Genomic DNA, 111,478 nt, shown 5'->3' on the forward strand with positions numbered 1-111,478 from the left:
CAGAAGACGCCCAACATCTGCTGGCCAAAAACGACGGATCCCATTCCTGGAAATGTTACAATGTGAATGTACTTTATTTCTGAACTGTTCGTTTTATTGGTTTACTCTCTAAAAACTATTACTATATGTACAGTATATTGACATTAATTATGTTACTATTTAGTTCTAGATGAAGAAAGAACAAATTGGCACCACATCCCAACATTGATTAGAAAAAATATAAAGAATTTGGGGGGACTTTATAGGTGTGAATAAATACAAAACACGTTAAAAAAAATATTTGAATATGTATTGTACATCATTAAAATGAATTTTGATAAAATTGATGGGTTTCAACTAGAGCTGCAACTAACGATTAATTTGTCTGTCGACTAATCTATCGATTATTTTTTCGATTAGTCAACGACTATCCGATTATTTTTTTTATTTATTTTTTAATGAATCTAGTGTGTTCTTTTTGTGATTAGATAATAATCCTTTGGATAACTTTACAAAAAAATGATACGTACAACTTCTAAATATAATATTTCAACTTTTATTAAATTTTTTCCAAAAAGTACTTCAATGTGGTAAAGTTTTTACAGTATAAAAAAGTGCCAAAAATAAAATGTAAACAACACTTTAGCATCAGGCACGAATAATGGTTATGCCATTGCCATTAATTCAGAGCCTGAAGCATTAAAAAAAATGCCATATAAAATGCTACAAAAGCACTGCTGCTCTACACTGCTGCTCATGCTCAACACTGTGTAGTGTGTACAAAACACATGAAAGACATAATATACCAAAATAAAGTGCCCAAAAATAAAAAGGTAATGCTTTAGGGCATGAGGCATGAAAATTCCATATAAATTCTGCCTAACACTTTGCAAAAGATGCATTCTGAAGGCATTGTGTGTTACCTTACTACTCAACCACACATAATGCCTTCAGAATGCATCTTTTGCAAAGTGTTAGGCAGAATTTATATGGCATTATGCCTCTTGACCTAAAGTGTTATTGTTTAACACCACAAAAATGCTGGTCAACATACAATAACACTATGTATTGTAATCATCTTTGATTGAATTAAATACATAGTGTTATTGTAGAGAGTGCTGATTGAGCAGTATTTATGTGTCGTGTTACTTTAATTCTAATGCAAAACATACCTGAGGAGGTAACATAGTTTTCAAGAAGGAGGCGGAGCCATATCCACAAAAGCACTGCTGCTCGAGTCTGAACTGCTGCTCAACACTGTGTTTGCAAAAAAAACACAAGTGGCAAAAAATACAAGGTAACGCTTTAGGGCATGAGGCATGAAAATGCCATATAAATTCTGCCTAACACTTTGCAAAAGATGCATTCAGAAGGCATTGTGCAACAATGTGTGGTACTAACTAACCTTACTACTCAACCACACATAATGCCTTCAGATCAGAATGACATATTTTGCAAAGTGTTAGGCAGAATTTATATGGCATTATGCCTCTTGACCAAAAGTGTTGTTGTTTATCACCACAAAAATGCTGGTCAACATACAATAACACTATGTAATTTTAATCATTGATGATTGAATACATAGTGTTATTGTAGAGTCAGAGTGCTGATTGAGCAGCATTTTTGTGGTGTGTTACTTTAATTGTAATGTAAAACATACCTGAGGAGGTAACATAGTTTTCAAGAAGGAGCCATATCCAACAAAAGCACTGCTGCTCTGAGTCTTAAGTCTGAACTGCTGCTCAACACTGTGCAAAAACACAAGTTCCCAAAAATAAAACGTAACGCTTTAGGGCATGAGGCATGAAAATGCCATATAAATTCTGCCTAACACTTTGCAAAAGATGAATTCAGAAGGCATTGTGCTGGGTAACCTTACCTTACTACTCCTCAACCACACATAATGCCTTCAGATCAGAATGCATCTTTTGCAAAGTGTTAGGGAGAATTTACATGGCATTATGCCTCTTGACCTAAAGTGTTGTTTAACACCACAAAAATTCTGGTCAACATACAATAACACTATGTAATTGTAATCATTGATGATTGAATATATAGTGTTATTGTAGAGTCAGAGTATTTTTGTGGTGTGTTACTTTAATTGTAATGTAAAACATACCTGAGGAGGTAACAGTTTTCAAGGAAGGAAGCAAGGAGGAACCAAGCCTACCAAAAGCACTGCTCAACACTGTGGCTGTGCAAAAATATGGCCAATACAACACTGAAGGCAGCCATGAGCCATCTCAACATAAATACACTAACAGCCCAACAAGAACACAACACAGTCATGATGACAAGTGCAAAAGGTTGGGGGCCTGTGTTATTTCCTCCATTACAATGCTATATTTTAGCATTCCAATGGAGGAAGGTTAGCATATCGACATGCTCTGATGTTAGGCTTGCTCTTTTTTTAGTCACAATGTTGCCAGCAACTGAGAAAAGACTTTCAGATGGGGTTGATGTTGCCGGCACAGACAAGTAACTCTTTGCTAGCATGGCCAAGATGGGAAACCTCTTTTCATTTTCCTTCCACCATTTCAGCGGATTTTCTTCCTTTAGAATAGCCTGCTCACTGAAATACATGTGTATCTCATTCCTCACAACTTCACTGTGGGTTTCTTGATCTTGGATGTGACCAGTGTCATCCTCGCCATTACTGTGGTGGTCATCTGAATCTGAAGAACCGAGCAAAGTGTCTAACAGAGACACTTGCCTCTTCTCAGAAAATTTCATGTCTGCACTGGTTGACCGTTGTTCCTCACATCGATGTTGCGTTTGCTCTTCCTCGTATCTTCTTTTCACTTCAAGAGCAAGAGCTTGGACCTTGAGGTGAACTTTTAAACTGTCCTCTGCTGGCAGGAATTTTAGTTTGCGGAATCTGGGGTCCAGGGCTGCTGCAATAAGACATATATTTTCTCCACCATCATCTCTGAATTTAGTTTCCCGCTCCCATCTTGATGTCATCTCCTGTGCAGCAACACTTTGGAAAGCTTTGACTGCTGCTGTCTCGCAAATTGTGCTCTGTATGGATTTCTGGAGGCCCTTTACCAGAGGAGGTAGAGCGGAAGCAGTCACATAGGACTCTCCACTCAAGAAAACAGTAGCACACTCAAATGGCTTCAGGACTTGTTCCACTTCCTCAAGTAAGCTCCACTGATCATGTTTTAAATCCAGGAAGCGCTTCCCTCGTGGTGTGACATCAGGATCGGAAAGAGTTGCAGTCACAGGCCACCTCTGTTCAAGCAGGCGGCTGATCATGTGTAAAGTACTGTTCCATCTTACGGATACATCATTTATTAGTGTGTGCTCAGGGGTACCCATTTGTTGCTGCTTTGCTTTAAGCTTTGTAGTGGCCAGCTCACTTTTTTTAAAATGTTCCACAAGGCACTTTGCAGCCCTCAGGGTCTTTCTGATCTGGGGGATCCCTCAGGGCATGGTTGACAACTAACTGCAATGTATGACCAGCACACCTGAGAGAAGAGATGCCATGCTTTTCTTCCAAAATACGCAGAGCAGCGACAACATTTGCTGCGTTATCATGGACAACTACATTTACATTGGCCATGGATATCTCAAACTTTTCAGCTGCTTTTTCCACCCAGTTAGCAATGTTTTCAGCTGTGTGCCGATCTTCAAGTGGCATAGTGGTCAGATTGTACGATGTAAGATTCCAGTCTTCATTGATGAAGTGGCATGTGACACCCAAGTATGCCTCTGTGGCAATGCTGGTCCATGCGTCTGTGGTGAGAGCTATTTTTGATTTCACATCTTTGAGTGATGCTTTCAATCTTTCAAAATTCTCCTCATATTTCTTCTCCATCAGCTTAGTTGAAATGGGACCTGGAGGGAAGTGTGTATCCTGGGTAAAACGTGTTGATCATCTCACGAAATCCTTGACCGTCTACAATGGAAATTGGTCTCATATCTTTTACAATCATGTTGAGTATGCTATTGGTATATGCAACGGCCATTTGGGGTGAGCAAACAGTGACATCCTTTTTATGGAAGAAGAACTCCTGTACACAGCTTTGCCTCTTCCTGAGAAAAAAAAAAGACACAATAATAATTAACATTTAGGAACCTGAACCAAGTTTAACCAACATGAATGCTCAATGCTGCTTTTAATGTACTTGTACTGCATATTTAAAAGAGGGCACGGGTAGTGTAGTAAATGTCTGTCTGCAATTAAATTAATATTATATTGTTGCTGCTCTGTGTATTGGAAGAAAAGCATGGCATCTCTTCTCTCAGCTCATACATTGCAGGAAGTTGTCAAACCATGCCCTGAGGGATCCCCAGATCAGCAAGACGGCTGCAGTGCAAAAAGTGCCTTGTGAATGTGAAACATTAAAATAAAACATGAGATGGCCACTAAAAAGAAATTAGCAAAGCAGCACAGCAACAAATACCCCTGGCCCCTGAGCATGCACTAATAATGATGTATCTTACTTACTAGCAGTAGCAGCATGAGCAATAATATATTAATAAATATTGACCACAAATTACTCCCAAAATGAACAAAATACTAGTAAGTAAGTAGTACTTGCAAAGATGGCTCGTCCGTTTGAGGCCGTAGTGCGCCAGGATGTTTTCTTCTGAGGTGCTCGTGCATCGCAGTAGTGCTGCCGTGGTACGCCAGTTCGGTTTTGCAGAGGGAACAAAGGACCATTTTATCTGGCCTCTGTTTAAAGAATTCCCATACCTTTGAAAGTCGTGGTCTGGATTTTCGTGCTGCACCGGAACTTTTTTCCCAATTCCCGGGAGTGGGAGTGGGAGCAGGAGCAGCAGCTGCCGCCGCCATTACCGCCATTTACCCGCGAGATGACACGTGCATGACGCGTCGACGCCATTTACGCACGTCGACTAATTTTCTTAGTCGACGTAGTCGATTACGTCGACGCGTCGTGGCAGCTCTAGTTTCAACAAACGCACATATCACATTTGGTGTGACAATGGTTACTTCCACTTGACAGGTTTCGCAAAATTTGTTACACAGCTTCCTCAGGAGTATATGCATCAATCTAAAAAGCAGTAGAGAGTTCATAAGAAATTTGTATTTTACATAATCAAACTTTTTTTTCATAAATAAAACAGTACATGCCTAAATTATTAATTTCATACACAATTCAATTATAAATCAAATATTTCATTATACTGTTACATCCAGCAGAACAGTGGCTGATTCATGATCGTTATACACAGAGGCGTAGCTTGAAGCTTGTGTCCCCCGATGCAAAAGTTGGCATTGCGCGCCCCCCCCCCCCACTACTTCCAACGTGCGTGCAAATACATCCACCGCACGCCAAGATACTTAAAGTGGCTTAAGAGTTTTGAGTTACCAGAGTTCCTCTTTACATCAGAGGACCGGGATCACCGCTAGAGAATCAGAGGACAGGGATCACCGCTAGAGAATCAGAGGACAGGGATCACCGCTAGAGAATCAGAGGACAGGGTTCACTCTGGAGAATCAGAGGACAGGCATCACCCCTGGAAAATGAGAGGACAGGGACTACGGCTGGAGAATCAGAGGACAGGGATCACCCCTGGAGAATCAGAGGACAGGGATCACGGCTGGAGAATCAGAGGACAGGGATCACCCCTGGAGAATCAGAGGACAGGGATCACGGCTGGAGAATCAGAGGACAGGGATCACCCCTGGAGAATCAGAGGACAGGGATCACGGCTCTAGAATCAGAGGACAGGGATCACCACTGGAGAATCAGAGGACAGGGATCACCACTAGAGAATCAGAGGACAGGGATCACTGCTAGAGAATCAGAGGACAGGGTTCACTCTGGAGAATCAGAGGACAGGCATCACCCCTGGAAAATGAGAGGACAGGGACTACGGCTGGAGAATCAGAGGACAGGGATCACGGCTGGAGAATCAGAGGACAGGGATCACGGCTGGAGAATCAGAGGACAGGGATCACCCCTGGAGAATCAGAGGACAGGGATTACGGCTGGAGAATCAGAGGACAGGGATCACCCCTGGAGAATCAGAGGACAGGGACCCCTGGCAGGCCCCCCCCCTACACACACACACACACACACTCTCACTCTCACTCACTCTCTCTCTCTCTCACACTCACATTATTTTACACACCGTCTGTCATTTTTCACAGGGTGTTTCTGGTTTTTATGTTGCCCTTCTGACCTGTGAAATTCTCTGGTCGGAATGGCAATGTAGTTGCAGATACTCCCTGTGCGGATCATGGCTAACTGGCTGTGTTGTAAAGGAATGTGATTTCAGCCCTGCGGAGGAGGAACAGTATAGAATGCGGTAATGGGAAAGGAGCTCAGCAGCCGGGCATAGTATGCAGGATGGAGGGGGTGGTCAGGGGGCTTTGGGGGGGCAACTTAGATCTGGAAGGGCAAAGCCGTGTGACACAAAATCTGGAGCCTGCAGCCCTTCAGGGGCCCCCCGGGGAGGTGTTAAAGAATTTTGTTTTAGCAATTTCTGAAGGGTTCTCTGTCAGTGTTGGGGGAAGGTCACCTCCCGGAGGTGTGTGTCTTTTCCACACTTGTCAGGGAAGTGAGGTAAGTAGACATCCCTGGGTGGGGGGTGCAGAGAATCCCGGCTGGTGACTAGGAGACACTGAGCGGTGTCATACCTCACCAGTGACATCAGTCCCATCGTGGCTACAGGACGGCACTCTCCTCCTCTTGCCGCGCTGAGCTTGGTTACCATTTCATGTTGTCAGCACACAGCACAGACACTTCCCCATCCTGGGCTCTTCTCACCTCATGCTCCTCTCCATTCAGGAAATGCCTCACAGCTTCTCCCCAGCCAATAGGAACAGAGGGGCGTGGACTGTGCCTTTTAAAGTAGAAGCCCGGTAGTGGAGCGTGGCTGTGGGGCCCTAGGGCAGATCGGAGCTGGACTTTGTGAAGAATATGATAATATGACAGGGAGGCTGCAGGGGCCCCCTGGAGCTAGGGGCGGGGTTGTGATTGTGACCCCTGCAACCCCTTATGCTACGCCCATGGTTATAGATATTTATTTTTGCATACCTGTAATTATTTGATGATAATTGATACCCACCGTAATAAAGATCTGGACAGCTGAATAGGTGACCACAGAGGGGGTATAGGGTCCAAGCTACATATAAGATATTCAAAATTGTACTTAAAGTGGAAGTAAACCCATGGATTTAAACAGTTAAAAAAAAAGGCATGCTGGGAATGCTAACTGCACATTGGCTGTGCTCTCAGCCAAACTATCAAACCATCCAATAGCTGGTGTCATAACGAATCACATGTGCAGCACCATAGCAGTTGAAGATTAAACAGAGGCAAAGATGGCAGCTTCCTTGGCTGAAAATGATAGGGGAGTTTACTTCCACTTTAAGTATGTATGAATCCATACTCAACATAATTTACGCATTAATATATAAGGTATAGACTTACAAAGAATCTTGAGTTCCTAGGTGAACCACAGGAGCATGCTGAGATTTGATTTGGATATGTGTCCAAATCAGGTGGATAATCCAGACAGATATCTGTAAGGGTAGGGAGAGTCCCCCTTTAAGTTCAAGCAGAGTCTAAATGTAATAAGACAAGTTTAAACAGATATTTACTGAAGTTTAGTGAAACACCATGCTTTGCAAGTTACTTCTGATGTCTGCAAGAAACAGGATGCATTTGTGGTCAGAGCTAGCTGTTAGAATTTATAGGAAGTAGGAAATATTCATAAGGTGAAATGAAGCTATGTGGTTTAATTATAGATGATTTCTTAAGGTCATTTATATAAATATATGTCTGTATGTCTGGAGACTTTTGATCAGAATTCCCCTAAAAAAGTCCATTAACTGTATGACGCACTAGATGTTAATGTTTCATGATTGGTCAAATGTCTTGAATGTCTTGTCTAAATCTGATTGGCTGACAATGCAATTTGAAGCACATAAAAAGTAGTATACAGGAAATAAAGAACTCGTAGTCACGATAATCCTCAACTCGTGTGATTGTCTGATTTTACCCAATCGATTGAAAGGGCTTTCCAGTGGTCACTAAAGTCCAGCCCGGGCTAATTCAAGAACAGGGGCGCGCCTTACAAGTGGTACCAGAAGTGGGGTGCAGTCATTTGAACGGGTAGGTTTTCTTTGAAATTACTTTTTATAAGTCTTTTTGAGAAACTTGCCTGTTTTAATGCTGTACCTAGAACACTTGATGTACTTGATTGTGGTTTTCAAGACAATGATATAATTTGTCTCTGTCTTTGAAAGAAGGCAGCTCGCTCAGTTAAAGAGTTATAAGTGTTGAGACCCTCGCTAGGCGGGCCGGGGTCAGGAATAAGATAAAGAAAAAATCCTCGCTAGGATGGCTGGGATGAAACATAAGAATATAGACAAATAATTGAAAATTTAAGTTTTCAATTACAAAGGACTGGTCACTGGAAACCTCTAGAATTAATGTCAGGACATTTTCCTGGGTATTTGTTGGCAGGACGCTGCCCTGAGTGTTTAACAGGCTTATTATTTGTATACAAATAATCTCAAACCTATTTGGTTGCTAATGTTGATGATGGTTATTATCACAAGGTGGGAAAAAGGGTCTTTTGTTCCGTGAAGGTGCACCACGGATACAAACATTAAGGTTTAATATATATAATAATGTTGTGTTTCAAGAAGGTTTAACTGTTAAAGGTGTCAGGAATATTATTGAATTCAGAACAAGTGAACAATTTATAGTCTGTCCAAAATCATTGAGAGTGTGTTCTGCAAATAATGTATATAAATAGAAGTCATATTATAAGTTAAAGTATAAGAACTGAATATGGGAAATCAGCTGGGTAAGGGAGGTCCAGGAGGTAAGCTGGAACAGCCCACCCCATTTGATTTCGTGTTGGGAAATTATGGAAAACATTGTACTGAACCCTTTTGGGCAAACATAGTATCCAGAGCTCATATTCTTCAAGTTTCAGGTTTAACTGCTGACGGCCCTTGTTGCCAAGAGAATTGGGAGGAGGTTACTAAATTTTGTGAGCAACACAAACAGTACAATTATCCACCATTTCCCCATAATAATGATTACATGATTGAATGTTATAAAGCATGGTCTAAAACATTGAAGGAATATAGAGAACGGTTTCCTCATCCCCTAGATGCATGCCCCCTGTCCCTTATGTAATGACCCCCATTATATCACTGAGAACTATACCGAGGGCTGCTCTATGGGAATAAATGGGACAGATGTTACAGAAATACATACATGCATAGTTCTAGAAGTCGTTCTCGCTCTCTTGTCAGAGAGCAAGGAAGAAGAAATAGAGGAGTCACAAGATGATGACCTCTCTTTAAAAATGAGTCACCTTAAAATGCCTCTCCAAAAGTCTGTAAATGAAACAGAATTAGTGTCAGAAGATGTAACAGGGGAAGATTTTTATTCCTTTGTGTCACAATTGTTTAAAATTTACACATCCTGTGAAATTGGTAGCCCACTATTGTTTGTCAGTACAGCCATGAATAATGGAGACCCTAAAGTCACACAAATTATAAAATATGTTAATTCTGATTGGGCTACACAGAGTCCTAAATATTTTATGGAGGACGTTAAAAAACGAGCATCCTCCGGGGTTTTTCATACAAAAGGGGGATTATTCACACAAACCACACTTGAAATCTCCCCTGGTATTTCTGCCATGTTTCCTGCTCTCAATGACAAACACCCCGTAGAACCACTTCAGGTGTCAGACTTGCAGGATAGACCCTTAGCCAAGCAAAGTTTTGCCATCCTCACTGATTGCCTGTTATGTCTAATGGGGCGGGACCTTATGTCCTCATTGAGGATTGCAATAGCCATTAAATTTGACTTACAAGGGGGTATGACAGCTAAAGCAGTTAACTGTGACTTAACTATGCCTAAGCGAAGGGACCTGACATTTTACTTCATGTCCATACCAGCCCCCCCCGGAGACTCACCCAATTTGGGCGTAGTCCAAGACAGATGTAGGACATATCAAATGCACTCCATATGTCCCTACTTTCAAGCCCGGCACCTCTTGCATCTTTCAGAAACAATACACACTACACACTAAAAACTACAGAGTATACAGCCACAAATTGTATTTACAAAGGGGAATCCTTAAACCCATCATTAGTCCCTGGAATACCCCCATAAATCCTGTCAGAAAGGCCAGTGGGGAGTGGAGGATGGTGCAGGACCTGCGGGGATTAAACAAATAGTTTCAGACATTACCGGGATCTTAAAAATTTCTGCCACATCCACCACTTACACGGTACTAGACTTATCCAATGTTTTTTCTTTAGCATTGATGTACATGAGGATTTTCAGGAAATCTTCCCTTTTTACCTGGGGCCCCTGGCCAACAGCTGACCTGGACACGTTGTCTCCCTCAGGGATGTGTGGACAGTCTGGCAGCCTTTTCAATGGTTTTGAAAGTCACCTTGGATGGGTATCACCCCAGGGATCTGTCCTACTACAATATGTAGATGACCTACTGTTGTGTAGTGTGAGCGGGATGCAGTGTGCAGCAGACTTCGAAAAGCCTGATGAATCACCTGTTTCTCAAGGACCACTTGGCGTCTTGGAAAAAGATCCAGTGGTGCAGGGACAAGGTGGAATACCTAGGATGTATTATCTCAGGCGTGACACGACAGGTGTCACCTGAACAAGTCACAACCCTGACCTGTCTCAGTCCCCTGAAGGATAAGGCAGCGTTCTTTTCCTTCTTCAGCTTTATCATCTACTATAGGCAATGGATCCCAGACTGTTCTTTTTATGACTCAGTCATACGCCCTGCCACTGCATTGACTGCCCCAAAACAGGTCACATATAATACTGAGGAAATGACACAAGCTTTTAACTCTTTGTTTCAGTCCTTGGCCAGTGCCCCAGCACTGGGCTTGCCAGATTACAGAAAATCCTTTGTAGTCAGGGACCCTGCATTCGCTGCGGTTCTAGCGCAAATGCACGGTACTCACTACCGCCCCGTGGCCTACCTTTTAAAAAAAAAAAAAAAAACTACCAATTCAAGTCCAGGGCCTGCCTGCCTGTCTACAAGCTGTGGCTGCTTTGCAATGACTGTAAAGGAGGCATGTAAAATTACTCTCGCCACTGACACAACTCTGTATACCACACACACTGTAGTGCATCTTCTACAAAACATGTCAACTCAACACATGACAGCTCAGAGATCCAGTGCAATCACTCCCACCCATGACTGTTCTAAAGAATTGACTAATACAACTTCACCAAGACTGACACTCTCAACCCTGAATTTTAAGACATTTTTGTTGACGGAAGTTGTTCCAGGCCCTCAGATAGCACGTACAAAACAGGGTATGCAGTAGTTACTTTGCCTGACCAGTTAAAGCACAACAAGCTGAGCTACATGCCTTAACTAGAGCATGTCAGTTATTTCAGGGACAGGAAGTGAACATTTACACATTTACACTGACAGCAAATACGATTTCAACGTGGCCCATGATTATGGAATGATCTGGACTAATCGGGGTTAAAACTGCAGACAACAAACAAATTGCCAACCAAAAATGGGTGGAAAACCTCCTGAAAGCACTGCATTTACCATCCAAGGTTAATATTATAAGAGTGAAAGGCAATTCTTTTGACAAAACAGAAACTACTAAAGGTAACAATTTAGCTGACAGAGCAGCCAACAAGATACCTTGTACAAAGAAAAGCACAACCCAAAGACATGGATTGCTGGGTTCATGCAGGTTTGACACGCAATCCGGATGGATTGTGGTCAAACAAGGAGGGAGTCAGTAGGTTTGGTTTACCTGCTACCATATACTCTGACCAGGGGCCCGCTTTCACAGCAAAACTCACCCAACAGTTAGTGAAAGTTTTGGGGATATGGAAGTTCCACATTCCTTACCATTCACAGAGTGCAGGAGTAGTGGAAAGGATGAACAGGAACATTAAGGACAAGCTAAGGAAAGCCACACAGGGTACTATGAAGAACTGGCTTCATTTCTTGCCAGGGGTACTCTTCCAGATAAGGACCACCCCTCATGCCAGGACAGGTCTCTCTCCCTTTGAAAACCTAATGGGTAGGCCAGCACAAAAGCCCTAAAATAGGTGAGGAGTCTAACTTATTTTCCTTACAGGAAGAGCACGTGAAACATTTGGTAGGTAGCCTTACTGAAAACTATGATAAGGTTGCTGGCACTTTCTCTCCTATTTTCACAGAGCTCAAGCATCCCTTCATACCAGGAGACAAAGTGTTGATCAAACAACTTGCAGTCCGCAAGCAACCAGGTCCCGCCTTCCAAGGTCCATTTGAAGTCCTCAAGGTCTCCAGGACAGCAATTCTGACCGAGCAAAGCCCGCAATGGATCCACGCATCAAGGATAAAGAAAGTGCCACAGCAGCAAGAACCAGAGATGGTCCCAGAACCAGAGGAAAGCCAGGACCAAACGGATCCGAAGAGACACTGACCCAACCACTCCCTGCCACCCTCTCCCTCGTATTCGAAGAGACTCTGATCCCATCGCTCCCTGCCCCTCTCCCCTACAGCCCCTTTGTCCCACAGCCAAGCTGCCTTCCTTCTAGGGTCCCCCAAGCCCCAATTCACAAAGCCCAGAAGGTGCAATGTTAAAATTATTCTTATTTTGTCAATTGCATTAACCATGAAGGTATCCTTATTAACTGTTTTTGGGTGCTGGCTTACATCTTCATGCGGAATGAGTAGGAATAACAGTATAGGGGTCATGGGTAGAGCAACATTTACAGAAATGAGTTATAATTATCCCTTCTGTATACAGACAGGAGATATAATGTCAAAAGCACAAATTTCAGCAACAACTGAGTATCGCATCCAGAGGAGGGATGGGACATGTAATATAGCAGCAATCGTATTGTTAGCAACATATAAAGGGACACAATGATGAAAGGGCGAAATTGCAGGACCGAATGAGACTCCTGGAATCCATTCTCTGGTGTGGGAAGTTGGTTTGGTTCGTTCTGGGATAGTATCATGAATTTCTTTAAGAAAGTAGGAATGATCCTCATCATCATACTTATCCTGGGAATTGCAATTTAAGCCACCATTAAGATTGTATTTTGTCTAAATGGGTAGAATTACCAAAATCAAACCTTCCACTTCAGACCCATACACAGCCATGGCTAGATTCTACACAGAACATAGGTGGTTCTGAGAATGATCAAGAGAGGACTTCGTCCTTCATGATCAAAGGAGGGATTGTAAGGGTAGGGAGAGTCCCCCTTTAAGTTCAAGCAGAGTCTAAATGTAATAAGACAAGTTTAAACAGATATTTACTGAAGTTTAGTGAAACACCATGCTTTGCAAGTTACTTCTGATGTCTGCAAGAAACAGGATGCATTTGTGGTCAGAGCTAGCTGTTAGAATTTATAGGAAGTAGGAAATATTCATAAGGTGAAATGAAGCTATGTGGTTTAATTATAGATGATTTCTTAAGGTCATTTATATAAATATATGTCTGTATGTCTGGAGACTTTTGATCAGAATTCCCCTAAAAAAGTCCATTAACTGTATGACGCACTAGATGTTAATGTTTCATGATTGGTCAAATGTCTTGAATGTCTTGTCTAAATCTGATTGGCTGACAATGCAATTTGAAGCACATAAAAAGTAGTATACAGGAAATAAAGAACTCGTAGTCACGATAATCCTCAACTCGTGTGATTGTCTGATTTTACCCAATCGATTGAAAGGGCTTTCCAGTGGTCACTAAAGTCCAGCCCGGGCTAATTCAAGAACAGGGGCGCGCCTTACAATATCCAAATCAAATCTTATTTTTACATTAAAATAGTGCCAATATATACCTTTTTAGCTGATCTGTATGCCGCAGTCATGTGATAAACTGCAGGGTCTGCCTGAGTGCTGAGTGTTCAGGTAGGAGGAGATTTCCACTATAGCCTGTGTCCTCATGCTGTTATGGGAGGCGGATCATCCATCAATCAAGATGTGACATCCCGCCCACTGTGTTCTCTTTTAGTTACTGGGCATGGAGGAGGGAGGGAGGAACTGGGCTGTCATTTAGGATCTGTATACACGCCCACATGTGTGATGTGAATACCATGGGACCTGACTAGCGCTGATCAACCAGGAAATGTTCTCTCCAGCAACAGAGACCAAACTGAGCATGTGCATCCTTACTACCTTCACTGTGTCTTATCTGGCCTTGCCAAGAGAGACCCCCGCAGGAGGGGGAGGATCTGTCCATACAGGATCAAACAGCCTTTTTACACAATGCACAGGATTAACCCCTTAATTTCCACAGCAAGTATAACACAAGCATGGTATTCTGCATATACTGACGGATTTTGCTGTTGTGGGTTTAGTAAAACTTTAACCCCCTCAGCTCTGGAAGGTTTTACCCCCTTCATGACCAGGCCATTTTTTGCTATTCAGCACTGAGCTACTTTAAAGCGGGAATGTACTGGGAAAAAAAATATTAAAAGCCAGCAGCTATAAATACTACAGCTGCTGACTTTTAATAAATGGATACTCACCTGTCCCGGGGTCCAGCGATGCCGATCGATCGCTCGGCTCTCGGCTGCTGCCGCCACCATTCTGGGTGAGGGAATCAGGAAGTGAAGCGAATCGGCTTCACTTCCCGACTCCCTACTGCGCATGCGTGAGTCGCGCAGCGCAATAGGAATTGTCCGCGCTGTCTCTGGGACCCGTGTGTGCCAGCAGACAGCGCGGCAGGACAGGAAGAGGCATAGACTCCCGTGGGAAGTGGGTGTAAATACCTGTCTTTGACAGGTATCTCCACCCCCCTCTCCCCTGAAAGGTGCCAATTGTGACACCGGAGGGGGGGGGGGTTCCGATCAGCGGAAGTTCCACTTCAGGGTGGAACCCCGCTTTAACTGGCAATTGCACGGTTACGCAACACTGTAACCAAATTAAATTTATATCATTTTTTTTCACACAAAAAAGCCTTCTTTTGGTGGCATTTGATCACCACTGGTATTTATATATATAACACAAAAATACTGAATATTTTAAAAATAAAAATTTCTTTCTGCTATAAAACATATCCAAAAAAAAAACAAATTTCTTTCTTCTTCTGCTACATGTCCCTGGTAAAAAAAAAAATCCCAATAAGTGTATATTAACTGGTTTGTGTGAAAGTCATATAGCATCTACGAACTATGGGATATATAGAGGAATTTTTTTTTTGTTTTTATACTGGTAATGGTGGGGATCAGCAACTTCGAAAATGAGGTGATGGTCATTTGTCATTGTATCCTGTGGTTTGTAGTTGGACGATCTTCATGCACTGAGGGCACTAATCACCCTGCAACCCCCTAAGGGAGGGATATGCAATTAGCGGACCCCAACCTGTTGCAAAACTACAAGTCCCATCATGCCTCTGCCTCTGGGTGTGATGCTTGTGGCTGTCAGAGTCTTGCTATGCCACATGGGACTTGTAGTTCTGCAACAGCTGGAGGTCCGCTAATTGCTTATCCCTGACTTAAGGTCTCCCAGTAGTTAGTGATAGAAAAAGGTGTGACTGCAAGCGACAGAGACTTATCCAAGAGCGGTATGCACAGCTTTCTGGGTAGTACAGCCAGCAGCAGGGAGGAGGTGCAGGCTGTGCTCTCTCCCTCCTGTCTGTATATAGTACAGGAGTTAACACAGGATTGCTCTCTGATCAGACTATAGAGGGCTTGATTACCTCCCACTATTTCCTCATCAGACTGCTCCTGTCCCAGCTGCAGAACCTGTGGGTGTAGCTGAGTCCTGCAGCCAGCATCTCTCCCCTCTCTCACTGCAGCTAACAGGGAGGAACTGTGTGAAATGCAACTCTCCTCCCTCCTCCCCAGAAGAGGAGCTTGAGCCAATCAAGGAGCAGGAGACTGAGCCAATTGGAGCATGAGAAATTTGCTGTGCTGCAAAGCCTCATGTAATTTGTAGTTTTCTCAGAGGAAGAACACAATACAATTTATGGAGGACAGATTGACTCTAAACTACCGGAGTCGAGATCCCTATCTATATACAGAGGAGGAGAGACAAGGCTGTTTTTCCCATGCAAACTGAGAGCAAAGGACACAGTCCAAGAAATAGACCATCGGCGATTGGAGCATAGATCCGAACTGTCCCGGATTTGGAGGGACTGTCCCGGATTTGGAGGGACTGTCCCAGATTTGGAGAAATATCCCTTTGTTCCTCTTTCCTTGTCATTTGTCCCTCATTTTGGTCTGATCTATAAAGTTGTATATAATATGCACTTTTTATCCATCAAAAGGTTTTTTCCATAGCTAAACCTTTCATCTGATTTCTAAATTGTTGCATTTTTAAATTCCAAAAGCCAATATAAAGGAATAGTAGTGGTAAAAAAAAAAGCACTTGTGGGTTTAACCAATCCTTGTTTTTTTTTGTACAATTCTCCTTTAAGGGGGGCGTGGCAATGGGTGTGTCCTATGCCTGGATACTTTTGCATGATAGGTGTCCCTCATTCCCATCTCAAAAAGCTGGTAGGTATGGATGGAGCTGGTGTCGGGATCTGTGCCTCATATCTGATGGAAGAGGGTCTTTTGCGAGAAGTCGTGCTAAGAGGAAAAGGAGTGCTGCCCAGGGTGGTCTTACGATCTTTGGGACCTGGCAGCTGGATCGGCTAACTGCCAAGTGAAGAACGGGACCTGTCGCCTGCTACGTGGTAACTGGGGAGTCCGGTGAATACTGTGAGTAACTGGTGAGTACTGTGAATACCTGGGGAGTAACTAGTGAGTACCTGAGGGGTACTGAGTAACTGATGAGTGCCGTGAGTAAGGCTGGCCATACATGGGTCAAATTTTGAAAGAATTTTCTTTTGAAAATCCGAAAATTTGTGCATTTTGTGATCTGATGGCACCACCATTGATTTCAAAATTCGACCAACCAAGCCTTTAATTTCACCTCATGTTGCTACAGAAAAGAATTTTCGTGGCTCGGAATCTTCTTTTCTTTCTGGGAATTTTATTTTCTTGCACATGCGAATTTCTTTTTCGATTACATTTCTCGCATGATTCTCCTATTATTGATTAGAAAATCGTTTGTTTTTCGAAAAATTTCCAACATGTTCGAGTATTAAAATTCGATGGCCGTGCGAAAATCGGCCACAGCCCCACTAATGGTGCGAAATACGAACGTAAATTCTTAAGCCTCATACACACGATCGGACTTTGTACAAACTTTCCCTTGGATTTTTGTACAAAGGGCGTCGGCCGTGAACTTGTATTGCATACACACGGCAGGACTTTTTCAGCCAACTTTCACCAAATCACGTGGTTTTTCTGCTCTTTACCGCCACCTTTGGTCAACTTCTGTATTGTTGTCATCTTTTTGATCATTGGTTCTGAGCATGCCTGTTCGTACTTTGTACAAAAGTCCTATGGTTTTCTGTACACACGATCAGACTTTGTTCCATCAGACTTTTGTTGCCAGAAAGTTTGTCCGTTCGCACAGCCAACAAAAGTCTGATGAAAACCAAAAAAGTTTGTCCGATGGAGCGTACACACGGTCGGATGTTGCTCCAAAACAGCCAATTTGCATGTTTGTTGTCAAAAAGTCTGATCGTGTGTATGGGCCTTAACTTGTGAGTACCGTGAGGTTCACTTAAGGCCCGTACACACGATCAGACTTTTTGACAACAAACATGCAAATTAGCTGTTTTGGAGCAACATCCGACCGTGTGTACGCTCCATCGGACAAACTTTTTTGGTTTTCATCAGACTTTTGTTGGCTGTGCGAACGGACAAACTTTCTGGCAACAAAAGTCCGATGGAGCAAAGTCTGATCGTGTGTACAGAAAACCATAGGACTTTTGTACAAAGTACGAACAGGCATGCTCAGAACCAATGCAAAAGATCAGACAACAATACAGAAGTTGACCAAAGGTGGCGGTAAAGAGCAGAAAAACCACGTGATTTGGTGAAAGTTGGCTGAAAAAGTCCTTCTGTGTGTATGCAATACAAGTTCACGGCCGACGCCCTTTGTACAAACTTTCCCTTAAATTTTTGTACAAAGTCCTATCGTGTGTATGAGGCTTTAGTGTAACTGGGAGTACAAGGACTATGCGGGCCATGAGATAAGGGATCAAGAGGAGAGGACGCTGATGGCCGTGTAAATTAGGAATAGAATAAATTAGAGTCAGGAAGTGCGTTTAACAGTTAATTGTGCAGAGAAAAATTCCTGATCTTCTAGAAGTATTCCCATTAAATTGGTGGGCACGATGTCCAACGGTTATGGAAATGTGACTTGGTGCACATCTTGTGACATGTATGCGTTCCTTGAGGATCAGATTGAGGGCGAATTCTGCTGCACCAAATGTGAGCCTTCTCAAATGGTGACAGTACAGTGCATGCATCCTTTATGAGCAGCCATTGGGGCGGGGAAAAATAGCCGAGCTGGCATGAGAGTGGCACTGTGCCACCTTCACACAGGTACTCGTTAATGGCCCTCTGCTGCATGTGCAGCTGCTGCTGCATTGCCAAAGTTGCGCTCCACCTAGTGGGCATCTTACAATTCAGGCGGTTTATGGGCAGGTGGAATTCCCGCTGAATTTCTGAGCACTTGCTGTGTATGATCGCCTGAAATGGCTACACACTCTTCTGGCCTTCTTTGGCTGATCTTCCAACCCTGGGTACCTATTTAGGAAACGCTACACCACCAAATTGAGGACATGTGCCTAGAATGGCACATGTGTCAATTTTCCCTGTCTAAGGGTGGACAAGAGGTTTGTGCCATTATCACACAACACCATTCCTGGCTCCAGCTGGCATGGCGTGAATCACTTCTGGGCCTGCCCCTGCAGAGCTGCAAGAATCTCTGCTCCGGTGTGGTTCCTGTCCCCTAGATACTCCAGCTGAAGCACTGCATGGCACCTTTTAGCTTGACTCATTGAATAGCCACTTGAACGCTTAGGGGGTACTTGTGGTTCATAGGACAGTTCAGCAGAGGAGGGCATGGAGGAGGGGGTAGAGTTGACAAATCTTGTATCGTCACCACCAGCTGTATGGAGATGTGGGGGGCACAACAAGCTGCAGTACTGAGCCCTGTCCTGCATCCTTCCAAGTTGCAAGCATAGTTACTCAGTGTGCTGTAAACTTAATATATCGTCCCTGCCCATGCTTGCTGGACCTCGTGTCAGCAGTAGCTGACTGCCTTGCCCAACAGTGCCACAACATTGCCTTCCACGTGATGGTACAGAGCTGGAATGGCCTTATGTGAAAAGAAATAGCGACTGGGAACCTGCCATTGTGGTACAGCACATTCTGCTAATTCATGGAAGGGGAAGAATCCACCAAATGGAAAGGCAGAAGTTGTAGAGCCAGCAGCTTTGACAAGCTTGCATTTAGACACTGGGCATGTGAGTGGCAAGGACTGTATTTTTTTTCGCTGCAGCAGATGGGGCAGAGAAATTTCCCGGCTATAGTCTACAGCTGGTGGTGTGCTGCTGGCAGATGTGCTGCAAGGACCTGGGACACCCTGCTCTATACCATCATCATACCATCATCCCTGTTAGTGGAGGCTGCTGAGAAGTCATAAGGTATAGCAGGGGCAGACTGATGTGAGTAAGGAGGAGGAACAGATTTGCACCCCTTTTGTGTGGCTTTCAGGTCCACTTGCCAACAGGCTGAGTGATTGGAGTTTAAATGCCTTGTCAAGCATGTGGTACTCAAATGGCTGGTGTTTTTGCCACGCTTGATGTGCTTGGGACAAAGTTTGCAAATTGCAACAGTGCGATCGGCCGCAATGTGCTAAAAAAAAGGCCCAGACAGCTGAGCTTTGGGAAGTGGGCAAGGAGATAACAGCTCCAGAATGTGATAGAATAGGGTGGCTGCTCTCACTCTTCCATGATGGCTGCCACGTTGGGGTTGTGCCTCACCCTCACTTTCCTCCTCTGCTCTATCTGGCATCCAAGTTGCATCAGTGACCTCATCATCTCCTCCATCCTTATTACCACTGGAGATAACTCAGAAATACGCTGCTGCTGGGGGCACACGACTGCCAATTTGTGTACCAGTGTTCTCCCCTCTCTGTAGGCTCATGTCCCTGCCTTCCTCAACCTCAACCTCAGAACCAACATTTGAATCAAGTAATGTCTGTGCGTCATCAAGGGGCAAATGGCTGATGCTGTGTTCAAATAGCCCCAGCATCAACTGAGTTAAGTTATGGCAGGAATAGATGTGGACAAGGAGGCAGGTTTAGCCACTCTGTCAGCTGCGGTGGACTGCGCACTAGTCGGTGCTTGGGTGACGGAGGATGAGAATAGTCTAGTAAGCCAGTCCACCACCTCCTCTGCATGCTGTGGCTGGATAGCACGGGCAACATCACTAAACAGAGGAAACTATGCCTGGCCTGAGGACTGACCATGTCCACCTTTGCCTGTGGACACATATACGCTGTTGGCCCCCTTCACAGTGCCATAGGAACACCTGCCTCTTCTTGTTATCCTCCCAGACTTGATGGGGGGGGGGGGGGGGGGGTGCTTATTAATAAAATTTTATAAATATGTGGAAATGTGTACGTGGATGCACTTTAATCAATGGAAAGTGGTGTTTAGTGCTCTTTAACTTGAGTACGCACTACACAGACACATTCCACTGATACACTATACTATACTGCAGTAAAACTGCAGTGACGCACTGCAATATACTACATCAAACGTGCAGTAACGCACAGAAATATACTTGATTAAACAGAAGATAACGCACTGAAATATACAGCGTTGAACGGTAGAGAACACAGTGAAATATACGGTGTTAAATGGAAGAGAACACACTGAAATATACGGTGTTAAACTTGCAGTAATGCACTGAAATATACTGCGTTAAAGTGTGTATAGCGCACAGAAATGTACTGCATTAAAACGGCACGTAACGCACTGAAATATACTGTGTTAAGCACGCACTAACACACAGAAATATACTGCGTTAAATGGAAGGTAATGCACTGAAATATACAGCGTTGAACTTGCAGTAACGCACTGAAATATACTGCGTTAAGTGTGTAGTAACCCGCAGAAATGTACTGCGTTAAAACGGCACGTAACGCACTGAAATATACTGTGTTAAGCGTGTACTAGCGCACAGAAATATATTGCGTTAAACGGAAAGGTAACGCACTGAAATATACAGCATTAAACTTGCAGTAACGCACTCAACTGTACTGTGTTAAATGGAAGGTAACACACTGCAATATACAGTGTTAAACTTGCAGTAACACACAGAAATGTACTGCAATAAACGACAAGTAACGTACTGAAATACACAACGTTAAACTTGCAGTAACGCACAGAAATGTACTGCGTTAAACTTGCAGTAACGCAATGAAATATACTGTGTTAAATGGTCACTACACTCACACTGACTGAACTATCCCTACATTCACACTAAACTGATATTCTACACTGACAATAGAATCAGAATAGGACACTAACTCTCTAGTAGTACTGGACAGAGCCCTGTTCTTTCTCCCTTCATGCGGATATCACACTACAAATGGCCACTATTGAAGGAATACTTTTATAGTGTGGGGCGGGAATAACAGCAATGAGCCATGATTGGATAGAGTCATCATGACAGCGTCCAATCATGGCTCTGACAGTGCTCTGTGCCCTAAATGGGCAAAGCTTTCATTGCTTCAGCCAATCAGGGCTTCCAATGCAATGTGCGGCGACGCAGTGCATTGTGGTCATTTCGGTGGGCCGAAGGAACGGTCAATCGCCCCGATAATTTGGTTGTTCGGCGAAAGTGAGAACTTCCAGTGTTCGGCTTGAACTCATGCTCGGACCAAACCGTTCGCCCATCCCTAGTTCTAAGGTAAGTATTTCATAATGTGCTAGTATGCGATGCATACCAGCACATTATACTATCAGGGTTTATTTACTAAAGGTAAATCCACTTTGCACTACAAGTGCACTTGGAAGTGCAGGCACTGTAGATCTGAGGGGAAGCTCTGCTGATTTCTATCATCCAATCACGTGCAAGCAAAAAATACAAATTTTTACTTGTAAATAAGAAGTGCTAGAACAGGCCGGGTCTTCACGTGGTTAATAAAATACTATGTGGAATTGGTGGCGCCCCCTGTCTGTGTTCTGTGTAATGTCAGCTCCAGTCGGTGACAGTGTGACACTTTCCTGGATTAACCCCGTCCGCTCCCCTGGACTTTCACTAATCAGGTGTTCAGGATTTGTGTTACCTTCGTCATGAAGGGGTTAATGTTATTATTGTTGTTGTTATAATTAGTATTCAGGAATAATAATACATATGATATCATGAAAACAATAATAAATATTGATTGCTCCTTGAATGACATTTTCTGCACTGGATGAGTGTAAATATTGATCAATTCTGGTGTTTGAAAACAAAACTTTGCAGAATGACAGAGAGAGGGAAGGAGGAGGGGGAGGGGAGATGGTGTGGGAGGGGGAGGGGGACTGAGTGTGACATACACAGGAAGGAGTCACATCCAGGGGACAGGAAGAAGAAGGAGAGGAGTTCCCTATCAGGATGTCAGAAGAGATTGTGGGGAGATCGGCTGTGTAAGGACAGACATGGAGGACAGGAGGGGGGCGGACAGACCCTCCACCAGCCAGACACACAACAGACATGCAGAACCCCAGAGGAAGAGAGTCAAGAAACGACCCCGGAGAGAGAGACCACCCAAAGCGAGAGAGACCACCCCCCCACCACCCAGGTGTGACCACCGCAACAATGTATCCCTGTATTCCTTATATACAACGTATCACTACGACTGATCCCTCCTTATATACAACGTATCACTACCACTGATCCCTCCTTATATACAATGTATCACTACGACTGATCCCTCCTTATATACAATGTATCACTACGACTGATCCCTCCTTATATACAACGTATCACTACCACTGATCCCTCCTTATATACAATGTATCACTACGACTGATCCCTCCTTATATACAATGTATCACTACGACTGATCCCTCCTTATATACAATGTATCACTGCGACTGATCCCTCCTTATATACAATGTATCACTACCACTGATCCTTCCTTATATACAATGTATCACTACCACTGATCCCTCCTTATATACAATGTATCACTACGACTGATCCCTCCTTATATACAATGTATCACTACCACTGATCCTTCCTTATATACAATGTATCACTACCACTGATCCCTCCTTATATACAATGTATCACTACGACTGATCCCTCCTTATATACAATGTATCACTACGACTGATCCCTCCTTATATACAATGTATCACTACCACTGATCCCTCCTTATATACAACCTATCACTACGACTGATCCCTCCTTCTATACAATGTATCACTACCACTGATCCCTCCTTATATACAATGTATCACTACGACTGATCCTTCCTTATATACAATGTATCACTACCACTGATCCCTCCTTATATACAATGTATCACTACCACTGATCCCTCCTTATATACAATGTATCACTACGACTGATCCCTCCTTATATACAATGTATCACTACCACTGATCCTTCCTTATATACAATGTATCACTGCGACTGATCCCTCCTTATATACAATGTATCACTACGACTGATCCCTCCTTATATACAATGTATCACTACCACTGATCCCTCCTTATATACAATGTATCACTACCACTGATCCCTCCTTATATACAATGTATCACTACCACTGATCCCTCCTTATATACAATGTATCACTACCACTGATCCCTCCTTATATACAATGTATCACTACCACTGATCCCTCCTTATATACAATGTATCACTACCACTGATCCCTCCTTATATACAATGTATCACTACGACTGATCCCTCCTTATATACAATGTATCACTACGACTGATTCCTTCCTTATATACAATGTATCACTACGACTGATCCCTCCTTATATACAATGTATCACTACGACTGATCCCTCCTTATATACAATGTATCACTGCGACTGATCCCTCCTTATATACAATGTATCACTGCGACTGATCCCTCCTTATATACAATGTATCACTACGACTGATCCTTCCTTATATACAATGTATCACTACGACTGATCCCTCCTTATATACAATGTATCACTACGACTGATCCCTCCTTATATACAATGTATCACTACGACTGATCCCTCCTTATATACAATGTATCACTTCGACTGATCCCTCCTTATATACAATGTATCACTACGACTGATCCCTCCTTATATACAACGTATCACTGCGACTGATCCCTCCTTATATACAATGTATCACTACGACTGATCCCTCCTTATATACAATGTATCACTACGACTGATCCCTCCTTATATACAATGTATCACTACGACTGATCCCTCCTTATATACAATGTATCACTACCACTGATCCTTCCTTATATACAATGTATCACTGCGACTGATCCCTCCTTATATACAATGTATCACTACGACTGATCCCTCCTTATATACAATGTATCACTACGACTGATCCTTCCTTATATACAATGTATCACTACCACTGATCCCTCCTTATATACAATGTATCACTACCACTGATCCCTCCTTATATACAATGTATCACTACGACTGATCCCTCCTTATATACAATGTATCACTACGACTGATCCTTCCTTATATACAACGTATCACTACCACTGATCCCTCCTTATATACAATGTATCACTACGACTGATCCTTCCTTATATACAATGTATCACTACGACTGATCCTTCCTTATATACAATGTATCACTACGACTGATCCTTCCTTATATACAATGTATCACTACGACTGATCCCTCCTTATATACAATGTATCACTGCGACTGATCCCTCCTTATATACAATGTATCACTACGACTGATCCCTCCTTATATACAATGTATCACTACCACTGATCCCTCCTTATATACAACGTATCACTACCACTGATCCCTCCTTATATACAATGTATCACTACGACTGATCCCTCCTTATATACAATGTATCACTACCACTGATCCCTCCTTATATACAATGTATCACTACGACTGATCCTTCCTTATATACAATGTATCACTACGACTGATCCCTCCTTATATACAATGTATCACTACCACTGATCCCTCCTTATATACAATGTATCACTACGACTGATCCTTCCTTATATACAATGTATCACTACGACTGATCCTTCCTTATATACAATGTATCACTGCCACTGATCCCTCCTTATATACAATGTATTATATTAGACAGGTAGTAGTGCTCACTGAACACCCCCCCCCCCTCCCCCCACTCCCTAGTCAGGTTAAAAGCTTTTGCAGATAACAGCATACGGTGCAGCTTTGACCAGAATGAATATCACCCTTGCTATAAGTGTAGTCCATTTACATACCTCCTGAAGCCTGGCTGAAAAACTCCCAGAGATGTCAACACCCCGTCCTGCCTTGTTGCTAGGACAACAAGACTGACACTCCCAGCCAGGGCCGTCTTTAATATTGATTGGACCTGGGCAAAACTTTTCTTGGGGGGGCCCCCCCCTCCCCATGCAGTTTTGCTCTGCACCTGCTCTGAGACATACAATAAATAGCAGCTAGACTCAAAATCACTTTACTGAATCAGATCAGGCAGCTATTGCGATTGGTTGCCAGAGGTTACAGTGTATCATTACCGCTCACTGACTGGTTGCTAGAGGTTACAGTGTATCATTACCGCTCACTGACTGGTTGCTAGAGGTTACAGTGTATCATTACCGCTCACTGACTGGTTGCTATCAGTGCAGCCTATCAGTGCCCACCAGTGCCGCCTTATCGGTGTCCATCAGTAAGGCTGCTTTCACACTGGGGCGGTATTCAGGCGTTACAGCGCTAAAAATAGCGCCTGTGTAACGCCTGAAAAAAACCGGCCCCTTTAACTCCAGTGTGAAAGCCTCCGGCTTTCACACTGGAGCGATGCGCTGGCAGGACGGTGAAAAAAGTCCTGCTAGCCGCATCTTTGGAGCGGTGAAGGAGCGGTGTATTCACTGCTCCTACCCATTGAAATCAATGGGACACCGCGGCAATACCGCCGGCAAAGCGCCGCTGCAGCGGCGCTTTGCGGGCGGGTTTAACCCCTTTTCGGCCGCTAGCGGGGGTTAAAACCACCCCGCTAGCGCCCGCACACCGCCGCTAAAACGACGGTAAAGCGCCGCTAAAAATAGCGGCGCTTTACCGCCGACGCTGCTCCCGCCCCAGTGTGAAAGCAGCCTTAAAGAGAAAAATTACCTGTTTGCTAATTTTTTATCAAACTAGGAAACATTATTATTTTTTTTTTTTTTTTCGGTCTTTTTTTAGTAAAAAGATAAAAAACCCAGCATTGATTAATACCACCAAAAAAAAGCTCTAGTTGTGGGAACAAAATGATAAAAACCTCATATGGATACCGCGCAATTGTCATTCAAAGTCTGACATCGCTGAAAATTGTCCTGAGCAGGAAGGGGGTGAAAGTGCCCAGTGGGCAAGTGGTTAAAGGAGGAGCTTTTGAAGATCCCTTAATGTAATATTTATAAAGGAGCCCCGATTATTCAGTCGTCATCATAGTCCCTGCAGTCACATCACAAGTTGTTTGCTTTTATTATGTTTCAAAAACGTCACGAACATTCCTCCGATATAATGCAGGTAGATGAGTCAGGACATGGCGATTGTCTGTCATCTGGGGCTTCCCGGAGATTCCCCGGAGCATCTAGTAGAATGTTAGAAGTATGAGAATGTCACAGAGATTGTAAAAAGTCCAGGAAGGGTTTTTTTTTTTTTTATTTATTTTTTTACAAACTGAAATCAAAATCCACCGCAAGGCTCAGTTATCCCCCTTCATCAGGGCTTGTCTACTGGTAGAGAATTTTTTATTTATTTTTTTCCTTGACAACATTTGTAAAAGCAAAGAGCAGACGACGGATTTAGGTCATAGCAATGGGAGCTGTGTAACCCGGATCCATCCTGTGCTCTTGTAAGATGATCGGAACCCAGAGGGTATTGCGTCCCCGAAATGCATTGGAGTTTTGATTGATAAAATCCTGGACATCTTTATGGCACTCCTATCTTTTGAACCTTCTTCTGACCACTTTGGGGACCTTTTTGTGATATCCTAGTTGATATCTTTCTAATATTCCAGTTTGATGACTGTTTGATGTGGGAATCCCTCCTGCCAAGCCCTTGTCTTCTGCTGGTACGGAGGGGGGTTGGGGTAGAAGCAATCTCTGCTGGGAGAAGACAGTGATTATTGGTAGCAGCTATAGAAGTCGCTGGCGATAATTGCAGGAAAAACCCAGGATGCTGGTTGTACCCAAGTTGACTGGCCGATCAACTTGGTACATTCAGCGTGCCCGTACACGCTTCGAATCGCAGCCGGTTCACCAAGAGATTTGAAACCATGTATGGCCTGCTTTGCCATGGCTTATTTGCCAATACCAGGCAGAGATGGATCCTTAGTTAGAATGTAGTCTTCAGGGGGTTCAACGACTAATCTGTGTTGTCCAGCACAGGCAGGGCTCAAGTCCTGCGGGAACGCATGGGAACGGAGTTCCTGTACTTTTTCCACGACAGGAACTCAGTTCCCGTTCGCAGCTGCGTCCTGCAAGACTTTGAAGTATGCGAGCTGTGTGGCAGGTGCTACACCAGCAACCGCCGACACAGCTCGCAATAGTAAGTGCCGCACACCTGACCATTCAGGCATTGCCAGTAGGGGGCACCATGACAGCTTCCGCTTCGATTTACCTGTCAATCACAGCTAGCTGACAGGTAGATCAGGTCCCTGCTGCTAAGAGATTGTATTTAGTCAGACCTCTCGTGTTGTGCTCCTCCCCACCGGCCCCTCCGTTTTTTCTGTCTCCTCACCCCCCCCCCCCCCAGTCTCCTGCATACTTGCTCTGTGTGTCCCGCTGAATCCCCCCCCTCCTCTATCTTCAGTGCCATATGATGAGAGAACCCAGAGGAGGAGCACAGCTATTCTGCTCACAGGACATGCAGGGAGAGAGGTGAGCTGAGGGAGGAACGTCAGTTTGGGGTGGTAAGCTGAGCACAATACCTGGCAAAGTTTAATGCCAGGAGGGAAGTTTATGTGGAAATATGTGAAGGGTTGGAATAGCAGCGAGTGTGTGTTGGAGCCCCTGCAGAGTTTGCAGTACCCCCAAGCTAACATACATCTCCTAAGCAGGAACACATCACTATCTCCCCAAACATTCTGTTCAGATAATGTGCAGTTCATTTATCACCTTTCATTTAACCCTGTGTTATCCAAACTCTATTCAATGTAAAGTGTAAACTCACCACATAAACACTCTATATACAAAATAACATTCCCCAATAAAGATCAGAACATGATGTTCACATTTGCATGGAAGCACAATAGAATGAATGCTGATTATTCAGAGAATTACCGCATTTATGTTTATTGAGGATTGTTTTTTTTATGTACTACCGTGTTTCCCCGAAAGTAAGACAGTGTCTTACTTTCTTTTTATCCCCAAAAGCCCCACTATGTCTTACTTTCGGGGTATGTCTTATATTGGAAAAAAATTGTCGAATTTTTTGTTTTAACCATAAAATTAACATCCTATGCCTGGCACCCCCCCCCCCCCCCCACCTTAAAATGTAAAAACACCTCACTACAAGTCCCAGCAAGCAAGGCTGCACTGCATTACAGAGGACTACAATTCCCAGAATGCAAGGCTGCACTATGGAGGACTACAAGTCCAAGCATACAAAGCTGCTATGCTCAGCAGAGGAGAACTGTAAGCCCACACAGCCCGGTATGTTGGGACTTGTAGTCCTCCTCAGATGCATCTTGCGGTTACATACCGGTAATACCGTAAGAGTTGCAGAGAATCTCTTCACACCCCCCCTCCCCCTCCCCCTCCTTGGTCTCTCTCTGTATCAGCACTGACCTGTACCGGGAGGACACAGAGCCAGTGACACCTGTCGTCAGTGATCCGGGACCTGGCGCAATAATCCCCTTCTCTGTGGTTGCGTCGCGCCGTTCTGATCAGTCTCGGGCAGCAGCTGTCACTCACAGCCGAGCAGAGTGAAGCCACCTCCCCATCCTCTTGTATGGCTACACAGTGCTGTGTATGGAGGAGGAGGAGGAGGAGGGGGAGGCGGCTTCAGTGAAGCCGCCTCCCCCTCCTTCTCCTTTATGGACAGCACTGTGTAGCCATACAAGAGGAGGGGGAGGCGGCTTCACTCTGCTCGGCTGTGAGTAACAGCTGCTGCCCGGGACTGATCAGAACGGCGCTGTCTCTTCAGTCGGAGGGGGAGGGCGCTGGCCTGGCACCCCCCCCAGGGTGTGGCACCCTGTGCGGCCCACACCCCCCGTCCCACTCTTAGTACGCCACTGGAGGCAGCAATACCCCCGTGTTTCCCCGAAAGTAAGACATACGTCTTACTTTCGGGGTACGGCTTATATTAGCCGACCCCTCTGAAACTCCCGATACGTCTTACAATCGGGGGTGTCTTACTTTCGGGGAAACACGGTAACAGTTAGGGCCGGTTCACACTGCAGGCGCGGCGAGGCGTCTCCGACTTGCCTCGCCGCGACCTGCGGCGACCTCAGCGGCGACTTGCAGCTGACTTCTGTATAGAAGTCAATGCAAGTCGCCCCCGAAGTCGCCCAGAAGTAGTACAGGAACCTTTTTTCTGAGTCGGAGCGACTCGAGTCGCTCCTCTCAGAACGGTTCCATTGTACAGAACGGGGGCGACTTGCGGGAGCGAGGCGAGGCGAGTCGTGTCGCCTCGCATCGCCCGCTGTGTGAACCGGCCCTTAAGCTTCATACACATAATACGAAAATGGGATAAAAAATACCACTTTTGAAGTGTTTGTGCATATGAGCGTATCTTTTTTTTGGGTGGGCGAGTGGATCTTGTGTTGGAGTCCCCACAATTTTTTCCCCAGGACTTGACCCCTGAGCACAGGTGTATGGACCACCAGACTGACCGAACAGCTTTAGGGATTCTTCAGCAGGTCAGATAGTTTACATGCACAAAAATATATTTATCTATTTGTATGGAAGTTAAACAGCATTGGCCTTCTGATGAAGTTTCGGTGGAAAGTCCCTCCCGTGTATGACAATGTCTCCTGTTTTTGGTGCAGTAATAATGCTTTGCCGTCGGGTGACATCAGTTTGCACTCGCTGGTGGAAGACATCACCTGCTCCATCTGTCTGGACGACCTCCAGGAACCGGTCTCTATCGCATGTGGTCACACTTTCTGCCGCAGCTGTATCAGCACACACTGGAGCACCCCGCAGATGGAGGGATACCTGTGCCCTGAGTGTCGGACGCAATGTCCCCGATACCAGATAGCCCCGGACTACCGGCTGATGAACCTCATATCCAAGATCCAGAAGGGGGTGCAGGAGAAGGAGAAGAGCACCGAGGAGGTATGGGGGTGGGCGGGAGGTTTGGTTATGAGCTACAAGGTTTATTAAGAAAGTTAAACTAAAATAAAAATGTATATTCCATATTTACACTATGTGGCCAAAGGTTTGCGCTGACTTGTCCATCACAATAGAAGCTTGTTGGACATCCATTCCAAAATGATGGCCGTTAATATAGACTTGTTCTCCTCTTATGGCATTACAGCCTCCTCTCTTCTGGGAAGGCTTTCCTCAAGATTTTGGAGGGTGTCTGTGAGAATTTATGCTCATTTGTGAGGTCAGTCACTGATATTGTATGAGAAGACCTGGGTCACCATTGGCATTCCAGTACCCAAAGGTGTTCTGTACGGTTGAGGCCAGGGCTCTGAACAGACACTTGAGTTCCTCCACACCAAACTGGTCACACCGGGTCTTTATGGAGCTGGCTTTGTACACAGGGGGCACCGTCATGGTGGAACAGAAAATGGTCTTCCCCCAAATTGTTACCACAAAGTTAGAAGAGCACAATTTGTATAATTGTACACAATGTCTTTTGAAGCTGTAATATAACAGAACCCTTCACTGAAATCACCAAAACTCCATCATTTGGAGCAGTGGCGTAACTAGAACTTTCAGGGCCCCGATGCAAGAAACCATGAAGGGCCCCCCTGAACCCCAGCCAGGGCTCTTCCCTCCGAGTCCGGCGGTGGAACTCCAGGGCGTGGTCACAGGTATGACCTTTGTGAGCCCTGTAGTTCCACCACTGGCATCAGTAGTTTTTATCTATTTATTTTTTGACATTTTTAGGTGCCCCATTGGGGGACTGTCCCTAGGCAGGATTGGGTCCCCGTTTCCAGAAGAGATGAGGTCCTTTTCTCCAGGGCAGATGAAGTTACTGCCCCCAGGTGAGAAGTGGGTTCCTGTCCCCAGGGGAGGTGGGGGTCCCTGTCCACAGGGGGATATGGAGGGGGTATGTAATAGTGTGTGCTAGCTGCCTATGCTGCTGCCGGCCATATGTATAGGGGGGCTGCATGGGCCCCCTGCATCACAGGGCCCAGTTTCGGTCGCGACTGCTGCACCCCCTATAGTTATGCCCCTGATTTGGAGGTGGTCCATATACTTTTGACCACATAGTATCATAAAAGTCTGGTGGAACTCTTAACCCAATGCTTTCCCTGTCTATACTTCTACTCTAGATACAAGTTCCTCTGCCATAGTTCATAGCTGGTCTCACCCATGTTGGAGGTTTTGGGGTCTCCAACAACTCTGAGATATACTAGCAACTCTTGTTACACGTTCCATAATAGCAAATGAAAAACAAATTTAAAGACCAACTATTGTAGATTTATGGATGTGTAGCATCTACACCAGGGGTGCTCAACATGTGGCCCTTGGAGCCCTTTGATGTGGCCCTCAACCGCCAAACCAGGGAAGCTCATGCCCATGGGGTGGTAACCTATTAAGTGTGATCTGGGCTTGCCATCCCACTATCCAAGAACATCGGAGTGCATCAAGCCAGCAGTGGAGGATGCAGGTGTCTGCGGAGAAAGCGGGAGCTGCAAAAGCCGATGCTTCTTCTCTAGCACTGACTCCTGTCCCAGGTAGAGTGATACCAAGTGCACGTCACCTAGGACCTTTCTGGCTGCCTGGAGAGTGATGCCAGCAGAATCTGCAGGAGGAAAGGAAGGTCCATGTATTATACATTGTGCTTTTGCAATGGACATTTTAACACCTATAAAAGGGGAACAACTATTAGGCTGCTTTCATACTGATCTGCAGGTGTAGCGCAGTACACCAGTGGCTTTCTTGCACATTGGCTGCACTGAGCCATATATTTCTCTTATATCCTGTGGGTTTGATACATTTTCAGAAAGTGCACCGCACTTGCAAAATATAATAGAAGTCTCTGGCAAAGCACAGCTAACGTGCAGGGAGTTGCAGGTAAAATGCAGGACATCAGTGTAAAAGCAGCTTTATGGGAGGCTCTATTAGAGGTCCAACATCCGAGGTTCTATGGACCCCTGATGGAGAAAGGTTCCTCTAAGGCAGCAGTCTCCAAACTTTTCAAACAAAGGGCCAGTCTACTGTCCTTCAGAATTTAGGAGGGCCGGATTGTGGTCAGCGGGGGTAAAAAATGTCCCAAGCCCAACATCAATGAGAATAAATATGGCCTCAGGGTTGGTGGTCAGTAGGAGGAGTAGTGCTCCATTATTGGTATTAGTAGGAGGAATATTATCCCATCATTGGTATCAGTGGAAGACATAGTTCCCCATTGCTGGGGTCAGTGGGAGGAATAGTGCCCCAAGGGCCAGATAAAGGATAGCAAAGGGCCACATCTGGCCCTCAGGCCGCAGTTTGGAGACCCCTGCTCTAAGGCAATCGCGTAGAAACCTATCATGGCAGATGTATAGGAAGGAATAGGTTTCCTATTTTATGGTGTAGCACCCTGGTGTTTAGGCAGGGTTGCTAGTAAATTTTGTTTGCCAGGTGTTAATTTTCCTGGCTTATTGATGAAAGATCAATTGATTCCCCTCTAAATCTGGAATTGCTGCACATTTTCTCTTCTGTCACTAGGTGGCACTGTGGCTGGTGACATTAGAATGACAGGGGGGCTTCACAAGGCCAGTGTATGAATGGATGGGTGTCTCAGCCAATTTCATTTAGTCCCTTTCCCTTTGACTGCTGGTAGAGCCTATTTGGGTGGAGTCAGGTGATCGGGGTACTGTGCCACCTGGACAGCTGTCTGGGTGGACGTGTGTTATGTTGCCCTCGGCTGCTAGGCCGGAAGCATGAGGCCAGGGGCGGACTGACAACTCATGGGGCCTCCGGGCAATAGGAGATTATGGGGCCCCCAGGCAATCAGAATTATGGGGCCACACAGTATACACACACACACACACACACACACGCGCTATAAAATCACACAGTATACACAGACATGTTTCTATTGGCTGAGAAGGTACTGGAGAGGTGGGGCAGCTATAATCTCTGGATTTTTAGACCAAAAGGATGTCGGTAAGGGACATTTCAGAGACAGATGTAAAAAAAAAAAAACACAGATTTTTACATACTTTCCCTGGTTTTACTGAGGCTGGCAACCCTGATGGGGGGGGCCCCCTAGTGGCACGGGGCCCTCGGGCAGTGCCTGAGTGGCCCAATGGTCAGTCGGCCCATCTTGGGACACCTGGCTGCTAGGCTGCCTGAGGGCCTATCCAGGAGCAGGAGAAGCAGCGTAGGGTTGGGACTGCAGGATTGGTGTCCAACCAAGTTGAGAAGGTTCAGCCAGATGGGGAACCTGTTGTGGTTGGAGGTAGAAGGGAAGCTGTTACCACTAAGGGACCATCCATCTTACTACCGTGAGTAAGCTTGAGCAAGTATCAGAGCAGTCTTTTCACCAGCCGGGGATGGTGAAGAACTGGGAAAGCTTCAGCAAGTGCCAAGCCAGGGACCCAGCAGGATAGCGGGGGTGACGCTTGAGGCGTATACAGCGGGATAGCTGTGGAAGAGCTCAGGGGGATCCATTGACGACTGGAAGTCTAGTGAGAGACTGGGAGCTCAGTGAGTGAAATTCTACAGTGGGATACTGGGAGATAAGAAACAGACTGTTCTGTGTTACCAAGAGTTACCTACAACTACCTTTTTTGACTGTTTGAAAGACTAGTTGCCATAGTAGACAGTGGTCCTACCTATACAGAAGTGTTATCCAGCTGGAGACCTTCCACTGTATAGCTGTCTACCTATAGAAGTCTCGAGTTTGCCAATTTAGCATGGCTTCTAACTAAGGGTGTCCTGGCCCTAACCCTCTCTCCCCTAGTTCTGTTAAGAGACAATAAATCTCTTGTTTCCATTCATAAAGTGAGTGGCGCCCAGCATTTCTTCTTGCACCACACCCACCATGCCTGGTAACCCACTTTACAAAGAAGAATGTCAATTCTCCTTTCTCCTTGACTCTGGAAGTCACCATCAAGCCTCTAGGGGTCAGGGACCTTGCTACAATGGATACCAGGGCCTATGTCCTCTAGCACTGCACAGATGTTTCAGAAAATTAAAAGGAACCCCCTTTGCCACCAGTACCCTCAAAAAAAATTAAAAAATTCTGAAGATGAACAAAACTCTGCTTCACCTCAGTTAGATGTATGAGTAATAGGAAGCAGTATGTGATTAATGGGCCTGGTGTGGGGGATTTGTAAGGCTGAGTAGGGGTAGTGCTGGAGTTCATGAGCAAAACTATACCTAAGTGCTCTTAATCGGATATAATATCACTATTGTAGATGTTCTCTCTTTCCTCCAGGAGTCTCCGGTATTCTCAGATCACGGGTACCCAGTACAGCTGGTGTGGACGGACGGCGGTGGCTGCCTACATTTGGATGAATCGGTCATGTATGATTGCTTCATGAGCTCTGCGCTATCAAGTTACCCCGTCTACCTGCTCTGCGTTATTGGGGAGAAACGTCGGGGGAAATCCTTCCTGATGAATTACATTATAAGGGCCCTGGAGAGCCAGGTGAGAGACCGGGGACCCATTGCCTTGTATTGGCGGGCCCTGCGCCCTGTTGCTATGGAGCCTGGTTATAAAGGTCAGAATCAAAAATCCTTGCCACATCGTTTCCTATAGTTATACCCGTTTGTTTCTCAACTCATTTACTCCAATTCAAAATAATTTTTGCAAGTTTAGAAAGTCTTTCTGCCCCCCCCCCCCCGCCACCCTAAAAAAATAAAAAATAAATACATTTACAAATAATTAATGCTAACCAAAGCACAATCTGTTTTTGCAATTAATTTAGAGGGTCTGTACCTTTTATGCCCTGGCCCCAATGCTATCACTTTGGGATGGGGGCAGTTTTTCCTGGCCTTGTAGAAGTTTTGCCCAGCAAGTCAAATCAGACACATACAACCCGGGAAACCTTTAGCAGATTGGGATGGCAGCAGAACAAATAAAAGTTAAGTAAATGCTCTTAAAGTAAACCTGTGGCCAGGCTATGGGCATTCAAGCATCTGCAAATTTGTTAATGAGCAATAAATGAGCTTTAAAACAAACCCTCACTGACCTCTGTAGCTGCAGGCACAGTGGAGCAGTTTGTCTTCAGAAGCCTTAAAATCATGAAAGTTCTCTCTTTGCATCTCAGCTCCTCTAGTTTCCCCTCCCCCCCAAAAAATAACCCAGTAGCTCAGTTGACACTGATCCCCCCCCCCCCTTCACAGCAATAACTTATCTGCTCATCTCCACCCTCCCAGCAGTCAATGCCCCAGTAACCTTCCATCTTCCTAATCTTTCATTAAAAAAGCAAAGACTGTGCAGGGGGGGGGGGGGTGTCAGGGCAAGTCTGATCATTTGGAGGAGAGCAGACTGAGTTTTTAGGACAGCTAGATAACTGACCACGATGTGCTCTCCTGTCTAGCGTGGTCAGTTTTAAAAAATAAAAGTCAGCAGCTACAAATACTGCAGCTGCTGACTTTTAATAATGGGAACACTTACCTGTCCCAGGGTCCAGCGATGTGGGGGATTGAAGCTCCGCTCGCCCCCCTCCCTCCGCTGGGCACCTGGCTGTGCACCTACTGCGCATGCACAAGCCGCACCGCGTGCCGTCACTGGCCGCGCAATCATCTGGGACCGGTCACGTGTCCCAGATGATTGACAAGAGGGAGGGGGAGAGGCAATCTTCCTTGCTGCCCAGAGGGAAGTGACATCAGGAGCCCAGGCACAGAAGGAGGCAGACTACGAGGGACCCCCTAGAAACAGGCATTTAGAGGTGAGTAAAAAATTTTTTTTCTCCAAATGTTTTTTTTTTGTTTTTTTAAGCACATTAATACATTTTTGTTTTTTGGGGTGGAACTCCACTTTAAAGTCCATACCCTGGCCACAGGTTCACTTTAGGAGTTCCTACACTAGGGTGAAGCTGTTAGTTTGCCCAGCACAATGCCCATAAATAAAATTCAAAGCTAGGAAACCTTGATGTGATTGTACGTGTTGTTATAGAAAATTAGAAGCGCTTTATAGAAACATTTTCTTTTTCTTTTAGGAGAAGGGCGAAGAGTTCAGCTTGGGGACAGAAGACGAGCCTCTGCAAGGGTTTGAATGGAGATCCGGTATTGACAGCACTACAAAGGGTCTGTGGATGTGGAGCAGACCATTCATACTGGGCAACAAGGGAGAGAAGGTGAGACATACAACGCTTATTAATCTCTCTGTGCCATGTGAACCACCTTCCATTGGTGGATCCAATGAGGATCAGATGGATAGCCTAGAGAAGTGGTCTCCAAATTTTCAAAACAAATGGCCAGTTTACTATCCCTCCTTTAGAGGGGCCAGACTGTGGCCAGTGGGAGTAGAAAATGTCCTGGCTTTTGTAACAATGCCCAATCCTCAGTGTCTATGAGGAATAGTACTTCATTATTGGTGTCAGTGAGAGGGAGCGTGTCCCATCATTGGTGTCAGTGGCAGGAATTATGCCCCTGGGTCGCTGTTGAGAGACCACTGGTCTAAAAGATAGTCTAGCCCACTTTTTAAATGGCTGATTTCCTTCTACTCCTCCCTGTGAGTTGATGCCTACTCTGCTGCCTCCAAGACCTTGTGCACTATTGATTACTTGGTGACAGCAATGTCTTTATTACAGTAGGTAGGTATCACGTGTAGCCCCACAAAGATTCTACTCCAGATTGTAATAAGTGAGAGTACAGGGTGCAATTAGTGATGGCGGTGAACCTTCTAGATCAGTCTTTCTCAACCATTTTACCAATGAGGAGCCCTTAAAAATTGTTTTGGGGAATCCCTGCAAAAAAAACAATGAATTGATGGTCAGTGGGGAAGAATGTTCCTTACATTGGTGATCAGTGGGAAGAATGTTCCTTACATTGGTGATCAGTGAGAAGAATGTTCCTTACATTGGTGATCAGTGAGAAGAATGTTCCTTACATTGGTGATCAGTGAGAAGAATGTTCCTTACATTGGTGATCAGTGGGAAGAATGTTCCTTACATTGGTGATCAGTGAGAAGAATGTTCCTTACATTGGTGATCAGTGAGAAGAATGTTCCTTACATTGGTGGTCAGTGGGAAGAATGTTCCTTACATTGGTGATCAGTGAGAAGAATGTTCCTTACATTGGTGATCAGTGAGAAGAATGTTCCTTACATTGGTGGTCAGTGGGAAGAATGCTCCTTACATCGGTGATCAGTGGGAAGAATGTTCCTTACATTGGTGATCAGTGAGAAGAATGCTCCTTACATTGGTGATCAGTGAGAAGAATGTTCCTTACATTGGTGATCAGTGAGAAGAATGTTCCTTACATTGGTGATCAGTGAGAAGAATGTTCCTTACATTGGTGGTCAGTGGGAAGAATGTTCCTTACATTGGTGATCAGTGAGAAGAATGTTCCTTACATTTGTGATCAGTGAGAAGAATGTTCCTTACATTGGTGATCAGTGAGAAGAATGTTCCTTACATTGGTGATCAGTGAGAAGAATGTTCCTTACATTGGTGATCAGTGGGAAGAATGTTCCTTACATTGGTGATCAGTGAGAAGAATGCTCCTTACATTGGTGATCAGTGAGAAGAATGTTCCTTACATTGGTGATCAGTGAGAAGAATGTTCCTTACATTGGTGGTCAGTGAGAAGAATGTTCCTTACATTGGTGATCAGTGAGAAGAATGTTCCTTACATTGGTGATCAGTGAGAAGAATGTTCCTTACATTGGTGATCAGTGAGAAGAATGTTCCTTACATTGGTGATCAGTGAGAAAAATGTTCCTTACATTGGTGATCGGTGAGAAGAATGTTCCTTACATTGGTGATCAGTGGGAAGAATGTTCCTTACATTGGTGATCAGTGAGAAGAATGTTCCTTACATTGGTGATCAGTGGGAAGAATGCTCCTTACATTGGTGATCAGTGGGAAGAATGTTCCTTACATTGGTGATCAGTGGGAAGAATGTTCCTTACATTGGTGATCAGTGAGAAGAATGCTCCTTACATTGGTGATCAGTGAGAAGAATGTTCCTTACATTGGTGATCAGTGAGAAGAATGCTCCTTACATTGGTGATCAGTGGGAAGAATGTTCCTTACATTGGTGATCAGTGAGAAGAATGCTCCTTACATTGGTGATCAGTGGGAAGAATGCTCCTTACATTGGTGATCAGTGAGAAGAATGTTCCTTACATTGGTGATCAGTGGGAAGAATGCTCCTTACATTGGTGATCAGTGAGAAGAATGTTCCTTACATTGGTGATCAGTGGGAAGAATGTTCCTTACATTGGTGATCAGTGAGAAGAATGTTCCTTACATTGGTGATCAGTGGGAAGAATGTTCCTTACATTGGTGATCAGTGAGAAGAATGATCCTTACATTGGTGATCAGTGAGAAGAATGCTCCTTACATTGGTGATCAGTGGGAAGAATGTTCCTTACATTGGTGATCAGTGAGAAGAATGCTCCTTACATTGGTGATCAGTGAGAAGAATGTTCCTTACATTGGTGATCAGTGGGAAGAATGCTCCTTACATTGGTGGTCAGTGAGAAGAATGTTCCTTACATTGGTGATCAGTGGGAAGAATGTTCCTTACATTGGTGGTCAGTGGGAAGGAGGAGGAGGACACACCCAAAGAGCTCTCTGTGAGAACCACCCATTTTTCAAGCCTGGGCCTTGCCTGCTAGCTTGGCCCAGGAATAATGCCTGATCCTGGGGGAGGCCCTGAGATGGATCCCCCTGATGACACGGGGCCCAGTGAGGAGGAGGTGGAGGATCTGTCTGTGGGTCCGGGCCCTGGTATGGATGCCAGTGTCTTCAGCCTTAAGGTTGTTAATCGCTTTAAGGCGATTGGGAGAGCGGAGGAGAAACTTAAAGTTTTAAGAGCGGAGCTTAAAAGCTTCAAAGCCAAATATTTCCAGGCCTGGAGTAAAAATCGCACCGCCATGAAGCCTGAGCTACAGGAATTGGAGGAAAAAGTAAAGCAGCAAACTTTATTGTTGGAAAAACTAAAAGAAAAAAGTGGAGCATTTAAAGAAAAATTTGAGAATGAGAGGAGATTTGTCAGCCAGTCCTCAGCATGTTCAGTGGATCAGCCTCAGCATATGGATGACCCGGGTCCATCTGCCTCTGCTCCTCTCCCCCCATGTAAGGCCTTGGAATCGCCGGCGGCAACCAGCCAGGGGGTTGAGAGTGAGCATGGAACCCTGACCTTCATCCAGTGGATGGAATCCCCCCTGAGAGGAGACAAGTTTCCCATTTCTGATGAGCCATCAGAGGTCCCGGAGGATGTGCAGAAAAATCAGCCAGGGAATGAGGATGAACCTGCACCAAACCCCCTGAACATGGATGTTGCTGCACCTGCATGTGCTGAGACCTGTAGTCCCACTACCATGTTTGCTGCGTGTGTTTCACACACTGTGTCTGACACCTGCAATGTGATTGCTTCACCTGAGCCTCTCTGTGTTCCAGCAGAGCTGATTGATGCTGGTGGGGGAGGGGATCAGAATACTGCACCATGTGCAATGGAAGCCATGGATGTGTCAGTCCAGCCTGCACTGTCCTCTGCAGAAAGTCCTGTCCTGATGGAAGAGAACAGGCCAGCTGAAGATTCCACCAGCACAGCAGTGGGAACTGACACTGCTGGGAAGACTGCAGGACATGTGAATATACCAGCAAGTATTAGCAATGACAGTCATGATAAAACAATGAATGTGGTGGGTGGTGGTGGTGATGGTGGAGGGGTTAATACTGCTGGGAAAAATAAAAATGACGTTTCTCTCTCTGCTCAGAGGAAAGACTCATCGATTGTACAGACCAAATCTGTACAATCGATATCTGCTAGAGATGTCTCAGACAGTTCAAAACACACAAATGTCTCTTCTGCTGGGAGGAATATGGGGAGTTATGCGTCAGTTTTGGGGAGTCGCACCAAGGAGGGTGGGGGGAATGTTGTAAATATTGGTGGTCACAATTTGGCGGGGTTTGGTGGTGGGTACAGGAGGAGGAATGTGGTTCAGTTCAAGTGGGAGGGGGAGGGGACCCCACCAGTGAGGGGGAGGGTGGCTGAGTTGGTTTTGGAAATGGGGTTTAAAGTTTCGGATATTTTTGCTTTGATTTGCCCAGTGGGGAGTTATGAATTTGATTTATCTTTTGTAAAACCTGAGGGGTTGGATTTATTTTGGGAGCGACATAGGAGGTGCCAGGGCCTTCCGCAGTGGAGTGGTTTGGTGCCAAAGGTGATTTCCAGGCAGCCTCTGATAAAATCTGTGACCATCCTGGTGCGTAACGAATCCATACCAGAGGCTGATTTGATAGTATGGCTACGCCGATATGGTGAGGTCCTCACTCCACTGCGGAAGGTCCTGGATGAACATGGGATATGGACAGGGGCCTGGACAGTGTCACTAAAACTGGGGGTGCTGGGCAATGTAGTTCAACACCTTCCCTGTTCAGCCTTTCTGGGGAGAGATCGGCTGACTATATTCTACCAGGGTCAGCCCAAAGTCTGCAATAAATGTGGTGAAAAAGGTCATTTTGCCTCTACCTGCACCCGTAAGAAATGTTCGCTATGTCAGGATCTGGGCCATTAGGCTAGGGATTGTACCCAAATTCGGTGCAATTTGTGCCAGAGGCTCGGTCATCCTTATAGCCAGTGCCCGGAGGCTTTACATAACCTGCCAGGATTGGAGGCTGAGCTGCAGAGGCTGGATAAGGAGGATGGGGCCGCTGAAACTGTTGTTGTCCCTCCTGTGTCTGTTCCATCTGTCGCTTCGGATTTTGTTTCCCCTGGTAATGTGGTCCCTGAGTCTGTCCCTCCTGTGTCTGTTCCATCTGTTTCAGATTCTGTTCCCTCTAGTGATGTGGTCCCTAAGTCTGTCCCCCATGTGGTGGTCCCTGAGTCTGTCCCCCATGTGGTGGTCCCTGGTTCTGCTGTACGTAGGTCCTCCAGACTAGCGGAAGCTGCTGGGGGGGCAGGTTTAGCGGATCTTTCTTCTCAGCCTCCAGTCCCTGTCCCTCGGCAGCGCAAACGTGGTCAGGGGAATGTGGGGGTGCTGGATGGGGGTGGGGCTGATGGAAGGGTGTCCATATCCCATGTCTCACCCTCTGTTGAGGGGGATTCGGATGATGAGGGGTGGGAGAAATTTAGGAGGAAGAAAAAGAAGAAGAGGAAGACAAATAAAGTAGTTATTTCTTCCTCAGAGTCGGACCCAGGAGGGGTTCCTCTTGGCAACACCTTCTCAGTTTTGTCAGGTGATGGGATGTCTGATGTATCTTTTTCTTTATCATCCATGGATGAGGGGGAATCACATAGTTTGAAGAGAGCTGTTTCTGGTGATGAGAGTGTGGCAAAGGTTAAGAAACGACTACCCCAATCATCCTGATGGCAGTTCCCACTCCGATAAAGGTGGCGACCATTAATGTCGCCAGCATGAAATCTGCAAGAGCTCGTGATATTGCCTTATTTTTGCTCAGCGAGTTTGATGCTGAGATTTTATTTTTGCAAGAGACCTGGCTCAATACTTTGGCCGATGTCCATCTAGCAAAAAGGGAGTGGAGATGCGGTCCCTCCTTTTGGTCTCTTGCGGCTGAGCCCTGCAGCGGAGTTGCGGTCCTTTTTAAAACCGATATGGTAACGTGCCGGCGGGTAATTGAGGTAGAGATTGGGAGATGCATGGTCTTGGACGTCTCTGTTAGGGGGCAGGATCTGCGTTTGATTAATATCTATGGACCGCAGTCAAGATGGGGCAGGAAATGCCTCCTCACAGAGATCAAGCCCTTCCTTTTTACGTCCCAGCAGGTTGTCTTTGGAGGTGATTTTAACACCATAATTAGGCTTGAAGACAGGAGAGGCTCCATAGACAGGCTGGCGTACGATAGCGTTTTTCTTAGAGATATGGTGAGACAAGCAGGCCTGGTAGATGTGCATATTAAGCACTGCCCTGGCAGCACGGGATTCACATTTCAGAGAGGGAATAGTCAGAGTAGGATAGATAGGTTTTTTTTAAAGGAGAACTCTGCTTTCTCGGCTCCTGAGTTGAGGGCGGTGGAGTTCTCTGACCACTGTATGCTGTCTGTGACTCTGAATGCCTCGGACACTCCACCCAGGGGAAGGGGTACCTGGAAACTGAATTCGGCTCTCCTGGAAGACGTAGAGGTAAGACAATCCTTTGAGGATTTTTTTCAGGCACAGGTTTCTATTCTGGACTTTTGCAGCACTAAGTCAGAGTGGTGGGAGCTTGTGAAACAAAGGGCGATTGGACTTTTCAAGGCCATAAGTAAGAAGAAGCAGCTTGGTATGTACATTGCCTACCAGCATTTGCGGAGGAAGCTTGATCGTCTTGTCTCGTATAGAGGAGATCCAGGGGAGATCTCTGAGGTGAAGTTTCTTCTTAGAAAGTGTCAATACGACCGGCATGCCTCCTTGGTTCTGGAGAGGGATTATGGAAAATATCACTCGCCTGATCCTTACCAGAACTGTAAGCAAGGCATAGCAGTTAAGACGGTCATAGGCCTGAGGGATAGTACGGGTTCCCTGGTGAAGTCCAGATCAGGGATCCTGGAGATCTTCAGATCATATTATGCAGACCTTCTGGGAAGAAAGGACCTTTGTCGGGACAAGATGGAAAGCTTTCTGGATTCTACTCCAGGATTGGGAAATGGTACATTGCCTTTGATGGATTTGACAGAACCAATTTCAGTGGATGAGGTAGTCCATGCTATAGAGAAGCTGGCTACCAAAAAATCGCCTGGGCCAGATGGGTTGACAGCTGAATTCTACAAGTGTTTTAAGTCCATTCTGGCTCCCTTTTTAGCGGAGGTTTATAACAGCTGTCTAGAAGAGGGTTCGCTCCCTCCCTCCATGAGGCAATCCGCTGTGATTCTTCTGTCAAAAGGTAAAGACCCCTCAATGATTGAGAACTGGCGCCCCATCAGTCTTCTCAATGTTGATAGAAAGATCTTGGCGAAGATTCTTTTTTGGCGCTTGTCGTCAGTGGCAGGCGATTTGTTGTCCAGTCATCAGCACTGCTCGGTCCAGGGTAGAAGTACCTTTTCAGCGGTTTTAGCTGTCCGGGAGGCTTTGGAACGATGCAGGGCTGCTGGATGGAGAAAGTACTTGCTGGCATTGGATCAGGCGAAGGCTTTTGATAGAGTCAATCACGAGTACCTGTATTTGCTACTTGGTAGATACGGCCTGCAGGGGAGGTTTATAGATTGGCTGAAGACTAGTGATGGCCGAACGGTTCGCCCGGCGGTCGTTTCGCGGCGAATTTCCGACTTTCGCCGTCCGCGGGTTCGAACGCCTTTTTCCGTCGTTCGCCCCGGCGGACTTACGTGTTTAATGTATACAAGAACTTTAACCTTTCGTGACACGTTTATCATGTGTTACAGGACAACCAATTGAGACATGACAGCTCATGGACACTTGGACATTCCCCCTAACCTATAAATACACCCGATCCGGTGGCCATTTTACATTCTTTCTTCTGTCACTGTAGGGAAAGGATCCTGTGTGGAGTAGGGACAGAGAAAACGCTAGCTATTTGGTACACAAAAGTTCTTTTCAGGACTGGTATAGGTGTTAGGTCAGCAGCCTGAGTTTCTTTTGTCAGTTTAGATAAAGGGACAGAGCGCTGTATGCTGCTATTTTAGGGACAGCTCAGCCAGATTAGTCTTTCTTCATCATCATCATCATCATCATCATTAGCTGTTACTATCAGGTCCACAAAAGAGCTGTTCCAGCTAATCGTTCCAGCCTACTCTTTTTTGCCAATTTGTATAGGGACAGGCAGGAAGCAGTGTGTCAGGCAGTGAGGATAATTTTAAAGACTTGCTGTTACTATTAGTTCCACAAAGGTTCTTTTCAGGACTGGTATCAGTGGTACGGTAATAGGCTTGTACACGTATAATATTCTTTCTTCCAAATATAGAAAGAATATTATACTTGACTGCTGCCCTTCTGCTGCAGTCTGCTAATCATTCACAACTCACTTGTTCCACAAAGCTCTTTATCAGGACTGGTAACTTGGTCTGTCTAGGGTGCTACGGTACATAGGCTTGGGTGCGGTACAGTCTGCTGTTCTGTAAGGACCGCTATCGGTCCACAATACATAGGGTTGCCGTGCACTACTGCTGACCGCTGCCCTATACTGCAGCAGTCCTTCAGCGGTATAGGGACTGACGCACAGTCTGCTAAACACTAATACACAACCTGCTTGGTCCACAAAAGTTCTTATAAGGACTGGTAACTTGGTATAGGGTGCTACGGTACATAGGCCTGAGTGCAGTACAGTCTGCTGTTCTGTAAGGACCGCTATCGGTCCACAATACATAGGGTTGCCGTGCACTACTGCTGACCGCTGCCCTATACTGCAGCAGTCCTTCATTGGTATAGGGACTGACGTACAGTCTGCTAATCACTAACACACAACCTGCTTGGTCCACAAAAGTTCTTATAAGGACTGGTAACTTGGTATAGGGTGCTACGGTACATAGGCCTGAGTGCGTTACAGTCTGCTGTTCTGTAAGGACCGCTATCGGTCCACAATACATAGGGTTGCCGTGCACTACTGCTGACCGCTGCCCTATACTGCAGCAGTCCTTCATTGGTATAGGGACTGACGTACAGTCTGCTAATCACTAACACACAACCTGCTTGGTCCACAAAAGTTCTTATAAGGACTGGTAACTTGGTATAGGGTGCTACGGTACATAGGCCTGAGTGCGTTACAGTCTGCTGTTCTGTAAGGACCGCTATCGGTCCACAATACATAGGGTTGCCGTGCACTACTGCTGACCGCTGCCCTATACTGCAGCAGTCCTTCAGCGGTATAGGGACTGACGTACAGTCTGCTAAACACTAATACACAACCTGCTTGGTCCACAAAAGTTCTTATAAGGACTGGTAACTTGGTATAGGGTGCTACGGTACATAGGCTTGAGTGCGGTACAGTCTGCTGTTCTGTAAGGACCACTATCGGTCCACAATAGATAGGGTTGACGTGCACCACTGCTGACCGCTCACCTATACTGCAGCAGTCCTTCAGCAGTATAGGGACTGACGTACAGTCTGCTAATCACTAACACACAACCTGCTTGTTCCACAAAAGTTCTTATAAGGACTGGTAACTTGGTATAGGGTGCTACGGTACATAGGCCTGAGTGCGTTACAGTCTGCTGTTCTGTAAGGACCGCTATCGGTCCACAATACATAGGGTTGCCGTGCACTACTGCTGACCGCTGCCCTATACTGCAGCAGTCCTTCATTGGTATAGGGACTGACGTACAGTCTGCTAATCACTAACACACAACCTGCTTGGTCCACAAAAGTTCTTATAAGGACTGGTAACTTGGTATAGGGTGCTACGGTACATAGGCCTGAGTGCAGTACAGTCTGCTGTTCTGTAAGGACCGCTATCGGTCCACAATACATAGGGTTGCCGTGCACTACTGCTGACCGCTGCCCTATACTGCAGCAGTCCTTCATTGGTATAGGGACTGACGTACAGTCTGCTAATCACTAACACACAACCTGCTTGGTCCACAAAAGTTCTTATAAGGACTGGTAACTTGGTATAGGGTGCTACGGTACATAGGCCTGAGTGCGTTACAGTCTGCTGTTCTGTAAGGACCGCTATCGGTCCACAATACATAGGGTTGCCGTGCACTACTGCTGACCGCTGCCCTATACTGCAGCAGTCCTTCATTGGTATAGGGACTGACGTACAGTCTGCTAATCACTAACACACAACCTGCTTGGTCCACAAAAGTTCTTATAAGGACTGGTAACTTGGTATAGGGTGCTACGGTACATAGGCCTGAGTGCAGTACAGTCTGCTGTTCTGTAAGGACCGCTATCGGTCCACAATACATAGGGTTGCCGTGCACTACTGCTGACCGCTGCCCTATACTGCAGCAGTCCTTCATTGGTATAGGGACTGACGTACAGTCTGCTAATCACTAACACACAACCTGCTTGGTCCACAAAAGTTCTTATAAGGACTGGTAACTTGGTATAGGGTGCTACGGTACATAGGCCTGAGTGCGTTACAGTCTGCTGTTCTGTAAGGACCGCTATCGGTCCACAATACATAGGGTTGCCGTGCACTACTGCTGACCGCTGCCCTATACTGCAGCAGTCCTTCATTGGTATAGGGACTGACGTACAGTCTGCTAATCACTAACACACAACCTGCTTGGTCCACAAAAGTTCTTATAAGGACTGGTAACTTGGTATAGGGTGCTACGGTACATAGGCCTGAGTGCGTTACAGTCTGCTGTTCTGTAAGGACCGCTATCGGTCCACAATACATAGGGTTGCCGTGCACTACTGCTGACCGCTGCCCTATACTGCAGCAGTCCTTCATTGGTATAGGGACTGACGTACAGTCTGCTAATCACTAACACACAACCTGCTTGGTCCACAAAAGTTCTTATAAGGACTGGTAACTTGGTATAGGGTGCTACGGTACATAGGCCTGAGTGCGTTACAGTCTGCTGTTCTGTAAGGACCGCTATCGGTCCACAATACATAGGGTTGCCGTGCACTACTGCTGACCGCTGCCCTATACTGCAGCAGTCCTTCAGCGGTATAGGGACTGACGTACAGTCTGCTAATCACTAACACACAACCTGCTTGGTCCACAAAAGTTCTTATAAGGACTGGTAACTTGGTATAGGGTGCTACGGTACATAGGCCTGAGTGCGTTACAGTCTGCTGTTCTGTAAGGACCGCTATCGGTCCACAATACATAGGGTTGCCGTGCACTACTGCTGACCGCTGCCCTATACTGCAGCAGTCCTTCATTGGTATAGGGACTGACGTACAGTCTGCTAATCACTAACACACAACCTGCTTGGTCCACAAAAGTTCTTATAAGGACTGGTAACTTGGTATAGGGTGCTACGGTACATAGGCCTGAGTGCGTTACAGTCTGCTGTTCTGTAAGGACCGCTATCGGTCCACAATACATAGGGTTGCCGTGCACTACTGCTGACCGCTGCCCTATACTGCAGCAGTCCTTCATTGGTATAGGGACTGACGTACAGTCTGCTAATCACTAACACACAACCTGCTTGGTCCACAAAAGTTCTTATAAGGACTGGTAACTTGGTATAGGGTGCTACGGTACATAGGCCTGAGTGCAGTACAGTCTGCTGTTCTGTAAGGACCGCTATCGGTCCACAATACATAGGGTTGCCGTGCACTACTGCTGACCGCTGCCCTATACTGCAGCAGTCCTTCATTGGTATAGGGACTGACGTACAGTCTGCTAATCACTAACACACAACCTGCTTGGTCCACAAAAGTTCTTATAAGGACTGGTAACTTGGTATAGGGTGCTACGGTACATAGGCCTGAGTGCGTTACAGTCTGCTGTTCTGTAAGGACCGCTATCGGTCCACAATACATAGGGTTGCCGTGCACTACTGCTGACCGCTGCCCTATACTGCAGCAGTCCTTCATTGGTATAGGGACTGACGTACAGTCTGCTAATCACTAACACACAACCTGCTTGGTCCACAAAAGTTCTTATAAGGACTGGTAACTTGGTATAGGGTGCTACGGTACATAGGCCTGAGTGCGTTACAGTCTGCTGTTCTGTAAGGACCGCTATCGGTCCACAATACATAGGGTTGCCGTGCACTACTGCTGACCGCTGCCCTATACTGCAGCAGTCCTTCATTGGTATAGGGACTGACGTACAGTCTGCTAATCACTAACACACAACCTGCTTGGTCCACAAAAGTTCTTATAAGGACTGGTAACTTGGTATAGGGTGCTACGGTACATAGGCCTGAGTGCGTTACAGTCTGCTGTTCTGTAAGGACCGCTATCGGTCCACAATAGATAGGGTTGACGTGCACCACTGCTGACCGCTCACCTATACTGCAGCAGTCCTTCAGCGGTATAGGGACTGACGTACAGTCTGCTAATCACTAACACACAACCTGCTTGTTCCACAAAAGTTCTTATAAGGACTGGTAACTTGGTATAGGGTGCTACGGTACATAGGCCTGAGTGCAGTACAGTCTGCTGTTCTGTAAGGACCGCTATCGGTCCACAATACATAGGGTTGCCGTGCACTACTGCTGACCGCTGCCCTATACTGCAGCAGTCCTTCATTGGTATAGGGACTGACGTACAGTCTGCTAATCACTAACACACAACCTGCTTGGTCCACAAAAGTTCTTATAAGGACTGGTAACTTGGTATAGGGTGCTACGGTACATAGGCCTGAGTGCGTTACAGTCTGCTGTTCTGTAAGGACCGCTATCGGTCCACAATACATAGGGTTGCCGTGCACTACTGCTGACCGCTGCCCTATACTGCAGCAGTCCTTCATTGGTATAGGGACTGACGTACAGTCTGCTAATCACTAACACACAACCTGCTTGGTCCACAAAAGTTCTTATAAGGACTGGTAACTTGGTATAGGGTGCTACGGTACATAGGCCTGAGTGCAGTACAGTCTGCTGTTCTGTAAGGACCGCTATCGGTCCACAATACATAGGGTTGCCGTGCACTACTGCTGACCGCTGCCCTATACTGCAGCAGTCCTTCATTGGTATAGGGACTGACGTACAGTCTGCTAATCACTAACACACAACCTGCTTGGTCCACAAAAGTTCTTATAAGGACTGGTAACTTGGTATAGGGTGCTACGGTACATAGGCCTGAGTGCGTTACAGTCTGCTGTTCTGTAAGGACCGCTATCGGTCCACAATACATAGGGTTGCCGTGCACTACTGCTGACCGCTGCCCTATACTGCAGCAGTCCTTCATTGGTATAGGGACTGACGTACAGTCTGCTAATCACTAACACACAACCTGCTTGGTCCACAAAAGTTCTTATAAGGACTGGTAACTTGGTATAGGGTGCTACGGTACATAGGCCTGAGTGCGTTACAGTCTGCTGTTCTGTAAGGACCGCTATCGGTCCACAATACATAGGGTTGCCGTGCACTACTGCTGACCGCTGCCCTATACTGCAGCAGTCCTTCATTGGTATAGGGACTGACGTACAGTCTGCTAATCACTAACACACAACCTGCTTGGTCCACAAAAGTTCTTATAAGGACTGGTAACTTGGTATAGGGTGCTACGGTACATAGGCCTGAGTGCGTTACAGTCTGCTGTTCTGTAAGGACCGCTATCGGTCCACAATACATAGGGTTGCCGTGCACTACTGCTGACCGCTGCCCTATACTGCAGCAGTCCTTCAGCGGTATAGGGACTGACGTACAGTCTGCTAATCACTAACACACAACCTGCTTGGTCCACAAAAGTTCTTATAAGGACTGGTAACTTGGTATAGGGTGCTACGGTACATAGGCCTGAGTGCGTTACAGTCTGCTGTTCTGTAAGGACCGCTATCGGTCCACAATACATAGGGTTGCCGTGCACTACTGCTGACCGCTGCCCTATACTGCAGCAGTCCTTCATTGGTATAGGGACTGACGTACAGTCTGCTAATCACTAACACACAACCTGCTTGGTCCACAAAAGTTCTTATAAGGACTGGTAACTTGGTATAGGGTGCTACGGTACATAGGCCTGAGTGCGTTACAGTCTGCTGTTCTGTAAGGACCGCTATCGGTCCACAATACATAGGGTTGCCGTGCACTACTGCTGACCGCTGCCCTATACTGCAGCAGTCCTTCATTGGTATAGGGACTGACGTACAGTCTGCTAATCACTAACACACAACCTGCTTGGTCCACAAAAGTTCTTATAAGGACTGGTAACTTGGTATAGGGTGCTACGGTACATAGGCCTGAGTGCAGTACAGTCTGCTGTTCTGTAAGGACCGCTATCGGTCCACAATACATAGGGTTGCCGTGCACTACTGCTGACCGCTGCCCTATACTGCAGCAGTCCTTCATTGGTATAGGGACTGACGTACAGTCTGCTAATCACTAACACACAACCTGCTTGGTCCACAAAAGTTCTTATAAGGACTGGTAACTTGGTATAGGGTGCTACGGTACATAGGCCTGAGTGCGTTACAGTCTGCTGTTCTGTAAGGACCGCTATCGGTCCACAATACATAGGGTTGCCGTGCACTACTGCTGACCGCTGCCCTATACTGCAGCAGTCCTTCATTGGTATAGGGACTGACGTACAGTCTGCTAATCACTAACACACAACCTGCTTGGTCCACAAAAGTTCTTATAAGGACTGGTAACTTGGTATAGGGTGCTACGGTACATAGGCCTGAGTGCGTTACAGTCTGCTGTTCTGTAAGGACCGCTATCGGTCCACAATAGATAGGGTTGACGTGCACCACTGCTGACCGCTCACCTATACTGCAGCAGTCCTTCAGCGGTATAGGGACTGACGTACAGTCTGCTAATCACTAACACACAACCTGCTTGTTCCACAAAAGTTCTTATAAGGACTGGTAACTTGGTATAGGGTGCTACGGTACATAGGCCTGAGTGCAGTACAGTCTGCTGTTCTGTAAGGACCGCTATCGGTCCACAATACATAGGGTTGCCGTGCACTACTGCTGACCGCTGCCCTATACTGCAGCAGTCCTTCATTGGTATAGGGACTGACGTACAGTCTGCTAATCACTAACACACAACCTGCTTGGTCCACAAAAGTTCTTATAAGGACTGGTAACTTGGTATAGGGTGCTACGGTACATAGGCCTGAGTGCGTTACAGTCTGCTGTTCTGTAAGGACCGCTATCGGTCCACAATAGATAGGGTTGACGTGCACCACTGCTGACCGCTCACCTATACTGCAGCAGTCCTTCAGCGGTATAGGGACTGACGTACAGTCTGCTAATCACTAACACACAACCTGCTTGTTCCACAAAAGTTCTTATAAGGACTGGTAACTTGGTATAGGGTGCTACGGTACATAGGCCTGAGTGCAGTACAGTCTGCTGTTCTGTAAGGACCGCTATCGGTCCACAATACATAGGGTTGCCGTGCACTACTGCTGACCGCTGCCCTATACTGCAGCAGTCCTTCATTGGTATAGGGACTGACGTACAGTCTGCTAATCACTAACACACAACCTGCTTGGTCCACAAAAGTTCTTATAAGGACTGGTAACTTGGTATAGGGTGCTACGGTACATAGGCCTGAGTGCGTTACAGTCTGCTGTTCTGTAAGGACCGCTATCGGTCCACAATACATAGGGTTGCCGTGCACTACTGCTGACCGCTGCCCTATACTGCAGCAGTCCTTCAGCGGTATAGGGACTGACGTACAGTCTGCTAAACACTAATACACAACCTGCTTGGTCCACAAAAGTTCTTATAAGGACTGGTAACTTGGTATAGGGTGCTACGGTACATAGGCTTGAGTGCGGTACAGTCTGCTGTTCTGTAAGGACCGCTATCGGTCCACAATAGATAGGGTTGACGTGCACCACTGCTGACCGCTGCCCTATACTGCAGCAGTCCTTCATTGGTATAGGGACTGACGTACAGTCTGCTAATCACTAACACACAACCTGCTTGGTCCACAAAAGTTCTTATAAGGACTGGTAACTTGGTATAGGGTGCTACGGTACATAGGCCTGAGTGCAGTACAGTCTGCTGTTCTGTAAGGACCGCTATCGGTCCACAATACATAGGGTTGACGTGCACTACTGCTGACCGCTGCCCTATACTGCAGCAGTCCTTCAGCGGTATAGGGACTAAGAGTTTTGTCACAGGGTGATTTAAAAAATGACAGGCAGAGGAAGAGGCAGGCCCTTCCGCAGGGGTGGTAGGGGTAGGGCAGGAGCAACAGCCTTGAGCCAAAGTGGGAAGTTGCAGAAGGTGCGTTCAATTACTTTAAAGGACGCACCAGACTTGGTTGAGTGGCTCACTCAGCCTTATTCTTCTGCACCCTCCTCATCCTCTCGATCTGCACCCTCTTCTTCACTCTCTGCTATGTGCACCCCCAAAGACACTACCACCAACAACACGACCACCACCACCACCACCACATACCTTCCGCTTGAGTCACTGGAATTATTTTCCGATCCATATCAAGAGGACATTTCTGATGCGCAGCCACTCTTGGTATTGGATCAGGAAGAGGAGGTAGCAACAAGCGCTACTCAGCAGTCTGACGCCAGTACCCAGATCAGCCCAAGGAGGAGGTTGGTCCCCGGTGTTGCTGCCTACTCTACTTATAGCGGTGGGGAAGGTGACGTTGATGATGACGTGTCTAGTGATGTCACGTGGGTGCCCACAAGAGAGGAAGAGGAGGGGAGTTCAGAGGGAGATATGGACCAGCAGATAGGGAGGAGAAGCAGCAATGACTTACATTGCACAGCAGGGACAAAGCAGACTGCAAATGTATCAGGAGCGAGTCATCGACCATGTACGGTCACATCTGGCGCTCCCAGGACACCGGCACATGGCTCCGCAGTGTGGGCTTTTTTTAACGTGTCCGCTGCTGACAATAGCGTTGCCATCTGCAATCTTTGCAGTCAACGCGTTAGTCGCGGTAAGCCCAATACTCACCTAGGGACGACCGCCTTAAGAAGGCACATGAGCAGCCATCACCGAGCCCAGTGGGAGCAACGGAACACACAAAGCCACACTGCAGGCTCTCACCGTCCAGCCTCGTCTTCTACTTCTCCTTCTCCTCTCTCCTCACAATTGTCCTCCACTCCACCTTCCATCACGCCAAGCTCACATTTTTCTGCAAAAAGGCAGGCTTCCGTGGGCCTAATGTTTGAGCGTAAAAAAATGATGACGCCGGATAACCCTCTTGCCCAACGGTTGGCGGCTGGCTTGTCAGAACTCATAGCCCGCCAACTACTGCCATATAAACTGGTGGACTCGGAGGCCTTTCGCAAATTTGTGGCCATTGGAACACCACAATGGAAGGTCCCAGGAAGGAAGTATTTCTCAGAGAAGGGCATCCCAGAGCTATATGGCCATGTTCAGCGGCAAGTGAATGTATCTCTGGCACACAGTGTCGGTGCCAAGATACATCTGACCACAGACACGTGGTCTAGCAAACACGGGCAGGGAAGGTATATCAGTTTTACTGCCCACTGGGTGAACCTTCTGACGGCCGTCAAGCATGTAACCCGTGGCACCCGTGTAGATTTGGTTTTACCGCCACGGATTGCATGCAGGCCTGACTCTTCTTCTCCTCCTCCTACTCCATCCTCCTCCCTCTCCTCCTCAGCTGCCTCCTCCTTTTCCGCTGCTAGCGTCTCTTCCACTGCACCGCCCAAGCTCCCCAGAACCTATTCCACATGCCAGGTGAGACGTTGCCATGCCGTGCTGCGTCTGTTGTGCCTGGAAGCAAAGAGCCACACTGGCCCGGCACTCCTTTCAGCTTTGCGTTCACAGGCAGATGAGTGGCTAACACCGCTCAATTTGACAGTTGGTAAAGTGGTGTGTGACAACGGTGCCAATCTGCTTAGCGCATTGAAACAGGGCAAAATCACGCACGTGCCGTGCATGGCACACGTCTTAAACTTGGTCGTGCAGCGATTCCTTGTCAAATACCCTGGGGTCCAGGACATCTTGCGGCAGGCAAGGAAAATCTCGGCCCATTTCAGAAGATCTTACACGGCCATGGCTCGCCTTGCTGACATTCAGCGGCGACACCATCTGCCGGTCAGACGTCTTATTTGCGATTGCCCGACGCGATGGAACTCAACCTTCTATATGCTTGATAGGCTGCTCCAGCAGAAACGTGCAGTTAACGTCTACCTGTATGAACTCTGCGAAAGAAACGGTTCTGGGGAGCTGGGTTTTTTTTCACCGCGCCAGTGGCTGCTCATGCGCGACACATGCAGACTTCTGCGGCCATTTGAGGAGATCACCAAACTGGTCAGTCGCAGCCATGGCGCCATCAGTGACATGGTACCTTATGCCTTCTTTCTGGAGCGTGCATTGCATCGTGTCATTGATCAGGCTGTGGAGGAGCAGGAGCGGGAAGATGAGGAAGTCGCAATGCTGGATGAATTCCCAGGGGGGGCTACTCTATCTGAGACAAGTCAACAACAGGAGTCTGATGAGGAGTCAGAGGAGGATGGTGCCGGGGCGGATGAGCAGGAGCAAGAAGAGCATGCTTTAAACCTTTCTGGGATCCCTGTTGTGCGAGGATGGGGAGAGGAGAATGAAGAGGACGACATTATCCTGGATGATGAGCAGGAGCCAGGCCACCACACCGCTTCCACTTTAGTGCAAATGGGGGCCTTCATGCTCCAGTGTTTTAATAGGGACCCCCGTATAAAAAGCATGAGGGTCAAGGACCAGTACTGGGTGGCAACGTACTTAGACCCCCGGTACAAACACAAAATGGCGGAAATGTTACCGCCGTCGCAGAGGGCTGTCAGAATGCAGCACTTCCAGGCCTTGCTTCGAGAAATGCTGCATTCTGCTTTTGCGTGCGCTGGCAGAGGAGCAATTCCCACTCCCAGAGAAGGATTTGCGGGTACCAATCCAACAGCGCCTGCAAGAAGAGGCCGGTTTGAAGATGTGTTGGTGACTTCGGATATGAGGTCATTCTTTCAGCCGACCCATCGACAGGTGTCATCCGGATCCAGCATCAGGGAACGCCTAGACCGTCAGGTGTCCGACTACATTGGGTTAACGGCCGATGTGGACGCTCTGAGGAGTGATGAACCCCTAGACTACTGGGTGGGCAGGCTTGACCTCTGGCCAGAGCTTGCCCAATTTGCAATCGAACTGTTGGCTTGCCCCTCATCCAGTGTCCTGTCCGAAAGGACGTTCAGCGCAGCAGGGGGGATTGTGACCGATAAGCGTACTCGCCTAGCTCACCACAGTGTTAACTACCTCACATTTCTAAAAATGAATGAGGCATGGATCTCGGAGGAATTCAACACATGTGATCAGTAGACCATGTATATGTCTATAAACAATTTTTGGAATCAAGCACACAGACCTTCTTAATTCATTTGGCTCACTTCCCTGACCCAAAAAAGCACACCGTACTATATGCCCCTACCCTCCTCTTTGAAGAGGTTGAGCGGTGTCATATTTCTACTGGGGCTGCTTATTATGAGGGGTTCCCACCATCCCTGTGCTGTGCTGACTTCCTCCTGGGTGTTCTTATTATGAGGGGCTCCCACCATCCCTGTGCTGTGCTGACTTCCTCCTGGGGGTTCTTATTATGAGGGGATCACACCATCCCTGTGCTGTGCTGACTTCCTCCTGGGGGTTCTTATTATGAGGGGATCACACCATCCCTGTGCTGTGCTGACTTCCTCCTGGGGGTTCTTATTATGAGGGGATCACACCATCCCTGTGCTGTGCTGACTTCCTCCTGGGGCTGCTTACGGTGCTGCTGTCAGCGCTGTATGTCACGGAGCTGCTGTCAGCGCTGTATGTCACGGAGCTGCTGTCAGCGCTGTATGTCACGGAGCTGCTGTCAGCGCTGTATGTCACGGAGCTGCTGTCAGCGCTGTATGTCACGGAGCTGCTGTCAGCGCTGTATGTCACGGAGCTGCTGTCAGCGCTGTATGTCACGGAGCTGCTGTCAGCGCTGTATGTCACGGTGCTGCTGTCAGCGCTGTATGTCACGGAGCTGCTGTCAGCGCTGTATGTCACGGAGCTGCTGTCAGTGCTGTATGTCACGGAGCTGCTGTCAGCGCTGTATGTCACGGAGCTGCTGTCAGCGCTGTATGTCACGGAGCTGCTGTCAGCGCTGTATGTCACGGTGCTGCTGTCAGCGCTGTATGTCACGGAGCTGCTGTCAGCGCTGTATGTCACGGAGCTGCTGTCAGTGCTGTATGTCACGGAGCTGCTGTCAGCGCTGTATGTCACGGAGCTGCTGTCAGCGCTGTATGTCACGGAGCTGCTGTCAGCGCTGTATGTCACGGTGCTGCTGTCAGCGCTGTATGTCACGGAGCTGCTGTCAGCGCTGTATGTCACGGAGCTGCTGTCAGCGCTGTATGTCACGGTGCTGCTGTCAGCGCTGTATGTCACGGAGCTGCTGTCAGCGCTGTATGTCACGGAGCTGCTGTCAGCGCTGTATGTCACGGAGCTGCTGTCAGCGCTGTATGTCACGGAGCTGCTGTCAGCGCTGTATGTCACGGAGCTGCTGTCAGCGCTGTATGTCACGGTGCTGATGTCAGTGCTCTGTATTACGGTGCTGCTGTCAGTGCTCTGTATCTCCAGCACCCTCTTGTTTGCCTACCCTGGTCCCTGACCTTCCCTCTCCTCCATTGCCTTCATTAGCTCCATAGTCCTGAATTGTCAGAACAATTTCCCAAATAAAAAAAAAATGCTTGTAGTTATCGATCCCAAATTCACCTCATACATGTATTATGCTATTGTCCAGGTGGTGGGACTACGTGCTACCCCCTAATAATTACCCCGTGGCCGCAAATTCGACCTAAAGGTTTGCGAAATTCGCCTCCCATTGAAGTCAATGGAGCCCGCGGCGAACGGTCGTTTTCGCGAACGTTTGTGCCCGTTCGCGTTTCGCGTTCGCGAAACGTCCCGTCGGAAGTTCGTCCATCACTACTGAAGACATTATATAAAGGGGCTGAGAGCTTCCCACTGGTTAATGGTTGGGTTGGACGGCCTTTTGAGGTTGGCTCTGGTGTGCGCCAGGGATGTCCTCTGAGCCCCCTGTTATATGTATTCGCAATCGACCCCTTCATAAGAAGGCTAGAGAGTGGATCTTTGTGCGGGGTGCCTTTGGGCATTGCTGGTGTGCCACCTTTGAAGGTCGTGGCCTATGCCGATGATGTGTCTGTTATTGTCTCTGGAACAGAGGAGGCGCAGGAGGTGGTCTCTATGATAGAGCAGTACACGGAGGCTTCTGGTTCTAAAGTCAACCATGAAAAGAGTGAAGTTTTCTGGATGGGTGAGGAAGGTGAAAGCTTCGAACTTCCGGATGCCTTCCCAGAGCCCCAGCAGGAAATTAAAGTGTTGGGCATCAAATTTGGTCCTGGTGACTATGGTCATCGAAATTGGGAAAGCAGGTTGGTGTGTGCCAATGCCAAAGTAGCAAGTTGGAAGAAATGGAAGCTTTCATTGAGGGAGAGGGTTGACTTGATCAAAACGTACCTGGTCCCAATTTTTTTATATGTCAGCTTCGTCTGTATCTTGCCAGTATCTCTCTATGCAAGGGTGTACAGCTGCTTTTTCCAACTGTTATGGGGAAGTAGGCTGAACCTGATCAAACGCAATGTAACTTACCTGTCTAGGCGGGAGGGTGGCCTAGGAATGGTCAACCCAATAGTTTTCTTTTCTCTGCTGTTTTTAAAGTACAATCTTGGTAACATGCTAGCAGAGAACCCGCCGGGATGGGTGGGTATTTTTCAATCTTGTTTTAGGCCTTTTCTGCGATCCTGGGAAGATGGCGGGCCAGTGAAAAGTCTGAGAGTCCGACATGGCAAGCTCCCGGCTTATGTTGCCCCGTGTCTGAAAATACTTCGGCAGTGGCAGGTGACAGTGGAGGATATCAAGTCCCTCCCCAGGAAGCTTCTGGAGAAGAGGATTTTGGGCTCTGCTTTCAGTGTGTCACTGGCCTTAAGGGATTGCCCAGGCTCTGTAATGAGGGAAGGGTTGCGTTTAATCAATTTAGAAAGAATCCCCTTGAAGTTTAGGGATCAAGCCTGGCTCGCCTTCCATGGAAGGCTCTATGTGAGAGGGAACTTGAAGCATCGCCCTGTGGATGATCGGGATTGTCCTAGAGCGGAGTGTGTTGGTAAAGTGGAGTCTATGGACCACTTTTTGCTCCAGTGTCCCTTTAACATAGAGGTGTATAAAAGGGTGGGGAGGGCTCTAGGCATCCCCTTTTTCTATCGCATGAGTTATGCGGAGTGGGTGTATGGGGCATTCCCGACTCACTGGGATTTTGATTTGGATACACTGTTTTTAGCTAGTATAGTTGTCCGTTACTTCACATGGAATGCACGGTGCCAGATTACCCTGCGGAAGAAAGTCCTCTCTGTTGAGGTGGTGGTGCACGATATTCTGGGTGAGGTTGGGAAAATTCGGGGTCTTGAGAAGGGCAGGGAGCCTCGGCCAGTCTGGATAAGGGCGTGGAGGAATATCAGACCTGCCTTTGGTGAACTGCCCATCTCTGGGTGAGGAGCTCTTTTCTTTTTCTGGTTCTTTCACTCCCTTAGCTTTTTTTGGTTAGTATCTTCTTTTTGAAGAAGGGCTGCATGCATAATGGGTACAGGTTTGTTTCTTAACCTCACAAGTTTGATGTCTGGTGTAATGGTGTGAGTCGTAATAGGATTTATGTTATTGCTGTAAAGTATTTTTTTTTTTTTTGGTTTGAGAGCAGTTTTGCTATATTCATTTTAATTTATGTAAATATGTATATATTTATGTATATTTATATATTGTGATTTTATGCTTAATGATTGCAAGACTTTTAATAAAGAAAAATTGGGAAGAATGTTCCTTACATTGGTGATCAGTGAGAAGAATGTTCCTTACATTGGTGATCAGTGAGAAGAATGTTCCTTACATTGGTGATCAGTGGGAAGAATGTTCCTTACATTGGTGATCAGTGAGAAGAATGTTCCTTACATTGGTGGCCAGTAGAAAGAATGCCCTTTACATTGGTGGCCAGTAGAAAGAATGCCCTTCCCATTGGTGGCCAGTAGAAAGAATGCCCTTCCCATTGGTGGCCAGTAGAAAGAATGCCCTTCCCATTGGTGGCCAGTAGAAAGAATGCCCTTCCCATTGGTGGCCAGTGGGAAGAATGTTCCTTACATTGGTGGCCAGTGGGAAGAATGTTCCTTACATTGGTGGCCAGTGGGAAGAATGTTCCTTACATTGGTGGCCAGTGGGAAGAATGTTCCTTACATTGGTGATCAGTGAGAAGAATGTTCCTTACATTGGTGATCAGTGAGAAGAATGTTCCTTACATTGGTGATCAGTGAGAAGAATGTTCCTTACATTGGTGATCAGTGGGAGGAATGTTCCTTACATTGGTGATCAGTGAGAAGAATGTTCCTTACATTGGTGATCAGTGAGAAGAATGTTCCTTACATTGGTGATCAGTGAGAAGAATGTTCCTTACATTGGGGATCAGTGGGAAGAATGTTCCTTACATTGGTGATCAGAATGCCACCATCCAGACAGCTAAAAAATATCATAACTGTCATGCAGATGGCTCTGCCAAGCTGGGAACTGTGTTGGCACCATCAGATCAGAGGTCAGTTAGTCACAGTTCAAGGAACCCCAGCAATCTCGGGAGGAACCCTAGCTGAGAATGACTTTTCTAGAGTTTGGAAACCATGACGTGGTTTTATCTGACTGCAAATGGTTCTGTTTTGTGTTCTCTCATTGTATGTATCTCTTTGCAGGTGGCAGTCTACATCCTGGACACAGAGGGATCACTGGATATTGAGGGCGACCGGGAAAGCTGCATTAAGCTCTCTGCATTGTCCATGCTGATCAGCTCCCATCTGGTGAGATAAATATGTGACAATTTCATTCTCTTTTTACAACCAGACGGTTAGCTGTGGAATAGACCTAGTCAGGGCTGGGCCAAGGGCTAGGCAGAAGAGGTGGCTGTCGTTGGTGCTTTAGCAGGAAGAGGGATGCAAAAAGGGCAGGACCTACTGAAGAAGTTCAGAACTCGCTTTGGCCTTTTCCCCTTGGGTGCTAAAGCATCTTGTCACAACACTGGACCTTGAATGAATTGCAATAATAACAAAAGTAACTTGAGACAATACCCGTGGCTTCTTAAGCTGGCCATAGATGGTGCAATTTTCTGTCCTGCAACCACGGTTTTCAGGAAAGAAAAATGCTCTATTGCCCCATCAACACAGACAATGTTGATAGGGGAATCCTTCCCGCGGAGCTATTGTGTTCTCCTGGTGGTGGGGGGAGACTTCCCCAGCTGGGAGAACACACAGCGATTATTGCTACACAGAGCTTTGCCTAAATGTGAACAGTAGAAGACAGTAAACCAGATATAATGTGTTACAAATGTGTTTACAGTGCAGAACTCCACTGAGCAGCATACATACCAACTGCTGCAGAGGAGTTTCTGAATGCCAGGATTCAGTGTGCACAGGGATGAGAAATAAGGCCGGCCATAGATGGTTTGAATCTTGGCCGATTCAGCAGGAACCAGCTGAGATTCGAACCGTGTGTGGGCAGGCTGAAGGTACAAAGTTGATCAATTGATAGATCCAACCAGCTAGATTTACTTGTGATTATCGCTAGTGGATGCTATAGCCATTAGCAATAATCACTGCCTTCTGCTGGTGGGAACAGCTCCCCCCTCTGCCAGGAGAAGACAATGTCCTGTCAGCAGCGATTCCCCGGTCAGCTCAGTCTGTGTTTAATTGTGCAAATTTATATCCTGCAACCCGTGATTGCAGGAAAGTGCATGCGGCACTTTATAACATTGTGCCGTTAACGTTATTGGACAAATGCTTCGATACTAAAGCCGATAGCTTCAGACTCGCGGCGCGATTCCAAAGCCCGGTTTGGTGTGATTTCATTCAGCGGTTCAGGTGCAATTCGCACAGCCGCCCCCCCCCCCCCCCCCATATGTGAACGGGGACTACGAGCCAGGCCTTCTCTACGTGTCTGACCTCACAAATGCCCTTCTGGAAGAATGGCCAAACATTCCCATAGACACACATCTAAACCTTGTGGACGGCCTTCCCAGAAGAATTGAAGCTGTTATAGCTGCAAAGGGCGGGGCCAACTCAATATTGAACCCTACGGACTAAGACTGGGATGCCATTAAACTTCATGTGCGTGTAAAGGCAGGTGTCCCAATACTTTTGGTTATATAGTGTACATGGCAGGGCAAGACATAGTACAATCCTTATATAAATAAGAGATTAGACTCATCATTATCCTACATTTAACCCATTTAATCTGTATTCTATTTAGATCTTCAATGTGGCCAGCTGCCTGAAGGAGACGGAGTTGGACTACATGGAGGTGAGTGCTTACCAATGACTGCTTCACCTCGCAGCGTGTTTTAGATTGCCACCCTGACACTCATACCATTGGCAGCCTTGTACAAAGTGGGTAGAAGGACCAGATGATGATGTTGGGTAATAGAGCTGAAAATCTGGTAGAGCTCATAGGGACCGGATGCCACGGCATCTGTTATAAAACAGTGAAGTGTGGTTCCAGGTTTCCTCCACCAGATGGCGCTTTGGTCTCTTATAAGGAAGGATGACCATGATAAACTCCCAGCTGCTCATCAGATGTACATATCATAGACTTTGTCACGCTGATCAAGTTTCCCCCGATTTGTTACAGATCACTCGGAGTTCATTTGCATTTTTATATTTCTGGACACAATGATTGGCTGAGCTGACTTTACAGTACTTTTTGTAATATTTTCTAACCTGCGCCAATCTCTTGGCAGATGTATTTGCACATGGGGGAGGAGTACGGATCCCAGCGGCTACAGGTGAGGGTCTCTCCTAATTCTCCTGACAATAAAGATGTTGCTGCAGCAAAATACACTGTGCCTTCAAAATGGGTCCGGCCTCAGCACTTCCCACCAGGCCCCCCTACCCTACCCCACCCCACCCCACACCACACCCTACCCCACACCACACCCTTTTCCTTCCCCTGAAGATCCCCAAGATATATTATGTTTTTTTTTTTTTAATCATACTTTTTCTAAAGTCTTTAGACTGGTCACCTGATGCCACAAGGGCCTCTTCTCCTCTTTTCTCCCCCCTTCTCCGGACTGGGCTGGGTGGTACTCAGGGATGCAGAGAGCAGTTACAATGTCAATGCTACTCTCTGCCCCATTATACAGTGAGTGCAGGATGCCATGATGATGCCATCTCAGGGGCTGGGCGGGAGGACCATGACACCCTGCACTCACAGTATGTCCTTAGTCTTTTGGGTTGAGCAGCTAAGGGTGTCATTGAATCCAGAAGACTGAGGGCATCTTGTGGCAAGTTGTGAGTACTGCAGGGGACATATACAGATGTAAGGCTGGCATTGCAAACCTGGTCTGCTCTCTCCTTCCTTTTTCCTTCCTTTTTTTTTTTTTCTTTTTCTTTTTCACACAGACTGGGGGCTCAGTAAAAAAAAAAAAAAAAATGCATAGTTGGGCATTGAAGAAGTACGTTATGACTTTGGCTACATTATTATACAACGTGAGATACTGTGTGTGTGTGTGTGTGTGTGTTTTTATATATTTATAATAAAAAAAAAAATATATATATATATATATATATATATATATATATATATATATATATATATATATATATATATATATATATATATATATATATATATATATATATATATAATAATATAATTTTTTATATATATATATATATATATATTTATTTAATCAAAAAAATATAGTTTCCCATTACCGTGAAAATAAACACATTTTCTCTTTTAGTATCTGGATATTTTGATCAGGGATTGGCACGACTCCACTAATTGCGGCAGAGACGCAGCTCGCTTTTATATCAACCGGGAAATTGAGGTAAATACACGTACCGTGTACATGGCTCTGTATCTCAGATGTCATTGTCCTTTCTGTCTATATCTCACTATTGCTAAGCATGTAAAGAAATCTGTGAGGGGGGGGAGGGGTTAAACATCTCCTCCAGCCATGGAAAATGCCCTATGTCATTTGCAATAATCTTAACCTAGAACTAAAGACATTTTTGAGGGTTATAACCCATGTATGTATGTATGTATGTATGTATATATATATATATATATATATATATATATATATATATATATATATATATATATATATATATATATATATATATATATATATATATATAATTATATTTGTCATCTGTGTCCCTAATGGGTAGATATCCCTTCCCTTCCTGCCACAACAGGAAGTGAGATGAAATCCCTCCAAAGTGAGAGAATCCCTGTTTGTCACCAGAACTAGATTTCCCCTCTGTTCCTGTCCTGGTGACAACCCAAAATTTGGGATTTTCTTTTGCTGTCTCTATTTTTATTGCTGTCTGCATCATAACTGACAGGGGTTCTAATCCCTCTCCATTCTGTCCACAACTTAAAAAAAAAAAAAAAAGTTTTATGGTTTCACTTACCTACTTTCATATTAAATTTATTTTATATTATAAACTGCTGGCGCTATATAAATCCTGTATAATAATACAAATTATTATTATTTATTATTATTATTATTATTAGTATTTTACATGTTCAATTTTATTAAATTATTTAGCAAAGTTACATTTAAAAAAGCCCATAATATGGGACACCTTGATCCCATATATCTCAAGATTTTAATAGAACATGAATAAGACAATCCTTTTTAATACTTCTAAGAACGAAAAAATCAAGTGTGTCTTACCACCTGTTCAACAAAAGCATCTATGCTTTTGAAAAAAAAACTGCCCCAAAACAAGCAAAAAGAAAAGGCAAGAAAAAAAAATATTATAACTTTAAATACTGTATAATTAAATGATTATTATTATATTGCTTGTCTTTTTCTATAACTGATTCCTTTACTGCTGAATTTATTGCACTGTTAACCATTCGCTTACAACCTAAAACATTTTTTATTCGGGGGGGGGAAACAAAAGAAAGTTTCGCCTTTTAGTTATACTTTATTGTGAGATCCTTTGTAGGCGATTGGGGGTTTTTTGTAGAGATTCATGCAGTATGGTGACAACTCCTATAAAGCATATCTATGCTGTAGATCAGGGTTGGGTAACCTCAGCACTGCGGCTGTTGTGGGACTACAAGTCCCATGAGGCACTGCAAAAGTGACAGCTACAGGGGTGACTCCTGGGGGCAGGGGGATGATGGGATTTGTAGTTTTGCTGGAGTGCCAAGGTTGCCTACCCCTTCTATAGACAATTGATACATTTACTTCATGAGCAAGGCAGATGGCAGCACACAGATTGGTGGACTTAAGCTAACTGATAGGGCCATGCAGACCAAACCAGTTGCCACAGAGGACAGCAGAACACTAGCTGGTACCCTGCATAGGATGGCATCAACTGGATCAGGGCAGAGCATGCAATGGACTGGCACTCCGCATAGTATGCCATCAGCTGGAACCAGGCAGTGGGAGCCACCATTGGCCACCACACATCGTATGCAACCAACTAGCACTGGGCAGAGGCCATCCCCAACTAGCACTGGGCAGAGGCCATCACCACCCAGGGCTATGCAGAGGCCATCACCGCCTAGCGCCAGGCAGAGGCCATCACCGCCTAGCGCCAGGCAGAGGCCATCACCGCCTAGCGCCAGGCAGAGGCCATCACCGCCTAGCGCCAGGCAGAGGCCATCACCGCCTAGAGCCAGGCAGAGGCCATCACCGCCTAGAGCCAGGCAGAGGCCATCACCGCCTAGCGCCAGGCAGAGGCCATCACCGCCTAGCGCCAGGCAGAGGCCATCACCGCCTAGCGCCAGGCAGAGGCCATCACCGCCTAGCGCCAGGCAGAGGCCATCACCGCCTAGCGCCAGGCAGAGGCCATCACCGCCTAGCGCCAGGCAGAGGCCATCACCGCCTAGCGCCATGCAGAAAACCCTCACCACCTAGCGCCATGCAGAGGCCATCACCACCTAGCACCGGGCAGAGGACATTTGCAACTGGCACCTCACAGAGCCCACCACCAAGTAACAACTCCAGAACATCAAGAGTCTTGGGTTTTCTAAGGCACCTTTTGGAAGATCACTTGGAGCAACAATGACCCAGAAAGAGAGGAATGAATCTTCACATGGAGTATAAAAATGTTGCGCTAAGGATTCCCCGACCATTGGGGTCAGCCATGAGGGAGTCTACAATCACGTCCGATTAACATCCTGCAATCCATACATATGTTGCATTTCATTAATATAGTAATTATAATACTGGTATATGGGGTGTATAATAGTCACAGGCTGGGGGTGGATCTAGGTTGACCTGGGCTCAGAGGAAGTAGGTTGAATATTGCTGGTCATCAAGCTACGCAAAAGAAAAAAAATTTTTTGGAGTGAATATGAATATTGCAGAAAAATCTGTTGTTTTATCTCTCTAATGGTCTTTTCATTCTGATCTTGTGATTGTTGGATGGAGTTCTGCTCTCATGTTGTCACATTTCCCTCTTCTTTTTTTTTCTCAGAAACTCCAGAAGGGGTGCAATTATCCCAAAGTGTTATGGGGCTTGAAAAGCAGTCACACCCGCTGCTTCCTCCTCCCCCACCCAGGAAAAGGGATAACAGGAGAGGGGCAGGGGCGGCTTCAAGGTAATGACCCCCTCCCCCACCCCCCCCTACATGGCGCCAAGTAATCATTTTATTGTTCATACGCTTTTCAGTTTTGTTTATCACTTCAGTTCACAGTAGGATGCGCTGCAGGAAATGCACACGGATCGCATTCAGATCGTACTGCCCTTGTGATCTGCAGCGGGTGTCAGTCATAATGACACCCCAATTGCAGGTCATAAACGCAGTGCGTTTTGCTTGCACCGGATCGCATGGTACAATGAATGACTACAGTCTGGTTGAAGCGTGTTCCCAAAATTGCTACATGCATGACTTTGTTGCGATTTGAGTCTATTCAAACTGAATGGGCTCGAATCGCACCGAATCACATGCGACTTGTACAGGAATGTGGTGCGATTTTTCATATCCAATTTATAGTGTGAACTCAGGTTGCACCGATATTTGGCATTGGTGCCGGTGTCCTATCATATAAGGTCCTCCATCCGATAGTGTCCGCTGCGTGCTGCGCATGCGCAGTACACAGCAACACAGATTCTGAAAATTGCCGAGGATGAACGCCGCCTGCGCCGTGAGTCCAGGTTCTATCCCCACTATCCAAGTGGACATAGAGTAGGAATATAAAAGAGCCGAGCGCAACGAGGCCGAGCCCGAATCGTGGCGAACGGCCCTCTAATATTCACAACCCTATATCCACTTGGATGGTGGGGCTACCACCTCCACTCACGGCGCAGGCGCCGTTCAGCTTCAGAGATTCTCAGAAGCTTTGTCTGCTCCGTACTGCGCATGCGCAGTACGGGGCGGACACTATATGATGGCCGGACACTGTATGGCAGAACACCGGTACCAAGTATTTACAAGAGTACTCGTGCTAATGCTCCAGTTCCTGAAACCGATACCTTTTTTGCAGTGCGATTTGAGCAGATAAAAAAATGAATGGGCTCAAGTCACACTGCAAAAGAATTGTGTGAGATTTGAACAGGAATGTGGGCGGAGGGGGGTTGGGGGGGCAGTGTGGGTTTTGAGGATGTGGGGCGAATGTGACCATGTTTTATGTTCCCCCCTAATATGGGTATTACAGGAAACTGTAATAAAAGGTGGACAGAGAACGTAAAATGAAACCTTGTACAATTCCTATCCGAATCGCACTACCCCTGTGCGAACTCAGGCTTGTCATAGTGACTCCAGCCTGTGCGATTCGGACAGGAATTGCACCGCATTCTGGTTCAAATCGCGCGTGATTCCGTGCAGTGAGTTTTGAGCCCATTGATTTTGCGTGGGCACAAATCGCACAGCAAAGGTATCGGAGAATTTGCGTGAGTACTCGTATCAATGCTTAGTATCGGCACTGATATCGGTGCAACAGGATCTAAAGACGCATTTTAGAGCAGACTATAATTGAAGGACAAATGAGAAAACATCTCAGTGCTGAATGATGTCATTGTGCCAGAATGGCGCGTCATTGGCGCTCCGCCGTGGTGGAAATTCCGGTAGAATCTCACAATGTTCAGACTGGATTAGTAATGATCGTCTTCCCTGAATCTGAAATTAGCAGCACAGGAACTGCACAACATTTCCTGTACAATTCACATGCGATTCAGTGCAGTGCGATCTGAGCCTATTCATTTTGTATGGGCTTAAATCGTACCGCAAAAGTGACCAAAGGTACTTGTACGCGCCGGTAAAAAAAAATAAAAAAAAATGGTATTGGTGCAAACCCTGGTGCGAACCGGGGCTTAAAGCGGAACTTCCAGCGATATGGTTGGTTAAATACGGTGGCAGCTTTCCTCTTCTCCTGACTGCCTCTTGATTGGCTGGCGAGGGATGACGTCATCCCGCACATGCGCATGGGGGTCAGTCATTGTGGCACAGCTGAAGTGTGCTGGGAATGCATGCTGAGATGTGCATTTGGTGGGGAACCTGTGAGCAGGCAGGTAATCTTGTGTTAGGGAGATCTGCACTTGCAGCCGGGCCTTGGCATTCTGCCACCATGGGGGTGTGGGGCCCCTGCAGAATATGTGAAGGGGTCCCCATAATTAAGAGCCCCACAACCAGGGGAGCTGATTGGCTATCTACCATACAAAGCTGCACCAGATTGGAGTGTTGCAGGTGCAATGTTCAAGTGGCAGAGCTCTCCCCCCCCCCCCCCGGCCTCCAGTCTGTATGGGGGACCTGGCTGAAGGGGGTGCTACTGAGCTGCACCAATAAGGCTCCATTCAAAACTAGGCAATTTGAATCGCCGCAATTCTGCCTACAATTCTAAATTTGAACGGCACCTAATATCGCGGTGCGGTTCTGCCGCAAATGTTGCGTGATAAATTGCGGCAAACCCGTATCGCATGAAGCATGTCGCCCCCCCCAAAAGTACCTCCTGAACTTTTTTTTTTAGCAACTTGCTTCTCGCGACGTGGTTTGTCGCAATTGCAGCACAATTTATCGCACGACAATCGCGAAGGCCGAACCACGCCACAATTTTAGGCGTCGTTCAAACGAATGGCATCTCAAACGTGCGTTCTCCGATTTTGGTCATTCACGCCTCGGCGCTTTCAAATCGTGAGCAGAATCGCAGCAAATTGCGATTCGACGCACCGAGGTGTGAAATGCAGGCTTAGCGGCACCCCAATCGCAATCTGTGATTTTGCTGCAGCGAATTGCAACACTTGCTGCTCAAAAAAAGGGTCCGGAGCTTCTTGTTGGGTCGACGGCGTTGCGATTAGCCACGATTGCAGCGCGATTTATCCTGCAAAAAGCGTGAAGTTAGGGTGCCATTTTAAGAAGCCGCCGCAAGCACGTCGCACTTTTTTTTTTTTTTGTTTGTTTTTTTCGGCGATTCTGGAATCGCTGGCAGAATTGTGCAATTCTACCAGCGATTCCAATACGCTCCGGCGTGAACGGGATCTAAAGATGCATTTTTAGAGCAGACTATAATTGAAGGACACATGAGAAAACATCTCAGTGCTGAATGATGTCATTGTGCCAGAATGGCGCGTCATTGGCGCTCCGCCGTGGTGGAAATTCCGGTAGAATCTCACAATGTTCAGACTGGATTAGTAATGATAGTCTTCCCTAATCTCCGTCTTGGCTCTGGGTCGCATTATAATTGTCCCCTCTCTCCCCTCCCCCCCCATGACAGATATGGATGAAGACTTCCAGGAGAACCTGCGCGTGTTCATAGCGGACGTGGTGAAAGGAGTCTGGCACCGGACTAAGACGGACCGGAGCGGGGAGCTCCTCACCTGCTCACACCTCCCCTCCGTCCTGCAGGTCGGTATGAAGACGCTTCATATTCGGGATTAATGAAAGAATAAGACAAAAGCGCAACGTTCTCTCCAACCGGCCGCTGCAGGATTGCGGAAATAAATCCATTTGGGGCCCCTTTATACTGGTGCTGTATGGGGGACACGTGTTACCGCAGTGAGGTGCCATTCATTTTTTTTTTTTTTTTAGCCCTCATTCACACCGGAGCGACTTGTCATGCGATTTGTCAGGTCACATTTGGCATGACAAGTCGCACCCTATTGTCGGCAATCGCCCTGTTCATATCGGTGCGACACCAACTTTTTTGCGGTGCCACATCAATTTTAAAAAAGTGGTTCCTGCGCTACTTTTTGGCGATTTTTTTTTTTTTTTTTTTTTCAGCTGCGACTTGCATAGACATTTTGTTTGTGAAGCCCCCGCAGATGTCTTCCAAGTCGCAAACCTGAAGTCGCACTGTACAATTGTACGATTTGTAGATGAAGTCGCACAATTTCAAAGGCGCGTTCAATGTGAACGGGGGGCGTAATGACACCTCCAGTAGCATTAAGGCAATGAACAGTACACTGTAATCTAAGGACCCATTAACACTGTTGCCTTGCAGTAACACGCAATACATGCATTGCGGAGCCATTCATTCTGAATTACCCACAATGCATGTAACATGTGTCCCCATGCAGTGACAGTTTGTGTCCTCCTCTTTTTTTCACATACCCGAAGTAATTCTCCATCTATGTCTTCATTTCTTCTAGGAATTTGTCAGTGTTCTTGAGCGACAAAAATACGGCTTCTCAACACCGATGGAGGTAAGTCTTTATTATATCGGCTCAAATAAACCGACTAAGTGGATTTTTCCTTGCCATAGTCCATTACGTACACACACATGGAATATGCTGTCCTCTGATTGGAGAAGAGCAGGGTCACCAGTAAGGGGTTACATGGAGCAATGCCATAAGGGGCCCATCAGGGGCGGTCCGGGCCCAGCAAAGACTGCCTATAAGTGTTCTTCCTCCTAGCAAACCATATACAGTGGAACCTTGGTTTACGAGTAATGCGATTAACAAGCGTTTTGAAAGACGAGCAAACTTTTTTTTTTTATTATTCTGACTCGGTTTGCGAGTGTCGTCTCACAAAAACGAGCAGAATTCAAGCTAATGGGGTGTGCAGTACCGCATTTGGCCAGAGGTGCGGGGGGGCGCTGGTGACACTCGGAACGGTTCGGAGCCGTTCGGAGACACTCCGTTCCCGAGTGTTTCCAAGCCTTTCCGATGCTTTCTGAGTTCAGCCGAGCTGTCCCTGAGTATTTCTGACGCTCTCCAGCACCCCCCCCCGAACCTCTGGCCACATGCGGTATTACATGTAATAGAAGTCAATACGGAACGAATTATCTCCGTTTCCATTGACTTCTATGGGGAAACTCGCTTTGATATGGGAGTGATTTGGATTACAAGCATTCTCCTGGACCCTGGGGGCTTTAAATATATCTCTTATAGTGACCTGATACAGGAGCAATCACATTTTATACTGAATGTTCTTACAATATTTCTTAAATTAGAATAATAGGGCATTAAAAACTGTATGATCTATAAATTTGCACAATGCGTGGACAAGTATGTCTTAGGAACATGAGTCAACAATAACTGCATATCATTGCAATTGACTGTTTAAGAACAACATCAAACAATTCACTGTATTGTTTGATGTACTTAAACAGTCAATTGCAATGATATGCAGTTATTGGCTTTTTACAATATTTAATAAATTACGTTTATTATAAACAATCAGTTGGTCTTGCACCGATACTTAGTTGCCTTCAAAGTCCCAATCCTCTTTGGAGGACCCTTTCCTCACATATCGAAGAGTCCTGAAGAAGCCCATCTTCCAAAGAAACATGTAGGCCAGTGGTCTCCAAACTGCAGTCCATGGGCCGGATGCGCCCCTTTTCTTGCCTTTATCTCAGGCCCTTGGGGCACTATTCCTCCCTGCTAATATGAAGCATTATTTCCCTCTCACTGACACCAACGATGTAGCACCATTCCTTTCACGGACCCCAACAATGAGGCATTATGCCTTCCACTGACGCCAATGATGGGGCACTATTACTCCCACTGACATAAACAATTGTGCACTTTTTTCCACTGACATTGATGATGGGGCACTGACACCAGTAATGGAGCACTTCTTCTACTGACACCAATGATGGGGCATCATTCGTTCCACTGATACCAACAATGGGGCATCTTTTACTGACACCAATGGCGGAGCATTAATTCCCTCCAATGACACTAATGATGGAGCACTACTCCTTCCACTGACACCGACAGTGGGGTAGTATTCCTCCCACTGACCCCAGTGATGGAGCATTATTTCTTCCACTGCCAACGGCAATGGGGCATCTTCCACTGACACCATTGATGGGGCACTTTTCTCCTCACCAAGATAAACAATGGAGCACTATTCCTTCCACTGAAAACAACCACGGGAATATTCCTCCCACTGATACCAATGATGTGCCACTATTCCTCCTCCCAGTGACCAGAGGCACTTTGTCATTTTTTTCCTCCCACTAACGCTGGGGCATTTTCTTCTCCCACTGGTGACAGTACAGCCCCCCCAACACCCCCCCAAGTCTGAAGGAAAATAAACTGGCCCTTTGTATAGAAAGTTTGGAGAGCCCTGCCACAGACCTTGATTCTCTTTCGACTTGTCAATTTCTTGTATCCAATTCTTTTGTGTATGATGTGTTTGTAATGAATGAAATACTTGTATAGCGCACAATGCGAACTGAATCGCCTCTAGGCCTATTGGGCAAATTTTATGAAACTTTGTAATAAAATTCTGTATATTTTATATTTGTTCCTGTATCAGGTCACTATAGGAGGTATGTTTAAAGTCACCTTTTGTCATACAGTATATAAGGTTCTCTAGTAGGAAGGACACTCATAGGCAGTCTTTGCTGGACCCGGCACCCCCTGCTGAGCCCCTTAAAGAGGAGCTGCACCTAAAAAAAAAAAATATTAAAAGCCAGCAGCTACTAATATTGCAGCTGCTGACTTTTAATAATATCACACTTACCTGTCCCAGGTTCCAGCGATGTCGGCGGCAGATGACGAGCGATCGCTCGTCTCGCTGCAGGCACCACCGCCATCCTCTGTCAGGGAATCGGGAAGTGAAGCATGAGGGCTTCACTGCCCGTTTCCCTACTGCGCATGCGCGAGTCGCGCTGCGCTGGTTCCCCGCTGTGTCTCTGGGAACTGTGTGCTTCCCAGAACACAACGGGGGGGGGGGCGGAGCCATGCAGCGGTGGGCGGAGCCATGCGGCGGTCTGTCCGGAAGTGGGTGCAGTTACCTGGATTATCCAGGTAACTGCACCCCCCTCCCCCCCGAAAGGTGCCGATTGTGGCACCGGAGGGGGGGAAGGATAATACTAGCGGAACTTCCCCTTTAGGGTGAAGAACCGCTTTAAGGCAATACAACCTAGTACCCCTTTACTGGTGGTCCTGGTTTGCTAAATATTGCTAAATGACAATGACAACATTGATTTCTGTCCCTCTTACTACCGACCTCTGTGTACACCCCCATACATGGGCGGCCCTTCCATTGTGGGCGACCCCCCCCTATCCATGTCGCTGCCCTCCCTATCCATGTACCTTTCAGGATGCCAGGCGCGTCAATTGCTATGGCTGGGGTGGGCTGAAATGTGTTTTTTGAAGCACTGTATAGAGCCAGAGGCTCTAATAGGGTGGGCTAGGGGTGCAGAGCATTGCATCCAGAGCCCAACCAGGTGTGTTGCAACAGCGAATGAATATTTGCTGTTGCAACACTGATCCTCCCCCTGACCAATCGAAAAGCCCAATTGGCTGAAAGGACAGGCGATCCTATTGGACGCCTAGGAGAAGAAGGGAGGAGCCGCACAGAAGACACAGGAACCTGCCCGCTGTCCATAGAAGCCTGCTCCCGCCGTGTTGCCTGCCGGAGCCTGCAACCTGACCACTGGGGCCTGCTGGGGTAAGTGCGGAGGGGGGGGGGGTGCTGAGATGCCACCGACCAACAGGAGGGTTGTTTGCAGACCAAAAGGGGGAGTTGTTTGTCGACCAACAGGAGGAGTGGTTTTCCAACCAACGGGGGGTTGTTTGCCGACCAACGGGGGGAGTTGTTTGCCGATCCAATGGGCTGGAGTTGTTTGCCGATCCAATGGGCTGGAGTTGTTTGCCGATCCAACGGGGGGAGTTGTTTGCCGATCCAACGGGGGGGAGTTGTTTGCCGATCCAACGGGGGGGGGAGTTGTTTGCCGATCCAACGGGGGGGGGGAGTTGTTTGCCGATCCAACGGGGGGGGGGAGTTGTTTGCCGATCCAACGGGGGGGGGGAGTTGTTTGCCTACCAACGGGGGGGGAGTTGTTTGCCTACCAACGGGGGGGAGTTGTTTGCCGACCAACGGGGGGGAGTTGTTTGCCGACCAACGGGGGGGAGTTGTTTGCCGACCAACGGGGGGAGTTGTTTGCCGACCAACGGGGGGAGTTGTTTGCCGACCAACGGGGGGGAGTTGTTTGCCGACCAACGGGGGGGAGTTGTTTGCCGACCAACGGGGGGGAGTTGTTTGCCGACCAACGGGGGGGAGTTGTTTGCCGACCAACGGGGGGGAGTTGTTTGCCGACCAACGGGGGGGAGTTGTTTGCCGGCCAACGGGGGGGAGTTGTTTGCCGGCCAACGGGGGGGAGTTGTTTGCCGGCCAACGGGGGGGAGTTGTTTGCCGGCCAACGGGGGGGAGTTGTTTGCCGGCCAACGGGGGGAGTTGTTTGCCGACCAACGGGGGGAGTTGTTTGCCGACCAACGGGGGGAGTTGTTTGCCGACCAACAAGGGGAGTTGTTTGCCGACCAACAAGGGGAGTTGTTTGCCGACCAACAGGGGGAGTTGTTTGCCGACCAACAGGGGGAGTTGTTTGCCGACCAACAGGGGGAAAAAAAAACTGAAAAAAAACACCGGCTGCCACTGCCCCCATGCACCCAGTCTTGGAGTCTTCATGTGACTGACTGGCCTTCTTCGCACTCTGCAGGACTCGTAAACAAAGGAGAGTGGACCAGGCAATGTTGTAGGTGTGGCTTGACCTAATCAGCTATGCCCCTCACCCGCACAATGCTATTCTTTTGAGTCCCAGACATTGCATATGCTAGCATTGACAGTCCCACAGAGCACAAAGGAAGGTGGGGCCCTAACTGGAAGGGGGTGTACTGGGCCCCAAGATTCCAAATGGCTGCCCTAGGGGAAAAGCATATGAGAAGGGCCAAAGATCTTTATCAATTTTTAAACCTTGTGAGAAAAGTGACATCACAATTAGAAATGAGCCAATCGGTTTGGACAAATCCAACTGTCCCTATCTGCAATTGGTTGCTTCCCATATACGGCCACATACCGCCATCTCTCACTCTCAGTTCTCTCTTCCAGATGTTTTATGCTATTATGAACCAGAAGACCCTGGAGAACACCAAGATGGAGCTGGCAGAATTCCTCAACAATCAGGTGAGTGACCACATCCGAGGAAAAAAAAAAACTGGGTTTGTAGTGGGACATTTAGTATAGTTCTGACCGTGACTAGGATACGGCCCAGACAGACACTAGTAACAGCAGCGGTCAGCCCTGTTCTCAGCTCTGAGTGATAAGAGAAATAAGGGAGGAAAACCAACCAGATCTGTATTGTGTTTAGTAAACACCCATAGATATGTGCTGTGATTGGCCCCAGCAATCAGCAGGTTCACAGCCAAAATCATTGGCTGCGAGCCTGCTGATGAACGCATGCTGTGTCCAATCACAGGCAGGAGATGCATGTGCGCCTGTCAACCAGGAAGTTGGGAGCCGACAGCCAGCAGTAAAATTACTACTGGCTGGTCAGCAGTAGTTCAAATCCCTGCAGAGTGTTTTTTATTTTTTTTTCCTTAACACAAGTGGAGTTCCCCTTTTTAAGTGAATCGCATGCATCTAGATTCTAGAAGATAACAATGTGTTTTTTTTTTTGTTTTTTTTTGTCTCCTCTCAGCCTTCCCACCTCCTACCATCCACCATGAGGACGCTCGTCTCCGAGAAGGTGGAGGATCTGACCAAAAAGTTCACCGACTCCTTGAAGGGTCCCAACCCCTCCCACCACGCCACAGTGCTGAGAGAGCTGGAGTCTCATCTGCAGGAAGAACAGGAGAAGTTCTGCTCTGGGTACACGACGCGTTTCACCTGTAACGCCATCGGACTGGGCCTGACGGCGGGGATCGGGCTCTATGGGGTGGTTGGTGCCGCCGCTGCGAGGGGCACCGTCGTCCTGGCCACACAGCCGGCCGTGGTCGTTGCAGAGAAGGTGGTAGCCGAGTCGGTGGTCACGGGCACTGTCAACCTGCTGAAGAGCGGAATGTCCGCCCTGGTGGGGCGATTTTTCCGAGGTGGCCTTTGATGCATAATGGGGAGTAACTGCCCCCCCCGAAATAAATCTCCCAGATGTGTCTAGAATGCTGGTTTTAAAATGAAAAGCATTACTTCCCATGCTGCGTACACACGATTCGGAATTCTCGTCTGAAAAAGCTCTGATGGTTTTCCCAACGGAATTCGGCTCAAGCTGTCTTGCCTACACGCGGTCACACCAAATTCCGATCGTTTAGAACGCGGTGACGTACAACACGTACGACGGGACTAGAAAAAAAAGAAGTTCAATAGCCAGTAGCCAATAGCTTCCATCTCGTAGTTGAATCTGAGCATGCGTGATTTTTGGCGTGTCGGAATTGCATACGCACGATCGGAATTTCCCATAGAAAGTTTTTCCGACGGGAAAATTGAGAACATGCTATCAATTTTTGGGCTGGCAGAAATTCGGACAGCTATATTCCGATGGAGCGTACACACGGTCGCATTTTCCGATGAAAAGCTCTCATCGGTCTTTTTTTTGGCCGGAATTCCGATCGCCTGTACGCGGCGTCACAGAGTTCACAGTACTTTATCTCCGAGGTTCTCATCCCTTTCCTCAAGTACCCCCAACGGGTCGTGTTTTGGGAATTTCTCGTAGATAAAATACCTGTCCAAAATGCCAAGCCGTTGACTCTGATTTAAGGAAAGATAAGAATAGGAGTGCAGCGCTGGATAATGTACTAAAGTGCAATACAAATAAATATGATTTATGATGTAATATTAGTCAAAAATATGTGCAGATAAAAATAAAAAAAAATACAACAATATAAAAATAATCCACATATGATTACTGCAATGGCAGCAAAAAACGTGCATGTAAACACAAAAGAAAAAAAAACATAAAAAAAAAAATATCATAAGTGTAGATATCCAGTGAAAGATTTCCAGTGTGAAACCATGGGTGTGTAATATCACCACCGTGCTACCCGTCACCTTTCAATAAAAATGGAGGCTTACCAAAAAGCCTGTGACCGCCCTTACTCAGGCGGGGGGGTCAAATGAGGCTTAGTAGAACAAGAAGATCGCTGGTGAAATCTTAGAGACTTCCCTCACAGGTGACCGGCTTGCATCTATAAATGCACCTTCTGAGGCACGCTCCCAGGAGGCAGTCCCTACACGTCAGTGGATGTTCCCTTCCACGGGTGAAGTACAGGCATCCGGGGGGGTTTCCCAGGTAGAGGACAGGAAAAAAAAAACAAGAGTGGGAGAGAATAAAACTCCAGTAGTGCAGAGATTCCTTTTGATTGGTTTATTAAAAGTTTCCAAAGATAGGACAAAAATCCCAATACATAAAAATGTTCCTTGCAAGGATAATATAAAAAAATAGCTCTGTTCGTATCTACAGAGACGGTTCGCGCATGCGCAGTGCGTGTATACGTGACGACCCTATGACCGTTTCGTCACAACTGACGTCGTCATCAGGAAAACCTGCAAACGTGGCCTGTTGAGGGTGCTTGTGGACTGAGGTTGAGTGGTTCACTGCTCTGACTGACAATGCCTCTACAGAGACGGTTTGCGCATGTGCAGTGCGTGTATACGTGACGACCCTACGACCGTTTTGTCACAACTGACGTCGTCATCAGGAAAACCTGCAAACGTGGCCTGTTGTGGGTGCTTGTGGACTGAGGTTGAGTGGTTCACTGCTCTGGTTTTATCTGCCAAAGGACAGTGCCATCTTTGTTCAGGCATCACGCAAGCTGCCAGGGATCGGCAGCAGCACGATGGATGGCCAGATCTGCATGGCTACACTTGAGAAAACTAAGACCAGACTGTGTATAGTAATGTAAAATTATCTACAGTGAAACCAAAATTCATCCAAACAGGAGAAAAAAGCAAATTTAAAGTGTTACTAAACCCACAACAGTAAAATCGGTCTGTATATGCAGTAAAGCATGCTTGTTATACTCACAGTGGAAACTAAGGGGTTAATCCTCTGCATTGCATAAAAAGGCTGTTTGAGCCTGTCTTCTCTGATCCTCCCCTCCTTCCATCATCCCCAATCCATCTCCTGATAGTACAGAGCTAGGGGACAAGCTGCACATGATCAGTTTGGTGTGTATTGCCAGAGTGTTTTTTTTTTTTCTTGGGAGGGTGCATGTGATCAGCACAGGGCCAATCGGCACTGTCCAGACAGAGGGTCAGGGGTGTACTGCATCCTCATAGGACAATTGGGAGAGAATGAAAACTCCTACAAGCTTTAACCAGACACTGATAAAAGTCACAAGACTGCTATATACTGCTGATGAGAAAAGGTATTTAGTAGTTTTTATATTTACTGAAATAATTGCATTTCCGTGTACTGTGGGAGACCAGATATAGTGAATGCAGAGTCCTGGGTTTAGTATCACTTTAACCACTTAAGGACCGGAAGGATTTGCCCCCTTAATGACCAGGCCATTTTTTTTGCGATACGGCACTGCGTCGCTTTAACTGACAATTGCGCGGTTGTGCGACGTGGCTCCCAAACAAAATTGGTTTCTTTTTTTTATCCCACAAATAGAGCTTTCTTTTGGTGGTATTTGATCACCTCTGTGTTTTTTATATTTTGCGCTATAAACAAAAAAAGAGCGACAATTTAAAAAAATATATATATTTTTTACTTTTTGCTATAATAAATATCCCCAAAAAAAAGTCTTCATCAATTTAGGCCAATTATGTATTCTTCTACATATTTTTGGTAAAAAAAATTGCAATAAGTGTATATTGATTGTTTTGCGCAAAAGTTTTATAGCGTCTACAAAATAGGGCATAGATTAATGGCATTTTTATTATAAATTCATTTTTTTAATATTAATGGCGTGATCAGGGATTTTTTTTTTTTGCGGGACTGCGACATTGCGGCAGACAGATCGGACACTTTTGACACTTTTTTGAGATCATTGACATTTCTAAAGCGATCAGAGAAAAAAAATATCCACTGATCCCTGTATAAATGTCACTGGCAGGGAAGGGGTTAGCACGTGGGAGGCTTTCAAGGGGTTAAAGCGGAGCTCCACCCTAAAGTGGAGCTTCCGCTCATTGGAACCCTCCCCCCCCTCCGGCGCCACAATTGGCACCTTTCAGGGGGGAGGGGGGTGCAGGTACCTGTACAGTACAGGTATCTGCACCCACTTCCGGCGTAGATTCTGCAGAATCTACGCCCCTTTCCGCAGAATCTACGCCCCTTTCCGAAGGTCCCCCGCTGTCTGCTGGGAAACACATGGATCCCAGAGACAGCGGGGACCATCCTTATTGCGCAGCGCGACTCGTGCATGCGCAGTAGGGAACCGGGAAATGAAGCCGCAAGGCTCCACTTCCTGATTCCCATACCCAAGATGGCGGCGGCAGCACCCGAGAGACGATCGAGAGATCGGCTTCGGGTGCCGACATCGCAGGCGCGCTGGGCAGGTAAGTGTCATTATTTTAAAAGTCAGCAGCTGCCGCATTTGTAGCTGCTGACTTTAAAAAAAAAAAAAAAACGGCGGACTCACGCTTTAAGTGTTCCCTGGGAGGTGTTTCTAACTGTGGGGGCAGTGAAGTGATTGGAGGAGGAGAGAGATCGCTGTTCCTGATCACTAGGAACAGCAGATCTCTTGACTCCCCTGTCAGAAGGTGGATCGGTCTGTTTACATTGACACATCCCCGTTTCGGCACTCTGAGGAGGGGTCAGCGGGTCGCCAGCGGACATTGCAGCCGCCGGCCAAGTGCACCGGCTCTGGCTTTGCACCGCGGGCCCCTCCGGCGGCGTTCACGGGCCCCCTAGAGCTCTTAAAGTGGCCAACGTTCACCTATGGCGATTCGGGCATCCGTGGCAACCTGCCGCAGTATGACGGCGAGTGGTCGGCAAATGGTTAAAGATATAAGTGAACCCAGTGAAAAAACACCTAACTAAACAATCCTAGCAGGAAGCAAACTAGCTACATACACAATGTATACAAATGGGGAACACAGAAAACAGGGTAAAAAAAAGGCATAGGGAACATATAGGAAGGGGAAACCAGAACTGGGATCAGGAACAAGGCAGCAGGGTTCCGTGTATCAATACAAGACGAACAGGGACAGGATAAATGGCTAGCAGTATCTGGCAAAAAAAAAAAAAAAACACTGATGCGAGAGGTAAATGTAAAGGAGGAACAAAATACCCTCCCAGCAGCCAGCATCAGGTGGCAACTGATTACTGGAGACTGCTGGCTGTTAGGAGACACCCGGTGGTGGACAGAAGAATTACACTGTGCCAAAATGGGAGGATTCCTGTTAGGATTGCTTGTCTATATTCTGTCCCTACTCTTCTGGCACCTTTCCTACCACTATTCGCTTTCCCTGGCAGACGGCTGACCTGTCCCTACGCTATCTATTCACACAATGTGTGCCAAGCCCCAGGGTCTTAAATAGATTCTGCCTGACCCAAGATGGCTGCCAGAATCTCATGCATTCAATTGGCTGCTTCCCCAGTGACCAGTAAACGATAGAGGAGCATGTTCCTCCCGACTTCCTCTCCCTCTGCAGTTGAGCGCCACCTGCAGTAGAGAAAATAAACTGCATCTGCCTACACAGTCACGGCCTGGTGCTCCCAGGATGGGGTTTTAATGATACAATTTGGAACTTTTCTGAAAAAAAAAAAAATTCTACTGTTGCTGCCTGTTGGGGCATTTTAGAGCAGGGGGTCTGAAACTGGCGGACCTCCAGCTGTTGGGGAACTACAAGTCCCATCGTGCCTCTCCCTGTGGGCGTCAGCCTTGCAATGCCTCATGGGAGTTGTAGTTTTGCAACAGACAGTTTGAGATCTCCTGATTTAGAGGATTTATTCACGCAAATTTGTAAAATCACTGAAAGGCAAACTATAATTGGCAATACAAATTGTTGGTCAATGAATTCCTATACACAATTCTGAAAAATCAATTTGTGTGTTACTTGAACTTCAGAAAATAAAATACACAAAGTGCAAACTTTTCATGATTTTTATTGGACATACTTTTCATGTGTTAATTCTTCTAAAAAAAAAAAAAAAAAAAAAAACAATTTCTGGGCCAATCCACTAAGGGCCTGCTTACACTTCAAAATGGGATATGGGATGCTTTTTTTTTTTAACCACTTCAGCCCCGGAAGTTTTTACCCCCTCTTCCTGGCCAGGCCATTTTTTGCGCTACGGCACTGCGTTATTTTAACTGCCAATTGCGTGGACGTGCGACTCTGTACCCAAATAAAATTGATTTCCTTTTTTTTTTTTTTTTTCCACAAATATAACTTTCTTTTGGTGGTACTTGATCACCGCTGCAATTTTTTTTTTTTATTATTATTTATTTATTTATTTATTTTGCGGCACTGCGTTACTTTAACTGCCAATTGCGTGGACGTGCGACTCTGTACCCAAATAAAATTGATTTCCTTTTTTTTTTTTCCACAAATATAACTTTAATTTGGTAGTACTTGATCACCGCTGCAATTTTTTTTAAATTATTTATTTATTTATTTTGCGCTATAAACAAAAAAAGACTAACAATTTTAAAAAAAAGAATATTTTTAAAATTTTTACTGTAATACATTTTCAAAAAAATATTCTTCATCAATTTAGGCCAATATGTATTCTTCTAAAATATTTTTGATAAAAAAAAAAAAGAATCCCAATAAGCGTATATTGATCTGTTTGCACACACACTGGGGCGGTTTTCAGGCGCTACAGCGCTAAAAATAGCGTCTGAAAAAAAAAGGGCCCCTTTCACTCCAGTGTTAAACGCTCCTAAACCGCTCCTACCTATTGAAATCAATGGGGCAGCGCCGCTATACCGCCGGCAAAGCTGGCGGTTTTATACCCTTTTTTGCCATACCGCCGCTAAAACGACGGTAAAGCACCGCTAAAAATAGCGGCGCTTTGCCGCCAACGCCCGCACCGCCCCAGTGTGAAAGGGGCCTTATAGCGTCTGCAAAATAGGGGATAGACTTAGGGACTTCTTTTTTTTTTTTACTGGCAATGACAGCGATCTGCAATTAATTTTTAATTTCCTTTTTAGCGAGATTGCGGCACACAAATCTGACCCTAAGTGACACTTTTTGGGACCCAGTGACACAAATATAGTGATCAGTGCTAAAAAAAAAAAAAAAAATGCACTGTCACTGTATAAATGACACTGGTGGGGAAAGGGTTAACTACAGGGGTGATCAAAGGATTAAATGTGTTCCCTGGGAGGTGCTTCTAAGACCCCACACTGGGGCGGCAGGTCCTGGTCCTTTAGCGGTGACGCGCCGCTAAGTTTTTTAGCTAGTCGGCTTGCAAACTTCTTTTCAGGAACAGTATAATAAAAAAAAAAGAAAAAAGACCGAGGGCCGGTTCACACCACAAAAAATGCACTCCAGATCCGTTCCGGAATGGTTTCTGCATGTGCGTGTTTAACGCGTTTTTGATGCGTTTCATTCCAGTTCTACTTCCTTTTTTTTTTTTCTGGAACTGACCACACTGGTGTGAACTATGCCATTGGAAACCATATAACCTACTTTCCAATGCGTTTTTGATGCAGAACAAAAACGCACTGGACTTCATGCAGTGTGAACTGGCCCTGAAAAAAGGAACCAAAAAGTTGAGGAAGACGGGCCTGCAAAGGTTTTTTGTTTTTCAGGAAGGGTGCTATCAAAGAAAAAAAGATGTGTAGGAACCAAAAGTTTCAGGGCCAGTTCACACCACATGCAGTCCAGTGCGTTTTTTTTTCTGCATCAAAAACGCATAGAAAGTAGGATATATGGTTTTTAGTGGCATAGTTCAGACCAGTGCTTGCCGTTCCAGTGTGTTTCAGTTCATGGACTGTACTGGAACGCTGTAAAAAGCATTGAAAACGCACTGGAATGCACCAAAACGCACTGGAACACACATGTCCTTATTGAAGGTTAGGAAAATAGAGGGTGGGGGAAAACTGCACGAGACTGCAACAAAAATGCATCAAAAATGCCCTGGAATGCATAAAAGCCTCTGGAACTCATCCCGACTGCGTTTCTATGGTGTGAACTGGCCCTCAAAGAAATCACTGGGTAGACCATTCAATCCAACTGTGGATTGAGAGGTCCCTGGTTCAATGCCAAGTGTCCCCCCCCCTTGGTTGTATGCATCCTCTTTAGTCCCTGGCTGGCACAATATGATAAAAACCTTGGCAGAGGTTGGCAGAATGCAAACGTTTTGTTGGGAAATATTTTAGAAAGATAAGAGTAGGAACAAAAGTCCAAAAGCCAAGAAAGTGATCAGGAGGTAGAGCTCGGGGTCAGAGCTGCAGCCTCATTTCTTAAAGTGTCATTAAACCCAGGTAGCGGGGCCGATGTTCTCCCGCCCGGCCAGCTCATGCAGCGCCGCTGCCACGGGAGGACACACACACAGGTGGAGGCACTGAGGGACACTACAGCAGCCGCCGCTGACTTCTCTTCCCCTCCCTCTCCTTGCATTCCGTGCGACAAGCCGCATGTTCTGTCCCTCCCCCATTTGACAGATGGGAGGAGGACCAATCAAAAGGAAGGGCTGCAGAGGTAAGGGATCTTGGGATATGTAGTCCTGAAGCCAGGCAGCCCCATTGCAATGGATGGTCAGTGGACTGCGGTCCCCAGCATGCAAGAGAGCAGGGCAGGGTTCCTCAGTTTGCTGGAGAGAGGAGTCCATGATGAGTCTTGGGCAAACAAGAGGAGACCACGAGGAGTCCTGGGTGGATGAGAGGAGCCCACAAGGAGTCCTGGGTGGATGAGTGGAGTCCCGGGCGGATGAGAGGAGCTCACGAGGAGTCCTGGGTGGATGAGAGGAGTCCCGGGCGGATGAGAAGAGCTCACGAGGAGTCCTGGGCGGATGAGAGGAGACAACAAAGGAGTCCCGGGCAGATGAGAGAAGTCCCGGGTAGATGAGAGGAGACCACGAGCAGTGGCGGGCGGATGAGAGGAGTCCCGGGCAGATGAGAGGAGACCACGAGGAGTCTCGGGCAGATGAGTCTCCTGCAGATGAGTCTCCTGCAGATGAGAGGAGACCATGAGACAGTCCCGGGTAGATGAGAGGAGACCACAAGGAGACGAGCGCAGAGGAGAGGAGACCACAAGGCATCCTGGGCGGATGAGAGGAGACCACGAGGAGTCCGGGGTGGATGAGAGGAGACCACGAGGAGTCCAGGGTGGATGAGAGGAGACCACGAGGAGTCCCGGGTGGATGAGAGGAGACCACGAGGAGTCCTGGGCGGATGAGACAAGTCATAGAGAAGTCCTGGGCAGATGAGAGGAGACCATGAGGAGTCCTGGGCGAATGAGAGGAGACCACGAGGAGTCCCGGGCGAAAGAGAGGAGACCACAAGGAGTCCCGGGCGAATGAGAGGAGAGAGACCACGAGGCACTCCCGGGTAGATGAGAAAAAATAATATAATAATAAATAATAGCTTTGTTTTCAAATTTTATATTTGCATGCCAATTTAAAACAGTTTATTGATATTTGTATTTTTTCTCTGAATTGCAAAGGGATTTTGTTTTTATTTGAATAGGAATCTCCTCCTACCACTGTTTCCCTGCAGACAGGCTGGGAGAGAGCTGTATATTGAGTAGAAAAAAGGTACTTAGATGTTTTTTTGTTTTGTTTTTTATTAAAATAATGACAGTGCCATCATCCATATACAGAAATAGAAGGGACAATGTAAATTAAACAGCATGTGTTTAATATCACTTTAAATAGGAACGTTACCCACCTGCCCCCACATCCTGCTGCCCCCCCTTCATTTTTTTTTATACCCCTATATACACCTTTTCTGAAGCCCTCTTGCCAGTTGGGTGATATCACCGCAGCTTTGTCTCCATCGTCCAGAGGCGGAGGATGGGCGTTCTTTCAGGACTGAGCGGCATTCATGTAATGACATATGTATGCCACTTAGTCCTGGAGTACTGTGATGATGATGATGTGCCCCCTAGAGGCCAGCCATGTAAACCACAATCAGGGTCTATAACAAATCGTCAGAATTACAATGTGTCTATCTGTCACCAGCCCTAGACCAATGAGGGCAGTGCGGACAATGCTGGAGCATAGAGAAGGTAAATTTGCAATACAGTAAAACCTTGAATTGCGAGCATAATTCATTCCGGAAACATGCTTGTAATCCAAAGCACTTGTATATCACAGCGAACGTCCCCATAAGAAATAATGGAAACTCAAATGATTCGTTCCACAACCATTTATTTATAAATCCTTCAGTTTATAGTCCATATAAAAAGATTATAGAGGTTGTGTAACCATAAAATGTCCCTCTACAAATGGAAGCCTCCACAAGGGGATTAGAAGCAAAATCCAGCAGGAGCTCCAGAGTATAAAAGAGAAGAGAGGCGCCTCTAAGTGTAGCAATACGGTTACATTTTAATGAAGGTACAACATTTAGAAACTCACATGGTTGATGATTAAAAGAAGCACATCTAAGTATGCCGGCATCCGGAGTAAAGCTGTCTGCAATCGCACCCGGGAAGACTACCCTGCAATAGAACGATCTGAAAGTGAGGCTTGAATCGCTCGTGGAGCGCAGCATGGAAGGGACGACGTCAATGGCAGTGCGGAGGACGTTCTATGTGGACAGCTTTCCCCCGGATGCCTCCATACTTAGATGTGTCTGTTTTAATCATCAACCATGTGAATTGCTAAATGTTGTACCTTCATTAAATGTAACCATATTGCTACACTTAGAGGCGCCTCTCTTCTCTTTTATACTCAGTTGTGACATGAGGCTACTTGTATATCAAGACATCGCTTGTATATCAAGGCAAAATTTATCAAAAAATGTTGCTTGTCTTGCAAAACTCTCTCAAGTCAAGTTACTCTCAAATCAAGGTTTTACTGTATTGGCATTTTATATGTAAGAGGAATCTAAAATGTTAAAAAAAAAAAAAAAAAAGAGAGAAAGAAAAAAATACACATGGAAATTCTACTTTAAAAAACACACGAAAAAAAATTCCTTAGTTCACCTTCCTTATTGCCTTCAATGCACTTCGCCAAAATGGCTAAATTTGGCAGAACCCCCCCCCCCCCCCCCAACATTTTGCAGAAGGCTCACTCGTCTCTCATTGTCAGCGGTTTGGATGGTGAAGTCTGGATCCGCGCTATACAATGGCCAGCGTACATTTTTCTGAACGTATCCAGCCGACATCTGGATTGCATTACGGGGCACACAGCGCCTCCGTGTTCTGTGCGGCTTGGCAACCATTAAATTGTACCTAACAATATACAGACAACAACGGGTCCCTACAACCACCAACCACTGCATGTGCACTTCATTAGAGAGAACCTCTTGTAGGATTTCTACAAATATGGAGTCAAAGCAGATAAGAGGAATAGAACAATGTTACATTGTAGCCGGGACTTCCTATAGAGAATGCGCCAACTGGTACCATACTGACAACGCAGAATGCTGATCTAAAGAGTGTCGCCCCTCTTCTGGAAGGAATGGAAACTCATCTGTAGAATACTTAAGCTTATAGATCACATGGGGGAGGGATGCAATATTTCCTTCAAAGTGTCTGAGATAAAAGAAACCACACACTCCCCACCATTGTCATTAAATTTTTCACGATTCCTGCAGAATTTCGCTTACATTAAAGTTAGACTTTATACAGAAAGTTGCTCTGGATTTTAATGACCTCCTGTACAGGGTTTTTTTTTTCTCAGAGTGTAGGTGCAGGAACTCCCCTTTTCTGAGCCACCCCTTTTCTCCACCCCCTACCCACCTCCAAGCACCGTTCCTTGGTTCCACCCCCTACCCACCTCCGAGCACCGTTCCTTGGTTCCACTCCCTACCCTCCTCCGAGCACCGTTCCTTGGTTCCACCCCCTACCCACCTCCGAGAACCGTTCCTTGGTTCCACCCCCTACCCACCTCCGAGCACCGTTCCTTGGTTCCACCCCCCTACCCACCTCCGAGCACCGTTCCTTGGTTCCACCCCCTACCCACCTCTGAGCACCGTTCCTTGGTTCCACCCCCTACCCACCTCCGAGCACCGTTCCTTGGTTCCACCCCCTACCCACCTCCGAGCACCGTTCCTTGGTTCCACCCCCTACCCACCTCTGAGCACTGTTCCTTGGTTCCATCCCCTACCCACCTCCGAGCACCGTTCCTTGGTTCCACCCCCTACCCACCTCCAAGCACTGTTCCTTGGTTCCACCGTCTACCCACCTCTGAGCACCGTTCCTTGGTTCCAGCCCCTACCCACCTCCGAGCATCGTTCCATGGTTCCACCGCCTACCCACCTCTGAGCACCGTTCCTTGGTTCCATCCCCTACCCACCCCCGAGCACCGTTCCTTGGTTCCACCCCCTACCCACCTCCGAGCACTGTTCCTTGGTTCCACACCCTACCCACCTCCGAGCACCGTTCCTTGGTTCCACCGTCTAACCACCTCCGAGCACCGTTCCTTGGTTCCACCCCCTACCCACCTCCGAGCACCGTTCCTTGGTTACACCCCCTACCCACCTCTGAGCACCGTTCCTTGGTTCCTCCCCCTACCCACCTCCGAGCAACGTTCCTTGGTTACACCCCCTACCCACCTCCGAGCACCGTTTCTTGGTTCCACCCCCTACCCACCTCCGAGCACAGTTCCTTGGTTCCACACCCTACCCACCTCCAAGCACCGTTACTTGGACACTCTACCCACCTCCGACCACCGTTCCTTGGTTCCACCCCCTACCCACTTCTGAGCACCGTTCATTGGTTCCACCCCCTACCCACCTCCGACCACCGCTGCTTGGTTCCACACCCTACCCACTTCTGAGCACCGTTCATTGGTTCCACACCCTACCCACCTCCAAGCACTGTTACTTGGACACTCTACCCACCTCCGACCACCGTTCCTTGGTTCCACCCCCTACCCACTTCTGAGCACCGTTCATTGGTTCCACCTCCTACCCACCTCCGACCACCGCTGCTTGGTTCCACACCCTACCCACCTCTGAGCACTGTTCCTTGGTTCCACCCCCTACCCACTTCCCAGCACCGTTCCTTGGTTCCACCCCCTACCCACTTCCGAGCACCGTTCATTGGTTCCACCCCCTACCCACCTCCGAGCACCGTTCCTTGGTTCCATCCCTTACCCACCTCTGAGCACCGTTCCTTGGTTCCATCCCCTACCCACCTCCGAGCACCGTTCCTTGGTTCCATCCCCTACCCACCTCCGAGCACCGTTCCTTGGTTCCATCCCCTACCCACCTTCGAGCACCGTTCCTTGGTTCCACCCCCTACCCACCTCCGAGCATCGTTCCTTGGTTCCACCCCCTACCCACCTCCGAGCACCGTTCCTTGGTTCCATCCCCTACCCACCTTCGAGCACCGTTCCTTGGTTCCACCCCCTACCCACCTCCGAGCATCGTTCCTTGGTTCCACCCCCTACCCACCTCCAAGCACCATTCCTTGGTTCCACACCCTACCCACCTCCCAGTACTGCCCTTTTAGACAATACAGAACCAAGTATCAATTTGTGGTGCTAAATAATCCGTAAAGAATTTGGTAATTATAATAAGAAAAGCAGTAAAATAGAACCCCTGCAGCCAGTAACAGAGTCCCCGCCAGCAACAACAGACCACCCCACCACAAAAAATCCCCTCCAGCAACAATAGACTCCCAGCAGCAACAGCAGATCTCCCCACAGCCAGCATCAATAGATTCTCCGTCAGCCAGCAACAATAGACCCCTCCCTCAACAGTAGATCTCTCCCAGCAACAACCGACCCCCAGCAATATAAGACCCACCCCCAGCATCGGTAGTTCTTCCACCAGTAACAATAGACTTCCTCAGAAACAAAAGACCCCCCATGCAAAAATAGATACCCTCCAGCTAGAGTAGGTCCCCTAGCAGTGAATATCAATAGACCCTGCAGCACACACCAGCACCACTTGCTGTCAGTGGTGAAGGTGCCGGAACTGCGTTCCCCCGCGTTCCCGCTGAAAAAAAGCCCTGCTCCTGTATATTTACAGCTCTGACATACACTGCAGTGTTAGACACAGAGCTAGTCACATCAGTCTCTGTACGTGAGGAGCTTACACTCTCATGTCCCCCCACAGTCATATACTATTATTATCGTAGCACAATCCCCTAAGGGACTGCTTGGAATTACCTGCTCATCTGCACTGCCATGACCTGATGAATATTCCAACCCAGCTGACACTCTGGGTTCTGACATCCTTGCACCACCTTACAGTAATAAGTCAGACAACTCTGTGTTTTTATATTACCGTGTGGTAGGCTGCGACTTCTCTCTCCGTGCACAGAGAGGTCCGTTTCACGTCAGGCCCAGGAGGAAGAGAGCGCCGCGCTGGCTTCTGCTACTTTATAGCTACTCCCAGCAATCTCTCCGATGGTAGCAAAGATCCCTGGGATATGTAGTCCAGGTTCATAATCATGTGAAGCAATTATCAGTCTGAAGAACTTATCATCCCACAATCCCTTGTGTTTGGCTCACAAATATGATGTCAGTTGATAACACTGAGGACTAGAGGGACATGCGATGCATGGAAATACCAGAGGATCACTGTACTATACGGTTGTAGTCCATATCCAGGGGCGGACTGACCATTTGGCCACTCGGGCACTACCAGAGACAGTATGTAAAAATCTGTGTTTTTTTTTACATCTGTCTCTGAAATGTCCCTTACCAACATCCTTTTGGTCTAAAAATCCCAAGATTATAGCTGCCCCACCTCTCCAGTAGCTTCTTAGCCAATAGAAACCTATCTGTGTATACTGTGTGATTGTATACTGTGTGGCCCCCATAATCTCTGATTGCCTAGGGGCCCCATGAGTTGCCAGTCTGCCCCTGTCCATATCGCTACATCATTATACATTTATATAGCTCTGACATACCACAGTGTTGTACAGAAATCACTAAGCCAATCACATCAGTCTCTGTACCAGAGGAGCTTACAATCTATTGTCCCCCCACAGTCACACATATATTATTATTCATTTATATAGCTCTGACTTATACCGTAGTGTTGTACAGGGATCACTAAGCCAATCGCTACAGTCTCTGCGCCAGAGGAGCTTACACTCTAATGTCCCCCCCCACAGTCACACACTTATTATTCATTTATATAGCTCTGACCTATACTGCAGTGCTGTACAGAAAACACTGAACCAGTCACATCAGTGACGTATGGTTTTATTACCGTCCCGTGGTGGATCACCTCCTCGCACTCTGTTTTAACCCTTAAAATGAACAAGCCCCTAAAGTGTGCTGCAACCCTTCGGTTTGGAATATATACTGAATATGTACATATGTATATAATGGCCAGTGTTACAGCAGTTACAGCTGCTGCCATCCGCTTCACTTTCAATGATCTACCTATTCCGATAGCGAATCCTCCATTGTCCATATTGCCATTTATTTGACGTCTTGTCTAAAATCCTCATTTTCTCATGCTACCCAACAACGCCCACATGGCACAATGTTATAATAAGGGGCAGAGAATGAGGTTGTATCTCAGCTGAGAATGTCTTTGGATACTTTTTTAATAAAATATACCCCTATGGGTTTATTTGTAAGATGGTGTCTTTGATTGGATGTCCATGTATGGAGTGATGGTGTGTCCATGTACTAATGTATAGAGTGACGGTGTGTCCATGTACTAATGTATGGAGTGACGGTGTGTCCATGTACTAATGTATGGAGTGACGGTGTGTCCATGTACTAATGTATGGAGTGACGGTGTGTCCATGTACTAATGTATGGAGTGACGGTGTGTCCATGTACTAATGTATAGAGTGACGGTGTGTCCATGTACTAATGTATGGAGTGATGGTGTGTCCATGTACTAATGTATGGAGTGACGGTGTGTCCATGTACTAATGTATGGCGTGATGGTGTGTCCATGTACTAATGTATGGAGTGACGGTGTGTCCATGTACTAATGTATGGAGTGATGGTGTGTCCATGTACTAATGTATAGAGTGACGGTGTGTCCATGTACTAATGTATGGAGTGATGGTGTGTCCATGTACTAATGTATGGAGTGACGGTGTGTCCATGTACTAATGTATGGCGTGATGGTGTGTCCATGTACTAATGTATGGAGTGATGGTGTGTCCATGTACTAATGTATGGAGTGACGGTGTGTCCATGTACTAATGTATGGAGTGATGGTGTGTCCATGTACTAATGTATGGAGTGACGGTGTGTCCATGTACTAATGTATAGAGTGACGGTGTGTCCATGTACTAATGTATGGAGTGACGGTGTGTCCATGTACTAATGTATGGCGTGATGGTGTGTCCATGTACTAATGTATGGAGTGACGGTGTGTCCATGTACTAATGTATGGCGTGATGGTGTGTCCATGTACTAATGTATGGAGTGATGGTGTGTCCATGTACTAATGTATGGAGTGATGGTGTGTCCATGTACTAATGTATGGCATGACGGTGTGTCCATGTACTAATGTATGGCGTGATGGTGTGTCCATGTACTAATGTATGGAGTGACGGTGTGTCCATGTACTAATGTATGGCGTGATGGTGTGTCCATGTACTAATGTATGGAGTGACGGTGTGTCCATGTACTAATGTATGGAGTGATGGTGTGTCCATGTACTAATGTATGGAGTGACGGTGTGTCCATGTACTAATGTATGGCGTGATGGTGTGTCCATGTACTAATGTATGGAGTGACGGTGTGTCCATGTACTAATGTATGGCGTGACGGTGTGTCCATGTACTAATGTATGGAGTGACGGTGTGTCCATGTACTAATGTATGGAGTGATGGTGTGTCCATGTACTAATGTATAGAGTGACGGTGTGTCCATGTACTAATGTATAGAGTGACGGTGTGTCCATGTACTAATGTATGGCGTGATGGTGTGTCCATGTACTAATGTATGGAGTGACGGTGTGTCCATGTACTAATGTATGGAGTGACGGTGTGTCCGTGTACTAATGTATGGAGTGATGGTGTGTCCATGTACTAATGTATGGCGTGACGGTGTGTCCATGTACTAATGTATGGCGTGACGGTGTGTCCATGTACTAATGTATGGAGTGACGGTGTGTCCATGTACTAATGTATGGAGTGACGGTGTGTCCATGTACTAATGTATGGAGTGACGGTGTGTCCATGTACTAATGTATGGCGTGACGGTGTGTCCATGTACTAATGTATGGAGTGACGGTGTGTCCATGTACTAATGTATGGAGTGATGGTGTGTCCATGTACTAATGTATAGAGTGACGGTGTGTCCATGTACTAATGTATGGAGTGATGGTGTGTCCATGTACTAATGTATGGAGTGACGGTGTGTCCATGTACTAATGTATAGAGTGATGGTGTGTCCATGTACTAATGTATGGAGTGACAGTGTGTCCATGTACTAATGTATAGAGTGATGGTGTGTCCATGTACTAATGTATGGAGTGACGGTGTGTCCATGTACTAATGTATGGAGTGACGGTGTGTCCATGTACTAATGTATAGAGTGATGGTGTGTCCATGTACTAATGTATGGAGTGACGGTGTGTCCATGTACTAATGTATAGAGTGACGGTGTGTCCATGTACTAATGTATGGAGTGACGGTGTGTCCATGTACTAATGTATGACATGATGGTGTGTCTATGTACTAATGTATGGAGTGACGGTGTGTCCATGTACTAATGTATGGAGTGATGGTGTGTCCATGTACTAATGTATGGCGTGATGGTGTGTCCATGTACTAATGTATGGAGTGACGGTGTGTCCATGTACTAATGTATGGAGTGACGGTGTGTCCATGTACTAATGTATGGAGTGATGGTGTGTCCATGTACTAATGTATAGAGTGACGGTGTGTCCATGTACTAATGTATGGAGTGACGGTGTGTCCATGTACTAATGTATGGCGTGACGGTGTGTCCATGTACTAATGTATGGAGTGACGGTGTGTCCATGTACTAATGTATGGAGTGACGGTGTGTCCATGTACTAATGTATGGAGTGATGGTGTGTCCATGTACTAATGTATGGAGTGATGGTGTGTCCATGTACTAATGTATGGAGTCATGGTGTGTCCGTGTACTAATGTATGGAGTGATGGTGTGTCCATGTACTAATGTATGGAGTGATGGTGTGTCCGTGTACTAATGTATGGAGTGACGGTGTGTCCGTGTACTAATGTATGGAGTGACGGTGTGTCCGTGTACTAATGTATGGCGTGACGGTGTGTCTATGTACTAATGTATGGAGTGATGGTGTGTCCATGTACTAATGTATGGAGTGATGGTGTGTCTATGTACTAATGTATGGCGTGACGGTGTGTCCATGTACTAATGTATGGAGTGACGGTGTGTCCATGTACTAATGTATGGAGTGACGGTGTGTCCATGTACTAATGTATGGAGTGATGGTGTGTCCATGTACTAATGTATGGCGTGACGGTGTGTCCATGTACTAATGTATGACATGATGGTGTGTCCATGTACTAATGTATGGAGTGACGGTGTGTCCGTGTACTAATGTATGGCGTGACGGTGTGTCCATGTACTAATGTATGGAGTGATGGTGTGTCCATGTACTAATGTATGGAGTGATGGTGTGTCCATGTACTAATGTATGACATGATGGTGTGTCCATGTACTAATGTATGACATGATGGTGTGTCCATGTACTAATGTATGGAGTGACGGTGTGTCCGTGTACTAATGTATGGAGTGACGGTGTGTCCATGTACTAATGTATGGAGTGATGGTGTGTCCATGTACTAATGTATGGAGTGATGGTGTGTCCATGTACTAATGTATGGAGTGATGGTGTGTCTGTGCTCAGACTTGGCCCCCGGTGTTTAGTCTGTGGACGCTGGGCTGCCTTCCCAGACATTTGGATTCTTGAATCTCATTACATCATATAGTACGGAGGGGGATCAGCCTCTCCCCTCTTTGCTCTCCTGAGCCTGTAATGTGTTTTTCCATTAACTGTGTGCCTACCGGACATATGATACTCATGTTGTGTGCTTAACACGTCAGTCCATCTTCAGTTCTTGGTGAATGCTGAAGAGTTAAACCACCTGGCGGGTTTCCGGTGATGAGAGGCGATGAAGAGATCTTGGTTCTGAGTTTCTGGGTTCACACGCCCGTTGTGGCCTTTTACAAGGGGGTCCCGCCACCCCTGCTGGATTTGTTTTATGTTATGGGGGAATGTAACACAGGTGCAGTAGGAAGACCCCACCATGGAGTGGATCACGGCCTAGAGCTAGGGTGGAGATATCCGGCTGATGGAGTCCCTGAGACCCATAAGAAGCCAGAGAGATACCTACATGACTTCCCCCAGAACCGCCGTCTGACTTTCCGGTGGAATGACCTCAAACGCAAAGTTTTACTTTCTTCATAGAACAATCCCCTGGAGTAGGTTTTATATCACTGCCCTAAGATTCTGGACTTTTGTAAGGTTCACCCTTCTTGTTCTCGTATTTTATCTCATGTTTCCAGGGAGTGAAGGTTGACTGTTGATGTATAGTGGGCACCTGAAATACCAGTATGTATGCTCACTTACCATGTAGAGGTCCTTGGGAAATGCAGTGATTTCAGAGGAGAAGAGAGTAAAGTAAAATAGAGGAGGGGAGTGGAAGAGAGAGGTGAAGGAGAGAGGAGAAAAGAAGGAGAAGGAGAGAGGAGAATGGAGAAGTAGACAGGAGAGCAGAAGGAGACAGAGAAGTAGAGGAGAAGGAGAAAGAAGAGGAGAAGGGAAGGAAAAGGAGAGAGAAGACGGGAGATAAAGGGAAGGGGAGAGGAGAGGAAAAGCAAAGAGAGGAGGAGAGGAGGAAGAAGAAAAAGGAGAAGAAAGGAGAAGGAGGAAAGGGGAGAGGAGACAGAGAGAGGAGAAGGAGATGAGAAAGAATAGGGGAAGGAAAAGAGGAGAAAGGAGAAGACAGGAGAAGGAGAGAGAAAAGAAGGAGGAGAGGAGAAGGAGAAAGGAAAGAAGGAGAGAGGAGAGGAGAAGGAGAGAGGAAAGAAGGAGAGGAGAAGGGGAGAGAGAAGGAGAGAGAAAAGGAGAGAGGGGAGAGAGAAGAGGAGAAGGAGAGAGGGGAAAGAGAAGAGGAGAAGGAGAGAGAAGAAGGAGAGGGAAGATGAGACAGAGACAGAAGAGGAGAAGGAGAGAGGAGAGGAAAAGGAAAGAGAAGAGAAGAAGGAGAGAGAAGTGGAGGAGAGAGAAGAGAAGAAGGAGAGAGGAGAGGAGAAGGAAAAGGAGAGAGACGAGAAGTAGAGAGGGGAGAGAGGAGGAGAAGGAGAGAGGGGAGAGAGGAGGAGAAGGAAAGAGAGGAGGAGAAGGAGAGAGAGGAGGAGAAGGAGAGAGAAGAGGAGAAGAGGAGAAGGAGAGAGGAGAGGAGAAGGAGAGAGGAGAGGACAAGGAGAGAGAAGAGGAGAAGGGGAGAGAAGAAGGAGAGAGAAGAGGAAAAGGCGAGAGAAGAGAGAGGAGAGGAGAAGGAGAGAGAAGAGGAGAAGGAGAGAGGAAATAAGGAGAGGAAAAGGAGAGAGAAGGAGAGAGGGGAGAGAGAAGAGGAGAAGGGGAGAGAAGAAGGAGAGAGAAGAGGAGAAGGAGAAGGAGAGAGGAAAGAAGGAGAGAGGGGAGAGAGGAGAGGAGAAGGAGAGAGGAGAGAGAAGAGGAGAAAGAGAGAGAAGAGGAGAAAGAGAGAGAAGAGGAGAAGGAGAGAGAGAAGAGGAGAAGCAGAGAGAAGAAGGAGAGAGAAGAGGAGACATAGAGAGAAGAGAAGGAGAGCAGGAGAGAGGAGAGGAGAAGGAAAGAGAAGTGGAGGAGAGAGAAGAGGAGAAGGAGAGAGGAGAGGAGAAGGAGAGTGAAGGAGAGAGAAGAGGAGAAGGAAAAGGGGAGAGACGAGGAGAGAGGGGAGAGAGGAGGAGAAGGAGAGAGAAGAGGAGAAGGAGAGAGGAGAGGAGAAGGAGAGTGAAGGAGAGAGAAGAGGAGAAGGAAAAGGGGAGAGACGAGGAGAGAGGGGAGAGAGGACGAGAAGGAGAGAGAAGACGAGAAGGAGAGAGAAGGGGAGAAGGAGAAAGAAGAGGGAGAAGTAGAGAGGAGAGGACAAGGAGGGAGGAGAGAGAAGAGGAGAAGGTGAGAGAAGAAGGAGAGAGAAGAGGAGAAGGCGAGAGAAGAGAGAGGAGAAGGAGAGAGAAGAGTAGAAGGAGAAGGAGAGAGAAGAGGAGACGGAAAGAGAAGAGGAGAAGGAGAGAGAAAAAGAGGAGAGGAGAAAGAAAGGAAAGGAAAAGGAACAAGTTTCAGTGGCAAACCTGAACCTCACTGAAATCGATAAGAATTCAAATTTGTCAAATCAAAAATGTATATTTTTTGGGCTAATGGACAAAAAAAAGCAAAGCATGGCGGGTGGGTTGTTGTAGGTGGGCACAGCCTGGGAAGATGTACCAGTGCAAGTAAAACATTTTAGAATTCCATGTAGCGGAGAGCAATGATTCTTATTACAGTGCTGACATTTACAAAGAAAAATGATTCCGTTTAAATTGCTGGGAAATTACATTTCCCTTCTGGCCTCTATTTAAATAATGGCCCACAGATTATTTAATAATAATAATAATAATATTATTAGTGGGCCGTATTCCCAGTAAGGCCTGTCGGTCAGTGTCCATGGCTCTGGTCATTATGGACTATATACTCACCTGTTCTTCTCGGAGGAGACTCGCTCATAAATGACATTTCCTGGCCGGCTCTCATCTCTCCTATATGACTCGGATGTCTTACATCACTGACATTAGTATTATCCGGGGCTTGGCTGCATTGACTGTACACTGGATGTAGGAGATTGGCGCACTCTGCAGACAAAGAAGGAGGCCACAAATGGGGGAGGTTGGAAAGAATGAGGGAGGGGGGGTCCAAATACTGCATATTTGCATCCTTTTCCCTGACTCCCCCGAGTTATTCTCCTGCTTGGCTTTTCCTACAGCTGATGTCAGTTTTCAGAGGAACCAAACACATTCTATAGGGGCCCCGTTATGTGTGAGATCTTTAAAGGGGATTTCGCACCAAAAAAAAAAAAGTACACGGACACGCAGCAGTCCACCAATTCCCTAAAGTTATATGCTTTAGGTGGACTCTGGATTAAAGTGGAACTCTACTCAAAATACTAAAATTTTTCTACATTTTGAACAGAAGAGAGAATGGTTTGGGATGTCTTTTTTTTTTTTTTTTGTGAGCGTTTGTTTTGCTAGGAAAGGCTTCTTTACAGTAAGAGCTTTGAAAATGTGTAAGGGACATCCACAGGAGCTTTTTTCTAACCACCCCTGACTTGTAAAAGGGGACAAAATTCAGGAAAATATTAATTTCCCCGTAGTTTGTTGAACCGTATTCAGACGGCTAGAGGTGCAGCTCCAAGCTCCTTGATCCCAGTTCAGTGGCTCACACCGTGCACGCAGACTGGGGAGATTCTGTCCCAGCTCAGTGCGCCAAGTTCAGCAAAAGAGAGCTCCAGAACAGAGCAGCACACCAACATACCCTGTAGTTATTTGCGTAAAAGTAGCCTTAGGCCAGCTCCATTCAGGCCACGCCCCAACATGTTTCGTCCCGACCATGCGGCGTAGTCCATGACTAAAGAAAAAAAAAAGATATACCTGTGCTCAGATCCCAATAGCTTGTAAATGCTTATAATCTACCAGGTGCTAAAGGGGTGTGACCACATTAACACTAAAAATACTGGGTGAACCCTCTGCACACTGCTATACCCCCTTTCTAGCAAACTTTGCAATAAAAATAGAGATATTTAGTTTACACAACTTTCCAGCTCTCCCTCATTTTGTGTCTGTTTGCTAGAAAGTGTATACAGCAGTGTGCAGAGGGTTCATCCAGTATTTTAAGTCCATGACTAAGCCCCTTGGGCAGGCCGAAACATGTTGGTAGTGTGGCCGGGACGATGCTGAGCCGAGGCTGCTTTTACTAAAGGGATTGTCGGGCATGTAGGCGTGCTGCGTTCTGGACATCTACTTTACTGAACCATTTTTATATGCGTTTTTTTTTTTTTTGCCTTTCTCTGTATTAACCATGGGTTTTGGGTTTTGAGTATTTTTGAATATGAAGGTTTAATGTAGAAAAATGTAAAATAATGCATTTGGGTGGCAAAAATCTGAATGCAATCTATAGACTGGGGGGAGAAACTCTGGGGGGATCTAGGATAGAAAAGGACCCGGGGTCCTAGTAGATGATAGGCTCAGCAATGCCAAGCTGCTGATAACAAAGCAAACAGAATATTGGCATTAAAAAGGAGATCAACTCCATAGATAAAACGATCATTCTCCCGCTCTACAAGACTCTGGTCTGGCCGCACCTGGAGTATACTGTCCAGTTCTGGGCACCAGTCCTCAGGAAGGATGTACTGGAAATGGAGCGAGTACAAAGAAGGGCAACAAAGATAATGAAGGGTCTGGAGGAGATTAGTTATTAGTTAGTTATTCTCTCTGCTTGAGAGCAGGGGCGGACTCACCATTTGGCTACTCGGGCTCTGCCCGAGGGCCCCGGGCAACTAGGGGGCCCCTTCAGGGTTGCCAGCCTCAGTAAAACCAGGGACAGTATGTAAAAATCTGTGTTTTTTTTTTTTACATCTGTCTCTGAAATGTCCCTTACCGACATCCTTTTGGTCTAAAAATCCAGAGATTATAGCTTCCCCACCTCTCCAGTACCTTCTCAGCCAATAGAAACATGTCTGCGTATACTGTGTGTACACGTATGTGTATACTGTGCGATTGTATACTGTGTGTACATGTATGTGTATACCGTGTGATTGTATACTGTGTGTGTATACTGTGTGGCCCCATAATCTCTGATTGCCTGGGGACCCCATAATCTGCTATGACCCAGGGGCCCCATGAGTTGTCAGTGCGCCCCTGCTTGACAGGGGATATGATTTCATTATACAAATACCGTACTGGTGACCCCACAATAGGGAGAAAACTTTTTCATGGAAGGGAGTTTAACAAAACACGAGGCCACTCATTAAAATTAGAAAAAAAAAGAGGTTTAACCTTCAACTATGTAGAGGATTCTTTACTGTAAGAGCGGCGAGGATGTGGAATTCCCTTCCACAGGTGGTGGTCTCAGCGGGAGGCATCGATAGTTTCAAGAAACTATTAGATAAGCACCTGAACGACCACAACATACAGGGATATACAATGTAATACTGACATACAATCACACACATAGGTGGGACTTGATGGACTTGTGTCTTTTTCCAACCTCACCTACTTTGTAACTATATGTAATATTTTTTTACATTTTTTTTATTTATTTTTTTAATTGTTGCAAAATCTACAAATTTCACCAAATGTAGTGGAACTGGTGCTTCAATGTCTTGTGGAACTGCAAGTCCCAAGCAGCATTTTTGACATTAGGAAAATCTGTAAATTTGGAGTCAATTTACTCAAACGTGTTACCTTTTTTTTTTTTTTCTTGCAGAACTACAAATCCCAGCACAGCTTACAAAAGTTTTATTTATTTATTTATTGTCAATGCCTCGGCCCGAGGGACCACAAGTTGCAGCAGTCACTGTAATGCCCCGTACACACAGTTGGACTTTCCGACGACAAAATCCGTCTGATTGGATTTCGGCCCAAACTTGTCTTGCATACACAACGGTCGCACAAAGTTGTCAGAAAATCCGATCGTTCAGAACGCGGTGACGTAAAACACGCACGAGGGGACTATAAAACGGGCCAGCAGCCAATAGCTTTCGTCTCGTAATTTGTTCTGTGCATGCGCGGCACTTTGTCCGTCGGAATTGTCTACACACGATCGGAATTTAAACGATGGGAGTTTGTTGTCAGAAAAATTTTAGGTCCGGCTCTCAAACTTTGTGCGTCGGAAATTCCGATGGAGCCCACGCACAGACGGATTTTCCGACAACACGATCCGATTGCACATTTTCCGTCGGAAAGTCCGACCGCGTGTACAGGGCGTAAGCCAAACTTTCAAAGACTGTCGCTGCTTTTTTATAATCCCAGACCACTCCGGGGGGGGGGGGGGGGGGGGGGATGGGGGGGGACAAATGTTTTCATTTCTAAAATTATTTCTGCAGTTTAAACACAGCGGAAGCCTATTACTCCCCTCCGGGAACAGCATTACAGCACTATGATATCTGGGATGGATTTGTTCTTCCAGCCTTTCCAAGTTTTAACCTTCGCACTGCCAAGTGTCACTCCTGTGCCCATGTTACATTCAGCAAACCAGAGCTCATATAATGGGGCAAAAAGGCAATAAGTGACAGCAGCCAATGATGATATTAGGCAACTGGTTATGGAACCATCCTTATCAATGGGCTTATCACTGTTCTTCTGAATAAAGATAATTGTAAAAGTGTATTTATAAAAAAAAAGAAAAAAAAAATGCAGAGCTTTTCATCCTGGATTTCCCGCCTCCGCCATCTATGCCGGGCCAATGCTCTTTTCCATATCCTGGTATTGAGCACAACTTATGGGTCACCTTGTAAGTGACATTGATATCGCTCCCTTCCCTCTCTCCTCTACTATCCCTTTCCTCTATTTTATATGGGGAACAGTGGATATGGATATAATATATCCATTTATTAATTCATTAATTAATTAATTTGAGGCGGCACAGTGGTGAAGTGGTTAGCACTATATCATGTTGATCATGTATGAATTATCTGTACGTATTTTATTGTTTTTTATTTACTTTGTTTGTCACAAATCATGCTCTCTAATCAGTCGTTCATTATTAAATCTATTATTATTATATATTGACTCTTTATGATTACACTTTGTATCAAAAATGTTTCAATGTTACCGGGTTTATTATAATTAACAATTTTTATTACTATGTACCCTAAGGCCCCTTTCACACTGGGGAGGTTTTCAGGTGCTACAGTGCTAAAAATAGCGCCTGAAAAAAAAACGGCCCCTTTCACCAGACATGTACTTACCATCGTGACTACCGGGAGTTTCCCGGTGGGCCAGTGGCTCAGTGGGCCACTCTGATGTAAGAGGGCTGGTGATGGGACACTCTGATGTAAGGGGTTGGTGATAGGACACTCTGATGTAAGGGGGCTGGTGATGGGACACTCTGATGTAAGGGGGTGCTGATGGGACACTCTGATGTAAGGGGGCTGATGATGGGACACTCTGATGTAAGGGTGCTGGTGATGGGACACTCTGATGTAAGGGTGCTGGTGATGGGACACTCTGATGTAAGGGGGTGCTGATGGGACACTCTGATGTAAGGGGGCTGATGATGGGACACTCTGATGTAAGGGTGCTGGTGATGGGACACTCTGATGTAAGGGTGCTGGTGATGGGACACTCTGATGTAAGGGGGCTGGTGATGGGACACTCTGATGTAAGGGTGCTGGTGATGGGACACTCTGATGTAAGGGTGCTGGTGATGGGACACTCTGATGTAAGGGTGCTGGTGATGGGACACTCTGATGTAAGGGTGCTGGTGATGGGACACTCTGATGTAAGGGTGCTGGTGATGGGACACTCTGATGTAAGGGGGCTGATGATGGGACACTCTGATGTAAGGGGGCTGATGATGGGACACTCTGATGTAAGGGTGCTGGTGATGGGACACTCTGATGTAAGGGTGCTGGTGATGGGACACTCTGATGTAAGGGGGCTGATGATGGGACACTCTGATGTAAGGGTGCTGGTGATGGGACACTCTGATGTAAGGGTGCTGGTGATGGGACACTCTGATGTAAGGGTGCTGGTGATGGGACACTCTGATGTAAGGGTGCTGGTGATGGGACACTCTGATGTAAGGGTGCTGGTGATGGGACACTCTGATGTAAGGGGGCTGATGATGGGACACTCTGATGTAAGGGGGCTGATGATGGGACACTCTGATGTAAGGGTGCTGGTGATGGGACACTCTGATGTAAGGGGGCTGATGATGGGACACTCTGATGTAAGGGGGCTGATGATGGGGCACTCTGATGTAAGGGGGCTGATGATGGGACACTCTGATGTAAGGGGGCTGGTGATGGGACACTCTGATGTAAGGGGGCTGATGATGGGACACTCTGATGTAAGGGGGCTGATGATGGGACACTCTGATGTAAGGGGGCTGGTGATGGGACACTCTGATGTAAGGGGGCTGGTGATGGGACACTTTGATGTAAGGTGGTGATGGGACACTCTGATGTAAGGGGGCTGATGATGGGACACTCTGATGTAAGGGGGCTGATGATGGGACACTCTGATGTAAGGGGGCTGCTGATGGGGCACTCTGATTTAAGGGGGTGCTGATGGGACACTCTGATTTAAGGGGGTGCTGATGGGACACTCTGTTGTAAGGGGGCTGGTGATGGGACACTCTGATGTAAGGGGGTGCTGATGGGACACTCTGATGTAAGGGGGCTGATGATGGGACACTCTGATGTAAGGGGGCTGGTGATGGGACACTCTGATGTAAGGGGGCTGGTGATGGGACACTCTGATGTAAGGGGGCTGGTGATGGGACACTCTGATGTAAGGGGGCTGATGATGGGACACTCTGATGTAAGGAGGCTGGTGATGGGACACTCTGATGTAAGGGGGCTGGTGATGGGACACTCTGATGTAAGGGGGCTAGTAATGGGAAACTCTGATGTAAGGGGGTTGGTAATGGGACACTCTGATGTAAGGTGGTGATGATGGGACACTCTGATGTAAGGGGGCTGGTGATGGGACACTCTGATGTAAGGGGGCTGGTGATGGGACACTCTGATGTAAGGGGGTGCTCATGGGACAATCTGATGTAAGGGGGCTGGTGATGGGGCACTCTGATGTAAGGGGGTGCTGATGGGACACTCTGATGTAAGGGGCTGCTGATGGGACACTCTGATGTAAGGGGGTGCTGATGGGACACTCTGATGTAAGGGGGTGCTGATGGGACACTCTGATGTAAGGGGGCTGGTGATGGGACACTCTGATGTAAGGGGGCTGGTGATGGGACACTCTGATGTAAGGGGGTGCTCATGGGACACTCTGATGTAAGGGGGTGCTCATGGGACAATCTGATGTAAGGGGGCTGGCGATGGGGCACTCTGATGTAAGGGGGTGCTGATGGGACACTCTCATGTAAGGGGGCTGGTGATGGGACACTCTGATGTAAGGGGGCTGGTGATGGGACACTCTGATGTAAGGGGGTGCTGATGGGACACTGATGTAAGGGGGTGCTGATGGGACACTCTGATGTAAGGGGGCTGATGATGGGACACTCTGATGTAAGGGGGCTGGTGATGGGACACTCTGATGTAAGGGGCTGCTGATGGGACACTCTGATGTAAGGGGGTGCTGATGGGACACTCTGATGTAAGGGGGCTGGTGATGGCACACTCTGATGTAAGGGGGTGCTCATGGGACACTCTGATGTAAGGGGGTGCTCATGGGACAATCTGATGTAAGGGGGCTGGTGATGGGGCACTCTGATGTAAGGGGGCTGGTGATGGGACAATCTGATGTAAGGGGGCTGGTGATGGGACACTCTGATGTAAGGGAGTGCTGATGGGACACTCAAAATGTAAGTGGGCCAGTCTGGATGAAGTCCAGGGCCAAATTTCTGTCCCAGTCCAGCCCTGGCTTTCATACTGGAGAGGTGCGCTAGCAGGACAGTGAAAAAACTCCTGCTAACAGCATCTTTGGAGCGGTGAAGGAGCGGTGTATTCGCTCCTTCACTGCTCCTACCCATTGAAATCAATGGGGTAGCGTGGCTATACCGCCGGCAAAGCGCCGCTGCAGCAGCGCTTTGTGGGTGGTGTTATCCCTTTTTCGGACGCTTGCGGGGGGGAATACCGCCACTAAAACGACGGTAAAGCGGCGCTAAAAATACCGCCGCTTTACCAACGACACCGTTCCCGCCCCAGTGTGAAAGGGGCCTTAGGGAAGTGTGACATTCAATTTATTTAGGTTCATTCTATACATCATTATACACACCAACATGCCTCATGTAAAGTCGCAAACCCCACTTCTTTTTTGTCCTCGCATAGCATTTAGGGATGGAGGCATCTTGGTGTTTCTCTCTTTAGGTTCAGACAAGCCTCACTAATTCCTAGTTCTCCCTTATTCATTCTGTGAAACTGCATGTACATTCATTCCCTGTGAATGGGGGGCAAAAAAAGATTATTTTTTATGTTTATTTCTCTCAAGGTTGAATATTAATGAACTAAATATTGAACCCTATGGACTAATGCCCCGTACACACGGTCGGACATTCCGACCACAAAATCAGTTTTTTCCCGACAGATTTTGGCCGAAACTTGTGTGGCATACATGCGGTCGCACAAAGTTGTCGGAATTTCAATTGTTCTGAACGCGGTGACATCAAACACGTACGTCGGGACTATAAAACGGGCTAGTAGCCAATGGCTTTCCTCTCTTCGTTTATTCTGACTATGTGTGGCACTTTGTCCGTCGGGATTGTCTACACACGGATTTTGTTGTCGGAAAATTTTAGATCCTGCTCTCAAACTTTGTTGCGTCAGAAAATCCAACAGAAAAAGTCTGATAGAGCCAACGCACGATTGGATTTTCTGACAACATAACCCGATCAGACTTTTTCCAACGGAATGTCCGACCGTGTGTACAGGGCATAAGACTGGGATGCCATTAAAGTTCATGTAAAGGCAGGCGTTCCAATACTTTTGACAATATAGTGTATCTGTTAAAGATGCACTCACGGTATGTCCACATACAGTATCTCACAAAAGTAAGTACACCCTCACATTTTTGTAAATATTTTATTCTATCTTTTCATGTGACAACACTGAAGAAATGACACTTGTCTACAATGTAAAGTAGTGAGTGTACAGCTTGTATAACAGTGTAAATTTGCTGTCCCCTCAAAATAACTCAACACACAGCCATTAATGTCTAAACCACTGGCAACAAAAGTGATTACACCCCTAAGTGAAAATGTCCAAACTGGGCCCAATTAGCCATTTTCCCTCCCCCGGTGTCATGTGACTCGTTAGTGTTACAAGGTCTCAGGTGTGAATGGGGAGCAGGTGTGTTAAATTTGGTGTTATCACTCTCACTCTCTCATACTAGTCACTGGAAGTTCAACATGGCATCTCATGGCAAAGAATTCTCTGAGGATCGGAAAAAAAAGAATGATTGCTCTACATAAAGATGGCTTAGGCCAGTGATATCACTAATATATTCTTATTATATTAATATGCTTTTTTAAAGGACATTATTCTTTCCTTTAAGTTACTATTTTTACGGGACATATATGATATCGGGCCAAATGATTATTTGATAACCCTTACTTACCGTCAGTCTTTTATTCATATAAATATATATATACTTAGAAATATCTATAACATAATGACAGTCTGGTGGAATCGCCATGAGATTATTTATTTAATTTTACGTAATTATTGAATGACTGTTATTGGGTATTGGTTGCAGGCGCAGGCTCCTCCGTCCCTCCAGGGGCGTGAATAGTGTGGCTCCTTGTAAGTCCTTCGGGGTGGGCTTCTTCTTTCCTGGGGAGACGGGGGCGGCCATCAGAATCCCTCGGATTCTTTAAGTGGCTCTCAGAATCTTGGGCGATAGGAATACCCATTCCACTTTTAGGCGGTAAATATACCATCAATGGCTCACCCAATGTGATTTACATTGACATGTTTTTTTAATTTTGAATCTATGTAAATTCTTTAAGATCCAATTGTCCCCCTGAAGAGACCATATACTGGTCGAAACGCATCGGGGCTCAACTACTATACAATACTATGTAATACAATAATGTGTAACTAACATGTTCGTTTATTGGATTGTGGAATATGTAATGTGTATTCTTTGAACCAGATGATATATTGTACATATTGTATCTAACCATATTATGACATTGGACATTCTTTGAATAAATCAATTTCTTTATATATAATTATAATAAAGTTATTTGACTTTGCTATCCTGCTGCTAAAAAGTCCCACTGGGGAAACTTTTCCTTACAGGCCAGTGACGGCGAACCTTGGCACCCCAGATGTTTTGGAACTACATTTCCCATGATGCTCTGGCACTCTGCAGTGTAGTTCAGCATCATGGGAAATGTAGTTCCAAAACATCTGGGGTGCCAAGATTCGCTATTAACTGGCCAAGGCTATAAGAAGATTGCCAAGACCCTGAAACTGAGCTACAGCACGGTGGCCAAGACCATACAGAGGTTTAACGGGACAAGACGCTGTCATTAAAAAGTGCATAAGATCATTGTAATAATCATACAAACAAGAGAAAAAGAGAAAGTATGTGATTTAAAACATATGTGCAAGTGATATAAAAATATATAAAGTCCAGGAAATAAAGTGCTTCATTGCAAAAGAAGTTCATATAAACATTTAAGTGTTAACAAAATCCAGTGCTCCAAAAGTGAATGAAGAAGGATCCTTCACACCCAGACAGTGCACACCCCACTCACTAGCCGCTTACAGGCTATTAAGACCCCAGGATGGAGGCCAGGCTGTGCCTTATCCCAATATTCCTATGGGATGGGTGGATGTCATAAGCCAGGATTTGAAAATGGACAAAACCAAGCAAAGGGGTGATCCACAATCAACTGCTGGGACCCAAGGTGTCGCTGGTTTTCCATCAACTATGGTGTTTTGACACCCAAGCCTTTTTGACTTGAGAGGTGTATATGTCCCTTCAAGTCCAACCTTTCTGGTAAACCTCCAGGTAATTGGTGGAAGTCTCCTCACAAGATTCCCTCACCTGTTGACCTTTACTGATGTCTACAATCAGGGCCGTCTTTAATATTGATTGGACCCTGGGCAAAAAATTTCTTGGGCCCCCCCATGCAATTCCACCCTCCAACTGCTCTGAGACATACAATAAATAGCAGCTAGACTTAAAATCAGTTTACTGTATCAGATCAGGCAGCAATTGTGATTGGTTGCCAGCGGTTACAGCATATGATTACTGACTGGTTGCTGGAGGTTACAGCACACATTACGCTCACTAATTAGTTGCTAGAGGTTACAGCAAATGATTTCTGCTTGTTAATTGGTTGATAGAGATTACTGTACAGTAATACTGCTCACTGATTGGTTGCTAGAGGTTACAACACATCTTCTCCTCACTGCAGGGGGCGTGATATACATATGAATGTCGCCTTTATTTACATATCAATGCCACCGACCACAGCTGTTTACTTATAAATGCCGCCACTATTTACATACGAATGCCGGTATTTACATGTAAACACAGGGTTTGCAGGTGAGTCATCTGTACACAACAATAGGGCAGAGCTGGGAAGCATTAGTACCAGCACATCACACTGAGATATCGGGACAAAAACTTCAAGGGACAAGGGAATTTAATAGCTGGCAAGTACAAGGCAGCTGCTTTGGGCCCCACAACAATGACAGGGCCCAGGGCAGCTGCCCCTTTTGCCCTTCCTTAAAGACGGCCCTGTCTACAATTATCAACTCACGGACAGTGTCCATAATCATCAGATCTTTTGGTTTTACTGCATTGTTTTCAGTTATCATGTGGTGGACATTTTCACAATTCAATTTATATTCATGTATTCATTTTTTATTCTAATAAGCGCTGTATAATTGTTTCTCAAGGTGGAAGTAGAACTGCACCTAAACCCCAATATTCCTATGGGATGGATGCCAGGATTCCAAAAAGGACAAAACCAAGCAAACGGGATGATCCACAATCAACTGCTGGGACCAAATATGGAAGTATAACTGTGCCTAAACCTAATATTCCTATGGGATGGATGCCAAGAGCCAGGATTCCAAAATAGACAAAACCAACCAAACGGCATGGTCCACCATCAACTGGTGGGACCCAAGGTGGAAGTATAACTGTGCCTAAACCCAATATCCCTATTAGACGGATGGATGTCAGGAGCAAGCGTTTCAAGATGGATTGACCATGTAGTCAAAAAGGTCCAGCAGCACACTTAATGAGAAGGGGAAACAGAAGAGAAACTCATAGTGTAGTATTAAAAGTTCAAGTTTTTAATAAAGGTTAAAACTACTTACATTATGCAAAAGTAAACTCACATTAAATTACAATCAAACACATGCAGTACCCTGGTGGGCGTGACAGAATTACTGCTGTAGCCCCTCCAGACGCGTTTCGTTTGAAAGAATGTTATCAAGGGGTAAAGGAGTATTCACTATGATTATCAGCTGCTCCATCTAGTGACCTTAATGCAGTGTCTTTCACGCTAATTTTAAAGGAGCATTTGACCTGGAGAGAAATTAGCCTAAAAACATTCCTTTTTTTTGCCATTAGCACAGAACAAATGTACACACATTTGATTGTAAGCAGCGACTGATGTGAATGTATAATATATATGTGAAGCGCTACGTAAGTGGCCTACGTGTGGCCCTCGCACCTCCTGCCGCTGCAGCACCCCTCTCATCTTCGCCCCACACCTTGTCTCAGAAGTTGGCAGCAGAGACGAGGACAGAACTCCTCCACCAGATCATGTGCTTCTCCATGCAGCCACGGAGAGGCTCGATGCTACACCCCCCCCCAATTCTCAGCAGTGGACAGCAGAGAGGAGGACAGAACTCCTCCTACAGATCCTGCACCTCTGTCTGCAACTGCAGCACCCCCTTGTCTCCCCATCCCCTGGTCTCAGCATTCAGCAGGCTCCAGCCCTCCATCTGGTCCTCTTCCAGACCCTGCACTTTCTGCTTCCCAGCTCCACCCCCAGCTTCTTCCTGGCAACAGTAGAAGGAGAGGGGGGTACACTGTGATGTAAGGGAGGGTGGGGGACTCTTGACTTCTGATTGTGGGGAGGGGGGCTCTTGGTATCTGATGTAAGGGAGGGGGTGCTCTTGACATCTAGTCTTAGCCCTTGTACACACGGTCGGAGATTCCGACGGAATGTGTTCGATTGGAGCGTTTTGTCGGATATTCCGACTGTGTGTGGTCTACATCGGACTGTTTTCCAACTTTTTGGTAAAATTTTCCGACAAAATGCTCCGATCGGACATACTCCGATCATGTGTAGAGAAGTCCGATCGGACAAAGTGCCACGCATGCTCAGATCAAATTCCTACACCAAAGCTATTGGCTACTAGCCTGAACGTAGTCCCGTCGTAACGAAATAACGTCATCACGTCGGATTTTATGACAACTTTGTCCGACCGTGTGTATACAACAGTTTCGGACAAAATACAACGGATTTGGTTGTCGGAATCTCCGACCGTGTGTACAAGGGCTAACACATACAACCGGCTCTTTGAGAGCAACCATAATGTCCATGAGGCCTGCGATTAAATTTAGTTGATGGGTTTTTTTGTAGCAAAGAGAAAATTAGTAAGTAAATGTAACCCATGGCTATAATTATTTGCTAATTCCCTCTAGCATTCTCTAGAATTGCTACATTGTATTTCTTGTTACAGAGACATATGTACTTTCTATACTCCTCAGCTCCATCTAGTGGCCATAGTGCAGAATATTACTACTGCCTCTAATAAAAGAGCATTCAGAAGGGAGATTTCCCTACATTTTGGAGAGGCAAAGACTGTCAAATTCACTTATCGCATTGCAGCTATCATTTTTATTTTATTAGTATTACATGCTTACCAACATTTCAGCCTTGGTCCCCGATACACAGCTAACCCCACCCACAGTCCACCCCAGGACCCTGCCCACTTACCAGAGATGATCACCCAATCCCTGCCTCTAATAATGTAAGGACTGCCCACTTGCAGCCCCTGATCACTGTAATGAATGTCTTATTGAGTTACTGGCCCTATGGGGCAACTCAAGTAAGGGTGACACTGTGATCCCGAGACATGGCCCTGGACAGGGTTATTGGGGCCGAGGTCCAAGACGTTGGACTGCCCTGACCAATATGTGGCAGTTGGCATCTGTGGTATAATCATTTTCTTTTCTATGTTTGTCTCCAGCATTTTTTCTATCCTTGCTGTAGTATGAAGTGCCATGATTCAGGGTTATCCTCTGTAGCAGTCAGCAGAAAGGATCAGAACACAAGGGCAGACGACAAGTCAAGGTCCCTTGTGGTGTTATAATAAGACCACCATTGTTTTCATATTTAATGTGCGCTTTTCTTGGGGGGAACCTTACAGCAGGTTGAACTTTTCCCATGGCTGGCCGTGTTCACCTGGGAGTCTGGGAGCCAGCATGATACAGTCCAGAGTTCCTTCACCGATCAAGGTTACGGCCATGTCCCACGTCTCTGGGGGATCCCAGTCTACAAGAAATCTTAGTTCCAGCCAAGCTTGTCACTTGTGATTTATGGAGCTGTGTTCTGGATGGGAAGGGGTCCCATATGAGGCTGAGCCAGGAGCTAAGAGGTCACCCTAATGAAAAATATCCAACTTTCCCTCCACCCAACTAAAGGATTGCTGTTTACTTTGCACTCTTCATCAGTCCAACCCAAGATCTCTTCCTACATCGATCTCTAACCCTTCACTGCCTTGTTAACTCCCCCCTTCTTATCATTCCTTTCCCCAAAATTATTTGTCTGCTTTGAATCTGACCTCCGGCCTCCCATTCAGTCTTCCATGGTTGTACTGGCTCCCCTCCCATTTGGAAATGGCTCAGCCCCCGTACACACGGTCGGAGAATCCATCAGAATGTGTCCTATCGGACCGTGTTGTCGGATATTCCGACTGTGTGTGGTATGCATCGGACTGTTTCCGTCAGAATATCCGTCGGCTCCAATTTTCAATTTGTTGGAAATATTTTCCGACAAACTGGTCCGATAGGACATACTCCGATCATGTGTAGAGAATTCCGATCGGACAAAGTGCCACGCATGCTCAGATCAAATTCCTACATCAAAGCTATTGGCTACTAGCCTGAACATAGTCCCATCGTAACGAAATTACGTCATCACGTTCTGAAAGATCTGATTTTTCGACAACTTTGTCCGACCGTGTGTATGCAACAGTTTCGGACACAATCCGACGGATTTGGTTGGCAGAATGTCCGACCGTGTGTATGGGGGCTTACTCTGATTTCACTGATGTTTCATCCCACATTACACTGACATGGTCCATTATCGTCACCTTTAGGAAGACCGCCTATGGAAATTCTATATTCTTATTAAGGTTTTATGAAAAAAGGGAGAGGATACAACTCAGTACACAAACAATAGTACCAAAATAGAGATCAGATAAGTTCCCACAGCGCAGGTGGATGATATCAACATATCAATGGCAGGCTAAACCAGCAAAATAATGTATCGTAATATCAACTTCAGTCAATAATTACACATGAAAACTTGTCTGTCACACAGAGATAAACCTTCCTATCAGGCCGCGTACACACGGGCGGACTGTCTGCCCAACTTAGTCCGCTGAACCGTGTTTTAGCGCACAATCCGCTCATGTGTGGGCTTCAGCGGACTGTTTCAGCGGACAGTCTGACGAACAAAGTCTTACGGAATTTCCGTAAGACAGTCCGTTCAAACTTGGTTTTGTCCGTCCAAACTTGGGTTCAGCGGACAGTCCGCTCGTGTGTAGGCAAGTTGGACGGACTAAGTATGGCGCATGCTCAGAAAGGGTTTACACGGCCGAAGGTTGCATTGCAGTGTATAGGACGTCGTTTTTCTAGTCCCGTCGTACGTGCTGTACACGTCATCGCGCACGCTTTCAGCGGACTGTCTGCTCATCGTGTGTGGTCAAGTCCGTTCATGCTAATTTTGAACGGACTGTCTGTCGGATTGTCTGCCGAACTTAGTTGGGCAGACAGTCCGCCCGTGTGTACGCGGCCTCAGGACGCTCAGAAAACCCACGCAGGGGACATAAAAAAATAAAATAGCTCAGCGTTTCCGAACCCACCAACCTGCTGACATGGGTCGCTTCCAAGTATTCCATACCAAATAGTAAATATGGAAACCATTGAAGTCTACAGTAGAAAAAAAAAGGAAAGAGAGAAGAGAAAGGAAAAAGGAGGGGGGGGGGGGGGGTAGGCAAGGGAAAACTGCCCATGAGGTCCATCAGAGTTGGGCCGAATACCCCCTGGGTCAATGGGACCCAAACTTGAAAAATCAAAAGTCCCTATTTTTAATGCTTTTATGCAAGTTATTGTCAATAAAAAGGGTATAGGGGTCCAGGTACTGTCCTTGAGGGATATGTATCTTTTTAAAAAAGATTGTTTTTACAGGAGCAGTGATTTTAATGATGCTTAAAGTGAAACAATAAAAATGAAAAGTTCCTTTAAATATAGTGCCTGGGGGGTCCCCTTAGTCTGCCTGTAAAGTGGCACATCTGTACCATGTATAGAACCTGCTGCAGCAAAACTGACATATATGAAGAAAAAAAGAAATTGAAATTGTTGCCAACACCAGCAATACAAAAATATAGAAAAAATGGCGTGCCTGCCCCCACGCCAAAATTAAAAAAAGAGTGGTGTGGGGTCCCCCAGACTCTATGCCAGACCCTTATCAAAGCATGCAGCCAGGCAGGTCAGGAAAGGGGAGGTGAACAAGTGCCCCCCCTCCTGAACCATACCAGGCCACGCCATGCCATGACCTCAACATGGAGGGGTTCTTTGGAGCA

The 111,478-nt window shown here is 46.4% G+C and overlaps 2 protein-coding genes across 2 annotated transcripts in view; both read left to right on the forward strand.

The window, feature by feature from the left end:
* The window catches only part of LOC143923423 (uncharacterized), a 20,446-nt gene extending 19,890 nt beyond the window's left edge, over positions 1 to 556 (forward strand). Inside the window, exon 4 of the mRNA XM_077447082.1 lies at positions 1 to 556. This exon is cut by the window's left edge and continues 397 nt beyond it. The gene's annotated coding sequence lies outside the window, so the exon portion shown is untranslated.
* A 21,833-nt stretch (positions 557 to 22,389) lies between these two features.
* Positions 22,390 to 79,986, forward strand: LOC143923425 (RING finger protein 112-like). Its single transcript, XM_077447084.1, has 13 exons — positions 22,390 to 22,638; positions 30,015 to 30,303; positions 34,571 to 34,783; positions 36,300 to 36,437; positions 59,515 to 59,619; positions 61,064 to 61,114; positions 61,551 to 61,595; positions 62,556 to 62,642; positions 65,260 to 65,383; positions 68,493 to 68,623; positions 69,367 to 69,420; positions 74,060 to 74,134; positions 74,649 to 79,986. Exons 1-13 carry the CDS (start codon positions 22,496 to 22,498, stop codon positions 75,048 to 75,050), a joined length of 1,857 nt encoding a protein of 618 aa, XP_077303210.1. The 5' UTR covers positions 22,390 to 22,495; the 3' UTR covers positions 75,051 to 79,986.
* Positions 79,987 to 111,478: the final 31,492 nt, after the last annotated feature.

This window comes from Lithobates pipiens, unplaced genomic scaffold (genome assembly GCF_037356315.1).
Source record: "Lithobates pipiens isolate NorthernLeopardFrog02 unplaced genomic scaffold, aLitPip1_a1.2 Scaffold_22, whole genome shotgun sequence".
In the NCBI taxonomy this organism is placed as follows: domain Eukaryota; kingdom Metazoa; phylum Chordata; class Amphibia; order Anura; family Ranidae; genus Lithobates; species Lithobates pipiens.

Bases quoted from the DNA above. Each gene is read 5' to 3' on its own strand.
- LOC143923425 (XM_077447084.1), top strand. From the start codon at position 22,496: ATGGAGGACAGGAGGGGGGCGGACAGACCCTCCACCAGCCAGACACAC. The intron at 62,643-65,259 runs GTAAATACACGT...TTTTTTTCTCAG, and splicing joins ATATCAACCGGGAAATTGAG to AAACTCCAGAAGGGGTGCAA. The intron at 74,135-74,648 runs GTGAGTGACCAC...GTCTCCTCTCAG, and splicing joins CAGAATTCCTCAACAATCAG to CCTTCCCACCTCCTACCATC.